This window comes from Procambarus clarkii, chromosome 73, assembly GCF_040958095.1.
Source record: "Procambarus clarkii isolate CNS0578487 chromosome 73, FALCON_Pclarkii_2.0, whole genome shotgun sequence".
Lineage (NCBI taxonomy): Eukaryota > Metazoa > Arthropoda > Malacostraca > Decapoda > Cambaridae > Procambarus > Procambarus clarkii.
Genome location: NC_091222.1, coordinates 10,159,370 through 10,303,548, shown reverse-complemented (window position 1 = coordinate 10,303,548; position 144,179 = coordinate 10,159,370). Strand labels below are relative to the sequence as shown.

At 44.0% G+C, this 144,179-nt stretch overlaps 3 protein-coding genes across 3 annotated transcripts in view; 1 reads left to right on the top strand and 2 right to left on the bottom strand.

Annotated features, from left to right (window-relative positions):
* LOC138356515 (uncharacterized) overlaps positions 1-8,097 on the bottom strand; it is a 17,263-nt gene extending 9,166 nt beyond the window's left edge. The window contains exon 1 of the mRNA XM_069312664.1: positions 7,890-8,097. Within this exon, the coding sequence (XP_069168765.1) occupies positions 7,890-8,063 (174 nt within the window). The 5' untranslated portion in view covers positions 8,064-8,097. The remainder of the gene's footprint in view (positions 1-7,889) is intronic.
* A 25,645-nt stretch (positions 8,098-33,742) lies between these two features.
* On the bottom strand, positions 33,743-97,199 carry LOC123774156 (uncharacterized). The gene is made up of 7 exons (XM_069312767.1): positions 96,973-97,199; positions 86,637-86,942; positions 61,694-61,920; positions 52,277-52,420; positions 51,813-51,981; positions 49,708-49,946; positions 33,743-33,774 (listed from the first exon to the last, which is right to left on the bottom strand). The coding sequence occupies exons 1-7, from the start codon at positions 97,197-97,199 to the stop codon at positions 33,743-33,745; spliced, it is 1,344 nt and encodes a 447-aa protein (XP_069168868.1).
* A 373-nt stretch (positions 97,200-97,572) lies between these two features.
* LOC123774157 (bile salt-activated lipase-like) lies at positions 97,573-98,465 on the top strand. Its single transcript, XM_069312766.1, has 2 exons — positions 97,573-97,587; positions 97,671-98,465. The coding sequence occupies exons 1-2, from the start codon at positions 97,573-97,575 to the stop codon at positions 98,463-98,465; spliced, it is 810 nt and encodes a 269-aa protein (XP_069168867.1).
* The last annotated feature ends 45,714 nt before the right edge of the window (positions 98,466-144,179 follow it).

The following is a 144,179-nucleotide window of genomic DNA, read 5'->3' as shown; positions in this document are numbered from 1 at the left end:
CACCACAAGTCGACATCTGGGCAGCAGCACGCCAGACTCGTCAGAATATCTTTGTGCTCCTTGGAGTTGACCTCTCTCGCTAGTAGACTAAGCCTTGGCTTTCGTGTACTAAGGGAGGTGGCAGCTTGAAGCCAGTATTCCAGCACCCATTATTTAATTTATCTTGCTATCACTATTTTTGCATTCTGGTCTTAGAGTAACTTTTCATTGCCAGTAATTCTTCATGTTATTTTGTTTGTTGACCAGTGTTGACTTGTCCTGCATTTTATGAGATTGCCTTTATTCATGTCTTGTTTTCTAGAGTAATTAAAATTCACTGGTTCTATTCTACATTTTCTTCCATATCGTTCACTCCAGTACGTTGTTATTTTACTGTGTAGATTTGGTACTTGGCCCTCCAGTATCTTCCAGGTGTATATTATTTGATATCTCTCTCGTCTTCTTTCTAGTGAGTACATTTGGAGGGCTTTGAGACGATCCCAATAATTTAGGTGCTTTATTGCGTATATGCATGCCGTATATGTTCTCTGTATTCCCTCTATTTCAGCAATCTCTCCTGCTCTGAAGGGGGAAGTGAGTACTGAGCAGTACTCAAGACGGGACAACACAAGTGACTTGAATAGTACAACCATTGTGATGGGATCCCTGGATTTGAAAGTTCTTGTAATCCATCCTATCATTTTTCTGGCTGTCGCTATATTTGCTTGGTTATGCTCCTTAAACGTTAGGTCGTCAGACATTATTATTCCCAAATCCTTTACATGCTGTTTTCCTACTATGGGTACATTTGATTGTGTTTTGTACTCTGTATTATGTTTAAGGTCCTCATTTTTACCGTACCTGAGTACCTGGAATTTATCACTGTTAAACATCATGTTATTTTCTGATGCCCAGTCGAAAACTTTATTAATATCAGCTTGAAGTTTTTCAATGTCCTCAGCCGAGGTAATTTTCATACTGATTTTTGTGTCATCGGCAAAGGATGATACGAAGCTGTGACTTGTATTTTTGTCTATATCTGATATGAGAATAAGGAAAAGTAGCGGTGCAAGGACTGTACCCTGAGGTACAGAGCTTTTCACTGCACTTGGACTAGATTTTATATGGTTGACCGTTACTCGCTGAGTCCTGTTTGACAGAAAACTGAGTGTCCAGCGTCCTACTTTATCGGTTATTCCCATTGACTTCATTTTGTGTGCTATCACGCCATGGTCACATTTATCGAAAGCCTGTGCGAAGTCCGTGTATATCACATCAGCATTCTGTTTTTCTTCTAATGCCTCAGTGACTTTGTCTTAGTGCTCAAGTAGCTGCGAGAGGCACGATCTTCCCACTCGAAATCCATGTTGGCCTGGGTTATGAAGGTCATTGGTCTCCATAAAATTGGTGACCTGACTCCTAATCACTCTCTCAAATACTTTTATGATGTGCGATGTTAGTGCAACTGGTCTATAATTTTTTGCCAATGCTTTGCTTCCTCCCTTGTGTAGAGGGGCTATGTCTGCTACTTTAAGTGCATCTGGTATCTCCCCCGTGTCCAAGCTCTTCCTCCACACTATACTGAGTGCCTGTGCTACCGGCACTTTGCATTTCTTTATAAATATTGAATTCCATGAGTCTGGACCTGGGGCCGAGTGCATGGGCATGTTTTCAATTTCTTTTCAAAATTTAGTGCGCTCGTGTTTATATCAGTTATATTTACAGGGGTTTGAATATCCCGCATAAAGAAATTGTCTGGATCTTCCACCTTCATGTTGTTTATTGGAGTGCTAAACATGTCCTCATACTGCTTTTTTAGGATTTCACTAATTTCTTTGTCATCCTCCGTGTATGAACCTTCACTTGTACGAATAGGTCCAATACTGGTAGTGGTTTTTGCTTTTGATTTCGCATATGAGAAGAAATATTTTGGATTTTTCTTTATTTCCTGAATTGCTTTCTGTTCTAACTGCCTTTCTTCAGTTTCATATGAGTGATTCAATTTCCGCTCGATTTCTTCAATCTCCCTATTTAAATTATTCCTTCTTTGACGGGAAATTCGTGTCTGCATAAGCAGTACCGTTATTTTTTTCCTGCGTTTATAGTGTCGTCTGCGTTCTCTTTCTACGTTAGATCTCTTTCTGGCTTTCCTCAAAGGAACATGTTTCAGACAGACTTGATACGCTTCTGAAGTCAGTTTTTCTATTCCTTCTGTAGGACTTGTATTACTTAGAACAGTTCCCCATGGAATGTTTGTAAGTTCCCTGTTTATTATCTCCCAGTCTATCCTTTTATTACTAAAATTGAATTTACTGAATAGCCCCTCTCGCTTTATCAACGTTTTAGGTCTATTCTGAGTATTGATGGTCGTTTGTTGGAAATTTCCAACAGTTATTCTCATCCCTAATACAACAGGACGTATTTCTTGTATTAGGCTTCATACACATCTAATGTTCATATAATAATCCTTAATACACCAGGATGTATTTCCTGTATTAAGAGTAATAATTCACTAACACTACTAATACGTAGTTTAGTATTGTAGAATTTACTGTATTTGGTTGTGGAACATCATGTAATTTCTCCTAGAATTGTGTAGTGTTGCGTCAGCCACGCACGGAGGATAACATTTCCACATACCTGTAGATCTAACACCAATGTAACCAATTACTTTCCTATATTAGGAATAATAATTTAGTAATAGGTTTACTTTAGTATACAATAGTTTACTGGAATTTCTTTACCCAGCTTAATCGCTGTTCCAGTAAATCATATCATAATCTAACATCATTACCACCACCAAGCCCGTATTGTTTTATTTGTGCCGTCTACATTAACTGACGTGCACTGTGAGAATTAAACATCACCACATAAAATATTTATCTTAGTCATCAAGAGTGTTCATACACGCCCCCTTCCCTATTTAGCGTTAATAAATAAATATAATTTATGCTCGAATCCTCACGGCGAGCTATTGCGCATGCGCGACTTTGGGGAAGGAGGAGAAGGGAGAGGACTCTCGCCATATTTGTGATCAACAAGTGGTGATCCGTAAGCTGTCCAAAAATCTTCTCATCCAACCGACATCCGAACATCTTTAGATGCCAGATTGAGGACGCAGCTTCCCAGAATCACGGACACCAGTTCGGCAGGCATTTTTACCTCATTTGTTCTATTTAACGAGCTCTTAAATAAGATCATGTAGGTGCCATGTCGTTATGATGCGGGCGTAAAAATAATCTCATGTAAGTGTAGCTCTTTCCCCTCCAAATATTTAGATATTACCGTATATGTGTGTGAATGCTAGTTTGGAGGTGGAAATTACGGGATTATCATTATTGCAGCATGGTGCAACACCCTGAGGAAGCGTGTGACCGCCATACCCTCACGTGCGCCAACTTTACTACACTATCTCAAACTGTTTCCAGCCAGACGTACAGTGGACTGCATCTACGTCCTCTGTCACAGCTGAGACATAATTAGTTTTCATTGTAGATAGTAGTTTATTATTTAGAGTCCATATCCATATATATATACCTACATATCTGATACTGCCAGTTATGCATTATTAATCTTCATATGGCAGTAGTATTTTGCATTATATATTTTACCCATTATTTATGTGTGTGCATATTATAATTATTATTATTGCATAATATATGTTCCACATAGATTAATCTTATAGAATACTCCCCCAAATTGTGTCATGGGAGGCTGGCTCTAGAATTATATAATTTACAGTCATTGCTTAATTAATGGAATTTATTCATATAATCATAGATCTATTAGCCACTGATTTCTCATTTAATTACTCATTCTGGTCCTTCGAGCTATCTTAGAATTTATCATTATTTTACATTCACATAATTATACATTTTCTTAGTATTATACTGGAGCCAGATTTCCCCACATCGTTTGCACTTCAATGAGTTTGTGATCTGAGTATGTGGTATATGATATCGTAATGTCTCTGATAATGTCTTCATTGTTCGTAAAGACCAGATCTAGAATATTTTCATTTCTCGTTGGCTCCGATATCTGCTGATTGAGTGAAAATTTGTCACAGAATCTAAGTAGATCTCTAATCTGTGGTTGGTTAGGTCCTGATAGATTTCCTGGTATAATATTATTGTTTGCTATTTTCCACCTGAGACTAGGCAAGTTGAAGTCACCTAGGAAGATAATATCAGGTATCGGGTTCTCCAAATTATCAAGGCTATTCTCTATTTTGCTTATCTGTTCGGTGAATTCCTCAGCCGTTGCATCTGGCGGTTTGTATATTAGAATAATCACTAAATTTATTTTCTCTAGTTTTAATCCCAGTACCTCTACCACCTCATTTGTAACGTTTAGGAGCTCCGAGCATACAAGGTCTTCCCTAATATACAGACCCACTCCTCCATGTGACCTAATTTTCCTATCACACCTGTATAGGCTATATCCTGGAATCCAGATCTCACTGTCCAACAATTCCCCTGCATGGGTTTCTGTGAAAGCTCCAAATACTGCATTTGACTCCGTGAGGAGGCCATTTATGAACTATACTTTGTTGTTTGTTCTTGTTTTCAGTCCTTGTATGTTGGCAAAGATGAATGAGGTTATTCTATTAGTGATAGTTTGAATGGGAGACTTTTTCGGCAAGCCCATTATTCGTGGACATAATGAGTTTGTTCTGACCAGTACTGATTGTTGTAGGGCAGTTGTCTGTCGTAGTTGTAGTTCCCTTTCGGTGGGTAATTGTATCTGTAATTCTGGAATGCAAGTGGATCTGGCATCCAGTTCCATACACTCTCCATGCTGCTCCTTTTGAATTCTCTGCCGGTCTGGTATAAAAAATTTATAGAGTTTCCTCCAAATTCATTATCCTGCTTGCCACTCTTTATGTAGCGTTCCGTGCCTTTCACGTGAAAGAGTGGGCAGCTGAGGTCATAACATTTTCTGTCCTCCAGTGAGGTTTGGCACATGTCAGGATGGAAAAGCCTACATATTGATCCAAATCGACACTCACCTTTCCTAAGCATATTTAAACATTTTTTGGGATGTTGGTAACTGCATTCTAATCCTTTCTTATTACCAGCATATCTATGGCTGCATATGCCCTTTGCATAAAATTTGCATAAGTCTGTCCTTCTGTTCTGAATTGCTCTATCGGGAACCGTCGTAGTGTCTGTACCTATCGAGCTGTCAGTGCTGTCTGGTACACTTTCTAGTTTACTGTCATCTACATCCTGGCCTACTGAGTCAGAGTTTACAACTTCCTGAGTTTCTGCCTCAGTTTCATCCCTGACTATAGCCTCCGCCCCTTGTATATTAGAATTGTTGTTCCTTTCCTACTCCTTCTGGATAGCTGGTAGGCTTCCAATGAATGATGTTTTCCGATCATGCGTCATGTTATCTAGAAGGTTTTTTAGAATATTCCAAGCTGGCAGGTCATTTTTACACACCCAGAGCAAGTGACCAGCTCTCAGTGCCGTAGTGTTATTCACTCCTGTACAAGCCGAATGGAATCTAGTCTTACAGATATAACATTCAATTCCCGTTACCTTCGTCTTTAAGGAGTTGTTACAGTGGCCACAAATTTGTTTATTTACTCCCATATTGCCTTGTTTTGTTGTATATATCTATATATTTATAATATTATATGTATATTGTATATTTGTAACAATATACATGTATATATATTTATATGTTTAATATTTATAATATTATATGTATACCGTATATTTGTAATATTATGTTTGTTATTTTGTTCAAACTTTATGGCAGGTACTTAGCGTAGGTAGCGAGGCTGGTCCCCGGTCAGTACAGGTGACCTCTTGTGGCCCAGGTTGATGTCACCAGTTTCCAGTTACCCGATTTATAACCACTGATGCCGCCGCTTGCCACTATTCTATATTTCTAGTATTCTATATTTATAATACACTTCCAACTTATATGTTGTTGTGATACCCGTTCCACATCACTGTTCCACGAATCACCGTTCACTATTTTTTTTTCCTAATACACGCATGTACACAAAGCCTCGTTCACTGGCTCACACGCGGTCTCCCGTTTATTCTCTATTTAACACAAAGTTCTATTGTTAATGACTATTTTAAATTTTCCAGCGGGTCACTATGCACTTTGTTATGTCTGTAATCAGTAATCCACGCCAGTAGTCCGAAGAATCCCTGTTAATGTCACGATTTTAACGGTGAGCGCACGGTACGTCTACCCCTTCGCTCGACCACGAACTGACGCAACTACTCTATCACCGGACTTATCCTTGTATGCTCACTTTACCTCTATTATTTTTCTTTAGATATTTCTACTGACTTAATTTTGTATGTACCTGACCTCTCAGTGTTATAAATCACATGTTTAATCATGCTTTGTTATGACTCAGAGTTACAGCCCCGCTCCTGTGCCAGGTAAGTCCACTACGGGCTCACCATAGCCCGTGCTAATTGGAACTTTTTGTTCGGAGTAGCTGAATTTATAACAACATGCCTTGTGCAATGGGTCTTGGCCCCCAATTAGGTATCCCAACAGTATCACCAGTTACACTCCGGCGTACTCTACCTTAAAAGGAGTCGATATTCCTCTACAGTGTTTGACGATGTCCGTCCTGAAGTGCCGCAGTACACACCACTCTAGAGCTCCTCGCTGTTGGGGAGGAGCTCTAGAGTGCTACTCCCCTCCCTAGGTGCCACTGTTCACCTCTGGGGAGCACCTCAGGTGAACTACAGAGCACAGTTCCCATCAAAGCCAGCCTTGCACCCTGTGGTCAGTGGGGTAACTCTACCACTCCCTAATTTCCTTCCTGGCGTGTCCGTGGGCACGTAAACTCAAGGTTTACCCAGGTAGAGTTGCCCGTCCATAAGGATAATCAACAAGGTCACCAACTGGAAAACAATTATTGATTCGAAGGTTTTGGTTTTAAAAATTTGTACAGGGTTAGGCAGTGCCAAAATCATTGTGTGGTTTGAATGTGACTGGCGGGCTGTTCCCTCCTAAGTTCTGATGACCGAGACCACCTGTGTTCCATTCCCTTTGCCAATTTGGGTGAGCCAAGACTCCAAGCGTATTGAGTTCAAACTTCAAACAGAGAGAGACAGACATTCTCTCTTATAGTATAGATGATGATGTCAATGTTTTGGTTAGGGAGTTGTGCTTTTTACTCCTTCACAGATTGTTTCTTTAATTATTGTTTTCTTTTGTATTCACTGTGCATGGTGGATTTGTAATGTAATTTTATTAGAGGTATTGTAGTTGCAAGTCTTGGTTCGTGGTTGTTGGTTAGAGGATACCATTTTGTTAGGTAACATAATAGACGATGCATTGCGGTTTACATAATTCGTATATTATTCAGAGTTTTAGCAATTTTGAGGATTTAAATAAATTAATTATTCCCATTTTATTTCACCCGAAAATAGGGAAAAATAGTTGTTTTAGTTCTGTGGTTATATTGTAAAAATATATGGCATGTAACAGAGCTCGTAAACAGGGGGCCAGATTCACGAAGCAGTTACGCAAGTACTTACGAACGTGTGCATCATTCCTCAATCTTTGACGGCTTTAGTTACATTTATTAAACAGTTTACAAGCATGAAAACTTCCCAATCAACTATTGTTATTGTTATAAACAGCTTCCCAGTGCTTCGGAGCTCATTAACTGATTAATAAATGTAAACTAAGCTGCCAAAGATTGAGAAAAGATTTACAGGTTCGTAAGTGCTTGCGTAACTGTTTCGTGAATCTGGTCCCAGAACCCTAAGACACTCCATTTTCTTCGATTTCCCACTTAAACAACTCCATTAATACCAACCCTCTTTCTGAGTCCTCTAATATCACCATTCTTGTTATCTATGTATAAGCCATTTCCCCTACTACCACGTTTTTCTAATCATTACAATACGCACTTCACTCACCTCCATTTTATGGAAAACTTGCTTAACCACTGGATTTGGGTGCTTCTCAAAGTATTCCGCAACAGATTCCGTCATCAACCAGGGATCAGTTCCCCACTTCCAACTAGGCTGGTTCACCAAATCCTCGAAGCTCTCTAGCGGCCTTGATCTTCCTTGCACTGTGAGGTGCGCCATCAGAGATGAACTGAATCCTGTAGTAACGACCAAGCAAAACACCAGCCACCATCCTACCAACATCTGTGGGTGATGACCAAGCCCCCCATCAGATAATGGAGAAGCAACAACGTTTCGGTCAGTCCTGGACCATTATCGAGTCTTGTAAAGGAAAGAGATGTGCAAGAGACAAATAAAGAAGACAAAACAGTGAGATGAAAGGGGAGAAGCATGTAACAAATAGAAATGTAAGAATAAGATGAAAGGAAAACATAATATGCACGGTATGAATAAATTAAGAGGGAAAAATAATAAGAAGGAAAGAATGAGATGAAGGTAAGAAAAAGATGAAAGGTAATAATAAAAGAAAAAGGATATAAATAAAGAATCAGGCTAAGTAAAGGTTATGTAGGAGGTAATGAAACAAGAAGAAGAATAGGAGAGGTATAAAAAAGAGCAATTTAGAAAAACGGGAGAGAAAAGTAATTGAAGAAAACTGCAAGAGGCCAAAAGGCGAAGAGAAAAAACTTAGTAACATAAGACACCGAAATGCTAGAGAGGCTTGAGGGGGGCAAAGCTTGTGGCAGATCAAGTTTATTAAGAAGGTTAGAACATTTAAGTATATACTGTGAACGGCAAGAGTCAAAAGCAACAGCTCTGGATGTATATATATATGTCGTACCTAGTAGCCAGAACGCACTTATCAGCCTACTATTCAAGGCCCGATTTGCCTAATAAGCCAAGTTTTCACGAATTAATTGTTTTCGAGTACCTAACCTACCTAACCTAACCTAACCTAACCTAACTTTTTCGGCTACCTAACCTAACCTCACCTATAAAGATAGGTTAGGTTAGGTTAGGTAGGGTTGGTTAGGTTCGGTCATATATCTACGTTAATTTTAACTCCAATAAAAAAAAAATGACCTCATACATAATGAAATGGGTAGCTTTATCATTTCATAAGAAAAAAATTAGAGAAAATATATTAATTCAGGAAAACTTAGCTTATTAGGCAAATTTGGCCTTGCATAGTAGGCTGAGAAGTGCGTTCTGGCTACTAGGTACGACTTATATATATATATATATATATATATATATATATATATATTATATATTTAAGCCATTTATATATATATATAAGCCTATATATATAAGCCTTATTAGGCATATATATATATATATATATATATATATATATATATATATATATATATATATATATATATATATATATATATATATATATATATATGTCGTACCTAGTAGCCAGAACTCACTTTTTGGACTACTATTCAAGGCCCGATTTGCCTAATAAGCCAAGTTTTCCTGAATTAATATATTTTTTCAAATTTTTTTCTTATGAAATGATAAAGCTACCCATTTCATTATGTATGAGGTCAATTTATTTTTATTGGAGTTAAAATTAACGTAGATATATGACCGAACCTAACCAACCCTACCTAACCTAACCTAACCTATCTTTATAGGTTAGGTTAGGTTAGGTAGCCGAAAAAGTTAGGTTAGGTTAGGTTAGGTAGTCGAAAAAACATTAATTCATGAAAACTTGGCCTATTAGGCAAATCGGGCCTTGCATAGTAGGCTGAGAAGTGCGTTCTGGCTACTAGGTACGATATATATATATATATATATATGTCGTACCTAATAGCCAGAACGCACTTCTCAGCCTACTATTCAAGGCCCGATTTGCCTAATAAGCCAAGTTTTCATGAATTAATGTTTTTTCGTCTACCTAACCTACCTAACCTAACCTAACCTAGCTTTTTTGGCTACCTAACCTAACCTTACCTATAAATATAGGTTAGGTTAGGTTAGGTAGGGTTGGTTAGGTTCGGTCATATATCTACGTTAATTTTAACTCCAATAAAAAAAAATTGACCTCATACATAGAGAAAAGGGTTGCTTTATCATTTCATAAGAAAAAAACTATAGTAAATATATTAATTCAGGAAAACTTGGCTTATTAGGCAAATCGGGCCTTGAATAGTAGGCTGAGAAGTGAGTTCTGGCTACTAGGTACGACATATATATATATATATATATATATATATATATATATATATATATATATGTCGTACCTAATAGCCAGAACTCACTTCTTGGCCTACTATGCAAGGCCCAATTTGCCTAATAAGCCAAGTTTTCATGAATTAATGTTTTTTCGACTACCTAACCTACCTAACCTAACCTAACCTAACTTTTTCCGCTACCTAACCCAACCTAACCTATAAAGATAGGTTAGGTTAGGTTAGGTAGGGTTGGTTAGGTTCGGTCATATATCTACGTTAATTTGAACTCTAATAAAAAAAAATTGACCTCATACATAATGAGATGGGTAGCTTTATCATTTCATAAGGAAAAAAATAGAAAAAATATAATAATTCAGGAAAACTTGGCTTATTAGGCAAATCGGGCCTTGCATAGTAGGCTGAGAAGTGCGTTCTGGCTACTAGGTACGACATATATATATATATATATATATATATATATATATATATATATAATGTCGTACCTAGTAGCCAGAACGCACTTCTCAGCCTACTATGCAAGGCCCGATTTGCCTAATAAGCCAAGTTTTCATGAATTATTTATTTTTTGACCTCCTAACCTACCTAACCTAACCTAACCTAACTTTTTCGGCTACCTAACCTAACCTAACCTAACTTTTTCGGCTACCTAACCTAACGTAACCTATAGAGATAGGTTAGGTTAAGTTAGGTAGGGTTGGTTAGGTTCGGTCATATATCTACGTTAATTTTAACTCCAATGAAAAAAAATTGACCTCATGCATAATGAAATGGGTAGCTTTATCATTTCATAAGAAAAAAATTAGAGAAAATATATTAATTCAGGAAAACTTGGCTTATTAGGAAAATCGGGCCTTGCATAGTAGGCTGAGAAGTGCGTTCTGGCTACTAGGTACGACATATATATATATATATATATATATATATATATATATATATATATATATATATATATATATATATATATATATATATATATATATATATATAATGTCGTACCTAGTAGCCAGAACGCACTTCTCAGCCTACTATGCAAGGCCCGATTTGCCTAATAAGCCAGGTTTTCATGAATTATTTATTTTTTGACTACCTAACCTAACCTAACCTAACTTTTTCGGCTACCTAACCTAACCTAACCTAACTTTTTCGGCTACCTAACCTAACGTAACCTATAGAGATAGGTTAGGTTAAGTTAGGTAGGGTTGGTTAGGTTCGGTCATATATCTACGTTAATTTTAACTCCAATGAAAAAAAATTGACCTCATACATAATGAAATGGGTAGCTTTATCATTTGATAAGAAAAAAATTAGAGAAAATATATTAATTCAGGAAAACTTGGCTTATTAGGAAAATCGGGCCTTGCATAGTAGGCTGAGAAGTGCGTTCTGGCTACTAGGTACGACATATATATATATATATATATATATATATATATATATATATATATATATATATATATATATATATATATATATATATATATATATATATGTCGTACCTAGTAGCCAGAACTCACTTTTCAGCCTACTATGTAAGGCCCGATTTGCCTAATAAGCCTAGTTTTCATGAATTAATGTTTTTTCGACAACCTAACCTACCTAACCTAACCTAACGTTTTCGGCTACCTAACCTAACCTAACCTATAAAGATAGGTTAGGTTAGGTTAGGTAGGGTTGGTTAGGTTCGGTCATATATCTACGTTAATTTTAACTCAAATAATTTTTTTTTACCTCATACATAATGAAATGGGTAGCTGTATCATTTCATAAGAAAAAAATTCGAGAAAATATATTAATTCAGGAAAACTTTTCTTAATAGGCAAATTGGGCCTTGCATAGTAGGCTGAGAAGTGCGTTCTGGCTACTAGGTACGACATATATATATATATATATATATATATATATGTCGTACCTAGTAGCCAGAACGCACTTTTCAGCCTACTATGCAAGGCCCAATTTGCCTAATAAGCCAAGTTTTCATGAATTAATGTTTTTTCGATGACCTAACCTACCTAACCTAACCTAACCTACCTTTTTTGGTTACCTAACCCAACCTAACCTATAAAAATAGGTTAGGTTAGGTTAGGTAGGGTTGGTTAGGTTCGGTCATATATCTACTTTAATTTTAACTACAATAAAACAAAATTGACCTCATACATAATGAAATAAGTAGCTTTATCATTTCATAAGAAAAAAATTTGAGAAAATATATTAATTCAGGAAAACTTGCCTTATTAGGCAAATCGGGCCTTGCATAGTAGGCTGAGAAGTGTATTCTGGCTACTAGGTACGACATATATATATATATATATATATATATATATATATATATATATATATATGTCGTACCTAGTAGCCAGAACGCACTTCTCAGCCTACTATGCAAGGGCTGATTTGCCTAATAAGCCAAGTTTTCCTTAATTAATATATTTTCTCAATTTTTTTTCTTATGAAATGATAAAGCTACCCATTTCATTATGTATGAGGTCAATTTTTTTTAATTTAAGTTAAAATTAACGTAGATATATGACCGAACCTAACCAACCCTACCTAACCTAACCTAACCTATCTTTATTGGTTAGGTTAGGTTAGGTAGCCGAAAAAGTTAGGTTAGGTTAGGTTAGGTACGTTAGGTAGTCGAAAAACAATTAATTCATGAAAACTTGGCTTATTAGGCAAATTGGGCCTTGCATAGTAGGCTGAGAAGTGCGTTCTGGCTACTAGGTACGACATATATATATATATATATATATATATATATATATATATATATATATATATATATATATATATATATATATATATATATATATATAGATAAATATATATATATATATATATATATATATATATATATATATATATATACATATATATATATATATATATATATATATATATATATATAATATATATATATATAATATATATATATATATATATATATATATATATATATATATATATATATAGCCTTCCTTTCCTCCTCTCATGCATCGCACGACCTCGTCAGAGATATTTTACCTGCAACCCTGAGAGATTCAGCAGGAATACACGATCCTGCTTTCACTGAATGTTCAAATCAGTGGAATGTTCTTGCAGCCCCAGCAACCATTATAGAGCCAACAAAACAACACAAACAGTCCGGCTGGGACCATCCTCTAGTGGAAAAAGTAGCTGATGCAATGCTCAGCGTCACAACATCATACAAGGAGAAAGCCCGCCTCAGAGCAGTGCGTGCCCCCCATGCAGGAGACTTCCTCCTGGCAGTAACCATGTCAGCAATGGGCACGCGCCTAGATCCAGAATCCCTTCGTGTAGCAGTGGCCCTCCGCCTTGGTGCCCCAATTCACACTGAATACAAGTGTATATGCAACAGGGTGGAAGCAGACCAATACGGACTGCATGGGTTGCATTGCGGAAGCACAAAGGGCTGGCATGCAAGACACAACGAGGTCAATGACATCATCAAGAGAAGCCTCGTCTCAGCTGGGTGCCCAGCGGAGAGAGAACCTCGCATCCTAGGGGTCCAAAACCCGGATTTCCCCGCACTTCGCCCTGATGGCATCACCATATACCCATGGAAGGAGGGTAGACAGTTGGTGTGGGACTACACATGTGTATCCACCCTGGCTGACACCTATGTACACTTCGGAGCTGATCAAGCAGGTGGGGCAGCCAACCACAGGGAAACAGCAAAATCACTCAAGTACAGGCGACTGGAAGGTCAATACCTCTTTGTTCCCATAGCGTCTGAGACGCATGGCCCCTGGGGCAAGAGTGCCTTGGGATTTCTCAAGGAATTGGGTTCCAGGCTCATTGACGTCACCAGAGACCCAAGGGCTTCCAGTTTTTTATTTCAGCGTCTCAGTGTGGCGATCCAGAGGGGAAATGCTTGCTGCGTCCTCGGTTCCTGTCCAGAAGCGGAGGAGCTTCAAGAGATCCATAACCTTTAGGCATTTGTCTTGTATGTTTTGTAACCTTTAAATACACAATAAAGGAAAAAAAAAAAAAAGGGAAGGGGATGGTAGGAGAAAAGCACACAGAAACTGTATTGGAGGGAACCTACATTCCCTCCAATGCGTTATGTGTGGTTTCCTCCGAGGCTATGGGTCCCCTCTTCTTCCAGCCAGAGGTGGTACTCCCTTCACTATTAAAATATATATATATATATATATATATATATGTCGTACCTAGTAGCCAGAACTCACTTCTCAGCCTACTATTCAAGGCCCGATTTGCCTAATAAGCCAAGTTTTCCTGAATTAATATATTTACTATAATTTTTTTCTTATGAAATGATAAAGCTACCCTTTTCACTATGTATGAGGTCATTTTTTTTTTATTGGAGTTAAAATTAACGTAGATATATGACCGAACCTAACCAACCCTACCTAACCTAACCTAACCTTTATATATAGGTAAGGTTAGGTTAGGTAGCCAAAAAAAGCTAGGTTAGGTTAGGTTAGGTTAGGTAGACGAAAAAACATTAATTCATGAAAACTTGGCTTATTAGGCAAATCGGGCCTTGCATAGTAGGCTGAGAAGTGAGTTCTGGCTACTAGGTACGACATATATATATATATAGATACATATATATATATGTCGTACCTAGTAGCCAGAACGTACTTCTCAGCCTACTATGCAAGGCCCGATTTGCCTAATAAGCCAAGTTTTCATGAATTAATTGTTTTTCGACTACCTAACCTACCTAACCTAACCTAACTTTTTTGGCTACCTAACCTAACCTAACCTATAGAGATAGGTTAGGTTAGGTTAGGTAGGGTTGGTTAGGTTCGGTCCTATATCTACGTTAATTTTAACAACAATAAAAAAAAATTGACCTCATACATAATGAAATGGGTAGCTTTATCATTTCATAAGAAAAAAATAGAGAAAATATATTAATTCAGGAAAACTTGGCTTATTAGGCAAATCGGGCCTTGCATAGTAGGCCGAGAAGTACGTTCTGGCTATTAGGTACGACATATATATATATATATATATATATATATATATATATATATATATATATATGTCGTACCTAGTAGCCAGAACTCACTTCTCAGCCTACTATTCAAGGCCCGATTTGCCTAACAAGCCAAGTTTTCCTGAATTAATATATTTACTATAATTTTTTTCTTATGAAATGATAAAGCAACCCTTTTCTCTATGTATGATGTCAATTTTTTTTATTGGAGTTAAAATTAACGTAGATATATGACCGAACCTAACCAACCCTACCTAACCTAACCTATATTTATAGGTAAGGTTAGGTTAGGTAGCCAAAAAAAGCTAGGTTAGGTTAGGTTAGGTAGGTTAGGTAGACGAAAAAACATTAATTCATGAAAACTTGGGTTATTAGGCAAATCGTGCCTTGAATAGTAGGCTGAGAAGTGCGTTCTGGCTATTAGGTACGACATATATATATATATATATATATATATATATATATATATATATATATATATATATATATATAATATATATATATATATATATATATATATATATATATATATATGTATGTATGTATGTATGTATATATATATATAATGGGTCCATGGGTCTCGTTCTTAGCCCCTCCAAGTGCGAAATTATTGCATCTAGTGAAGTAATCATTAGAGCAGTGAAATCAGTTCTACCAGAAGCCTCAGTCGTTAAACCTACCGACAGCACACTACTCGGAGCACCTCTGGGCCACAATGCTATTGCTGCAGTCCTTGACGAAAAGTTTAGAGACCTAAAGAGGATGGAAGAGAGAATTGGGGACTTGGACTCCCACGATGCCCTCTACCTTCTCACAAAGTGCCTTACCCTGCCCAGGCTAACATACTTCTTAAGGTGTGCACCAACTTTTGGCAACCCACTTCTAAATCAATATGATGAGCTCCTCAGGTCAATATTCAGGAAGGCGCTCAACCTAGATTTAGATGACAGTCAGTGGGACCAAGCAACACTACCAGTGAGATTTGGAGGGATAGGCATACGAAAGGCAACTGAGGTAGCACTTCCAGCATTCTTATCCTCATGTACAGCAGCCAACGAATTGGTAGGGCAGATCCTACCAGAGCGTATGAGAGAGACAGCGGGAACTCATGATCAAACGTTTATCGAAGCAGCCAGACAATGGGACACCATTGCACACCCTCAACCCCGACCACAAGTCCCAAAAGACCACAAGCAGGCCCACTGGGATAGCCCCATAATGGAAAAGACTGTCACAGCAATGATTGACAACGCTGATGCTGAAAACAAAGCCCGCCTCCTAGCGGTAACAGCACCCCACGCCGGGGATTTTTTATTTGCTGTGCCCAATGCAGCCCTGGGAACTCGCCTCAGTCATGACGCTCTCCGCATTGGAGTTGCCCTTCGCCTTGCCGCCCCCATCCTCACCGAACATAGGTGCATCTGCGGAACTGCGATGGCAGACCAATATGGTCGTCATGGTCTGGTATGTCGTAAATCACAGGGTAAAATTGCAAGACATGAAGAAGTCAACGACATCATCAAGAGGAGCCTCGCCACAGCCCGCTGCCCGGCACAAAGAGAACCACACTTATCCAGACCTAACGACCCTCAGAAGCGCCCTGATGGGGTCACCTTGCTACCTTGGAAGGATGGTAAGCAAGTGGTATGGGACTACACGTGCGCTGCCACACTGGCCAGTACCTACCTCCACTACAGCACACGTGAAAGCGGTGGTGCTGCTTCTTTCAGGGAATCGCAGAAAATTATTAAATACAGAGGTCTAGCACACTGCTACAGCTTTGTTCCGATCGGCTCGGAGACCCTCGGTTCGTGGGGAAAATGTGCATTGAAGTTCCTGAAGGAATTGGGGGACAAATTGATCAGCGCTACAAAAGACCAGAGAGCAAAAAGTTTCTTGTTCCAGTGCCTCAGTGTTGCGATTCAAAGGGGAAATGCCTGTTGCGTCTTGGGCACTAGTCCAACTTCAGAGGAATTCGAAGAAGTGTTTGACTTGCAACAATGATCGAACCCGTCTGAAACATTCATCAATGTTTCCCATTGTTGTGTTCTTCAAGAGATCCATAACCTTTAAGCACCTTTTTGCATTATTATTTTTGTATCAACCCATGTATATCTTGTAACCATCAAATGCATAATAAAGCACAAAAAATATTCAAGGAAGGGGGTGGTAGGAGAAAAGCACACAGAAACTGTATTGGAGGGGATCTAAACATTCCCTCCAATGCGTTATGCGTGGTTTCCTCCGAGGCTATGGGTCCCCCTTCTTCCAGCTAGAGGTGGTACTCCCTTCCTATATCTATATATATATATATATATATATATATATATATATATATATATATATATATATATATATATATATATATATATATATATATATATATATATATATATATATTATTAAATATGACCGAAAAAGTAAGATTAATAATTCTAACACGAATTTTCTCAATCTTTCGTACATTACGCTTCACTGTTAGAGGTAAATCAAAAATCAATTCTCCAAAATTCATTTTTATTTCTAGTCTGACGCGACACGGGCGTTTCGTAAAACTTATTACATTTTCAAAGACTTTAGTTCACAAATACACAACTGAATAGAACTTACGTATCTCCGATTTTATATCTACATTTGAGTGAGGTGGGAGGGGTGATGTGGCATTAACACAAGACAGAACAAGAGGGGATATTAATAGGGTATTAAAAGTATCAACACAAGACAGAACACAAACAATGGGTATTGAATAGAAGTGTTTGTAGAAAGCCTATTGTTCCATATTTCTTGATGCTTCTATATTGGAGCGGAGTCTTGAGGTGGGTAGAATATAGTTGTGCAATAATTGGCTGTTGATTGCTGGTGTTGACTTCTTGATGTGTAGTGCCTCGCAAACGTCAAGCCGCCTGCTATCGCTGTATCTATCGATGATTTCTGTGTTGTTTACTAGGATTTCTCTGGCGATGGTTTGATTGTGGGAAGAGATTATATGTTCCTTAATGGAGCCCTGTTGCTTATGCATCGTTAAACGCCTAGAAAGAGATGTTGTTGTCTTGCCTATATACTGGGTTTTTTGGAGCTTACAGTCCCCAAGTGGGCATTTGAAGGCATAGACGACGTTAGTCTCTTTTAAAGCGTTCTGTTTTGTGTCTGGAGAGTTTCTCATGAGTAGGCTGGCCGTTTTTCTGGTTTTATAGTAAATCGTCAGTTGTATCCTCTGATTTTTGTCTATAGGTTTGAGATTGAGAAAATTCGTGTTAGAATTATTAATCTTACTTTTTCGGTCATATTTAATAATATATGTCTACAGGAAAGACTGCTACCAAAATATACTAATATATATATATATATATATGTATGTTATATATATATATTATATATATATATGTATGTATATATATATATATATATATATATATATATATATATATATATATATATATATATATATATATATATATATATATATATATATATATGTCGTACCTAGTAGCCAGAACACACTTCTCAGCCTACTATGCAAGGCCCGATTTGCCTAATAAGCCAATTTTTCCTGAATTAATATATTTTCTCTAATTTTTTTCTTATGTAATGATAAAGCTACCCATTTCATTATGTATGAGGTCAATTTTTTTATTGGAGTTAAAATTAACGTAGTTATATGACCGAACCTAACCAACCCTACCTAACCTAACCTAACCTATCTTTATAGGTTAGGTTAGGTTAGGTAGCCGAAAACGTTAGGTTAGGTTAGGTAGTCGAAAAAACATTAATTCATGAAAACTTGGCTTATTAGGCAAATCGGGCCTTGCATAGTAGGATGAGAAGTGCGTTCTGGCTACTAGGTACGACATATATATATATATATACATATATATATTGTGACGGAGTTCCCCCCCCCCCTTATAATTCTTCCACACCTGCAGTAAGAGTCATGTCCCCTTTTCCCAAGCGTTCTCTACGTAGCAGGCATCAATTTGATATATGGGAGAGAGTGGAGTGTTCTCGGAGAGCCGAGAAATTTGTGAAATAGTAATATTTTGGCCTGTGGTATAGGCCCTTTAGGAAGCCAAGATGGCGCTGGCATTCCTGATTCCCCGCCAAAACCGTGTGACGTCAGTGGCACCGGATTGGTCACCGACAGCAATGTGGCACCGAGAGCCAATGAAAACTTCCCGTAGCGAAAGTGACGTCACGAAGGAAGGGGGTCCGGCCAGCGCGCCGCGCTGGCGCCGGCAGTCAGACACGACACGTCAATGAGGTTGGACGTGCGACGATTGGTCCTGTCAGTTTGACAGTTGTTTCTCGCTCCTGTGGATTTACGCGTCACCTGAAGTCTGCCAGTACTCTGTGAGGTGTTCCCTAGTTCATGTGTTGAACCAGAGAGGGAATCGACGGTTATTTGAGCAACAAGTGCTCCAGTCAGGTACTGTGCAAGAAGCAGTGAAGCCGTGCAGTGACGTATGTGGCAGTTCACCTGTTAGTGACGGCGTAGTGGCTGACAGAGCCACTGGGTAGCTGAGGAAGGAGAGGACTGTTTGGGAATCCAGACGACTGCAGCTGAGACGTAGGGTGCAGCCGTTGTTGGGAGAAGTCGACGGCCAGGAGACCGACTCCAACTCTACCAGAAGTCGAGAAGGAGCACGGACCTGCAGAGAAGAGGGCACGGAGACGACGCGCTAAACGGTGGGACGACGAGAGGTTCCGGTAGGACACGACAACATGTGTGTGGGGGCGTTCCCGACACGAGGACCAGGAGCTACATCTCAACTCTCATCGAAAGATAGGTTGAAGTAGGTGTTTCTAGTTTCCCTCCCCATTCCCTTTAGTTAGCTATATTATTCGGCTGTATTATCTAGCCTGAGGATTTTTTATGTCGTGAGCAAGTCTCACCCGCGTCACAGTAAGGCACCAGTTTGCCGTGTAGTACTATCAAGAGTACTTATAATACTTATGTTTATTATTGGTGTGTACAGGCACCAGGAACAAGCTATAAATTTACTGTGTTTTGTATATCTTTCTACAGATTTTGATGTGAACATATAGTGATAAATTATATATAATGTTATGCCAGTATTTGGAAGTTAGGCTACGTGCCCAGAAACTATTTATTTTCCATGTATTGATGTCTGATTTATACACATTATATATGTCTATGTTCATGCAGTGATTAATCATTTGTGAGTACAGTGAATTATTGCGTTATCGCCCACGAGAGAAAGTACTGAAAACTCCAGTGTTAATACTTTATAATATGTCATTGAATGAAGGGAAGTGAAAACCATTACAGTGAGTCATTGTAGCATTGATTGTAGAAACGACTGTTTGAGCCTGAGTACAGTGTAACTAAGTAATACGTGCTATTGTGCCAATATCGAGAGTGCGAGTTTCTGGTAATATTGGAGAACTTAAAGAAACAGCGCGCGTGAATCTAGAAAACAAGCAATAAGCTTTCGCGCGGGGCCAGGCGATCAGCTGTTCTTGACACTTGACGAGGAGGGGAGGTGTTGCCACTTGGTGAGTGCATACTATTCGTGGGAACTACCGGCCACAGCCAGGATCAGTTGATTTATTTATTATTGTTTGGCCTTGTGACATCTTTCATACATTTTAAGTAAAATACAAAATCACCTTTGTGTTTTTATCATCCCCTCCATTGATCTTGTGGCTATATTATACTGGAAAGCAAAGAGTGATAAAAGTAAGTACCTGCCTGATTCCTGATCTTTTGAGTGTGACCTTGCCAGGGCTACCACTAATTCAACCAGTCCACTGAGGTGTTACTGGCCACCTAAAACACCAGTTGGCGACCTTGTGGTTAACCGTAGAGCCCGATTGTTGGGGAGGGCACATGACAGTCAAGTGAACGAGTCGTGTTTCCACTCCTTCTCAATCAGAGGCCGTTGAGATTGACTGGGAGACTCTCCTGGCGTGCAGTGGCGCCGTGAGGATCGAGTGAAGACCCGCAGGGCTACGGTGAGTGACCTTGAGCATAACTATTGCTCACCCCAGAGTAAGAATAGAGTAGTAAACCCCAACAATATACATACATACATATATATATATATATATATATATATATATATATATATATATATATATATATATATATATATATATATATATATATATATATACATATATATATACATACATATATATATACATACATATATATATATGTATATATATATATATATATATATATATATATATATATATATATATATATATATATATATATATATATATATATGTCGTACCTAGTAGCCAGAACTCACTTCTCAGCCTACTATTCAAGGCCCGATTTGCCTAATAAGCCAAGTTTTCCTGAATTAATATATTTACTATAATTTTTTTCCTATGAAATGATAAAGCAACCCTTTTCTCTATGTATGAGGTCAATTTTTTTTATTGGAGTTAAAATTAACGTAGATATATGACCGAACCTAACCAACCCTACCTAACCTATATTTATAGGTAAGGTTAGGTTAGGTAGCCAAAAAAAGCTAGGTTAGGTTAGGTTAGGTAGGTTAGGTAGACGAAAAAACATTAATTCATGAAAACTTGGCTTATTAGGCAAATCGGGCCTTGAATAGTAGGCTGAGAAGTGCGTTCTGGCTATTAGGTACGACATATATATATATATATATATATATATATATATATATATATATATATATATATATATATATATATATATATATATATATATATATATATATGTCGTACCTAATAGCCAGAACTCACTTCTTGGCCTACTATGCAAGGCCCGATTTGCCTAATAAGCCAAGTTTTCATGAATTAATGTTTTTTCGACTACCTAACCTACCTAACCTAACCTAACCTAACTTTTTCTGCTACCTAACCCAACCTAACCTATAAAGATAGGTTAGGTTAGGTTAGGTAGGGTTGGTTAGGTTCGGTCATATATCTACGTTAATTTTAACTCTAATAAAAAAAAATTGACCTCATACATAATGAAAAGGGTAGCTTTATCATTTCATAAGAAAAAAATTAGAGAAAATATATTAATTCAGAAAAACTTGGCTTATTAGGCAAATCGGGCCTTGCATAGTAGGCTGAGAAGTGAGTTCTGGCTACTAGGTACGACATATATATATATATATATATATATATATATATATATATATATATATATATATATATATGACAATGTCAGACCACGAAGGAAAAATGAAACAGGAAATTTCCTTAAGTACTTTCGTATATTAAATACATCTTCAGAAGGTCATTTTACAGATCGAGTGATGGGTATAAATAGGCAGGAGAGAGTGGTGAAGTAAGGTGAGGTACAATACTTGGACAACGCAGAAGGCCCATTGGCCCATCAGATGCACCCAATTGGCCCATTCGATGTAGCCCAATGGCCCATCTGATACAGCAGACATACAAGCATAATACATAGGTAATTATAACATAAAGAGGTAAATATATACAATAAATTAGTGAGACAAATGTTTTTCAATGATTCTACTTAAATCGCCCTTTAGCTGATCTATTAGAAATGGATCTAAGTTATATAGACCACTGCTAATATTCAAATTACTTTCTTTGGTGATCTGTATCAAAGCGGATTCAATTATGTTTCTGTTATAGGTGCTTTTACAATTTGTTATTGAAGACGCACTCTCCCAATCAATTTGGTGAGCTTTTTCTGACAAATGCACAAACAAAGCATTAGATAATTGGCCATGTCTTACAGAGTATTTATGTTGCGATATTCTACATTTTAAATCTTTAGATGTTTGCCCGACATAGAACTTATTACATTCGGGCAAACATCTAAAGATTTAAAATGTAGAATATCGCAACATAAATACTCTGTAAGACATGGCCAATTATCTAATGCTTTGTTTGTGCATTTGTCAGAAAAAGCTCACCAAATTGATTGGGAGAGTGCGTCTTCAATAACAAATCAGTGCCAAAAATCATTGTGTGGTTTGAATGTGACTGGCGGGCTGTTCCCTCCTAAGTTCTGATGACCGAGACCACCTGTGTTCCATTCCCTTTGCCAATTTGGGTGAGCCAAGACTCCAAGCGTATTGAGTTCAAACTTCAAACAGAGAGAGACAGACATTCTCTCTTATAGTATAGATGATGATGTCAATGTTTTGGTTAGGGAGTTGTGCTTTTTACTCCTTCACAGATTGTTTCTTTAATTATTGTTTTCTTTTGTATTCACTGTGCATGGTGGATTTGTAATGTAATTTTATTAGAGGTATTGTAGTTGCAAGTCTTGGTTCGTGGTTGTTGGTTAGAGGATACCATTTTGTTAGGTAACATAATAGACGATGCATTGCGGTTTACATAATTCGTATATTATTCAGAGTTTTAGCAATTTTGAGGATTTAAATAAATTAATTATTCCCATTTTATTTCACCCGAAAATAGGGAAAAATAGTTGTTTTAGTTCTGTGGTTATATTGTAAAAATATATGGCATGTAACAGAGCTCGTAAACAGGGGGCCAGATTCACGAAGCAGTTACGCAAGTACTTACGAACGTGTGCATCATTCCTCAATCTTTGACGGCTTTAGTTACATTTATTAAACAGTTTACAAGCATGAAAACTTCCCAATCAACTATTGTTATTGTTATAAACAGCTTCCCAGTGCTTCGGAGCTCATTAACTGATTAATAAATGTAAACTAAGCTGCCAAAGATTGAGAAAAGATTTACAGGTTCGTAAGTGCTTGCGTAACTGTTTCGTGAATCTGGTCCCAGAACCCTAAGACACTCCATTTTCTTCGATTTCCCACTTAAAGAACTCCATTAATACCAACCCTCTTTCTGAGTCCTCTAATATCACCATTCTTGTTATCTATGTATAAGCCATTTCCCCTACTACCACGTTTTTCTAATCATTACAATACGCACTTCACTCACCTCCATTTTATGGAAAACTTGCTTAACCACTGGATTTGGGTGCTTCTCAAAGTATTCCGCAACAGATTCCGTCATCAACCAGGGATCAGTTCCCCACTTCCAACTAGGCTGGTTCACCAAATCCTCGAAGCTCTCTAGCGGCCTTGATCTTCCTTGCACTGTGAGGTGCGCCATCAGAGATGAACTGAATCCTGTAGTAACGACCAAGCAAAACACCAGCCACCATCCTACCAACATCTGTGGGTGATGACCAAGCCCCCCATCAGATAATGGAGAAGCAACAACGTTTCGGTCAGTCCTGGACCATTATCGAGTCTTGTAAAGGAAAGAGATGTGCAAGAGACAAATAAAGAAGACAAAACAGTGAGATGAAAGGGGAGAAGCATGTAACAAATAGAAATGTAAGAATAAGATGAAAGGAAAACATAATATGCACGGTATGAATAAATTAAGAGGGAAAAATAATAAGAAGGAAAGAATGAGATGAAGGTAAGAAAAAGATGAAAGGTAATAATAAAAGAAAAAGGATATAAATAAAGAATCAGGCTAAGTAAAGGTTATGTAGGAGGTAATGAAACAAGAAGAAGAATAGGAGAGGTATAAAAAAGAGCAATTTAGAAAAACGGGAGAGAAAAGTAATTGAAGAAAACTGCAAGAGGCCAAAAGGCGAAGAGAAAAAACTTAGTAACATAAGACACCGAAATGCTAGAGAGGCTTGAGGGGGGCAAAGCTTGTGGCAGATCAAGTTTATTAAGAAGGTTAGAACATTTAAGTATATACTGTGAACGGCAAGAGTCAAAAGCAACAGCTCTGGATGTATATATATATGTCGTACCTAGTAGCCAGAACGCACTTATCAGCCTACTATTCAAGGCCCGATTTGCCTAATAAGCCAAGTTTTCACGAATTAATTGTTTTCGAGTACCTAACCTACCTAACCTAACCTAACCTAACCTAACCTAACTTTTTCGGCTACCTAACCTAACCTCACCTATAAAGATAGGTTAGGTTAGGTTAGGTAGGGTTGGTTAGGTTCGGTCATATATCTACGTTAATTTTAACTCCAATAAAAAAAAATGACCTCATACATAATGAAATGGGTAGCTTTATCATTTCATAAGAAAAAAATTAGAGAAAATATATTAATTCAGGAAAACTTAGCTTATTAGGCAAATTTGGCCTTGCATAGTAGGCTGAGAAGTGCGTTCTGGCTACTAGGTACGACTTATATATATATATATATATATATATATATATATATATATATATATATATATATATATATATATATATATATATATATATATATATATATATATATATATATATATTATATATTTAAGCCATTTATATATATATATATAAGCCTATATATATAAGCCTTATTAGGCATATATATATATATATATATATATATATATATATATATATATATATATATATATATATATATATATATATATATATATATATATATATATATATATATATGTCGTACCTAGTAGCCAGAACTCACTTTTCAGCCTACAATGCAAGGCCCGATTTGCCTAATAAGCCAAGTTTTCATGAATTAATATATTTTCTCTAAGTTTTTTCTTATTAAATGATAAAGCAACCCATTTCATTATGTAAGAGGTCAATTTTTTTTTATTGGAGTTAAAATTAACGTAGATATATGACCGAACCTAACCAACCCTACCTAACCTAACCTAACCTATCTTTATAGGTTAGGTTTGGTTAGGTAGCCGAAAAAGTTAGGTTAGGTTAGGTTAGGTAGGTTAGGTAGTCGAAAAACAATTAATTCATGAAAACTTGGCTTATTAGGCAAATCGGGCCTTGAATAGTAGGCCAAAAAGTGAGTTCTGGCTACTAGGTACGACATATATATATATATATATATATATATATATATATATATATATATATATATATATATATATATATATATATATGTCGTACCTAGTAGCCAGAACTCACTTCTCAGCCTACTATTCAAGGCCCGATTTGCCTAACAAGCCAAGTTTTCCTGAATTAATATATTTACTATAATTTTTTTCTTATGAAATGATAAAGCAACCCTTTTCTCTATGTATGATGTCAATTTTTTTTATTGGAGTTAAAATTAACGTAGATATATGACCGAACCTAACCAACCCTACCTAACCTAACCTAACCTATATTTATAGGTAAGGTTAGGTTAGGTAGCCAAAAAAAGCTAGGTTAGGTTAGGTTAGGTAGGTTAGGTAGACGAAAAAACATTAATTCATGAAAACTTGGGTTATTAGGCAAATCGTGCCTTGAATAGTAGGCTGAGAAGTGCGTTCTGGCTATTAGGTACGACATATATATATATATATATATATATATATATATATATATATATATATATATATATATATATATATATATATATATATATATATATGTATGTATGTATGTATGTATATATATATATATATATATATATATATATATATATATATATATATATATATATATATATATATATATATATAATGGGTCCATGGGTCTCGTTCTTAGCCCCTCCAAGTGCGAAATTATTGCATCTAGTGAAGTAATCATTAGAGCAGTGAAATCAGTTCTACCAGAAGCCTCAGTCGTTAAACCTACCGACAGCACACTACTCGGAGCACCTCTGGGCCACAATGCTATTGCTGCAGTCCTTGACGAAAAGTTTAGAGACCTAAAGAGGATGGAAGAGAGAATTGGGGACTTGGACTCCCACGATGCCCTCTACCTTCTCACAAAGTGCCTTACCCTGCCCAGGCTAACATACTTCTTAAGGTGTGCACCAACTTTTGGCAACCCACTTCTAAATCAATATGATGAGCTCCTCAGGTCAATATTCAGGAAGGCGCTCAACCTAGATTTAGATGACAGTCAGTGGGACCAAGCAACACTACCAGTGAGATTTGGAGGGATAGGCATACGAAAGGCAACTGAGGTAGCACTTCCAGCATTCTTATCCTCATGTACAGCAGCCAACGAATTGGTAGGGCAGATCCTACCAGAGCGTATGAGAGAGACAGCGGGAACTCATGATCAAACGTTTATCGAAGCAGCCAGACAATGGGACACCATTGCACACCCTCAACCCCGACCACAAGTCCCAAAAGACCACAAGCAGGCCCACTGGGATAGCCCCATAATGGAAAAGACTGTCACAGCAATGATTGACAACGCTGATGCTGAAAACAAAGCCCGCCTCCTAGCGGTAACAGCACCCCACGCCGGGGATTTTTTATTTGCTGTGCCCAATGCAGCCCTGGGAACTCGCCTCAGTCATGACGCTCTCCGCATTGGAGTTGCCCTTCGCCTTGCCGCCCCCATCCTCACCGAACATAGGTGCATCTGCGGAACTGCGATGGCAGACCAATATGGTCGTCATGGTCTGGTATGTCGTAAATCACAGGGTAAAATTGCAAGACATGAAGAAGTCAACGACATCATCAAGAGGAGCCTCGCCACAGCCCGCTGCCCGGCACAAAGAGAACCACACTTATCCAGACCTAACGACCCTCAGAAGCGCCCTGATGGGGTCACCTTGCTACCTTGGAAGGATGGTAAGCAAGTGGTATGGGACTACACGTGCGCTGCCACACTGGCCAGTACCTACCTCCACTACAGCACACGTGAAAGCGGTGGTGCTGCTTCTTTCAGGGAATCGCAGAAAATTATTAAATACAGAGGTCTAGCACACTGCTACAGCTTTGTTCCGATCGGCTCGGAGACCCTCGGTTCGTGGGGAAAATGTGCATTGAAGTTCCTGAAGGAATTGGGGGACAAATTGATCAGCGCTACAAAAGACCAGAGAGCAAAAAGTTTCTTGTTCCAGCGCCTCAGTGTTGCGATTCAAAGGGGAAATGCCTGTTGCGTCTTGGGCACTAGTCCAACTTCAGAGGAATTCGAAGAAGTGTTTGACTTGCAACAATGATCGAACCCGTCTGTGACATTCATCAATGTTTCCCATTGTTGTGTTCTTCAAGAGATCCATAACCTTTAAGCACCTTTTTGCATTATTATTTTTGTATCAACCCATGTATATCTTGTAACCATCAAATGCATAATAAAGCACAAAAAATATTCAAGGAAGGGGGTGGTAGGAGAAAAGCACACAGAAACTGTATTGGAGGGGATCTAAACATTCCCTCCAATGCGTTATGCGTGGTTTCCTCCGAGGCTATGGGTCCCCCTTCTTCCAGCTAGAGGTGGTACTCCCTTCCTATATCTATATATATATATATATATATATATATATATATATATATATATATATATATATATATATATTATTAAATATGACCGAAAAAGTAAGATTAATAATTCTAACACGAATTTTCTCAATCTTTCGTACATTACGCTTCACTGTTAGAGGTAAATCAAAAATCAATTCTCCAAAATTCATTTTCATGATGCTTTAGTGACATTAGTTGTGAAATTATTTTAATGAGGTATTTATTGTGATAATGTATGTGTATGTATATACTGTATATTACCTCATCGACACCATTACTGAGTGTTTGGCTTGAGAAGGTCCCCCGGGATCATGTCACAGAGCTTCAGGTAGAGTAGAATGGAAGCCATGAGGCTACACTCAGTAATTCAAGAAAAAAAGGGGGGAGGAAGTGAAGCCAACGTGACGTTATAGGCGAAATTCGCCCCCTGACATCAAAGCAGGGATAAGGGCCAGCTGCAATGGCTTTGCAGCTGCGCTCAGGCTATATACGGGGAGAGAGTAAGGAGCCGAGGGGGTGTCATGTAACGATGGGATCGAGCCAAAGGGCTTCGAGGTAATATTTTGCAGGTACAGCGGTCAGGAAGGTGTGAATACAGGTGGGCACACTCTGGGCAGATGGGCCTAGAGTAATGTGCTACAGCTGTGGTGAGCACAGCGAGGAAGGATGAGCAGAGAGCTGTGAGATATCTACAGCGTTCTGGGGTTGGTGCCCTGGAACGAGACAGCAGCATAGACCCGTGGGGACATGACCCTGGGGTAGGAATCTCCGTTGCTCTGGAGGCCAGGATAACGTTAGCTCAGAGCAACGATGGGACATTGACAACATTCACAGGCTGGACAGCCCGGGGTTTTGTCTGGGTCGTGGAGGATCTATGACCTAGCAACCATGGGACACGAAGACAAGAGAAGTGATGCTGCCAATTGTGGAGGAGGCCAGTGAAACATTGTGTGATCATTGTAAGCCCTTATGTCAACAGTACAGGGCAAGATGTTAAATTGTTATTAACTTGTTACTAAGGATGAAGAACCTTAGATATATATATGTGTTGTGTATATATTAATGACTAGTGTCATTTCTGTTTAAGTGCCAGCATTCTGGTCCATGTAATTTTATGGTTAAGTTTGTATGTAATTATATGTCAGCAGTTTAGGTATATGTGCATTGTTGGAGATGGGAAAAAATATTACAGACTATTTTACTATGCTATGATGTGAATATAATGTATATGTTGTAGAAGTGTTGCGAGTCATGTCGGGGGAATTTTTAGTTGTACACATATGGTGGGTGCATCCTCCAGGTTCTTGCACTAATGGAACCATTGCAATGATGCATATGGGGACATATGCGTGTTTAAGGAGGGGAGTGGTGTTGTAATCCACAAGTTAGTAGGAATTATTAGCTAGAGGATCATTACTACAACACTTAACGAATGATGATTGGAAGTACATGTAAAGTAGACAGACTATGGATCACATATCTAAGAAAGGTCAAGGGATTAAGACTGCAGCTACTTAGCCAAATTAATAATTCCTGGAAAGAGGAATTATTCTTCTTCAGGCTTCTAGGAACAAGATTACCGCTTCTAGGGATAAGGTTAATCAGATTATACCTTCCTTGAGAGGCGGGGTGAAATGGTTGAGGTAGATGGCTGATTGGAGTCAGTCTGATTGTGGGAGTTGAACTGAGAAGTCCTCTGGATCTTCGTTGTGGCAGCAGCGAAGTGTAGCAGACAGCTATGCGAGAACCTGATGTGATCTTAGTGACCAAGTTAAGTCTGCAGTATGTGAGTATTGAATGAAAGACTAACCGGGTGTGGAGCGTTGTAGTAATCATTCTGTATTAGGGACTTAGGCGGAAGTTACGAGTGTGGGTGGTGACCGCGGAGGTCAAGTGGTCTATGGGTATTGGAAGTGTATTGACCTAATAGAGTATGTTAATATGTTATTATTTGTCAGAGTCTATTCTTTGTAATTTAATGACAAAACCCGACGGCCTTTAAATACCTTCCATATGTTCACTCATTGTGTTCCAGTACAAACCTAGTGGTACGCCTCAAGGGTCTGGTGTGTGTAGGAGTACAAGGTGGTAGTAACAGTTGCTGAGGCAAGGTGTTATGTGTTGTGTAATCGCTGTGTTCGGAATGAACCGGGGTTCAGCGTCACGACACAGGATAAGTTAGGTTAAGTTAGGTAAGATAGGTAAGGTAAGGTAAGTTAAGTTAGGACAGGTAAAGTTAGGATAAGCAGGTTAAGTTAGGTAATGTAGGTAAGTTAGGATAAGCAGGATAAGTTAGGTTAAGTTAGGCAAGTTAGGTAAGGTAAGGTAAGATAAGTTAGGATAGGTAAAGTTAGGTTAGGTTTAGGAATGTTATGTTAACTAAGTAACATTGGGTGGAGAGTTTAGGTTACGTAGGTTTAAGCAGTGTAGTTCAGAGAACAGTTTTAAGGTAAAGTGACTAAGAAAATATATTTTAACAGAAGTGCAGGTTTGGTATGAAAAGGGTTTGGTGTCAACCCTACTACTGTTATCCTCTTGATTTGGGCTTCAGGGGACAGGTCTGGCGTGATATCAACCCCCCAGGTCTTTCTCTCTCTCTGACTCGTGTAGAATTTCATCTCCCAAATGGTACCTTGTATCTGGCCTCCTGCTTCCTATACCTATCTTCATTATATTACATTTGCTTGGGTTAAACTCTAACAACCATTTGTTCGACCATTCCTTTAGTTTGTCTAGATCCTCTTGAAGCCTCAAGCAGTCCTCCTCTGTCTTAATCCTTCTCATAATTTTGGCATCGTCAGCAAACATTGAGAGGAATGAGTTTATACCCTCCGGGAGATCGTTCACGAATATCAGAAACAGGATAGGACCGAGTACAGAGCCCTGTGGGACTCCACTGGCGACTTCACGCCAATCTGAGGTCTCACCCCTCACTGTAACTCTTTGCTTCCTATTGCTTAGGTATTCCCTTATCCACTGGAGCACTGTACCAGTTACTCCTGCCTGTCTCTCCAGCTTATGACCAGCCTCTTATGGGGGACTGTATCAAAGGCTTTCAGACAGTCCAAAAAAATGCAGTGTGCCCAGCCTTCTCTTTCTTGCTTAATCTTTGTCACCTGATCGTAGAATTCTATTAAAATGCAAGATTTTCCCTCTCTGAACCCGTGTTGGTGATTTGTCATGAAGTCCCTTCTCTCCAGATGTGTTACTAGATTTTTTCTCACGACCTTTTCAATCACTTTGCATGGTCCCGGGGGTCGATCCCGGGCGCCGGCGAGAAACAATGGGCAGAGTTTCTTTCACCCTATGCCCCTGTTACCTAGCAGTAAATAGGTACCTGGGTGTTAGTCAGCTGTCACGGGCTGCTTCCTGGGGGTGGAGGCCTGGTCGAGGACCGGGCCGCGGGGACATTAAAGCCCCGAAATCATCTCAAGATCAAGATAACCTCAAGATCAAGATGGTATTCAAGTTAAAGACACTGGCCTGTAGTTCAGTGCCTCTTGTCTGTCACCCATTTTGTATATTGGGATCACATTAGTCGCCTTCCATATTTCTGGTAGGTCTCCCGTCTCCAGTGACCTACTATACACTATGGAGAGTGGCAAGCAGAGTACCTCTGCACACTCTTTCAATACCTATGGTGAGATCCTGTCTGGACCAACAGCCTTTCTCACATCCAGATCCAACAGGTGTCTCTTTACCTCATCTCTCGTAATTTCGAACCCTTCCAAGGCCGCCTGGTTAACTGCCCCCTCTCCTAGTGCAGTGACCTCACCATGTTCTATTGTGAAGACCTCCTGGAACCTCTTGTTGAGTTCCACACACACCTGTTTGTCATTCTCTGTATACCTGTCCTCGCCTGTTCTAAGTTTCATTACCTGTTCTTTCACTGAGGTTTTCCTCCTGATGTGACTGTGGAGTAGCTTTGGATCGATCTTGGCTTTGCTTGCTATATCATTGTCATAATTTTTCTCTGCTTCTCTTCTCACACTAACATACTCATTCCTGGTTCTCTTGTATCTCTCTCTGCTTCTGGTGTTCTGTTATTTCGGAAGTTCCTCCACGCCCTTTTGTTCAGTACCTATGCTTCCATACATGCCCTGTTAAACCATGGATTCTTCTTTTGCTTCTCGGATTTTTCCCTTTGGGCCAGGATAAACCTGTTTACTGCCTCCTGACACTTTTGGGTGACATAGTCCATCATGTCTTGTACCGACGTAGCTCTGAGATCTGTGTCCCATGGTATATCCCTTACGAAACTTCTCATCCCCTCATAATTCACCTTTCGGTATGCCAGTCTTTTGTTTCTAGTTCTTTTTGGGGGGAGATAAGTCCTAGCTCTACCAAGTACTCAAAGATCAATACACTGTGACCACTTATTCTTAAGGGTGCTTTCATCTTAACCTCCCTTATATGCCACGCATTAAGGGTAAATATAAGATCAAGCATAGCTGGTTCATCCTCCCCTCTCATTCTTGTCGGTCCCTTGATATGCTGGCTAAGAAGTTTCTTGTTGCTGCGTCCAGCAGCTTAGCTCTCGCAGACAGTGATATTAGTCGGGTGTTAATGCGTTCCCAATCAAATTCGGCGAGTGTAGTGTTATGAACCAAGTGCACTAGTGATTACTCCGAGTGTTGAAAGTGTGGCAAAAGTGTTATGGTGGCCTCCCTTGTGTTAGTCTAGTTCGTTCACATGTGCCGCCTCCATTACCCCTACCCCCAGCACAGCCCGCCTGCCATCTACCCCCAAACCGCTACCTGCGCCTGACCCAGCCGCCCATCAACACACAGCCTACCCACACAGAATGCCCAGGCCATGCCCAACTCCTCAGGAGGGTAATGCAGGAATTGGGGGACAAATTAATCGGCGCTACAAAAGATCAGAGAGAAAAAAGTTTCTTCAATGCACATTTTCCCCACGAACCGAGGGTCTCTGAGCCGATCGGAACAAAGCTGTAGCAGGTTGATATGCCATTCAGCTGCTGTTATCCAGATTACATAAAAAGGGATGTCATCTGCTGCTCCCCAGAATTAGTATAACACAAATAGCAGCACATTAATTAAATGTAACAAAGGAGATCACAGATTTGCAACTGTGTCACCTATGGGAAGTGTGACCCAGGTGCTGGACGAATACCAAGTGCTCCCATAATCACTAAATAATAGCATGTAAATATAGTAATTTACGCTCAAAACTTCTTCCTACCCTGCCAGAGGTGCTGACGGTGGGGTCTGAGGGCAGGTTCTGCATGAGCGCGCCATAGCCGTAGAGGAGGGAGGTGACCAGGTCCACCCGACGCTCTCCGCCCACCACCCACTGCCAGACCTGCTGCAGCAGCCACAGGGTGACGCTCCACACCACCACGCTCACCACCACCGCCACCCACACCTCCCCTGGACGTGACAGGTGACGTACGTGTTACATACGTATGTGTAACTTTACGAATATAATGTCATTCGACAATTAGAGGAAATGAATTACAGATAATATCACCGTAGCGTTTTATGTAGCATCATGGGCAATTATTAATGATTCTGAAAATAACAACTTGTATTACATGAGTATGTGTTTCACACTAATGAGAATTGACTACGTCATTGGAGTTGTTTGATTGTTATTGCATGTCAATTTAATCTTGTGCAACTACTTTTCAGAACACACTGTGACTTAAAGGATGAAATCGCCTCGAACAAGTCGGACGGTGGTTTGGTGATTATTGAGTGGAATCAATCCTCGAAGCACACTAAGCGAGACACTGAGGCGAGGAATCTACCGCCAATCAGCGCTCCTGATCCCACTTGACCGATGCTGTGGTCAGCCTGGTTCACCAGGGGAGGTATCTTATGTCACCTGCCAAATGGTCTCGTTCCACCTCTCTGGGAGCCATTCTCTCTCTCCCAGGCAGTATAGTACCACCTCTCTGGGAGTCGTTCCCTCTCCCAGGCAGTATAGTACCACCTCTCTGGGAGTCGTTCCCTCTCCCAGGCAGTATAGTTCCACCTCTCTGGGAGTCGTTCCCTCTCCCAGGCAGTATAGTTCCACCTCTCTGGGAGTCGTTCCCTCTCCCAGGCAGTATAGTTCCACCTCTCAATAAATGAGATACCGGCGTTCCGTCACAAGTCTTATCAACTTTAGAGTCACAGGTATCATGAGAAAAATTATAAAGAAGCTTGAAATGAATTAGAATAAATATACACTGATGGATCATCTAATCGTGGTCAATGGCAGGGCTGGTGCAGCATACACTGTAATTATGAATAATACCTTTCAGTGCGGAAATGAAGGAAAAAGCACGTATTGAGATCTATGCCTCTTCACCGTAAACAGAGCAATCTGCCATTGTAATGGCATTATGATTCCTTGAACGAAACAATAATGGTGCAGTGATCTGCACTGATTCACAAGCAGCACTACAAAGCCTTAGTAAAAATCGGGCAGAAAATCTTGCATTAGTTGCTGAAATCAAGAGAGCTCTGAGGGTACTAGTCAACCAGGGAACAGTCGTCTTAATTTCTGTGGATCTCTTTCCATGTTGGAATCTGTGGAAATGAACGAGTAGATGTGTTGGCTGCTGAAAGTGCTGAAGGAGACCATATTGAATACTTCATACCCAAGACTTCTACAAATTAAAGGTATTGTCAGGTAATATCATCGTGAAAAGGTAACTGGGGAAAGGAGGATAGAAGAACAAATCAGTGAATCTGTACGATGGTACAATATGGTTGCAACTGGCAATCCCAATCATTATGGATGAAGAGGAGGTGGCCATAGGAGAGAATCAGTAATAGCAAGAATCCGTTTTGGATACAAATATCCATGGGGATTCTGAATGGAAACAACAGCTGAGCAGCGGAGTTGTAGAATCTGTAGTGAGAGTGATGGACACCGCCTTGACCACTACTTGAGAGCATGAGAATGTGTTGAGAAGGAAGAGTGGAGGGAGAAGGAAGTCAGATACAAGATACCTTCTGGGAGATGAAATGCTTCATGAATCATGTAGATAGATCTTGGGGATTGATATCCCGCCAGACCTGTTCCCTGATGTCCACAACAGGATATCATCAGCAGCATATGCCAGGTTGGCCAACATAAGAACTACCTTTTGAAACTTGTGTAAGAAATCATTTAGAATCTTGTATACCACGTGTCAGACCAATCTTGAAGTGTGCAGCTCCAGCGTAAAGTCCATATCTAGTCAAACACAAGAGTACATTGGAGAAGATTGAAAAGTATGCCACGAGACTAGTACCTGAGCTGAGCAGGTAAGAACTACGATGAGTGATTGCAGGAACTAAACCACACGTCGCTGGAAGACAGAAGTTTGCGGACACATGATTACCATATACAAGATTCTTTGAGGAACTAATAAGGTAGATAACGACCTTTTTATAGTAGGGGGTACATGGGGGGACATGCACAAGCTTACACAGGTGGAGACTGAGAACCCATATGAGCCATAGAGACATTAGAAAGAAAATTTTTGGTATCTATAGTTTGTAATTAGTGTTCACTTCTGCACCAAACATGTTTCCTCTCATAAGCTGCGAGGGAACGAGGTGATATTGCCGGCTGTTTGGCGAATCTTATTCATTACTCAATTAGTTTATTATTGTCTATCCGTTCAGCTTTCCGTATTGGACCACTAAACACTCTTCTGCTCTTATTAAACCAGCCCATCCACTTGGGCCGATTTAGTGACGCTCTGCCGTCCCGGCAGAGCGACGGTCTCGCTTCATGCAGGTCGGCGTTCAATCCCCGACCGTCCAAGTGGTTGGGCGCCATTCCTTCCCCCCGCCCCATCCCAAATCCTTATCCTGACCCTTTTCCAGTGCTATATAGTCGTAATGGCTTGGCGCTCTCCACTGATGGTTCCCTTCTTATTAAACCATAAACTTCCCACAGAAAACTGTTGATAGTCATACATCCAATACCAGAGCATCGAGGAACTCAGTGACCAGAGAGGTGACGCCAAGGAATGAAAATAATGACATCCCTCATCCCTCCTACTCTGAGTGGGCGAGGCTGTCGGTTAATGACTTTAACTTACTACTTTGTAGATAATATACCCGTCTAATTCGGGCAATACCTTTACAATTGAATTAAGATATATTTTATATATAATACAATATTATGTAAACAATTTATTCTTAGTACACAAATCATTTTAAGTACACCTGATGACAGTGTCGTGACGTCACGGCTGCTAGTCCAGCGAGCTGTTGCTATGGGAAAATTCATGACACAAGCTATAAATAACCTATTACATAATAGAATAATGCATATTTTCCACAGCTCAAACTAGAGAAACAGGAATATGAATCTGGAAGAGTCCTAAGGTGGGACAGAAAGTATCTCTCAGGATAGAAACAAAGGGTTACAGTGAGAGAAGAGACATTGGAGTGGAGAGAGTTTACAGGTGGCGTACCACAAGGGTCGCTTCTAGGGCCATTACCTATTTTTAATATATGTAATTGACCTGACAAAGGAAATTGGCTTTCATACTAATGATTGCAGATGATGCAAAACTAATAAAAAAGAGTCAGAACAGGGATAGATTGTTCTGCTTTGCCTACGAATTTGGGAGCATTCCGGAAGTTGTCTGAAAAATGGGTATTAGAATTTAACCCAGACAAATGCAAAATTATGAGGATTTTAATAAGAGTGTGAAGATCATCAGTAAGGAATCAAGAGAAGACAGATTCTTCAATCGGAAAATTAGAAATGCTTGGAAGTGGTCACAATCCGAAACCTGATGCCAAAAATCCACATTACCAGAATAACAACAACTGCAGATGGCATACCGCCCAACGTCTGTATATTCTACAGGAACTTGGACACAGCAGTTTCGGTGCGCTATATACAGAGATGGTGAGACCAACACTTGAATATGCATCACCAGCATGGACCTTTAGGACAAGAGCAAGGAGAAACCTGAAAAGGTCCAAAGAAATACAACGAGACGTCTTCCTGAGCTGAAGGGATTGAGTTATGAGGAAAAGTGAGTAAAACTAAGGGGATACAACTAGGTGAGTTTAAATAGGTGGGTACAACAAGGAGAGTACAACTAGGTGGGTATAACTAAGTGAGTGCAGCTAGGTGGATACAACTAGGTGGGTACAAATAGAAGGAAAAAACAAATAAGTACAATTTCGTGGGTAAAACTGGCTACGTACAACTAGGTGAATACAACTAAGTGGGTACAAATTGGTGAATACTGTTAGGTGGATACAACTATGTGGGTACAACCAGTTGGGTACAACTAGGTAGGTACAACTAGGTGAGTACAACTAGGTGAGTACAACTAGGTGAGTACAACTAGGTGAGCACAACTAGATGAATACAACTAGTTGAGTACAACTAGGTGAGGACAACTAGGTAGGTACAACTAGGTGAGTACAAAAAAACTAGGAGAGTACAACTAAATGGGTACAACTAGGTGAGTACAACTAGGTGAATACTACTAGGTGATTACTACTAGGTGGGTGCAACTATGTGGGTACAACTAGTCGAGTACAACTAGGTGATTACAACTAAGTACAACTAGGTGAGTACAACTAGGAGAGTACAACTAGGTGAGTACAACTAGGAGAGTACAACTAGGTGAGTACAACTAGGTTAGTACAACTAGGTGAGTACAACTAAGTGAGTACAACTAGTCGAGTACAACTAGGTGAGTACAACTAGGTGAGTACAACTAAGTGAGTACAACTAGTCGAGTAAAACTAGGTGAGTACAACTAGGTGAGTACAACTAGTCGAGAACAACTAGGTGAGTACAACTAGGTGAGTACAACTAGGTGAGTACAACTAAGTGAGTACAACTAGTCGAGTACAACTAGTCGAGTACAACTAGGTGAGTAGAACTAGGTGAGTACAACTAAGTGAGTACAACTAGTCGAGTACAACTAGATGAGTACAACTTGGTGAGTACAACTAGGTGAGTACAACTAGTCGAGTACAACTAGGTGAGTACAACTAGTCGAGTACCACGTGGTGAGTACAACTAGGTGAGTACAACTAGTCGAGTATAACTTGGTGAGTACAACTAGGTGAGTACAACTAGTCGAGTACAACTAGGTGAGTACAACGAGGTGAGTACAACTAGTCGAGTACAACTAGGTGAGTACAACGAGGTGAGTACAACTAGTCGAGTACAACTAGGTGAGTACAACTAGGTGAGCATGATTCACATAGAAATCTCATTGTCAAGATATATCAATGAACAAATCCACAGGTACCGTTATGAGGGTTCGAACTTATGCGTTGAGTGTTCCCAGATGCATGGTTCAGTCAACTGCACCACGAAATGGTAAAATAATTGCAACCTAGTGTCCACAAGGATTCCGAGGTTTCCACTGAAGCCGAACCGGGATTTTCAGACAATTCATTGAAATACCACGATAATGTGATTTCTCTACGTATTGAAAGGTGGGCATCAGAGGTAGAGCTACTGGACGACAGAGCTAGAGTGCATGGGAGAAGTGTGTGAAATCGTGGTTCGGCTTCAGTGGAAGCCTCGGGATCCTTGTGGGTGCAGTAGTACCCTATTTTATAATCATTTCCCATGCTGTGGCGTAGTTGACTAGAGCGTGCATCTGGGAACACCTGGACACAGCTGGAGTCTTGGATGAGTTCTAGCACTCTGGGTTATAAGTAAAGCTTCAAGCACTAGGCTTCTCAGGCTCCGTCTTAAATCAAACCAAGGTCTACCTTCATGAACGGTCTCTAAGGGTAGTCCCCCATGGGTCAGAATCCAAAAGCCACTCAATTGGTGTCAACAAACCACAGGGTACTGTGTTTGGCCCTCTGCTGTGGAATGTATATTTCAAAAAGAGGCAGCTGCAGCATTTTGCAGACCACTTGCTATAGTCTTCAACTCACTAAAATTCGGGGGAAATTCCTGACATTTGGAAAATAACAAATGTGGTACCTATATGCAAGAAATAAAGAAGACACGACTCACTGAACTATAGACGGGTATTGCTAAGAATTATTTCCTGATTTATATAAGAGACTAATTAAAAGAAAGCTCATAAATCATTCAGAACATATGCATTTTGTTTTCAAGAATCACCAGAGACTCAGCAAAGGAAAATCTTACTTGACCAACACATTAGAGCTTTATAACAAGAAGACAGAAACTAACAGCAGAGAGAGAGAGAGAGAGAGAGAGAGAGAGAGAGAGAGAGAGAGAGAGAGAGAGAGAGAGAGAGAGAGAGAGAGAGAGAGAGAGAGAGAGAGAGAGAGAGAGTGAGTGAGTGAGTGAGTGGGTGGGTGAGTGGGTGAGTGGGTGGGTGAGTGGGTGAGTGGGTGAGTGAGTGAGTGAGTGGGTGAGTGAGTGGGTGAGTGGGTGAGTGGGTGAGTGAGTGGGTGAGTGGGTGAGTGGGTGAGTGAGTGAGTGGGTGAGTGAGTGAGTGAGTGAGTGAGTGAGTGAGTGAGTGGGTGAGTGAGTGGGTGAGTGGGTGAGTGAGTGGGTGAGTGGGTGAGTGAGTGGGTGAGTGAGTGGGTGAGTGGGTGAGTGGGTGAGTGAGTGAGTGAGTGGGTGGGTGAGTGAGTGAGTGGGTGAGTGAGTGAGTGAGTGGGTGAGTGAGTGAGTGAGTGAGTGAGTGAGTGGGTGAGTGAGTGAGTGAGTGGGTGAGTGAGTGAGTGAGTGGGTGAGTGGGTGAGTGAGTGGGTGAGTGAGTGGGTGGGTGAGTGAGTGGGTGAGTGAGTGAGTGAGTGAGTGAGTGGGTGAGTGAGTGAGTGAGTGAGTGAGTGAGTGGGTGAGTGGGTGGGTGGGTGAGTGGGTGGGTGAGTGGGTGGGTGGGTGAGTGAGTGGGTGAGTGAGTGAGTGGGTGGGTGGGTGAGTGAGTGAGTGAGTGGGTGAGTGAGTGGGTGAGTGGGTGAGTGAGTGAGTGAGTGGGTGGGTGGGTTGGTGAGTGAGTGAGTGAGTGGGTGGGTGAGTGGGTGGGTGGGTGAGTGAGTGAGTGAGTGAGTGAGTGAGTGAGTGAGTGAGTGAGTGAGTGGGTGAGTGAGTGAGTGAGTGGGTGAGTGGGTGAGTGAGTGGGTGAGTGAGTGAGTGAGTGGGTGGGTGAGTGAGTGGGTGAGTGAGTGAGTGAGTGGGTGGGTGAGTGGGTGGGTGGGTGAGTGAGTGAGTGAGTGAGTGAGTGAGTGAGTGAGTGGGTGAGTGAGTGAGTGAGTGGGTGAGTGGGTGAGTGAGTGGGTGAGTGAGTGAGTGAGTGGGTGGGTGAGTGAGTGGGTGAGTGAGTGAGTGAGTGAGTGAGTGAGTGGGTGAGTGGGTGGGTGAGTGGGTGGGTGGGTGAGTGAGTGGGTGAGTGAGTGAGTGAGTGGGTGGGTGAGTGAGTGAGTGAGTGAGTGAGTGAGTGAGTGAGTGGGTGAGTGAGTGGGTGAGTGAGTGAGTGAGTGGGTGGGTGAGTGAGTGGGTGAGTGAGTGGGTGAGTGGGTGAGTGAGTGAGTGGGTGAGTGAGTGGGTGAGTGAGTGGGTGAGTGAGTGAGTGAGTGGGTGGGTGGGTGGGTGAGTGGGTGGGTGGGTGAGTGAGTGGGTGAGTGGGTGAGTGGGTGAGTGAGTGAGTGAGTGGGTGGGTGAGTGGGTGAGTGGGTGAGTGAGTGAGTGGGTGAGTGGGTGAGTGGGTGAGTGAGTGAGTGGGTGAGTGAGTGAGTGAGTGAGTGAGTGAGTGAGTGAGTGGGTGAGTGAGTGGGTGAGTGAGTGAGTGAGTGGGTGGGTGAGTGAGTGGGTGAGTGAGTGAGTGAGTGGGTGAGTGGGTGAGTGAGTGGGTGAGTGAGTGGGTGAGTGAGTGGGTGAGTGAGTGGGTGAGTGAGTGAGTGAGTGAGTGGGTGGGTGGGTGGGTGAGTGGGTGGGTGGGTGAGTGAGTGGGTGAGTGGGTGAGTGGGTGAGTGAGTGGGTGGGTGGGTGGGTGAGTGGGTGAGTGAGTGGGTGAGTGGGTGAGTGAGTGAGTGGGTGGGTGGGTGAGTGGGTGAGTGAGTGGGTGAGTGGGTGAGTGGGTGGGTGAGTGAGTGGGTGGGTGGGTGAGTGAGTGGGTGAGTGGGTGAGTGAGTGAGTGAGTGGGTGAGTGAGTGAGTGAGTGAGTGGGTGAGTGGGTGAGTGAGTGGGTGAGTGAGTGAGTGGGTGGGTGGGTGGGTGGGTGGGTGAGTGGGTGAGTGAGTGAGTGAGTGAGTGAGTGAGTGAGTGAGTGAGTGAGTGGGTGGGTGAGTGGGTGGGTGAGTGGGTGGGTGGGTGAGTGAGTGGGTGAGTGAGTGAGTGAGTGGGTGGGTGAGTGAGTGGGTGAGTGAGTGAGTGAGTGGGTGAGTGAGTGAGTGAGTGAGTGAGTGAGTGAGTGAGTGAGTGAGTGAGTGAGTGAGTGAGTGGGTGAGTGAGTGGGTGAGTGAGTGAGTGAGTGGGTGAGTGAGTGGGTGAGTGAGTGGGTGAGTGGGTGAGTGAGTGGGTGAGTGAGTGGGTGAGTGGGTGAGTGGGTGAGTGAGTGAGTGAGTGGGTGAGTGAGTGAGTGAGTGAGTGAGTGGGTGAGTGGGTGAGTGAGTGAGTGGGTGAGTGAGTGAGTGGGTGAGTGAGTGAGTGAGTGAGTGAGTGAGTGAGTGGGTGAGTGAGTGAGTGAGTGGGTGAGTGGGTGAGTGAGTGGGTGAGTGAGTGGGTGGGTGAGTGAGTGAGTGAGTGAGTGAGTGAGTGGGTGAGTGGGTGGGTGGGTGAGTGGGTGGGTGAGTGGGTGGGTGGGTGAGTGAGTGGGTGAGTGAGTGAGTGGGTGGGTGAGTGAGTGGGTGAGTGAGTGAGTGAGTGAGTGAGTGAGTGAGTGAGTGAGTGAGTGGGTGAGTGAGTGGGTGAGTGAGTGGGTGAGTGGGTGAGTGAGTGAGTGAGTGGGTGGGTGGGTGGGTGAGTGGGTGAGTGAGTGAGTGAGTGGGTAGGTGGGTGGGTGAGTGGGTGGGTGGGTGAGTGAGTGAGTGAGTGAGTGAGTGAGTGAGTGAGTGAGTGAGTGAGTGAGTGAGTGAGTGAGTGAGTGAGTGGGTGAGTGAGTGAGTGAGTGGGTGAGTGGGTGAGTGAGTGGGTGAGTGAGTGAGTGAGTGGGTGGGTGAGTGAGTGGGTGAGTGAGTGAGTGAGTGAGTGAGTGAGTGAGTGAGTGAGTGGGTGAGTGGGTGGGTGAGTGGGTGGGTGGGTGAGTGAGTGGGTGAGTGAGTGAGTGAGTGGGTGGGTGAGTGAGTGGGTGAGTGAGTGAGTGAGTGAGTGAGTGAGTGAGTGAGTGAGTGAGTGAGTGAGTGAGTGAGTGGGTGAGTGAGTGGGTGAGTGAGTGAGTGAGTGGGTGGGTGAGTGAGTGGGTGAGTGAGTGGGTGAGTGGGTGAGTGAGTGGGTGAGTGAGTGGGTGAGTGAGTGGGTGAGTGAGTGGGTGAGTGAGTGAGTGAGTGGGTGGGTGGGTGGGTGAGTGGGTGGGTGGGTGAGTGAGTGGGTGAGTGGGTGAGTGGGTGAGTGAGTGAGTGAGTGGGTGGGTGAGTGGGTGAGTGGGTGAGTGAGTGAGTGAGTGAGTGGGTGAGTGGGTGAGTGGGTGAGTGAGTGAGTGGGTGAGTGAGTGAGTGAGTGAGTGAGTGAGTGAGTGAGTGAGTGAGTGAGTGGGTGAGTGAGTGGGTGAGTGAGTGAGTGAGTGGGTGGGTGAGTGTGTGGGTGAGTGAGTGAGTGAGTGGGTGAGTGGGTGAGTGAGTGGATGAGTGAGTGGGTGAGTGAGTGGGTGAGTGAGTGGGTGAGTGAGTGAGTGAGTGAGTGGGTGGGTGGGTGGGTGAGTGGGTGGGTGGGTGAGTGAGTGGGTGAGTGGGTGAGTGGGTGAGTGAGTGGGTGGGTGGGTGAGTGGGTGAGTGAGTGGGTGAGTGGGTGAGTGGGTGAGTGAGTGAGTGGGTGGGTGGGTGAGTGGGTGAGTGAGTGGGTGAGTGGGTGAGTGGGTGGGTGAGTGAGTGGGTGGGTGGGTGAGTGAGTGGGTGAGTGGGTGAGTGAGTGGGTGAGTGAGTGAGTGAGTGAGTGGGTGAGTGAGTGGGTGAGTGAGTGAGTGTGGGTGGGTGAGTGGGTGAGTGAGTGAGTGAGTGAGTGAGTGAGTGAGTGAGTGAGTGAGTGAGTGGGTGAGTGAGTGAGTGGGTGAGTGGGTGAGTGGGTGAGTGAGTGGGTGAGTGAGTGAGTGAGTGGGTGAGTGAGTGAGTGAGTGAGTGAGTGAGTGGGTGAGTGGGTGAGTGAGTGAGTGGGTGAGTGAGTGAGTGAGTGAGTGAGTGGGTGAGTGGGTGAGTGAGTGAGTGAGTGAGTGAGTGGGTGGGTGGGTGGGTGGGTGAGTGGGTGGGTGGGTGAGTGAGTGAGTGGGTGGGTGAGTGAGTGGGTGAGTGGGTGGGTGAGTGAGTGGGTGAGTGGGTGGGTGAGTGGGTGAGTGGGTGGGTGAGTGGGTGGGTGAGTGAGTGGGTGAGTGGGTGAGTGGGTGAGTGGGTGAGTGAGTGGGTGGGTGAGTGGGTGGGTGGGTGAGTGGGTGGGTGAGTGAGTGGGTGAGTGGGTGAGTGGGTGAGTGGGTGAGTGAGTGAGTGGGTGAGTGGGTGAGTGAGTGGGTGAGTGGGTGAGTGAGTGGGTGGGTGAGTGAGTGGGTGGGTGAGTGAGTGAGTGAGTGAGTGAGTGAGTGAGTGAGTGAGTGAGTGAGTGAGTGAGTGAGTGAGTGAGTGTGTGAGTGAGTGAGTGAGTGAGTGAGTGAGTGAGTGAGTGTGTGTGTGTGTGTGTGTGTGTGTGTGTGTGTGTGTGTGTGTGTGTGTGTGTGTGTGCGTGTGTGAGTTGCTCACAAGCAACTCTTTTGCAAACACTAAAAAGAGGCTGGTTAATTCGGAAAAATTACAAAAGTGGGTAAAGGAGCCCATTTCAGGACGAAGATAAAAAGTCAGTGTAAGAAGAGAGCAATCAGAATAGAGGGGGTAATGAGTTGAGTACCTCAAGATTCGGCATTAGAGCCCACCCTGTTTCTAATATATGTAAACGATCTAATAGTGGAAGTAGGCTCATTCTTATCCATATTTGCTGAAGATGCTGAGGTAAAGTCGCGAATCAGAACTGACGAAGACTGCAGACCTTCCATGATTAACTAGACAGTCTCAAGGGATGGGTTCAGAAGCTATTACTAGACTTTAACGCTGACAAATGCAAGGTATTGAGGACAGAATTTGAATCAAGAAGACCTCAAATACAGTACAAGATGAAGGGAAGGCAACAGCAACAACTTCTGAAAGAGAAACAGACTTAGGAATGGACATAACTCGAGACGTAACAACAGAGTACATCAAGACAATTACGATAGCTACATATACCAGAGAGGCAAACGCCCGAGTATTCTTCTGGAACTTTGATAAAGATCTCATCCGAGCGCTGTATACATCTTTTGTCAGACCTGTTATTGAGGATGCTGCCCCAGCATGGAACCCCCAACTAAAGAAACATTTTTTAAATCGAAAAATATTCAATATGGCTCTTTCATGACCTAAAGGAACTGTGGTATGAAGAAAAACTGAGGTAGTCGGACCTCACTACTTTGGAATATAATGGCATAGGTCAGACATGATAATGACGTACAAGATACTAAGAGGATTGACAAGGTAGTTATAAAACAATGTTTAAATTAAAAACAGTAGAAAGAGAGGACATAATTAGAAATTGGAAGCAGACGAGTCACATAAATATCAGAAAGATTTTTTCAGTATAAGAGTCGTAATTATATGTAATTGAATAGATGAGATGTCGAAGCCAGGACGATACACTGTTTTATATGTAAATATGATAAGAAAAATGACTGGAAAGAGTAAATGCATTGATGGGGCTTAAGAGCTGATGCTCGTCCCTGCAAGCACAACTATATAATTGCAACTAGGTGATTACACAAACACAAATATTCGCTCCCATTGAATATGCAACACTGGCATGGAATCTACAACGTTTGAAGCTCAAAATGAAACCTGAAAAAGTACATTGATTTAGTATAACCTTAGAGGGTAGAATAAACAACGGGGACATGATCACTATATACAAAATATCATAGGAAATAGACAAGGTGGACAAGGATGGCCTCTTTAAACTGAGAAACAGTAGGGCGAGAGAACCCCCACTGCCACCCCTGGTTAACAAATGGTTAACACTGAAGAAAAAAGTTGACAAAGAAATTTCTATTCACAACTTAAAGGCAAGATTTGATAAATAACTCGAACATCACAATAGATAAATTACTATCCAACTGGTAAAACATAGCTAGTATGAGGCATAGAGAGAATTTGACCTCACTCGCCAATAGATACTGATAGATAAGTACAATATTTAATCAAGTTGTAAATTCAACATCAACGATATGCAGGCGATGAGTCACAATAACGTGGCTGAAGTATGTTGACCAGACCACACACTGGAAGGTGAAGGGACGACGACGTTTAGGTCCGTCCTGGACCATTCTCAAGTCGACTAAAAAATCAACGAGATATTATCTTATATATTAAGTCCTTTTGTGAGGGGATGGTTCACCAGCTCACTTACAATAGTGCTCTTATGCCTGTGGGAGCCAGTACACTTGTTAAGTGCACTTGTTAAGTGGGCGGACTTAAGTTTGGTAACCAGCAACCGAAACCTCTAGTGTTTGGGCTCATGTGAGAGCTCCAGTCATCAGCAGTCCATAAATGTTACCCTGGCCGGGGTGGCATGTCTGTGGACAGTGCTAGAGCTGATAGCATCATCTCATTGTATGGCATGGGGCCAGACAACTTTGCGCGAACGGCTAGGCCGCAGGCGTGGGGTGAAGCATGTGGGGCCCCACCCTCGCCGGCCACTTGAGTGGTTGTCATGGAGACAGCCGCCATCTTAGAAACATCTTGAGCCGCCATGTTGGTCGGCCATCTTGGAGCTGCCCTAGGGGCTATGCTACACCGTCGCTGATTGGATGAGAGGGGTAGGCCGCTGTATGCCTTCCTCTCATTGGTTGTTTCGAGAAGGACGCGGGGATAGCCGTTGTGTAGCGTCATTCTGAACTCAGCCGCCACCTTGTCAGGACGCTTCCTGTACTCAATTCGGCCAAATTGGAGTATAGGGCATCGTGGTGGCTGGACTACTCACTTGCTGATGCTTCCTGCTTCACCTACGACATCGGTCGTCACAGAATCCGGCCGAAGTCGTCGCTTGGAGGGGTTTAAGACATTATTGTATGCAGGGGTAGAGGTACAGTGATCTGGGATCGTGGGGGAATGTGCATACGAGCAGCAACAGACTCGTAGATCCCATACCAGTGATGATTAGACTTGCTAGTGCTCTGTAGCAGTCGATGGGAACGGGGAAATTCGTGTCAGTGTTAAGGCCATTTCCCATGTTAGTGTGAGACGCTATTGTTGTGCGCGTCACCTGGGTAGGAACGCTTCACTTCACCGGGGAGTCGAGGGTGCGAACTCAGCCGTGTTGAGTGGGAGGGGTTCGAGTGTGCGCCAATTTTCCGTATAAGTACTACGGTCAGGAACTACCACCGCTTACGCCACCCGGAGCGAGCCAGCCACCTATAGCAGGGTGCCTGATGTATGGGAATGGTGTGTAAAGCCGGCAATGTGAATGAGTAAGTACCTATGTGTGTATTTCGGTGATTAGTAGTCTCTAAAGCTTGAATTCGAGGTCAAGTGTTCCGTCACATTGTCACGCAGCACCTGTTCAGGTGGAGTGAATTGTGGGCGAGGAGATTAATCACCTGTGTTGTCATCTTGTCAGTCCAGAGGGACTTAAGTCTGGTGTACACAGACGTACAGTGTGTGTGTGTGTGTGTGGGTACACACGGGGAACAGAGGATACATAGATTAGCCAAGGACTGAGAGGATGTCCATGTAATAATTAATTATTTCATTGTGGTAGTCATTTTTGATCGTCCGTGGGACGGAGTGATATCATTTCCATGTGTGGTCTTGCAGGTGTGGAATTCCAACACTGAGCGCTCAGGTATGTGTAACGCCAGTGATTCCTGGCAATGATTATGTGGAGTGTGCCACAGTGTGGCTTAAATTTTTTGTAGTGTTCCCAGGGCCGTGACAAGTGTGATTTATACAAATATATATTGTGGTTGCAGTATTAATTAACGTAATTTTGGTGAGTTTTGGTGAGTGACGAGGCTGTCTAGAGAGACCGCCCCCGCTCTGTCGAGTAACGTAACTCTCGAGTGTTTATCGGCATGCGTGACCGATAAATCACTCACCCATGTGATTTAAGGAGTGTGAGATTCTCCTTAGTGTTCCCAATAACGTTTGATAGCTGCTGGCTACATGTGTCAGCAGTAAATATAAATATATATATAATCGTAGTGTCACGGTGCCCAGTGTTATTGTGTTATTTACTGTGTGGTGATTGATATATATTGACCTATGTTCTAGGGGTCATTTGCAGCAGTAAGTAAGTAAGTGTGTGCAGTATCCTAATATTTGGAAATTAGAGTACTTGCCGTGTGTGCTATTGCAAAGGGGGTTGTTATTTGATGGTGATTGTTGCTAGTGTTGAGCAATCACCGCATGTGATTGCAGTTCAGTAAAGCCATTGTGGGGCAGTGTCTTAGAGGGTTCATGTCCAGTATGTTATTTTACTAGGTTCTGCAGTATTGTCATTGCAACCGGATTGTAACGTAAATCACTGTGATTTGTTAGTGTGATTTGTCATTGTCGTGGGTGAACTCGGCTGTAGACGAGTACTTGGGTACAAATATATTCTCCTGGTTATCTGGTAGGACATCGAAGTCCAGTATTCAGTGAGGTGATTGCGAGGCAATTAATATAACGTAACCAAGGGAACGCCCATTGCTTCAAGAGAATTTGTTCTTTGACAATTTGAGTAACGTAGAATGCGTTTGGGTTAATTTGCTTTCCTGCAAGCAGCTACGGTAGTCTCGAGGAGCCTAGCCATCAGCCAGATAAGAATTAGAGTATTGTCTGTCGTAATTAACGGTCAGTGGGCCGGGTAATTGAAGGTGTTTCAGGAAGTCAAAGTAATTAATCTCGATCCTTGTTTGATCGACTCACACGAAGGCTACATTGTTCCATTAACGTAACGTCGTTATCTGCCCGGAAGTACCGGCACTTGATTGACTCGTGGGAGGAGTAGCGTCATTTTAGAATAACGTAAACGTGGGGCTAATTACTGTTATTAGTCGCCTGAATTGGTCTGAGTATGGAAGGCTTAGATGGAATTCATACCTTAATGTAAATTGCTGAGCCAGTGTGAAAGGTTGCGTATTTTAATTGTTTAATTATTGATCTTGAGGATAGTAATTAATTACTCTAAAGGTAATCACGAGTGATTACCGTTCTCTTAGCACTTTGGACATTGTAAGTCAGAGTTTACCATCGCTGAGTGATTAGTAACCGATTAACGTAAATTAACGTAACTAGTAAAGAGATTAATCAGCTGTCTGGTAGTACAGGGATTAATGGGATTTTCTCACTGAATGCTCGACGGGTAGAGTGTTGTTTGATTTCCGCGTTACTAGTGACAGTTGAAAGAGTTGTTAATTTAACGTAAATGTTACCTTGTTATTAACGTAAATCAATTGTTATTGATTGTTGATCGTCCGTGGGACGGAGTGTTAACGTAAGGATTAATTTGTGGAAGGGTGCTGGAGTTGCCAGTGAACCCATTAGTTATTGTTGTCATTGAAAGACTACTGATTTGATTGCATTGCAACCGCTGTTGCAGGAGTAGACTGCACTGAGGCGTGGAACAGTTAGGAGGTTACTGGAGACGTGTTTCAGAACCTACTGTGTCATTTGTTGTAATTGTGATTATAGATCTGTTAGTTCTTGTTTCTTGATTGATTCCTCTGTGGTCACACTTATGTTCGAGTTAGTTCATTATGCAGTCCGAGGGGCTGGTGTCTAGCTGTCATTGATAGTGTCACAGGAAGGATTTCGAGTAACGTCATTGACATTTCTTTTGTTTTGTTGTAGTAGTTAGTACTTTATTGAATAAACTAAGTTGTTATGGTTAACACTGTCTTTTCGTTACACCCCCACACATTATTATTGTTATGCAAATGTTCTTCACACTCGACTAAAATTGAGACTAATTTTCTGAGCTTTGGATCAAATATACGGCACCACACAACAATAAATTATTGTTGTGAGAGCCCGTGACCTACTCGTTAGATTCGCTTCGGCGATTGGCGAAGGTCGGCGGCCTAGTGGGGGGGATTTCAATTTTCATTGGGGTCTCGGCGTTTGCTCGCGCCTAGTCAATTGTTCATACATGGTCCCAAAGTGAGGAATGAGCTGGTTACTACACTGGTGTGTTAGCTAAGCAAGTCCTTCCTCAGGCGACCTAGTTGAATATCACGACAGGAATAAAGGTTAAAGAATAAAGAAAGTTCTTAGAAATTTTCCGAGCTAAAATTCCTCATACCAATTTCAATTTATTCCACAAATTCTCAACTCAAAACTCTCACACCTTTAAGGGATATGTACCTTTATATGGCCGGATCAGCGCGAGGTATTTTGGAAGCAGCTTGGGTTTGAGTGAGGTCACTATGAATGGGTCAGACGGATAGCACCTTAGATATTCCACGGCCCTGAGGCGCCTTGCCGTCGGAGCTGTCACGGTACAAAAGTCCTTCTCCTCCCTCTGGAGGAGACCAATCATGCCGCTGAAGACACCGTTCCTCTCCACCCCCCAGCTGCGGGTCTTGTCCTCGTGGATATCGAACCTGTGGAAGGGTTTGGCTATAAATAAAAATGAATTTTGGAGAATTAATTTTTGAATTACCACCAACAGTGAAAAGAAACGTAAGAAAGATCGAGAAAATTCGTGTTAGAATTATTAATCTTACTTTTTCAGTCATATTTAATAATATATGTCTACAGGAAAGACTGCTACCAATATGTATATATATATATATATATATATATATATATATATATATATATATATATATATATATATATATATATATATATATATATATATATATATATATATATATGTCGTACCTAGTAGCCAGAACGCACTTCTCGGCCTACTATGCAAGGCCCGATTTGCCTAATAAGCCAAGTTTTAATTAATTGTTTTTCGACTACCTAACCAAACCTACCCTAACTTTTTCGGCTACCTAACCTAACCTAACCTATAGAGATAGGTTAGGTTAGGTTAGGTAGGGTTGGTTAGGTTCGGTCATATATCTACGTTAATTTTAACTACAATAAAAAAGAATTGACCATCCACTTGACCATCACGACCGGACATAATGAGGTGATAGCCGAGGCTATTTGACCCACCCCACCGCCGGCACTCGGATAGTAATCTTGGGCATAGCATTTTACCAAATCACCTCATTCTTTGGGGCACACGTGAGGAACACAAATGCGAACAAGCCTGAATGGTCCCCAGGACAATATGCAACTGAAAACTATACTAAATGTACAATTCCATTTCAATGTTTCTGATTGCATAGATAAATTGAATTTCATATATTTTTATATATTTTTATTTTGATATAATTATTTTGTGTGAATTGCGTCGGAATTAATCTGTGTTGTTTAGCGCACCGTTCATTTCGTGAGTATAGTTATTTTTTTTTCATATTTTCATTTCATTTTTTAATTGTTTTTCTTATATTTCAGTGATGGGAACATCAGATCACTTGATGTTCCCAATTTTATGATGGGAACATCAGACCATTTGGAAAGGCATCGGACGAGGAAGTGGGGAATAGTGGGGATGACGAGGGGCCAAGGGAGGGGGTAATGGTGGGGAAGGACGAGGGACATTGGAGTTTGGGATGATGGGGACAAGTGGATGGGAGATTGGGGAATGGTGGGGAGGACAAAGGGACAGGGGAGTGGGGAATGGTTGGGAGGCCGAGGAAACGGGTGAGGGGGGAATAATGGCTGGGGGACTGGGAAGGTTGCTGTGGCTCAGCAACGCACATGCGTTGCTGAGATACAGCAAAGTGATCGTGTCTGAGCCAGACACGATCACGAAACTGATCATTTGTATGCGGAAAATCCACAAAGACATTGGAAAGGAAGATGAACGTTTCGTTCCTTTTACAGCACCAGACTGACTAGGAGAAACAAAGGGAGGGTACATGTCAACAGCTGAATATGACCCCATATATCCAGATAAAGAATTACCCAGAAGCAAGTATAGATTTAGCTTAGAATAATAAGATTAAACGGTCAGAGAATAAGGATGAAAGATTAAAGCCTCAATAAACACAACAATATATGAATATAATATTGAAATGAGACATAGTAATCCTTTCAGAGTTTTTCTACAGAAAAAACTCTTGTTTTTTTTAATCCAAGAACCCAAAAACTTGGGAGTCACAATATCGTGGCTGAAATATGTTGACCAAACCGCACACTAGAAAGTGAAGGGACGACGACGTTTAGGTCCGTCCTGGACCATTATCAAGTCGATTCTGAGAATGACAATCAATATCAATATCAAGATATATCAAGCCGATCTGCTAGAGTGAGAGTTTATGTACGTGTGTCTATTCTGCTAATGTATGAATCTATGGAATCATTAATCCAAGTGAACATACTGTTCACGACATTTGGATACTTACGTGAAGTTGAGTTTAGCAGCGAAGGTGTAGATGAGCCGGACGTCAAGGGAGTCGGTGAGGATGACGGGTGTTCCTTGGGCGTCGCTGACCCGCGTGTAGTCCACGTAGGGAAAATATGGCGTTGCTGTTACTATTCTCAACTTGTTGCCCATGAAGTCTTGCAAGCTTTCTGTCCAGACACGTGTAAGTATATGGTGAGTTTTGTCTTCAAAAGGTAATTGCTATATCTTCGCTGTATTGTTTGTCAATATTACATGTCTAGTTCCATTTTCCTTAAGAGTCTAACACATCCTTAGTTGTCTCCTTGTACATGATGTGCGACACAGTTCTTATTTAGATAAAACAATCATCATGCTTGTTAAACCTCTTGTGAATTTAATTGAAGTACTAAAGGAAATGATTCATTAACACAAAAAATCTTCAGCAGAAGGTATTCCAATTTTGTTTTCTTACTGACATCTCACCTTGGAATAGGTGGTGCAGTGGGAGAGGAAGGAAGGTGAGGCATGACTGGAGCACCTGCTGGACTCCCGCCTCCCCGTTGTTGCAGAACGGACACCTTCGGTACACCCACACACGGCTCCTACACCCCGACACTGTCCTCCCTCCTACACCCACACATAAACACATTATAGCACTGATGCTCACAGATTCCTGGCACAATAAATTCTTAATATATAATAAAGTATTATGAGTTGCACTGAAGTTGATGACAGTCCAACGTGCTGCCATGGGCGTGACCGTCAGGGGAATACATCTGTGGATACAGCCTGTAACACAGTGTCTCTGTAATGTCGAAGCTCAGGTTGTTAGTGCCACCCTTGCCACATAAAAATCACATATAAAATTATATAAAACATTATATTTGATAAAATGATTTATATGATTTATATAAAATCATAAAAATCAATTTCCTTTAGATAATTGTTCTTTGTGTATTGCAGCACTTGAGCTTTGGCTGATGATGACATTGTACCATGCTTCCAGCTGTATAAGGAGCAATTAAAAGATACATAACATACAAACCTGGCAACCAATTCACATGAAAGTGATCTCAGGCGGTACAGAAATGGTTGGGTGTGTTTCCTATCACCTAATACATCTGTTCACCTAGCAGTAAATTGGTACCCAGGAGTTAGTCAGCTGGTCGTGGAGTTGCATCCTGGGGAGGGTCAGTAGCCTTGGAGGAATCTCGTTATAAGCTTAGCATGTATATATATACACTGGCTGCCTGTCCCCAACCCTAATTATTATTATTGAACAAAGAAATCACATTAACGTGATGTACCAATGAGAAAATCAGTAGGAGCCGTGGAGAGGATTCGAACCTATGCTCTGAGGAAGCCTTGAGGATTCAGTTATATACCAGGTTGCAAAGCTTTTCCTTGTGGTGTAGTGGTCTAAGGTTTTTCCTTTGCAGTACCCAAAGCATATATTCGAATCCTTCTCATGGCTCCTACTGATTTTATCATCATCAACATCAGCATCATTATTATTAATATAACCTAATAATAATTCATTGTGTTGTGGGACAGGCAGCCAGAGTGTATTCACACATGTTAGGCGTAAGTCGAGGCCCTCCCCCCATCCAAGGTCGATTACTGACTTTACACACAGAAATCACAATAGCGTGATGCATCAAATGAACAAATCCACAAAGGCCGTGCTCCTTGTCCACGGCCCTTGTATGTCCACAACCTATGTGGACGTAGGTTCGAACCCTCTTCACAGCCCTTGTGGATTTGTTCGATTACTGGCCCCGCCAAGGATGCAATCCCACAACGTGCACACAGTTGTGTAAATTAATCACTTTGTTGTATAGACAATTGTGTAAACTATCACTTGGTTATATACTCTAAAATCACGAAAGAACAAAGGACATTATTCCTCCTAATTTACTTCTCAGTTCAGCATCCACTACAGGGTGCCATAACAAATTATATGAACAATTTTGCTTCAGTGTTTATTGTCGGGGCTCAATAGACGCCAGAATATCTTAGGCTCTTTTCTTAAATTTGTGGTGTAAGTTCATTGGACACCAGTTCTTTCAAAAAATGGATATGTTCTCACACTTTTTATTTATTATCTTTTCCATTGAAATTAAAACAATTTTAAAGCCCTTTATCCGCTGAATAGATTTTATTTAGAGAAGTTTTGTATTGCCATAAATTATGGATTTTATCCACAATTATAAAATCATGATTTGATTTTTTCGTGCATCAGGTATTGAAATAATAATAATTTAATTTCCTTATTTATTTTAGTTAAAACATTACAGTTAGTTTAGACATCGGTAGAAGTGTTCTGGAAATGGATTATGTTATTATACAACAGTTGTGAAATGTTGTATATGTATAATAATAATTATACAACCAGGGAATGAAATTGTGTAAAACACTGGTTTATGTCTCGGAGAGGCTTCAGGATCCGTGTGAGGTCAGTGGAACTCCCGGTTACAATTCTTTTACCATGTCGTGGCCTGGTCGACTAAGGCAGCGTCTAGGATCATCCCGAGCGTAAGTTCGAACCCCTTATCACGGCCCTTGAGAATTTGTTCATTTGATGCATACGCTATTGTGATTTCTGTGTGTACCGAAGTGAGGGCGAAGAGGTAGAACAGCTTGTTGGCAGAGCCCGAGTGCATGGGGGAAATTGAGTACAACCCTGGTTTGTGTCTCGGAGAGGGTGCAGGATCCGTGTGAGGTCAGTGGAACTCCCGGGCCACGGGAGTTACAATTCTTTTACCATGTGGTAGCCTAGTCGACTAAGGCAGCGTCTGGGATCATCCCGAGCGTAAGTTCGAACCCTCATCACGGCCCTTTTCGCTTTGTTCGTTTAACAATCACTGTTGTTTTGAAAGAAGTTTCTTTTTCAGAGACACTGTTCACTTGAAAGTTTTTAAGTTCTGTAATTAACATTGATTTTGCCGGCTGCTGTGTCACCTTAAATAATGGGTTAATTGAAAGCAATTGTATGATAAAATGTCCTTCAACGACTCTCTCTCCTGTCTTGCTGTCTCCAAACTTTTGTGTGTCAGAGTTGTAATCAGTGGCAGAGTTTTCTCTTTGGTTATAATAAATTAATTTCTGAATGACCAATTTAAATTTTGGAGTAATTAAATCTAGGTAGATTAACCTTTGCAATGAGTTCGGACTTTTCTTTCTTCTAAGACTTATCTTTAATTTTGGTGACGTTGATAAGCTTCTTCCCTGTTTTGAATAGTACTGAGAAGACAATCTTTCACAAATTCATTAACGTACTGTTTCGTAACAAAATTATGAAGCTTAACATTACCGATAACTTCAAAAGGATGGCCTTTCCCTACCATATACTGCAGGAGCCTTGAGACATTTTCATCACAGATTTCTCTAATTTTCTTCCAGTAAGTGCATGTACAATGATTATGAATCATTCCTTATATTAGAATATATAAGATCTGGAAAAATGTTACATATTGTAAAGACTTGGTGGTAGACAAACTGCCACATATTGTAAAGACTTGGTGGTAGATAAGCTGCCACATATTGTAAAGACTTGGTGGTAGACAAACTGCCACATATTGTAAAGACTTGGTGGTAGATAAGCTGCCACATATTGTAAAGACTTGGTGGTAGATAAGCTGCCACATATTGTAAAGACTTGGTGGTAAATAAGCTGCCACATATTGTAAAGACTTGGTGGTAGATAAGCTGCCACATATTGAAAAGACTTGGTGGTAGATAAGTTGCCACATATTGTAAAGACTTGGTGGTAGATAAGTTGCCACATATTGTAAAGACTTGGTGGTAGATAAGCTGCCTCATAGTCACTTCTCGTTCACCCAACAGTGCCTTGTGGACCCCCCCCCCCCCTACACACACACAAACACAGTTGCACCCTTTATTTAGTAAAGTGAATCCTGGATCACTGATCCCTTGCTCTCGTCGTACTAGGTTAAGTGCAACTGCGTCGAACTTTACACACAGTTGCAACCCTGACGAGGCAAAATCAACATTGATTCAAATACACAGTTATGAACAATACAACATGAGTGAGAAGTCATGTAGAAAAGTAGGTGATGAAGAGGAGACTTATATTTTAGCAAAATATGAGGAAGATTTATTCGCAAATCGAATCCCGAAAACACACATTAGCATTAAAGTGTTGCCAGACGTAACACTCATGAGTTCACAGCCTTGACCCTGGACCCTCACTTCAACAAGGACAAAACCAAACAACAATAGTCTGGGGTGCAGTGCCAATTTCATAGGTGTCGGAATTCTGGTGAGCCTGACAAAAGCCTGCCATTTTCTATCCTGTTTCTCTGTATGTCACACGATTAAGTATTTCGTGTTTGTTCTCACTAATTATCATAAAATATAGTTTCAAAACAAATAAAGAAACAACATAAATCATGTATTTTTAAATTTAAAAAAGTTAAAACCCTTAGTGCTCACAAAATGCAACCAGTGAGAGGTTTCACAGTAGTTTCCACAAAAGATCAGGTGTGAGAGGTGTTTGGGGGTTTGAAGTAACTCCTGTCCTGGTGTCATCTGCCGACCTGTGGTACTGCAGCCATGATGTGGCATATGGCTCAGGATTCTACTGAACTAGAGGAGATCCATGTAGTTTAACGAAAGTACAGATTCGATTAATAGATTAGAGCCAAACCCAATAGAAACTGTTCTGAAGTTAGCTTTTTCAACAGACTTTCATAGGTTTTTCTATCACTTTAAAATGTTGTTTCATCTTTCACTGTGTTGCGGACCCGAGTCCAGCGTCCGAGCACGGAGCAGTGACGACAACGCCATCTGTGGGTCGGCACCCGAAACTCCCTCCAAATGGACGAAGCCATCTAGTGAGGACAGGATATACCGGCCACAGGGGCTGGATTCCCGTCTTAACCAGCTCATAACATAGCCGCTGCTGACCTCTGGTGAGGTGGCGCTTAGACAGCAACGCCATCTATGGAGCAGAGAGGTGGACGTTTGTGTCTAAGCCTGTATGTGAGGTGCCCTAGAGAGTCCCTAGTACTAATGACGTGTCTGATTAGAGAGTCGACCTGGGACTGCTGTATTGGATGATGGGACAGTCTACCCAAGGCAGCCAAGGTCTCTCCACGTGTTTGCTGCAGAAGCTGTGAGTCACCCCCGGACGAACACTGTTGAGAGTGTTAGCCTGCCTGTGACGTGGCCCTACCAGGAATCGTCTTACCTGGGGGCTGGCTGGTGGAAGAGACTTTCCACTGTGGTGCGGAGAGAGGAGAGTGATCAGCGGAATCACACGAGACTCCTGCCTAGGGCTCGCAACCCTAGTATCGGTCGTGGTGTGGCCTACACAGCGGAGCTGATCGGAACCTGCCAGCTACAGGCTGGATTTGTGGTTGAAGGCCTCCACGACGGTGCACCCAGTGGGACTGTGATTTGGCTGGCCTGTGGTCGGGGTAGATTCGCTATGAGAATCAGAGGATTCATCATGGGCCACGAAGAAGTGAACCAGGGCTACTCATCTTGAGCACCGTGGAGCATCCTGTGTCTTCAGAGGAAGACATATCTGTATATAATAAGTGTAGTTATAGCAACCCCGTGTGACTGTGTTATATTTATTTATGGTGGTGGTAGAAATATATATATAAAGCAGTGCATTTGAATCCCTTCTCCTTTAATTTAACTTGCGTTACGGAACACCCCTTGAAAGCCACTACTAACTTGGGGCCAGATACCCAAACTCTAATAACATCAGAAGAACCCGGTTGCAACCCAATAGGGCCGTAACACACTGCTTTTTCAAAATGAAAACAGAGCGATTCGTAAGTTTTTCACACTGCTGCAGAAACTGTTTAAAACGAGCTGAGCACCAACCTGATGTTCAGAACACAGCTTATTTTGCAAATACGTTGTGCAAGTTGAAAGGGACATTCAGATATTTTATTTTTATTTAGAGCTGATATACTGTAAACTGAGTACAATTTGTCCATAAATGTTTGAAAATTATTAATTTCATGAACTTCTCTACTGAATCACCTACTCCAAGTTTTAATCTGCGATTAAGACAGTGCCAGATAATTATATCAGGGTTATTTTCCTTCAGAATTGTTGCAATGTCAGATCTGACACCAAGCATGACACTTGCCCCATCATTAGGAAAGATTTCAAGGTTTTGTCTCAAATATAAGTCATAAACCCATGATAATTGAGACAGCTAAATAGATGCCTAGCAATAGTTGCTGCTTTCTGATCAGGTAGTTCATTTTGTTTTCTTTATTGTAAAACAACATATAAATACAATTAAAAGGCAAGATATCGAAGCACCAGAACATAAGAAACACAGAATATATACAAATAAAATGAGTACATCTGAGTAACAGTACCAGACAGAACTTTCTACAATATCACAAAACAAAGCATGCAAACAAATAGAAACAGAACAATTAATGAAACAACCTCACCCACGAAACATCGCACGAACGGGTACAAAATGTCATCAAAACACAAAGGTAACACAAATCATGGAACTGAACATCACATATCACTTATACAGGGCAACAGATGATTCACAAAAGAAAAGTTCACATAAGGCACCACAGTAGTTTCACAGAAGCTACTTCTGTGAAACAACACACAGAAGCGTTCTGAAAAAAGTGCAACCGAGCCATACACACAACAATGCACAAGACAATCATGATACCAAACTACTGCCGCCAAAACAAACGGACGGGCACAAAGGACACAAAAACATAAAAAATCTGATACGAAAACGGGACTACACATAACCCGAAAACAATGCTACTGAACCACACCCGAAGAGCACTAAACATACCAGGGCTGTAACCATCGTCAATAAACAGGGAGGAAAAAACACACTCCTTATGAGAGGCGAGAACGCAGCCCCAGTTAACGCCCACCACTGGGAAATCACATGGTATTCGGCAGCCAACCATGAAACGCCAACTTATCAAACGCCGACCCGAGGCACGGCCCAAACACCTTCCCGGGAGAGTAAGGGGCAGAAAAAAGTGGAAAGCGCAAGAGGAGAGTCGACAGCCCCCCTTTTCAGCACTATAACCAAATCATTCTGCACCCGACCATCAGCACAAGGGTCAACAACTCCTACTTCTGTTCACTGGCACAAGGGGGACCTGGGAGCAGCCAACAGATCAACCCCATCTTGCTCCCCCACCTCCTCAACCACTCTATCCTCGTCTCCCACAGTCTCCATACCACCAGGGGACTGCAACCTGGCAGTGCCCTTCATTCGTTTCAGCCGAGGAGCCAGTGCAACCTTACACGACCTGTCTTGTAGTCTTCGAGAGGGCCGCCCACCCCCCACCAGAGAGTGATCTGGAACCGGAACCGGACACAAGGAGGAAACACACACACCCATAGGTTCCAGAGGCAGCGCACCTTGAACGCACACCAATGCCGATGGGGACGGCATCTAGGGATCCAGATCCACCACCTCAACAGGCAGTACAACGTGTACTTCAACGGGCACATCTGTCACCACACAATGCCCAAGAACGGAAGCATCCTCACACGTAGGCGGTCTGTCACTCTACGGCAGACCAGAGCGCACCACCGTGGCCTAACTCCCAGCAGGGATCTCCATATATACTGGCCCAACGGGAAATAATAGAACATCCCCAGCCTCCATCCCTACTTGCATGTCCTGGGTCGGGAGGGGTTTATACATGCAATGAAGCATAAATCCCATCAAGGACAGGGAAGATGGGACACTATGGGCTAGGGACATCGTCAGAGTCCTGACACCATCAAGCATCCCCGTACAGTGACTGGCATAGATCTTATTCCACCAGACACCGAGCACCTTCCCAAACCGACAAAACAGCCTGGCTAAGTTCTCATCCTATAATTCGAACAGTGCGCCCTGCACCGCCGCATAGGTCAAAGCCACACTCAGGTTCAACACCCGAACGGTGCCAGCTCCAGCAGGCCGAAGGAACTTACAACTACGGAGAAACTCTTGAAATTAATTCGCACATTGAAACTTGATCATCACCCGACGATCCTGTAGCACCTGGGCACCCATCAGAGCCGACAACTTGTGACCTGCAGTATGTCCACCATGGCAATTCCAACCAAGGTGTGGTCCACGGGTATGGGAAAACTCCAACCTAGCGAAGATGATTCCCTTCAAGGAATCACGAAGGAAGACCCTACCTAACTCTAAACCAGACCACGCACAAGCAGGGGACCACACGGGCTACAGCAACGACCCCCAACCACCTCTTCCACGTACGACCTGGCGACTGGGAGGCGACACCAAGGGACATACATTCAAGGGGGTGAATCGGGGGACAACAAGTGGAGAGAATTGCTGATTATCACAAGGTTCTGTTTCAAATATAAATCATCAAACCCATGATAATTGAGACAGCTTAATAGATGCCTAGCAATAGTTGCTGCTCTCTGATCAGGTAGTTCAATTATATCTAAGAACATGAAATGGGGATTACCTTCCTTATCACTTTCACATTTCAAGCAAATTATCAAAGTTGTTTTAATGCTTAGGCTTGTTGATTCATCAGTGAGAACATACATTTTACCATTTATCTCCTTGATATGCTGGCAACTTTGTTTCATAATAATGAAACAAAATCAACATTTGTCATAATTATTTCATATTAATATGTTTCATATTAATTAATGGCTATGTGATTAATTATTTCTGTGACACTAGTGCAAGTATGGAGACCCATTCCACTGTCAACACCATTTTGCTTTTGTATTTCCCGTAAACCAAAATGATCAAAGTATGGTTTGTCATTCTGAGCTAAATAATATGCAGAATGCAAAATTGAACATATTGTCTTGAGGTACAAAGCATTCATGGCAGCACACAATTTTCGAAAAGCATTTTCACTAGCTACATTTTCAACACGCAAAGCACCAGTGTGAACATTCGATAGTTTATGACCAATAACTATTTTCTGAGAGACTTCAAGCGTGTACTTTAGTCATCTCCATAATATGATACTTGGTACATCCGGCACTCATTTAATAGTCTTAATCCCTTTGAAGTGAAAAGTATTACATTGCTAATGTTTGCACTTAACTTACACCCAAGTTTATCATTCCTGAAGTCAAACAATGGATAGGTTTCATTTTTCTTTCTTCCACATTTCTACAGTTCAAACACCTGAACAAGGATACAAGTTAGACTTCAAAGCATCATTAATTTCTTAATTTTACATGGATCCAGTTTGAAAATTTGAACTATAAGCAGTCGAAACATAACTTTTGCAACTTTCACTGCCATCATTATCAGTATCCTGTATTTTATTCTTCTTACACTTCTCACTTTGTTTACAAAAGAAGTCAACATTGTTTGCTTAGAAGTCATGATGGGGTTGCTTGTGAGAAAAAATGCTTCTGTATTAAAGAGACATCCACGGACCACGAGCCACCACTTTACTAATGCCACTAAAACACAGAAGCAGAGTTCCCAACTCACTATATCACACGACACTAGAACTACCCCAAAAAGCACTAAAATATGTAAAGTTGTGTGAAGCATTTTTGTCGTTTTACCTGCCTATCTCCCTATTCCCTCATCCTCTCGCACTATCCCCCCATTCTATCATTCACTTGCAGAGGTGCCGGAGCGGGGCTCCGGCCAGCTCCAGCAGCACTACACCACTGACAATAGTACCAAAAGATACGCATTAAGTCTCAGCTCAGGAGAATAAACTACGGGGAGAGACTGAGATGAAAATAGCGAGGCATAAAAGTCACATATAATTGTATATGACAAAGGGAAGTGAGACAGATGAAGAAGCAGTTGTAAATAACTCAGTTCATATTTTTATTTGTAATTGTGATATAAAAGACGTTAATATGCCAAGGCGAGTAAAACTATTAATAAAGGCATGATCTACTGACCTTCCTGAGTGAGGAGGCTCCTGAGGCGAGAGTGAGGGTGTGATGGAGGCGTGTGGAGGGAGGCGTTGTGGAGGGCGAAGAGAGAGGTGTGGTGGAGGGCAAGGTAGAGGGCATGGAGAGTGTTGCGGAGAGAGTGGTGGAGGAGCAGGGCCTTCACTTCCGCCCTCCTCCCCACGGCTATCACCACCGTCTCTGGCAGCTGCCACAGCCCCGACCTCTCCAACAACCTTTTTTTTGTCATGTAAAATATTATTTAATGACTTACATTCTTAGTAAACAGTTCTCATCTCTTATTTGGAGAATAATGAAACAAATTACCGGAAAACATAATAGATGCATTAACTTGGGTGAGTTTAATTAGGTGACTAGCATGGAGAAAATGGGCTCTTCTACAGTTAACTTCATTTCAATATTCATAGAGACTAATAAATAAGCTATCACATATTGAATTTATATTTTGAGTTGCAGCAAAATTTTCTCTACATTTAGTTTCCAACATATAGACAGATATTGTGACATGATATTCATTTGAATCATGTGGCTGGAATGACATGAAATTTAATATTTACAGGACTGTATTACTGTCTGTTCAGTACATAGGGCTGTTAAGTGTCAAAAATGCATAAAATCTGTGAGTTACAAAACGAAAGTTTCTGGTCATAAGTCTTTTATATCTTAGTTAGAGCGGTGTTTATTTGGAAAAGAAACGTTATGTGATGCATTCATTACAAAATCCCAGGTCTACTAAACGAAATTCATATGAAACATAGATGAAGGGTGGATTACCCTAAGTGTGCTCCATGAAAGGTTTGAGGCCTCAGTTAGGTACCACTTAGGTTTGACACTTAATTGTTCGCTGTAAACCTATGGTAACATTGCATTTTATACAGCTAACGTTCAAATCTCAATTGAGAGAAAATAAATGATTTTCAACATGGAGAGGGGTACCTGCTGCATGGGTAACAGCTTTTCCTCTATATGAACCTACCCAGGCTTTGCGCCCTGGAGAACACTCCAGCCTCGCCTCAAAACACTCCTCTCGCTTTTTTGTGAACCAACACAAAAAGTGACAGTGTCCTGGTTATAAGTCTCCTGCTCAGTTTGCGAAGAGCGTGATGCAAGAGGTTGCTTCCGACGCTGGGAGGTGTCATATCGCCCCACTGGCCAGCTACTCTCCGCCTCAAGCTGGGCAAACACCAGCCAATAAGGTGTTGCCTCGTCACGGTCCGTTAACCTCACTTGGTGCGTGGGGTATAGGGTGAAAACCGACAAGCGCACCGACACCTTTGCATCAAGCAATACCCAATCCAAAAAGAAAATATCAACTTCCCTACAGCTGGGCACATGGAACGTTAGGACAATGATACCAGGTTTCTCTGATGACTTGCAAGAAATCAACGATGCCCGAAAAACAGCAGTCATTGATAGGACGCTGAGCAAACTGCAGATGGATATCGTTGGTCTCCAAGAGACCAGGATCCTAGGATCAGGATCTGGGAGAGAGAGAAGGCCTTATCCTTCTTCTGGCAAGGAAAAACCTCCAGACAAGACCAGAGAACACGGCGTTGGATTCGCCCTCAGGAATGCACTATTGGGACACATCATCCCACCGACGGGGGAACCAAACGAATTTTGTCTCTCCAGCTACATTACCAAACAGGACCAGCCAGTGTAATTAGTGCATACGCATCAACTCTGAATTCTTCAGCCGAGGCGAAGGAAAAATTTTACGGTGACCTCAACAGTGGCATAGCGAGAATAACAGAAAAGGAGCCACTGTTCATCCTTTGCGACTTCAACGCCAGAGTGGGTGCCAATCACAACTCTTGGCCCACTTGTCTGGGTCAATTCGGCATAGGAAGGATGAACGAGAACGGGCAGCGTCTGCTAGAACTCTGCTGCCTTAATGGTCTCTGTGTCACCAACACGTTCTTCGGCACAAAGCCTCTACACTGAGTCTCTTGGAGACACCCCAGATCCAAGCACTGTAACCAGCTGGACCTGATTCTTACCAGGCACACAAATCTAACCAGCGTCAAGATTTCACCTAACTACCAGAGTGCTTTCTGTGAGACTGACCACTCCTTTGGTATGTAGCAGGGTCAAGATGCAAACAATGAGGATTCTCCCCTCGAAAAAGGGCAGACCTCGCATCGACACCGGCAAGACCCGCAACGTGGAAGGTTTTGCACATGTGCTCAAGGAAGCTCTTCCTGGTCCGGCCAGGGCCAACGCCAGCATAAGATGGGAGCACTTCAGAGAAATTGTGTTAAACGCTGCCATGTCCACCTTCGGTAAGAAGACCAGCAGGTCGGCAGACTGGTTCGAGGCTGACTCGGAAGAAATGACACCAATCATCAAAGAGAAGAGAAGAGAAACGGCTTAGCAGCCTACAAAGCCTGCCCAAGTCAGCGCAACCTGCAAATGCTTCAAGCCGTCCACTGCAAAGTGCAGCAAAGCGCCAGGCAATGTGCAAACGACTATTGGCTGCGGCTCTGCTCCCACATAACGACTGCAGTAGATATATGCAATGTAAATTGGATGTATGACGGCATCAAGCAGGCCCTTGGCCCAATCTAAAAGAAGTCAGCCCTCCCTGAAATTTGCCACAGGCCAGGTGATTCAGAACCAGACACTGCAGTTCAAGCACTGGGTCGAGCACTACTCCAAGCTTTGGAGCTGACAGCGAACTGACTCTCGAAGAACTCGGCGAGGCCCGAGACTCCCTTGCTACTGGAAAAGCTCCTGGAAAAGACGACATTCATGCCAAGTCCTTGAAGTGTTGCTAACCTACTCGTGGAGCTGCAAGGAATCCTCTGCTTCTGCTGGTGAAAAGGAGAGGTGCCACAGGACACGAGGGACGCCAACATCGTCATGCTGTACAAGAATAAAGGTGACAGGGACGACTGTAACAATTACCATGGCATCTCCCACCTCAGCATTGTCGGAAAACTGTTTGCTCGAGGCACATTGAAGAGCCTCCAAGTACTTGCAGAGAGAGTTTCTTCTTCTTCTTGAGAATAGGTGCAGTTTGCATGAAGGGGTAACCCTCCCGATGACTGCACCAGGACAGATGTAAGGAGACGCGTTGATGGTAAAGAGGAGAAGAAAGTCAAAAGCGGTAGACGTGATGGGCCGGAGAGAGAGGAGTGGCGACGAAAACAGAGGCAAACGTCAGAGGGAGACTCCCCACACCGGGGGGCGGGGCGTCATGGTCACGGTGGCAGCTGATCCAGGCACGGCGTAGCGGTGTGCGCAAGACGGGAACTAATATTTCTCCGGAAACTTACGGTACGGAAAGCGCAAGCGGTACGCTTCCCAAACCACCCACAGGTCGGCGGGCAGCCGGCCATCAGGCTGAACCCTCGGCTGAGACATCCTATCCGGCACCCTATAAACAAACTCCTTTTTTGACGACACCCAGATGGTTGACGAGCACCATGGGATCGGAAGCACCCAGGCATCCCGATAAGGGCCCAACTCCGGACCCTCACAGGGCACGACCCCAGCAGACGGGACTAGGCAACCTCCAGACCGGGGCAAGGAAGGAGGGGGAACTGCAGGCGCGGCAGCGACCCCACCACAGGGCACAGGAGCCGAGGCTCCCTGGCACACATCTTTCCGCAACTTCACGACGAGGTCCCGACCATCAGGGACAACCCCCCACTGCGGGGACCCAACAGCAGGAGACGCAGGAGGGGGGGCACAGGGAGCAACGTCGGAGCCCCTCACAGCACCATCATCCTCGGCGGGGGACGCCGGCTGAGCACCATACTCCCCCACCTCCTCCCAAGGCACACCACGAAGGGGGGAGACACTCCGAGCCCGCCGCGAACGCTTCGAGACAGGCCGCACCACACCACGCCCAGCAGGCCCCGCCGCAGGCACAGCCTCCACCGTCATATCCACACAGGCCACACCCGCACCGTCCGAAGAGTCCACAGAGGCCACATCTCCCACACTGTCTACATCATCCACGGAAACAGCCTCAGAACACCGACGCGCACGCTTCTGCAAAGGAATGGGAGGAGCAGAACTACAGGAGGCAACACACTCAGGCACGGCAGGCACCTCACCACGCCGAAGCACCCCCTCCAAAACGGCAGATCCCGCGTCCCCGGGAGCCGGTAACACATCCACAGGCGGGGGCGGAACATGAACCTCCACCGGGACACCTTTCACAACACACAGCTCAGGCGACAGCCCGACACCCTCACACACCGACTGAACAACCCCAGGGGCCACAGCTGGCACTAGACGTGTCGCACAGGCCGGAGAGCTCTCCTCAACAGGCGGAGCAGCAGACAGGCAGTCAGGCGCCTCAGGCACAGCACCCACACCGCCCGAACGCAACAGGGGCGGAAAATCCTCCGCACGAAGAACATGTACACGACCAGTCGCTCCCACATCGCACGCAGCAGCCAGATGACCCTTGTGACCACACCGATAACAGGTGCGCGGTTGACCCCGGTACTGGCAGCGGAGCGTGTATCCCAACACGGACATCGACGACGGTACACTACCCTTCAGCGACATCGTCAGGGTGCGGGAGCCGTCAAGCATACCAACACAGTGCCCGGCAACGACCTTGTTCCAACGAACACTCAACACTGTCCCAAACCGTTCGAAACAGGAGGTTAAAAAGTCGTCCTGAAATTCGAAGGGGGCACCATGCACCGTCACAGACGTCAAGGTGACACTAAGATTCACCACCTTAACGGAGCCAGTAGTATCAGGGAGAGGGTAAACACGCCCCTCACACCACTCGAGAAACGCCTGAAAGGCAGCCCGGAGGCGGAACTTGACCACAGCACGGTGGCCCTGAAGCAGCTGGATGCCCACCAGGTCAGACAGCTGCACATGCAGCACGTCCACTAGGACGACACCAACCAATGGATGGTCCACCGGCACCGTAAACGCCAGACCAGCTGACAGCGTCCTCTGCAAAGGAGGGCGAAACGTCCCCATGGCGAAGCAAACGTCACCCCGTCAGTGGCAAACCACCACCAGCAGGGCAAACAAGCGATCACCCAACGTAAACACAAGCCAGTGCGGAGAGACCTCAGGAACGTCCGACCCGGTCGGCGGTCACCACGCAACCAGAGAGAGTTTACCCAAAATCACAGTGCGGATTCCGAGCTAACAGGTCCACTATCGATATGGCGTTTTCCCTCGGACAACTGCAGAAGAAATGCAGGGAACAGAAGCAGCCGCTCTTCGTAGCTTTCATAGAACTGACGAAGGCCTTCGACCTCGTCAGCAGGGTTGGCCTGTTCCAGATCCTTCCCCCAAGATCGGATGTCCACCCAGGCTCTTCAGCATCACCACACCTTTCCACGAGAACATGAAGGGCAACGTAGCTGTTGACGGCTCAACATCAGACGCCTTCGACATCCAAAGCAGAGTAAAGCAGGGCTGCATCCTAGCTCCAAACCTATTCGTTTTTTTTTTGCAGTTATGCTGCAGCACACCTTCAGACCTGCCACAGAAGGCATCTACCTCCTGACCAGGTCGGACGGATAGCTGTTCAACTTCACCAGGCTAAAAGCTAAATCAAAGATTCAGCTGAGGTGTCTTAGTGACTTACTGTTTGCATTAGTCACCGCTCACTCAGCTGAAGACCTCAACACATCAAGACCCACTTCAGCGAGGCCTTCCAGGTCTTCAGACTCACCATCAGCCTGAAGAAAACACAGGTCATGTGACAAGGAGTGGACCTCCCACCTAACATCGGCATCTCTGATTACACACTGGAAATCGTCCACAATCTCAAGGACTTCGTCTACCTCAACTCCACAATCTTTGACTCCCTCTCTCTTGACACGGAGCTCAACAAACGCATCAGTAAGGCAACAAACGCATCTAAAGACATGTCCAGACAAAGAGTGTGTGGACCAACAATAAGCTGACTGAGTACATAAAGATCCAGGTTTACAGAGCCTGCATCCCGAGCACTCTCTTATATGGCAGTGAGTCCTGGACACTCTGCACCCAACAAGAAAGAAAGCTGAACGCCTACCCGATGCGCTGCTTCCGTCACATATTAGACATCACCTGGCAGAACAATGTGACAAACAACAGCATCCAGGTAAGATCTAGAATCCCCCCAGCATGTACACAATTCGGAAGCAGAGACGAATGCGCTGGCTCAGGCACGTGGTGCGAATGAACGATGGAAGGATCCACAAGGATTTCCCGGGAGATCCTTGTTACAGGAGAACTTGTCAAAGGGAGAACGTCCAATAGGCAAGCCCCAGCTATGGTACAAAGATGTGTGCAAGAAGGACTTGATAGCCATTGACGTCGATCTTGCCATGTGGGAAACGCTGGCTGCAGACCGATCAGTCTGTTCAGAAAGGTCTCTCCAGGTTCTAGTAGACATTTGTCAAGCAGTCAAAGGCAAAGAGACAGAGAAGGAAGGCCGGTAGCCAGGAAGACAGACTAGAATCAGACTTTGGTTGTGTACAGTGTGGGATGGATTGCCATTCCCGGATTGGCCTCATCAGTCACACCAGACGCTGCACCAGGACTGACAACCAGAGCGCATCTCCATAGTCTTCCGAGACTAAAGGATGCATACTACTACCATCTCTGGTTCAATTGTAGGGACCCATAGCCTCGGAGAAGGGACTAAAGAGTATTCAGAGAAAAACTTACCGTTTAATTCTAAATATGTATGAGTATTCACTTCTCTAACCACCCCATTTTTTTATTATATATGTTGTACACTTTATTATTCAAGGTTACTCAGGTTATATCTGATTGGTTATATAACGTGGACATTAAGATTAAATAAACGGAATTTTCTTTCCTAGACGCTTTAGATTTGTTTGAACTCCTCCAACGCCAGGCAGGAACTGAGGATGCAAGGGGCATTCCCCCCTCTGGATCGCCACACTGAGGTGCTGCAAGAGAAAGTTGCCACTCTAGCATCTCTTGTTGTTTCAATGAGCCTGTAGCCAAGATCCTTACGAAACCTTCTTGCACTCTCTCCCAGTGGACCAAGGGTCTCAGATCCTATTGGAAAGAAGTTGTGCCAGTGATCTATTTCCCTGTACTTGGTTGACTTGTCTCTTTCTCTGTGTCGCCACGGCCCTTACTTGGCCAACAAAGAGGTTGATGTATGTAGCTGCCTGGATGTATACTCAAGTATAGTCCCACACTAATTGTTTGTTATTTTTCTAAGTGTGCAGTGTGATTCCATCGGGTTGGCTAGCAAATGATGAGTTAGAGTAATGTGACTGAAGAATGTTGACCAACCAACACACTAGAAGATGTAAAGATGGCGACATATCGGTCCATTCTGGACCATTATCAAGTCGAGTGATGAGATGATGTTGTTATAGATTCAGCTACTCGGAACAAGTTCCAAGTAGCACGGGCTATGGTGAGCCCGTAACTTACCTGGCACAGGAATGGGGTAAGTAGCACAGGCTATGGTGAGCCCGTAGTGAACTTACCTGGCACAGGAGTGGTGCGTGTCGATGTGACGAGAGAGGTACGTGCATAAATAAGGCAAGAGAGAGATGAGGAGGAGGGAATCCCTAAGGAATGTAAAAGCAAGGTGATGATAGGTGTAATAAAGGAAATGTAGGGGTAATAATAGAAGTAAATGGAAACGAAAGAAAAAGTAAAAGAAAAATAAAGAAAAAATGAGAGGTCAAAACATTGTCGTCTTCTCATCTTCTATTGTGTGGTGTGATCAACTAACAGAGTTGCAGTTCAATAGAGTGCAAGGCTCTCTCTCTGCTGGACACTAGGGAGAGGCAAGGTTCCTCTTAATGATGTCATTGACTTCGTTGTGTTGTCATTGCCAACCGTTATGACCCAGGGTAGCCTGGAGGAACGAGTCTACCTGATGAGTTATTCTGCTTTCCGGACAAGAAATTAAGAGGTCAGAGAAAGAAAATGTATTATAAATGCCAGTGAGTAATTAAATAATACAGGCAGAGAATGAGCATCTTTTCAATGTTAGTGGAGATAAGATGTTGACAGTTTGTGATGCTATGTGACCTTAGCGGTCACAGTAAAGTCACTAGAGTTGTCGCAGCCGTAAGAGGTAGACATGCGTTCCAGTGTCCCAGGAATATTGAAGAATACGGCTATGGTTGAAGTGTTTGAGTGCCGGTTGCAGTGCATAACTGTTGAGACAGCTCCCAAGGGCGTGACGCACGTTACTTCTCGGTATTTGTGAAAATATGGAGGCGACCTGAAGCCTAGTGGTGGTCGTACCTGTGTGGAGCTCTAAATCGTTGTATCCTCAGGTGGAGGAGGATAAGCAGGTGTCTTTGTGTGGACCCTTCCAGTCGATTGTGTGAGCTCAAGTTAGGAGCTGAAGAGCTGTATGAGACAGCCTTAAGGAAACTTTGTTGGACGTCTTAGAGCGATGCCATCTTGGAGTGCCCCCCTTCTTGAGGTTATCTTGAGATGATTTCGGGGCTTTTAGTGTCCCCGGGGCCCGGTCCTCGACCAGGCCTCCACCCCCAGGAAGCAGCCCGTGACAGCTGACTAACACAGTTACATAACAGGAACTATAACAATGGGTGGACCTAAGATAATAGTGGCAGTCATTTACAACCCTCCCCTAAATGACAGAAGACCTAGACAGGAGTTTGAACAACATGGCAACCATTAATATAATAGAGAGAGCAGCTTCAGTTGCCTGCAGGAATGGCTCAAGACTCTTAATCATGGGTGATTTCAACCATGGAAAGATAGACTGGGAGAATGGGGACCCACATGGTGGTGCAGATACGTGGCGAGCTAAACTCTTGGAAGTGGCAACAAGGAATTTTCTGAGCCAGCATGTCAAGGAACCCACAAGAGTGAGAGGCAATGATGAACCAGCTGGACTCGACTTGATATTCACCCTGAATGAGTCAGAAATAAGGGAAGTCAAAGTTGAAGCCCCCATAGGAATGAGTGACCACAGTGTACTGACCTTTGAGTACTTGGTGGAGGTAGGGATAACCTATCCAAGGATGGGAGTGGAGGGGAAAAGACTGAATTACCGAAGAGGAAAATATGATGAGATGAGGAACTTCCTCAGGGGAATACCATGGGAAACAGAACTTAGAGACAAGAATGTGCAGGTCATGATGGATTTTGTCACCCAAAAGTGCCAGGAAGCTGCAGATAGGTTTATCCCCGTCCAAAAGGAGAAAAACGAAAACAACAGAAAAACCCATGGTTCAACCAGGAATGTTTGGTAGCGAAACAACTGAGTAAAAGAACATGGAGAAACTACAGAAATAACAGAACACCAGAGAGCAGGGAGAGATACCAGAGGGCCAGAAATGAGTACATCAGAGTGAGGAGGGAAGCAGAGAGACAGTTTGAAAATGACATTGCGAGTAAAGCCAAGACCCAACCAAAGCTGCTCCACAGCCTCATCAGGAGGAAAACAGCAGTGAAGGAACAAGTGATGAAGCTGCGGAAAGGGGAGAACAGATACACAGAGAATGACAAGGAGGTGTGTGAAGAACTTAACAAGAGATTCCAGGAGGTCTTCACAATAGAACAAGAAGAAGCCCCTGCACTAAATGAGGAGGCGGCAAACCAAGCAACCTTGGAGGAATTTGACCTCACCAGTGATGAGGTCAAAAGGTGTCTGCTGGAGCTGGATGTGACAAAGGCTGTTGGGCCTGATAGAATCTCACCATGGATACTAAAGGAAGGTGCAGAAGCACTAAGTGTGCCACTCTCTATGGTGTATAACAGGTCACTGGAAACAGGAGACTTACCAGAAAGTTGGAAGACAGCTAACGTGGTCCCAATATACAAAAAGGGTGACAGGTAAGAGGCACTGAATTACAGGCCAGTTTCCTTAACTTGTATACCATGCAAGGTGATGGAGAAGATTGTGAGGAAAAGGCTCATAGAGCATCTGGAGGGAAATAACTTTGTAACGCACCACCAACATGGGTTCAGAGATGGTAAATCGTGCCTCACAGGTTTAATAGAATTTTATGACCAGGCAACGAAAATTAGGCAGGAAAGAGAAGGGTGGGCCGACTGCATTTTCCTGGATTGCCAAAAAGCCTTTGACACAGTACCCCATAAAAGGCTGTTAAAAAAGTTGGAGCAACAGGCAGGAGTAAAAGGGAAGGTGCTCCAGTGGATAAGGGCAACAGGAAACAGCGAGTAACGGTGAGGGGGGAGACATCAGAGTGGCGAGATGTCACCAGCGGAGTCCCACAGGGCTCAGTACTTGGACCCATCCTGTTTCTAATATATGTGAACGATCTTCCAGAGGGGTATAGACTCATTCCTCTCGATGTTTGCTGATGATGCAAAAATTATGAGAAGAATCAAGACGGATGAAGATAGACAGAGACTACAGGATGACCTGGATAAACTGGAGGAATGGTCTAGAAAATGGCTGCTAAAGTTCAACTCGGGAAAGTGTAAGGTGATGAAATTAGGCGAAGGGAGCAGGAGGCTGAACACAAGGTATCATCTGGGAGGGGAAATCCTGCAAGAGTCAAATAGAGAGAAGGATCTGGGGGTTGATATCACACCGAACCTGTCCCCAGAGGCCCACATCAAAAGAATATCATCAGCGGCATATGCTAGACTGGCCAACATAAGAACTGCCTTCAGAAACTTGTGTAAGGAATCTTTCAGAACCCTGTATACCACTTATGTAGGACCAATCCTGGAGTATGCAGCTCCAGCCTGGAGTCCATACCTAGTTAAACACAAGACAAAGTTAGAGAAGATTCAGCGGTATGCCACCAGGCTCGTCCCGGAACTGAGAGGATTGAGCTACGAGGAAAGGCTAAAGGAGCTGAACCTCACATCCCTGGAAAACAGAAGAGTAAGGGGAGACATGATAACCACCTACAAAACTCTCAGGGGAATTGACAGGGTGGACAAAGACAAACTCTTCAGCACGGGTGGGACACGAACAAGGGGACACAGGTGGAAACTTAGTACCCAGATGAGCCACAGAGACGTTAGAAAGAATTTTTTCAGTGTCAGAGTAGTTAATAAATGGAATGCACTAGGAAGTGATGTGGTGGAGGCTGACTCCATACACAGTTTCAAATGTAGATATGATAGAGCCAGTAGGCTCAGGAATCTATACACCAGTTGATTGACAGTTGAGAGGCGGGACCAAAGAGCCAAAGCTCAACCCCCGCAAGCACAATTAGGTGAGTACAATTAGGTGAGTACAGTGCTGTCTGCTCGCCGACCGGTTCCTATCTACAGATTCTGCGGTAAGCTCATTTATCAGTTGTTATAGTGGTTATCTGGTCCTGATCGTGTGCCCAGCAATCATGGCAAGTGTTTATGCATGTAGGATATCTACAGTGAGATAAAACGATCAATTAGAGATAGGAGAATATGCTGGAGGGAAGAGTGATACATCCTCTCTCGCGGGAGGTCAAGGGATGACTGAGGGGCGGAGGGCCCCCAGCAGAGGTTCCATTGTCGTGTCAAGACATGTTTCCTGCTTGGACTCGTCCAGGATGGGGGAATAGCCACCACAGTGAGATATCGTGGTGTGCCATCGGAGGGCAAGATTTAATGCTGGAATATAGGTTTGTTGTTTAGGTTTTGTTAGCAAAAAACATTTTATTGACATGGTAATGGAATTGCAGGTTTGTCTGGGAAGAAGTTAATGGAGGAACTTCGAGGCTGGAGAAGAAGGTAAGCTGAACTCAGAGGTAGAGCAGAACTCCATGGTGTGGAGTTGAACTTGAAGCTGTGTCGTATAGTTACACGTTTCATTGTGGAGCCGGTGGAGGAGCTTCGCTGATGTTGGAGTAGGACTTCGTGTGCAGCAGATTGGGAGAACTGCAGAAGTGCCTAACCATATTTTGGAGGACCTAGATATATGTATTGTGTGATGGTGTTCCCCCCCCCCTTATATTTCTCCCACGCCTGCAGTAAGTCATATCCACTTTACCCGAGCGTTCTCTACGTCGCAGGAATCAGTTTGATATATGTGGGAGAATGTAGTGTTCTCGAAGTGCCGAGAAATTTGTAAAAGAAGAGTATTTTGGCCTGAGGTATAGGCCCTTTAGGAAGCCAATATGGCGCTGGCTCTTCTGTTTTGCCGCCAAAACTGTGTGACGTCAGTGACACCGGATTGGTCACCGACAGCGATGTGGCACAGGGAGCCAATGAAAACCTCCCGTGGAGAATATGACGTCATGAAGGAAGGGGGGTCCGGTCAAAGCGCCACGGTGGCGCCATCAGTCTAAGACAGCACGTCAAGGAGGTCGGACGTGCGCTGGGGGATCCTGTCAGTTGGACAGTTTACCCCGTCTCTGGAGGATTTACGCATCACCCGTGGTCTGCAAACACCTGTGGGGTCTTCCTTTGTTCATGTGTTGGACCAGAGAAGGAATTGACAGAATATTGAGCAACAAGTGCTCCAGGAACAGGTGTTGTGCAAGAGTGGAGTCTAGGCAGTGACGTATGCGACGGCTGATAGCTTCACAGTGATGACGTAGTGGCTGGGCCAATCCTCCGGAGGGAATCAGTCTGACACGACACGTCAAGGTGGGCGGATGTGTGAAGGTTGATCCTGTCAATCTGACAGTAATACGCCACTCCCGTGGATCTTACGCGTCACCCGTAGTCTGCAAGTACGCCAGAGGTCTTCCTTCATTCCATGTGTGGACCGAAGAGGGAATTGACGGAATATTGAGCATCAAGTGCTCCAGGATCGGGTGCTGTGCAGGTGGAGTCTAGGCAGTATCGTCTGGGACGTCTGATAGCTTCACAGTGACGACGTAGCGGCTGGGTCAATCCACTGGGAGGCAGTGAAGAAGACACTAATCGGGAATCCGAACAACTGCAGCCGAGACGTAGGCAGGCAGCCGTAGCTGGGAGGAGAAGTTGACGGCCGGGAGACCGACTCCAACCCTACAAGTCGTGGAGGAGGAGCACGGACCTGCAGTGGAAAGAAACAGAGACGACGCGTTTATGGTGGGACGTTGATTGAGTTCCTGGAGGACACGACAGAGTGTGTGTGGGGGCGTTCCCTACACGAGGCAGGAGCCTGGACCAGGAGCTACAACTCAACTCTCACCGGAGGATAGGTGGAAGTAGGTGATTCTAGTTTTCCTCCCAATTCCCCTTTAGTCAGCTATATTATTTAGCCAGAGTATTTTGTATGTTGTGAGCAAGGCTCACCTATGTCACAGTAAGGCACCAGTGTGCAGAGTGGGACTACATAGAGAGTACCCATGGTATTTATTATTATTATTGGTGTGTGCAGGCACCCGGAGTAATTGATGAACTTACTGTGTTGATAATGTCTTTCATGAGACTTTAATATGATCATTTAGTGAGAGAATATATATATAAATATGCCAGTATTTGGAGTTAGGTTATGTGCCCAGTAACTATGTTATTACCATTATTGATGTCTATGATTCATCCATATATATATATATATATGTCTATGCTTGTGTATTGAATAATCATTCATGTGTGCAGTGATTAATTGTGTTATCGCCCACGAAAGGAATTACTGAGAACTCCAGTGATATATACTTGCATACGTTATCATTAAAATGAAGGGCAGTGTGTTATACCATATTAGTGAATTATTGTGTCCATTAATATAGAAATGTTTGATTGAGCTCAAGATCAGTGCAGCGAAGTATTTACGTGCTATTGTTGCAAATATTGTGTGTTCGAACTTTTAGTGATCTTTGAGAATTTAAAGAAACAGGCTCCTCACACCACAGGCAAACAAAAAATTTATGAACATTCGCGCAGTGGGAGTCGCCCCACTGATTTTGACATTGACGTGAGGGGGAGCATTGCCAGCTTGGCGAGTTCATGATTATATGTGGGAACGAGCGACTTCCGCCTGGAACAGCTGTTTGCTTATTGATATAATCTTGTGATGTCTTTGAATGAGTTTTAAGTAAAATACAAAGTACATTGGTGTTTATATCATCCCCTCCATATTTCTTGTGGCTATATAAAACCTGAAAGCAAATAGTGATAGAAGTAAATGCCTGCCTGATATCAGATCTATTGAGTGTGTCCTTGCCACTGTTACCACAATTCAACAAAACCACTGACGTGTTACTGGACACCGGAAACACCAGTTGGTGACCTTGTGGTTAGTAGTAGAGCCCATGCCGGGGCAGGCACACAATAGTTAAGAGAACAAGTGTGTTCCCACTCCTTCTCGATCAGAGGCCGGTTGGGATTGACTGGGATACTCTCTTGGCGTACAGTGGCGCCGCGAGGATAGAGTGAAGACCCGCAGGGCTACGGTGAGTGACCTTGAGTATACTGTTACTCGCCCCTTTCCCCTCTCATTGGAGGTGAACCCCGACATTGGCGACCTTGCCAGGATAACGATCAAGATAAAGGTTGCAGTTGTGGTACTTGGCAGTGGTATTAGGTATCAGGTACAGGTTATCACTCATAGCACAAGATGGAGGATGATAAAGTAACGAGGTTCATTGACACTAGAGATGAGCAGGTGCTAAAGGAGTGCACCAAGGCACAGTTACAGTCAATAGCAGACCATTTTGGGATAAAGCTGAGATCTTCCAAAGTGGGAGAGAGAAGACTGGAGATCATGGCACAGCTCAGGGCACGAGACGAAGCTTTGGGGGAAAAACGGCCACAAACACCTGCCAGTATGGGAGAACACCTGAGCATCGGTGGAAGCACAGGGGATCCAGCGGCAGCAGGCGCAGAGTTAAGCTGGAGATAATGAAGCTGCAGCTGGAAGCACAACTGAAGCGGGAAGAACAGGAACGAGAGGCACAGCTGAGAAGAGAAGAGCGAGAAGCAGAAGCACAGCAGCGCAAAGAAGAGTGAGAGGCACAGCAGCACAAAGAAGAGCGAGAGGCTCAGCAGCGCAAAGAAGAGTGAGAGGCACAGCAGCGCAAAGAAGAGCGAGAAGCGGAGGCACAGCAGCACAAAGAAGAGCGAGAAGCGGAGGCACAGCAGCGCAAAGAAGAGCGAGATGCACAGCTGCACAGAGAAGAACAAGAGCGAGAAGCACAGCTGCGCAGAGAAGAACAAGAGCGAGAAGCACAGCTGAAGTGTGAGGAGCGAGAGGCTCAGCTGAAACAGGCACACGCTCGTGCTCCCGAGAGGAGCACGAGCGAGAAGCTAGGCTGAAACAGTAGGAGATAGAAGCTAACAAGGATGTGGAGCTGAAGCGAGCGGAGCTAGGGCTAGCTCCACCTGTTCCACCACAGCAGGAAGACCGCTGAGTGAGGGAGCGAGATCTGCCGGTCTTTGTACTAAATGAAGCTGAAGGTTTCTTCGACCACTTCGAGAAGATCGCTACTTTGAAGAAGTGGCCGAGGGCGGAGTGGGCGGAGCTGGTTCAGAGTAGGCTCACCGGTGAAGCTCGTGAAGCCTACAACATGCTCGACCTAGGAGAGTGCACCGACTACGATGCTGTAAAGAGAGCTGTGCTCCATTCTTTCAAGCTCACACCAGAATGTTACAGGAAGAGATTTAGGGAATGTACCCGTTCGCCAGGAAAATCTTATGCGGAGACGGCGAGGGACATGGAGAGGAAGTTCCTTAAGTGGTTGGACTCTGAAGGAGCGAGGTCGGCTGAAGAGGTCAAGAGGCTAATGGTCATGGAGAAGTTTATGTCCGTGCTCTCTCCTGAGATCAGGGTGAGAGTAAAGGAGGCGGACATTAAGGACCTGAGAGCCGCGGCCGACAGAGCTGACATGCTGGAAGAAGCTCTGCAACCACACCGAGAGGGACGGCACCGACCGCCCGTACACTCCGGATATAATAGAAGATATAGAAGGACGGACAGATGGAGGACAGGAGCGAGTTCTCCTGAGTCCCACCTCTCGAGTGGAGACAGGAGAGGCTCAAAGAGTGCTGTGGAGCCGGTAAAGAAGTCCCAAGCTGAGAGCTCAAGAGTTGTTGCCGAAACGGAGGAGTCGATGAATGGCGCGAGGAAGATCCACAGAAGAAGAAGGATCCGCTGCTACAACTCGGAATATTCGGACACGTCGCGCGGGAATGCAAACGCCCTAAACAGCAGGGGAACGTTGCTTTCGTGAGGGTAGAGGACCAGATCGCCGAGAGGGTGCAGGATGAACCCGTACTGAGTGGGGAGAAAAGAGTTCACCCATTCGTGTGTGAGGGAACCGTAAGGATGGGGGACGCAGACCCCATCCCGGTGAAGATATTAAGAGACACTGGGGCAGATTTTACCCTGGTGAGAGAAACCCTGTTTCCCGAGGGTTACGAGAGTACCAGTGTGGGGATGGCAAGTGTGACCACTGTGGGAGGCCCAGTGAGGATGCCTCTACACCAGGTGACTCTGAATTCTGAATATGGCTGCCAGACCCTTGTGGTGGGGGTCTGTGCATCAATGCCCAAGATGGAGGCACAAGTCATCCTCGGAAATGACGCATGTGGAGGATATGTCCTCCCGAATCTCGCGAAGGGCGAGGAGTGCATAGAGCACTATGAGGAGACAGGCGGAGTGTTAGACGCCTGTGGGGACGAGAAAGGAATCGCCACGGCGGCGTTCCCGGTTTGTGCTGTGATGCCGAGGCAGTGCGAAGGACACGGAGGGTGTGGATCTGATAGGGCTGACGAGGAGACGTCCGACAGTCTGGATATCGATCACCTTTTCGTGGGACCCGGAGAACGAGTGGAGGGCGACGGCAGCCCGGATGGTGAGTTACAGGTGACACTCGCCAGTTCTCTTGGAGTGGACCGCACTCGTCCTGGGGAGTTGCAGCAGATAGAGTTCCCCGAATTGATTCATGAGGCCAATGGAGGACGTGTTGGTCCTGAGAGGGCCACTCGTTGTTACATACAGGACGGCATGCTGATGAGAGTGTTCTGCACAGAGCAGGGAACTGAGTGTGATGAAGCAGTATGCCCTGCGTTGTTTGCCATGCGTAACGCAGTGGTAGGATCGTTAGGTTTCTCACCTTTCCAGCTGGTGTATGGACAAGAGGTGCGAAGTCCTCTGTCCATGCTGAAGGAACAATGAACAGCAGGAGTGACCGTGCGAACGGTCGACGGATACGTAAGGAGTGTCTCGCATTGGCGGCAGGAATACTGGTTGCAAATTAAACTCATCCGATGGGAAGACAACGTAGTAGCAGATGCCCTGTCCTGTATACACTAACCAGACATGACTCTTATTTTAAGGGGAGGGGTATGTGACGGTGTTCCCCCCCCTTATATTTCTCCCACGCCTGCAGTAAGAGTCATGTCCGCTTTACCTGAGCGTTCTCTACGTCGCAGGCATCAATTTGATATATGTGGGAGAATGTAGTATTCTCGAAGTGCCGAGAAATTTGTAAAAGAAGAGTATTTTGGCCTGTGGTATAGGCCCTTTAGGATGCCAATATGGCGCTGGCTCTTCTGTTTTGCCGCCAAAACAGTGTGACGTCAGTGACACCGGATTGGTCACCGACAGCGACGTGGCACAGGGAGCCAATGAAAACCTCCCGTGGAGAATATGACGTCACGAAGGAAGGGGGGTCCGGTCAGAGCGCCACGGCGGCGCCATCAGTCTAAGACAGCACGTCAAGGAGGTCGGACGTGCGCTGGGGGGTCCTGTCAGTTGGACAGTTTACCCCGTCTCCGGAGGATTTACGCATCACCCGTGGTCTGCCAACACCTGTGGGGTCTTCCTTCATTCATTTCTTGGACCAGAGAAGGAATTGGCAGAATATTGAGCAACAAGTGCTCCAGGAACAGGTGTTGTGCAAGAGTGGAATCTAGGCAGCGACGTATGCAACGGCTGATAGCTTCACAGTGATGACGTAGTGGCTGGGCCAATCCTCCGGAGGGAATCAGTTTGACACGACACGTCAAGGTGGGCGGATGTGTGAAGGTTGATCCTGTCAATCTGACAGTAATACGCCACCCCGTGTATCTTACGCGTCACCCATAGTCTGCAAGTACGCCAGAGGTCTTCCTTCATTCCATGTGTGGACCGAAGAGGGAATTGACGGAATATTGAGCATCAAGTGCTCCAGGATCGGGTGCTGTGCAGGTGGAGTCTAGGGAGTATCGTCTGGGACGTCTGATAGCTTCACAGTGACGACGTAGCGGCTGGGCCAATCCACTGGGAGGCAGTGAAGAAGACACTAATCGGGAATCCGAACAACTGCAGCTGAGACGTAGGCAGGCAGCCGTAGCTGGGAGGAGAAGTTGACAGCCGGGAGACCGACTCCAACCCTACAAGTCGTGGAGGAGGAGCACGGACCAGCAGTGGAAAGAAACGGAGACAACGCGTTTATGGTGGGACGTTGATTGAGTTCCTGGAGGATACGACAGAGTGTGTGGGGGGGGGGCGTTCCCTACACGAGGCAGGAGCCTGGACCAGGAGCTACAACTCAACTCTCACCGGAGGATAGGTGGAAGTAGGTGATTCTAGTTTCCCTCCCAATTCCCCTTTAGTCAGCTATATTATTTAGCCAGAGTATTTTGTATGTCGTGAGCAAGGCTCACCTATGTCACAGTAAGGCACCAGTGTGCAGAGTGGGACTACATAGAGAGTAAATAGAGGTATTTATTATTATTATTGGTGTGTGCAGGCACCCGGAGTAATTGATCAATTTACTGTGTTGATAATGTCTTTCATGAGACTTTAATATGATCATTTAGTGAGAGAATATATATATAAATATGCCAGTATTTGGAGTTAGGCTATGTGCCCAGTAACTATGTTATTACCATTATTGATGTCTATGATTCATCCATATATATATATATATATATATATATTTTTTTTTTTTTTTTTTAATATATGGAAGGGAGTACCACCTCTAGCTGGAAGAAGGGGGACCCATAGCCTCGGAGGAAACCACGCATAACGCATTAGAGGGAATGTTTAGATCCCCTCCAATACAGTTTCTGTGTGCTTTTCTCCTACCACCCCCTTCCTTTTTTATTTTTTGTGCTTTATTATGCATTTGATGGTTACAAGATATACATGGGTTGATACAAAAATAATAATGCAAAAAGGTGCTTAAAGGTTATGGATCTCTTGAATAACACAACAATGGGAAACATTGATGAATATCACAGACGGGTTCGATCATTGTTGCAAGTCAAACACTTCTTCGAATTCCTCTGAAGTTGGACTATATATATATATATATATATATATATATATATATATATATATATATATATATATATATATATATATATATATATATATATATATATATATATATATATATATATATATATATATATATATATATATATATATATATGTCTATGCTTGTGTATTGAATAATCATTCATGTGTGCAGTGATTAATTGTGTTATCGCCCATGAAAGGAATTACTGAGAACTCCAGTGATATATACTTGCATACGTTATCATTAAATGAAGGGCAGTGTGTTATACCATATTAGTGAATTATTGTGTCCACTAATATAGAAATGTTTGATTGAGCTCAAGATCAGTGCAGCGAAGTATTTACGTGCTATTGTCGCAAATTTTGTGTGTTCGAACTTTTAGTGATCTTTGAGAATTTAAAGAAACAGGCTCCTCACGCCACAGGCAAACAAATACACGAACATTCACGCGGTGGGAGTCGCCCAGCTGATTTTGACATTGACGTGAGAGGGAGCATTGCCAGATTGGCAAGTTCATGATTATATGTGGGAACGAGCGACTTCCGCCTGGAACAGCTGTTTGCTTATTGATATAATCTTGTGATGTCTTTGAATGAGTTTTAAGTAAAATACAAAGTATATTGGTGTTTATATCATCCCCTCCATATTTCTTGTGGCTATATAAAACCTGAAAGCAAATAGTGATAGAAGTAAATACCTGCCTGATATCAGATCTATTGAGTGTGTCCTTGCCACTGTTACCACAATTCAACAAAACCACTGACGTGTTACTGGACACTGGAAACACCAGTTGGCGACCTTGTGGTTAGTAGTAGAGCCCATGCCGGGGCGGGCACACAATAGTTAAGAGAACAAGTTGTGTTCCCACTCCTTCTCGATCAGAGGCCGGTTGGGATTGACTGGGATACTCTCCTGGCGTACAGTGGCGCGGTGAGGATAGAGTGAAGACCTGCAGGGCTACGGTGAGTGACCTTGAGTATACTGTTACTCGCCCCTTTCCCCTCTCATTGGAGGTGAACCCCGACATTGGCGACCTTGCCAGGATTAAGTACTTATACTGTCGCTTACCGATGAACTCCGACAATTGGTAGGAGGCCTCAAGGAGCAGAACGGAGGATCATGTGAACACAGTAATGTATGATGGGAATGCATTATTGCTTATTGGCATGTAAGACGCAGTGTAAGGTGAGAGATTAATTTCTTTTTTGTTGGGGATACGTATGTGCATGTTCCAGGTATTTCAACCCCAATCAGAGTTTGATATTCTTTTATGGATGAAGGTATATTATTGTGGAGTCATGTATTTCAGCCTCATTCAGTGAGGGTGTGGTAGGTCGTATGCCAAGGGTCATGCTGCAGCCTGATATAAATAGTTGGTGAAGTCAGGATATGATTAATGTGCTACCGGTTTGTAACAGCTTAGACTGTTGTATAGTAATTGTTGTGTACATTTTTAAGTAATAAATGTTTGTTAACAGATGGTCTTTGCTCTTGTCCTGGTGAGGTTCCCCTGAAAGTGAGAGAGAGAGAGAGAGAGAGAGAGGGTCACGGTTGCAGACAGGGTGACAGTAGACAATAATTCACTAAAAAAAGATTTACGAAATCATCTCAAACAAGGAGAGCGCTGGGAGTCATGGCAGTTCAAGTAGGGTGTGTACACAAGACAACGAGGACAGTTTTGGAGCCGCACCCCTAAATAAAGGTGACGCTGAATCCCTCTCCAAGATCAAGAAGCGTCCAGGGTGATCTCCGAGGTAAATTGCAAGCACTCCAGTGTCCATTGCTGGTCAACTGACGGTAGCGGGAGTGTAGTTGCCGAGGTCGGCTGTTTTTCTATCTGGGAATGATTGGAGTCTCTATTCACCTGTATGCAAGTAATAGTTTGGTGCAACAACCAGAGCTCCTCTTTATGGGAAAAATACCCAACCCTCCTGATACAACCACCTGATTTTCCATAGTGCAGGCCATGAAATCCATATTCGTATGCATCTACCTCACCTGCAAAAACCCCTATGAACAGTGTGGATGGGGGCAGCAAGACGAAGAGCGAGTGCAATATGGATCTGCTGCAGATCACGACGTGTGTCTGTCGCAGACATTGAGACTGCCAAAAGGAAGTCCTCTGTATGGGGAGCCTGCACAGCAGTGAGGCACGCAAAATCATTGGGGGTTGTTAGTGCCTCTGGCAAAGCTGTGGCTTCTTTGTCTACAATGAGGCTGTCTCATCTGGATTGTTACTTGGCTTTCAGCATGGTTGGTCTGAGTGCTGGGCCTGCCATGGTTCTCCACTTTGCATTGCATTTCCTGTAATGGGGGTCATATATCCCCGCTAAGTCACATAGGCTGTCGGTTAGAATTTCTTTGACCAGATCATCTGATGCTAAAGAGGAAGGACAGCAATTTGGGTGGCAATGCTGACACCCAGGCTGCCAATCCTGACTGAAAGAGCTGTTTGTTTCCACTGACAGCCATTGAGGGAAAGGCTGACAACCTATTCTAGCATGGTCTTCAGTAGAAAGTCATACTCTTCAAGCTTTGGGATGCTGTAAGATGGGGCGCACCTCAGAAGGTAGATTAGCCTCTGAAGAGATGACATCTAGTGAGGAGATAAAAAGCATCGTGAGCATCGATGACACCTATCCTGTCTTCCATCCTCCCAAGGTTTGTGATTTTCTTATCGAGGATCTCCTCAATGGAGTTAGACCTAAGAAGGAGGGGGGGGGGGGGGCTCCAAGAAGAGTCCTGTTCACAGACTTAATGACGTGGGCCCTGGGCAAGGCGGATCTTAGTCTAGCTATGATGTCTGGGTTTGAGAAGACTACTTCACACATGGAGGGGCTTCGGGAGATACCCAGGTATACCTCTTGCTCCTTTATTTTTCTAATGTCCTTCAAGAGGGGGGGGGGGGGGGTCTAAGGGGCTAACTATAGTGCCGTCGTCCAAAAACCAGATGTTGAACTCACTGGACAAGCTTTCTGTGGTTTATTTTAAGACAGAAAGCATATAAGCTTTCTATGCTGCTTACTATTTTCTTACCCTCAAGATTCAGAAGAGAAAACAAGCTACCAAAATTCAAGGTGAATTTTTTTTTTAGTAATTATTGAAGGGATTATTTTTCTACAACGTTTCGTTCGTCTCTGTCACGTCTTTAAGTATGAAATGAACATACAAGATTGACTGATGAAGATTAAGCCACCCAAGAGGTGGCACGGGTATGAATAGCCCGTAATATACAAAGTGCATATACAAGGTGAAGTTTATCCTAAATACACATGTGAAAGAGGTGAAGTTGTGTGGGTTAAGATGAAATAATCACACATAGTAAAGACACGAGGAAACAATGGGGATTGATGTCAGTCAAACATTGTGTAAGACGGTGGCCGGGGAGAACTTGGGCTGTTATTCAGTGCTTAAGGTGAGGTCTGAATTTGAACGTACGCAAGTTATCAACGTCGTTACTCTGTATATTTAGAGAGGTTGCGTGGTGACCGCCGGCCGGGTCGGACGTTCCTGAGGTCTCTCCGCACTGGCTAGTGTTTACGTTGGGTGATCGCTTGTTTGCCCTGCTGGTGGTGGTTTGCCACTGACGGGGTGACGTTTGCTTCGCCATGGGGACGTTTCGCCCTCCATTGCAGAGGACGCTGTCAGCTGGTCTGGCGTTTACGGTGCCGGTGGACCATCCATTGGTTGGTGTCGCCCTAGTAGACGTGCTGCATGTGCAGCTGTCTGACCTGGTGGGCATCCAGCTGCTTCAGGGCCACCGTGCTGTGGTCAAGTTCCGCCTCCAGGCTGCCTTTCAGGCGTTTCTCGAACGGTGTGAGGGGCGTGTTTACCCTCTCCCTGATTCAGCTGGCTCAGTTAAGGTAGTGAATCTTAGTGTCACCTTGACGTCTGTGACGGTGCATGGTGCCCCCTTCGAATTTCAGGACGACTTTTTAACCTCCTGTTTCGAACGGTTTGGGACAGTGTTGAGTGTTCGTTGGAACAAGGTCGTTGCCGGGCACTGTGTTGGTATGCTTGACGGCTCCCGCACCCTGACGATGTCGCTGAAGGGTAGTGTACCGTCGTCGATGTCCGTGTTGGGATACACGCTCCGCTGCCAGTACCGGGGTCAACCGCGCACCTGTTATCGGTGTGGTCACGAGGGTCATCTGGCTGCTGCGTGCGACGTGGGAGCGACTGGTCGTGTGCATGTTCTTCGTGCGGAGGATTTTCCGCCCCTGTTGCGTTCGGGCGGTGTTGGTGCTGTGCCTGAGGCGCCTGCCTGCCTGTCTGCTGCTCCGCCTGTTGAGGAGAGCTCTCCAGCCTGTGCGCCACGTCTAGTGCCAGCTGTGGCCCCTGGGGTTGTTCAGCCGGTGTGTGAGGGTGTCGGGCTGTCGCCTGAGCTGTGTGTAGTGAAAGGTGTCCCGGTGGAGGTTCATGTTCCGCCCCCGCCTGTGGATGTGTTACCGGCTCCCGGGGACGCGGGTTCTGCCGTTTTGGAGGGGGTGCTTCGTGGTGAGGTGCCTGCCGTGCCTGAGTGTGTTGCCTCCTGTAGTTCTGCTCTTCCCATTCCTTTGCAGAAGCGCGCGCGTCGGTGTTCTGAGGCTGTTTCCGTGGATGATGTAGACAGTGTGGGTGATGTGGCCTCTGTGGACTCTTCGGACGGTGCGGGTGTGGCCTGTGTGGATATGACGGTGGAGGCTGTGCCTGCGGCGGGGCCTGCTGGGCGTGGTGTGGTGCGGCCTGTCTCGAAGCGTTCGCGGCGGGCTCGGAGTGTCTCCCCCCTTCGTGGTGTGCCTTGGGAGGAGGTGGGGGAGTATGGTGCTCAGCTGGCGTCCCCCGCCGAGGATGATGGTGCTGTGAGGGGCTCCGACGTTGCTCCCTGTGCCCCCCTTCCTGTGTCACCTGCTGTTGGGTCCCCACAGTGGGGGGTTGTCCCTGATGGTCGGGACCTCGTTGTGAAGTTGCGGAAAGATGTGCGCCAGGGAGCCTCGGCTCCTGTGCCCTGTGGTGGGGTCGCTGCCGCGCCTGCAGTTCCCCCTCCTTCCTTGCCCCGGTCTGGGGGTTGCCTAGTCCCGTCTGCTGGGGTCGTGCCCTGTGAGGGTCCGGAGTTGGGCCCTTATCGGGATGCCCGGGTGCTTCCGATCCCGTGGTGCTCGTCAACCATCTGGGTGTCGTCAAAGAAGGAGTTTGTTTATAGGGTGCCGGATAGGATGTCTCAGCCGAGGGTCCAGCCTGATGGCAGGCTGCCCGCCGACCTGTGGGTGGTTTGGGAGGCGTACCGCTTGCGCTTTCCGTACCGTAAGTTTCCGGAGAAATATTAGTTCCCGTCTTGCGCGCACCGCTACGCCGTGCCTGGATCAGCTGTCACCGTGACCATGACGCCCCGCCCCCCGGTGCGGGGAGTCTCCCTCTGACGTTCGCCTCTGTTTTCGTCGCCACTCCTCTCTCTACGGCCCATCACGTCTACCGCTTTTGACTTTCTTCTCCTCTTTACCATCAACGCGTCTCCTTACATCTGTTCTGGTGCAGTCATCGGGAGGGTTACCCCTTCATGCAAACTGCACCTATTCTCAAGAAGAAGATATTTAGAGTCGGTCTTTTTCCTCTTATGAGTATAGCTTCCAGGATTTGCAGTCACCTTTGTTCAGAGGTGATGCCAGGAGTGTTGCATTATCTTCTTGCATATTCCTAGAGAGTGTTGTGTTATGTACACTTTGCATAGGCAAAGTGTACATACGTTTCTAGGGGCACCAGCTTGGAGATGGCAGGTCAGTCTTCTCGAAAGCTTTGTGGTGGTCATGCCAATATAAGTAGGTCGAAGATGACATCAACAAGTGTTATATCTTCAGTAATCACTGTAGAGTACCAGATACCTGAGTGCAAGATGAGTGTTGTTGTTGTTGGAGGTGAGGTCGAGAAGAAGACCCCGGCAGGTGGTTCTCGAGTCTCCCCACAGCCCCTGGAGAAGGTTGTCTAGTTCGAGGTGCTGTTGTGGTGTCTGGTGTTGACGTGGCTGGTTCTCAGTTGGCTGGCGTTGTGAGAGTTCCCCGGACGGTGGCTGGGGAGTAGTTTCACTCACGGGCTCGGCCGACAGGTCGTCCAATGGGGGTTGAAGGTGATGGGAGAACAGCGACTCAACGTCCACGACAACGCTAGACACCACCAATATTTCACTGTGCCTTAAGTAAAAGAGCATAAGTTATAGTTCAGTTCTTATTGGTAAGGTTGAGTGATTGTACATGTACATAACACGATGGGTTCTTATGGTCAAATTTCAGGGACCAAAGGACTATTATCAAGTTTAAGAATATATAAATTAGAAATGAAAAAGTTATATTAAACAAAATTACAAATTATTTAAGAACTATTTTTCATTTAAAATTTAAGTGTTTTGTATAATATTATTCATTAGGCTTAAATTAATTAAGTATTATGTTGTGCCTGTGTAATACACCATCAAGAGTACTCTCTCAGTGTATGTACTCTGAGTAACAGGCTCCAGCTCTCAGTGTATTGAGCTTGTAATAATATGGAGTAGTGTAAACATTGTAAAATGTTATTAATTAATAATGTTTTCCATCTGTATCTCATTGTGACTCAGGAGTGGTTGTGTGTTGCTGAGTGTAAGTCTGGAGTGGTTGTGTGCTGCTGAGTGTAAGTCAGGAGTGGTTGTGTGCTGCTGAGTGTAAGTCTGGAGTGGTTGTGTGCTGCTGAGTGTAAGTCAGGAGTGGTTGTGTGTGTTGCTGAGTGTAAGTCTGGAGTGGTTGTGTGTTGCTGAGTGTAAGTCAGGAGTGGTTGTGTGCTGCTGAGTGTAAGTCTGGAGTGGTTGTGTGTTGCTGAGTGTAAGTCAGGAGTGGTTGTGTGTGTTGCTGAGTGTAAGTCAGGAGTGGTTGTGTGTGACGATATCGACGCCATCTGTTGAGTGCACCTGACCCAAATTCTTTTATAATGGGAGGTGTGACGATGTCAACACCATCTGTTGAGCGCATCCGACCCCATCTTCTGTTCCCCGTTAAAAGGCTGTGATCTTATTGACCGCTGTGCAATTTCTGCCTTACAAATCACATTTTAGTCCGCAAAAGTGATGTGTTATCTTGGTCGTCAGGAATCAGTTCAGTCAGGACAGTCCTGAACTCAAGACGTGTTCCAGCGGGAACAAGTGGCCGAGTCGGTGTTGACAGTGAGTTGTAAGTAATACTTAATGAAGTACTGGTGATTGGACCGACGTACCCCGGGATTGCCAAGTTGAGTTACGAAATAGAAGGACTGTCCGTCTGTTATGGCTGGTAATAAGCCTGGGTGGAAGCCTCCCTTTGTGTTGCTGGAGATCTCTGCCAGTGTGTTGCTGGAGAGCCTGCCAGTGTGTTGCTGGAGACCTCTGCCAGTGTGTTGCTGGAAACCTCTGCCAGTGTGTTGCTGGAGACCTCTGCCAGTGTGTTGCTGGAGACCTCTGCCAGTGTGTTGCTGGAGACCTCTGCCAGTGTGTTGCTGGAGACCTCTTCCAGGGTGTTGCTGGAGATCTCTGCCAGTGTGTTGCTGGAGACCCCTGCCAGTGTGTTGCTGGAGACCCCTGCCAGTGTGTTGCTGGAGATCTCTGCCAGTGTGTTGCTGGAGATCTCTGCCAGTGTGTTGCTGGAGACCCCTGCCAGTGTGTTGCTGGAGATCTCTGCCAGTGTGTTGCTGGAGACCTCTGCCAGTGCGTTGCTGGAGACCTCTGCCAGTGTGTTGCTGGAGACCTCTGCCAGTGTGTTGCTGGAAACCTCTGCCAGTGTGTTGCTGGAGACCTCTGCCAGTGTGTTGCTGGAGACCTCTGCCAGGGTGTTGCTGGAGACCTCTGCCAGTGTGTTGCTGGAGATCTCTGCCAGTGTGTTGCTGGAGACCTCTGCCCGTGTGTTGCTGGAGACTTCTGCCAGTGTGTTGTTGGAGACCTCTGCCAGTGTGTTGCTGGAGACCTCTGCCAGTGTGTTGCTGGAGACCTCTTCCAGGGTGTTGCTGGAGACCTCTGCCCGTGTGTTGCTGGAGACCTCTGCCCGTGTGTTGCTGGAGACCTCTGCCAGTGTGTTGCTGGAGACCTCTGTCAGTGTGTTGTTGGAGACCCCTGCCAGCGTGTTGCTGGAGACCTCTGCCAGTGTGTTGCTGGAGACCTCTGCCAGTGTGTTGCTGGAGACCTCTGCCAGTGTGTTGCTGGAGACCTCTGTCAGTGTGTTGCTGGAGACCTCTGCCAGTGTTGCTGGAGACCTCTGCCAGTGTGTTGCTGGAGACTTCTGCCAGTGTGTTGTTGGAGACCTCTGCCAGTGTGTTGCTGGAGACCTCTGCCAGTGTGTTGCTGGAGACCTCTGACAGTGTGTTGCTGGAGACCTCTGCCAGTGTGTTGCTGGAGACCTCTGCCAGGGTGTTGCTGGAGACCTCTGCCAGGGTGTTGCTGGAGACCTCTGCCAGGGTGTTGCTGGAGACCTCTGCCAGGGTGTTGCTGGAGACCCCTGCCAGGGTGTTGCTGGAGACCTCTGCCAGGATGTTGCTGGAGACCCCTGCCAGTGTGTTGCTGGAGACCTCTGCCAGTGTGTTGCTGGAGACCTCTGCCAGGGTGTTGCTGGAGACCCCTGCCAGTGTGTTGCTGGAGACCCCTGCCAGCGTGTTGCTGGAGACCTCTGCCAGTGTGTTGCTGGAGACCTCTGCCAGCGTGTTGTTGGAGACCTCTGCCAGGGTGTTGCTGGAGACCCCTGCCAGTGTGTTGCTGGAGACCTCTGCCAGTGTGTTGCTGGAGACCTCTGCCAGTGTGTTGCTGGAGACCTCTGCCAGTGTGTTGTTGGAGACCTCAGCCAGTGTGTTGCTGGAGACCTCTACAGTGTGTAGCTGGAGACCTCTGCCAGTGTGTTGTTGGAGACCTCTGCCAGTGTGTTGTTGGAGACTTCTGCCAGTGTGTTGTTGGAGACCTCAGCCAGTGTGTTGCTGGAGACCTCTACAGTGTGTAGCTGGAGACCTCTGCCAGTGTGTTGTTGGAGACCTCTGCCAGTGTGTTGTTGGAGACCTCTACAGTGTGTAGCTGGAGACCTCTGCCAGTGTGTTGTTGGAGACCTCTGCCAGGGTGTTGCTGGAGACCTCTGCCAGTGTGTTGCTGGAGACATCTGCCAGGGTGTTGCTGGAGACCCCTGCCAGCGTGTTGCTAGAGAGTAAAGGAGGTGGGTTTTGGCACCGTGACGATACCATGTAGGACTGGCCCATGATTTACTGAGAAAGGTGAACTTCATTGGGGTGAGGTTCATTGAAGACAGAGTCAGGGAAGAAACCTTGAATGATGTACGATAGAAGAAAGAAGTGGACACGCCGGGAAAGAAGAATGCAGAAGTTTTATAGTGTCCTGTGCGAAAGTGACACCTTAGTGTTAGGTCATGAAAAAATGTATATATTTAGTTAAGAGGTACATTTGGTGATTAATCTGTTTGGTGTGGTGTACTTCCCGTTTCCTTTAGATTGATTACTACTGCCAGTTCTTAATAATTTATCTATGACTCTTGGTGGGTTAAAGCAGGCAGAGGCACGTAGTCTCCATATACACTTTGATAAGTAAAGAACCCGATTATTGGCCAAGTGAGGTCGTAACATAACTAGCATCTCCAGCGGGATCCGACTTCTTGTTAGGTAAGTTAGACCGAACCAGGCAAGTGATTGGTGAAACCTTCTTGTACAGCTCCCTTTTGTGTTTAATTGCTGTGTTTAGAGAGTGAGCAAAGGTGGAGAAAACTGCAATAGATACACTGGACGATGTTCAGGAGTTCTTAAACCAGGAGAACTGCCTCTCCAAATTGAAGTTCTTAGAGGAAACCGGAACTAGTGAAAAGTGAAAGAACGGGATTAACGTGTCGAGATCCCATCAAAAGTGTATTGGCATTTGAAACCAGATGACAAACCAGAAAGTGTAGTCCGTAGCAAAGTAGCGAGTGTCATGAATTCCACTGAAAAGGAAGACCAATGAAGTGATGGTGAGAGTGACCCAAGTGAACTAAATGTGAGCCTATTGACAGTGAGAATGCGAGAATTTGAAATACATCGTGAATTCGAATGGAAAAAGACAGAACTAGAGAGAAAAGAAGGGAGCGAGAAAGAGAAGATAGGAGAGAAAGGGAAGAGAAAGAGAGAGATGAAAGGAGTGAAAGAGAAGAGTAGGAAATTGAAATTAAACATAGAATCAGATTGAAACGATTGGAAAGAGAAGAGAGGCAGAAAGAGAGAACGAGAAGAAAGGGAGAGAGAGAGACAAGAAACGGAGAAAGAAAAATAAGAAAGGAGAAAAAGGGAAGAGAGAGAGAGATAGAGAGAGAGTGACAAAACAGGAAAGAAAGGGATGAGAGAGAAAGGCAACACGAATTAGAAGTGCTAAGATTAGGAGGTAGAAAAAAATCAGGTGGTTTCGACCCGCTGCAGATTTTAAAAATGGTGCTTAAATTCAATGAGAAAGAGGTGTCCAAGTTCTTTGCTGCCTTCGAGAAAGTAGCTGCCTGGTTTGACTGGTCGCGGGAAAATTGGGCTATTATGATTCAATCAGTGCTGACTGGGAAAGCATAAACAACGAACTCCACACTGTCAGTAAGTGACTCGAATGACTATGACGCTGTCAAGAAGGTGGTGATGATGGCTTACAAGTTAGTGCCTGAAGCACATAGACAGACGTTTCGTAACTTTAAGAAAACAGCAGAGGACACTTTTACAGAGTTTGCTTGCATTAAGGAGCAGTTGTTTTACGAATGGTGGGCGTCTAGGAAGGTTGAGAGTAAGGAGCATCTGGAACAACTTATTTTGTTGAAAAATTTCAAGAAGTATCTATCAGGTAATCTTAAAGCGTACTTGGAAGAAAAGCAAGTAGAGACTTTGGGTGCTGCAGCCACTATGGCTGAAGAATACAATTTATTCCAAAGCCCTCTACCAGATATGTTTCAAAGACCAACTAAAAATCTTTTACCAAGTATAAGCAGGAGGAGAGAACCATTCCGCATGAGGCCTTGATGACAACCTCATGTAGTCCAAGGCGAACAAGTCCAAGAAGAGACGTAGTGTGTTGGACATGCAGGGAAAAAAGGACACGTGTCTGCTTAAGTGTAAGCGCAGGACAGGTAACGACCTGCAAAGGGAAGTTATGCTGGTGAGTTGTGTAACACCGCCAGTGGAAACCCGTTCTCCTGTGGACAAATATGAGGGAGGGAGGGAATTATCAAGAGGAAAGCGCCAAGCAATTATGACTATATAGCACTTGGAAGGGATCAGGATAAGTAGAAACCAGGATTGTTTGCCCCATACACTTTGACAGGGTATGTATCGAGTGACAAGACTGGCAGGTCAGTAGTAATTTTCAGAGATATTGTGGAGCAGCCCCATCTCTGATTTTGAAGAACTCGTTACCCAAGGAAGTGCCTACTAGTGGGAAGTAAAGAGTCATTTTAGGTGAGTTTCCCTCGACTTTGTACATTGCCCCCTTAGTAGATGTTCATTTGGACTCGCAATATTTCAATGGCAGGTGTTCATTGACAGTAGTAGACGATCTTCCCATTGAAGGGATTGAGGTAATACTGGCCAATGGCTTAGCTTTGGACAGTAACCATTCTATAGTTGTTGCAGATCCTGTAGAAGATGTGGTAAAGCCAGTAACAGCAAGTCAAACCTGATCCCTGGTAAAGACTCAGATGAGAGTGGATGATTTGTTCAACCCTACACCTACCCCATAGGCTGCCAACAGTACTATATCTAACTCTTTAGACTTTACTCTTGAACGGAAGCATTGGACTAGGGCAACCTTAATTACGGAGCAGGAGAAGGACTTCCAGGTGCAAGCACTCACAGATACCATAGAGTCTAGTGCAAAGGCAGGTGACCAGTGCTTCTGGTAGGATAAGGTACTGTGTCGGAGGTATCGACAAAGAACACCCCGGACTCTAGAAGTAGGTATGCAGGTAGTCGTGCCCTCAGTGTTCAGGACCAAGCTGCTGGGAACAGCCCATGCCGGAGTATATTATGGACATTACAGGATTGCGAAAGTTATTCATTGCCTAGTCAGATATTTCTTCTGAGTCTTCTGTATTTACCTCCTCTTTGCCATAAGATCAATACCAAATGAGTCACTGGGGTCTATCTTCACTCGAGATGGTGTATGGTCTCACGGTGAGAGGACCAGTGGAGGTTATCAAGGACCAGTGGACGGACAAAGAGAGCAACATGGATGCACTGGACTGGTTATCTACACACAAAGGCAGGTTGTTTACTGCATGGGAACTAGTCAAAGAGAACCTATTACATTCTCAATTAACTGCCAAGAAGAAATACGACAGCAAAGCAACACCCAGGAAATTTCAGGTAGATGACCTAGTACTGGTATATTCTTCAGCGGTAACTGGAAGTTTGAGTACCACATTTATTGGTTCTTACCCTGTTCTCAAGAAAGTTAATGCTGCTAACTATATTCTTAGCACTCCAAAAAGAAGGAAGAAGCAGATGTTGGTACACGTGAACATGGTGAAGTTGTACCAAGGACGGGACATTCGCCCACTGAAGATACTGGTCACCTGCGACCAAGACCAGGAGGTGATGAAGGATGTTGGTAAGCAAGTAGCATCGACTTCAGAGATTCTGCTGAATCTACCTACCAAGTTAACTCACGTTCCTGAGGAGCAGCAGCGATCCTTCACGGAGTTTATAACGCAATATAAGTAAATTTTTCAGAGATGCTCCAGGTCTGATGACCGTCTTGAAGCACGACGTTTTCCTTGAGGAGGACATGAGACCAATAAAGTAACATCCCTACCGACCAAATCCCCGCAAGAAGGTTATCTTTTTAGGACATGTGATTGGTGAAGGATGGATCGCCCCGAAGAACAGCAACGTAGAAGCCATCGTTTAGTACCCGACCCCTTTAACACATAATGAGGTCCTGTGGGTCCTGGGAATGGCCGGATTCTATCGTAAGTTCGTCCCTAACTTCTCAACTATTGCAGTTCCTTTGACAAATCTCCTGAAGAATGGAACACAGTTCATGTGGACCAAGGACTGTCAATTAGCTTTTAAGAGCCTAAAAGTTCCATTCTCATGTCCCCTAATTTCGATGTCAGATTCATATTAACTATCGATGCTTCAGACTACGACATAGGGACAATATTGTCACAGAATGATGCTAAAGGGATAGAACACCCTGTGGCTTATTATTCCAAGAAATTAAGAGATTGTCAACGGAATTATTCAGTGATAGAAAAAGAAACATTGGCCCTGGTGAGCGCTGTGCAACAATTTGATGTCTATTTGATAAGTAAGAAGCATCCAATTTTTTCAGATCTGACCATAATCCTTCCATCATAAGAATCTCAGGTTAACTAAATGGAGTCAAGTTCAAATATGTTTATTGAGATAAGAAAGAAATACATCTCAAAGGGATAGAGTAGCTTAGGTTATTTCTACCCCCCTGAATGGAGTCTACAACCCCCAGCAGTATGCACTCTGTATTGAACACATTAGAAGAGTGGAGAATGTGTAAGCAGATGCCTTGTCACGCATCTACAATGCTAATTTGTTTTTGTTTTATAAGCTAAAACAAATTATTTTAGGAGGGGAAGTGTGGCGATATCGACATCATCTGTTGAGGGAAGTGTGGCAATGACAACGCCATCTGTTGAGCGTCACCTCCGATCCTCATATTCTGTTACCCGATGGAAGGTTGTGATCGTATTTGACCCCGGTGTAGTGTCTGTCTCACTAATCACATTTTTGTCCACAGAAATGATGTGGAGAGTATCCTGTTCAGCAGGAAGCTGTTTATCCATGACAGTCCTGAACTCAACACGTGTTCGTTCCCAGCGGGAACCAGTGGCCACGTCCGTATAGACAGTGATTTGTCTGGAGATACTTAGTGAAGTATTGTTGACTGGGCCGACGTACCCCGGGATAGGCAGATTGAGTTACGAGACGAAGTACTAGCCGTCTGTTAAGGCTTGTTGTAGGCCTACGTGGAGTTCTGCCGGTGTGCTGCTGGAGAGTAGAAGTGGTGTTTTGAACAGTGACGATACTGTGTAAGACTGGCCCAAGTTTTAGTGAGTAAGGTGAACTCGCCGACGTGAGGACCATCGAAGACAGACTCGGGGAGTGAAACTTGAGTAGTGATCAATAGAAGACAAAGTCGACTAGCCGGGAAAAGAAGATTCCGAGAGTTTTACAGTGCCCTCCTGCGAAAGTGACACTAGCAGTGTGATGTTATGTACGGATATGAATATATATTTAAGAAGTAGACTTGGTGAAGGCGATGAGTCACAATAACGTGGCTAAAGTATGTTGACCAGCCCACACACTAGAAAGTGAAGGGACGACGACGTTTCGGTCCATCCTGGACCTATCTTAAGTCGATTGTCGACACAATCAACTTGAGAATGGTCCAGGACGGACCAAAACGTCGTCGTCCCTTCACCTTCTAGTGTGTGGTCTGGTCAAAATACACTTGGTGAAGGTTCTGTTTGAATGGTTTACCCTCTTTTCCTTTCACAATTTTATTATTACAGTTAGTTATTATCAGTTCTGGATAACTGACCTTCTTTTTACCGGCCCACCATATATGGGCCGGGGTGGGATCATGTAGGAGGCACTAAAGCCCATATACAATGTAACAAGTAAAGAACCCGGTTACTGGCTAAGTTAGGCCGTAACACTGTGTTGCTGTGCTCCTGCGTTACTGTACTACTGTGTTATGCTGCTACTGTTACTGTGCTACTCTGCTACTGTTACTGTGCTACTCTGCTACTGTTACTGTACTACTGTGTTATGCTGCTACTGTTACTGTGCTACTCTGCTACTGTTACTGTACTACTGTGTTATGCTGTTACTGTTACTGTGCTACTCTGCTACTGTTACTGTGCTACTCTGCTACTATTACTGTACTACTGTGTTATGCTGTTACTGTTACTGTGCTACTCTGCTACTGTTACTGTGCTACTCTGCTACTGTTACTGTACTACTGTGTTATGCTGTTACTGTTACTGTGCTACTCTGCTACTGTTACTGTGCTACTCTGCTACTGTTACTGTACTACTGTGTTATGCTGTTACTGTTACTGTGCTACTCTGCTACTGTTACTGTACTACTGTGTTATGCTGTTACTGTTACTGTGCTACTCTGCTACTGTTACTGTGCTACTCTGCTACTGTTACTGTACTACTGTGTTATGCTGTTACTGTTACTGTGCTACTCTGCTACTGTTACTGTGCTACTCTGCTACTGTTACTGTGCTACTGTGTTATGCTGTTACTGTTACTGTGCTACTCTGCTACTGTTACTGTACTACTGTGTTATGCTGTTACTGTTACTGTGCTACTCTGCTACTGTTACTGTACTACTGTGTTATGCTGTTACTGTTACTGTGCTACTCTGCTACTGTTACTGTGCTACTCTGCTACTGTTACTGTGCTACTCTGCTACTGTTATTGTGCTACTCTGCTACTGTTACTGTACTACTGTGTTATGCTGTTACTGTTACTGTGCTACTCTGCTACTGTTACTGTGCTACTCTGCTATTGTTACTGTGCTACTCTGCTACTGTTATTGTGCTACTCTGCTACTGTTACTGTACTACTGTGTTATGCTGTTACTGTTACTGTGCTACTCTGCTACTGTTACTGTGCTACTCTGCTACTGTTACTGTGCTACTCTGCTACTGTTATTGTGCTACTGTTACTGTGCTACTGTGTTATGCTGCTATTGTTACTGTGCTACTGTGTTATGCTGTTACTGTGCTTCTGTTTTATGCTGCTACTGTTACTGTGTTACGCTGCTACTGTTATTGTGCTACTGTTACTGTGCTACTGTGTTGTGCTGCTATTGTTACTGTGCTACTGTGTTATGCTGTTACTGTGCTTCTGTTTTATGCTGCTACTGTTACTGTGTTACGCTGCTACTGTTACTGTGCTACTGTGTTACACTGCTACTGTTACTGTGCTACTGTGTTACTCTGCTACTGTTACTGTGCTACTCTGTACGTAATACTTTATGGAGCACTTAATGAATTTGCTGTTATATATCATGATGGAATTACAGATATTAATAATTTTAATAATGGGTTCTCAGCTTCATAAGGTGTTTTAGGATAAATGTTTACAATAACCAACATATATGACAGGACGCCTGATCCAAGCTCGTGTCTTATATACACGGGAATGTTTTGTTGTATTTTAAAGCAACAAAGGTTACCGGAGTATGATGGAGGTGACGTGTGAGTGTTGTGTAGTGGTGAGGACCACCAGGTGACAACCGCGCAGCACCTGGCCCACCACGTGGTCCACTACCTGGCCCACCATCTGGCCCACTGCCTGGCCCACCTCCTCCATGGGTCTGCCTGCGTCGTGGCCCGCGACAGACGCACCGTATAGCACCCCAACTGCAACCATCACTCTGATGCCATCACCAGAACACACCATACTGTACTGAAATTGGAATCCAAAACAATCTATGCAAATGTATTCCAAAAATTATGAGTGTGTGTGAGATATTAAATTGTGGTTAGAATTAAAGAATATAATACATCTAATTCTAGCTCCGAATAGTTTTTGGCGAAGCTTAATAATAAAACCCTTACTATAAAATATACAACAGGGCCTGAAATTGTTAAACATTTTCCATTCCTTCCATTCCTGGATATCCTAAAAGTATGGATGTTTTTCTCCGAAATTTATTGTTCAAAAAGCCTAATAAAAAAATGGCATATGTACTTCAATGGGCATTATGTACGGTAACTGTAACTTTTGTTTTAAGTATCGAATAGCTCTTTAAATTGTCAATCAAAGGTAGCGGATGAAGAGATTGAGAGTATTAACTGTATTAGTATCTATCTATTACCCAGCTAATTTACTGGAGGCTTGCAATAACAAAACATAACATTCATATTATAGCAGATCAGCAGCGAGATAATTCACTTTAAAAATGTGTTATACGTTCTTATCTGGGACACATACGACACTTATCTGGCTCCACGTGACGACAGTGACCCACCCAAATCTCCACGTGGCGACAGTGATCCACCCAGATCTCCACGTGGCGACAGTGATCCACCCAGATCTCCACGTGACGACAGTGACCCACCCAGATCTCCACGTGGCGACAGTGATCCACCCAGATCTCCACGTGACGACAGTGACCCACCCAGATCTCCACGTGGCGACAGTGATCCACCCAGATCTCCACGTGATGACAGTGACCCACCCAAATCTCCACGTGGCGACAGTGACCCACCCAAATCTCCACGTGGCGACAGTGATCCACCCAGATCTCCACGTGGCGACAGTGATCCACCCAGATCTCCACGTGACGACAGTGACCCACCCAAATCTCCACGTGGCGACAGTGACCCACCCAAATCTCCACGTGGCGACAGTGACCCACCCAGATCTCCACGTGGCGACAGTGACCCACCCAGATCTCCACGTGGCGACAGTGACCCGCCCAGATCTCCACGTGGCGACAGTGACCCACCCAGATCTCCACGTGGCGACAGTGATCCACCCAGATCTCCACGTGGCGACAGTGATCCACCCAGATCTCCACGTGACGACAGTGATCCACCCAGATCTCCACGTGGCGACAGTGATCCACCCAGATCTCCACGTGACGACAGTGATCCACCCAGATCTCCACGTGACGACAGTGATCCACCCAGATCTCCACGTGACGACAGTGACCCGCCCTGAGCTCCACGTGATGGCAGTGACCCACCCAGACCTCCACGTGACGACAGTGACCCACCCAGATCTCCACGTGGCGACAGTGATCCACCCAGATCTCCACGTGACGGCATTGACCCCCACACAGAGCTCCACGTGACGGAAGTGACCCCCACACAGAACTCCACGTGACGACATTGACCCCACACAGAGCTCCACGTGACGACATTGACCCCACACAGAGCTCCACGTGACGACATTGACCCCACACAGAGCTCCACGTGACGACATTGACCCCACACAGAGCTCCACGTGACGACAGTGACCCCACACAGAGCTCCACGTGACGACAGTGACCCCACACAGAGCTCCACGTGACGACAGTGACCCCCACACAGAGCTCCACGTGACGACATTGACCCCCACACAGAGCTCCACGTGACGACATTGACCCCCCACACAGAGCTCCACGTGACGACATTGACCCCCACACAGAGCTCCACGTGACGACAGTGACCCCACACAGAGCTCCACGTGACGACAGTGACCCCACACAGAGCTCCACGTGACGACAGTGACCCCCACACAGAGCTCCACGTGACGACATTGACCCCCACACAGAGCTCCACGTGACGACAGTGACCCCCACACAGAGCTCCACGTGACGACAGTGACCCCACACAGAGCTCCACGTGACGACAGTGACCCCACACAGAGCTCCACGTGACGACAGTGACCCCACACAGAGCTCCACGTGACGGCACTGACCCCACACAGAGCTCCACCTGACGGCAGTGACCCCACACAGAGCTCCACGTGACGGCACTGACCCCACACAGAGCTCCACGTAACGACATTGACCCCTACACAGAGCTCCACGTGACGACAGTGACCCCCACACAGAGCTCCACGTGACGACATTGACCCCCACACAGAGCTCCACGTGACGACATTGACCCCCACACAGAGCTCCACGTGACGACATTGACCCCCACACAGAGCTCCACGTGACGACAGTGACCCCACACAGAGCTCCACGTGACGACAGTGACCCCACACAGAGCTCCACGTGACGACAGTGACCCCCACACAGAGCTCCACGTGACGACATTGACCCCCACACAGAGCTCCACGTGACGACAGTGACCCCCACACAAAGCTCCACGTGACGACAGTGACCCCACACAGAGCTCCACGTGACGACAGTGACCCCACACAGAGCTCCACGTGACGACAGTGACCCCCACACAGAGCTCCACGTGACGACAGTGACCCCACACAGAGCTCCACGTGACGACAGTGACCCCACACAGAGCTCCACGTGACGGCACTGACCCCACACAGAGCTCCACCTGACGGCAGTGACCCCACACAGAGCTCCACGTGACGGCACTGACCCCACACAGAGCTCCACGTGACGACATTGACCCCTACACAGAGCTCCACGTGACGACAGTGACCCCCACACAGAGCTCCACGTGACGACAGTGACCCCACACAGAGCTCCACGTGACGGCACTGACCCCACACAGAGCTCCACCTGACGGCAGTGACCCCACACAGAGCTCCACGTGACTTTGAACTATTTATATTCAGGACGGTACACAGTGCGTTTCGGGTGAAACTTAAAATATTTCATTTAAATTATCCAAATGTTAAATTAGATAAACACTTATACTAAACAAAAATTACGTCAACAAATAAATTGTTCTATAAATTTTGCAAATTCTTTCCAATATATAAATGATAACGATGAATGGTATAAACTATTTTTTTATTGAGTATGTAGTTTAAGCAACAGTTCAGATATAACACATATTTTCAATGCGTTCAAAAACAAAAAGTTTACTTAATTTAAATGAGGAAATTTAAGTGAGAATTGTTAAATGATGGTAATTAAATATTTCTCAGTTTCTCTTTCAAATTGGTTAAGAGAAGTAGGATTTGTCTCGTTTGAGAGACAATAGGTTTGGGACCCTTAATGTGAAGGAACTTCTGCTTAAGTTAGTCCGCGTTCTTAGAATATCAATCGACAGTTTTCCTCATCTTTTTGTATTGTACAGCTCTTATGGAAACGTTTAGGTTCCGGACTAATATTGCAGTGCACAATGTTATGGATATAGAATACACTTGAGAGTGTTTACAGTGAATGTATATTATAATATTCAAGGATTTCATTAAGGGTGCTGAATACTCCCTCCTACGGGTGTTTATTGTCGTTTTAATTTGTTTTTATTATTATAAAACAGCAAATATTTATAATAGAAGTAAGGAAGCATACACAGAACAGTACCAAACAACACAGGATACTATACAAGCCAAAACACCAAAAAAAACTGAAACATAACACAGAAAATACACATACACCAAGGACAGGCCAGTACACACATCAAGGAACAATGCTAGCGTGCACAGAACAGGTAAACAGAAATACATCATAGGCAACAGAAAGGCACTCAAAACAACCAGTACCACATAAAAAGAACCAGTGAAAAAAAAACACATACAAAGGCCACCAACACAATAAACAGGGAACAGAAGAACACATAACAACCCCATCAAGGGCAACCAGAAAATTCAACACATACACAGGAAAACATAAATAACACGGAGCAGGAGAATACATAACAGCCCCAACAAGGGCAATGTAGGAGAAGCATGCTCCCCAAACAGTCACACAGCCACATCCAAACTGAACAAAACACATCGAAACATGGGTCACAGGAATGGCCTTTATACTAGACCTAAGAGAGCAACTTACAATTACCAGATGGTAACCAGCACACCACACATACACAGACACCCGACACAAGCAAGGGAGGAAAACACCTCCAGACCTCGCTATAAGACACACAATCACACGTCGCTCTTACCATATGAGGACACAGCCCCGAACACACGGGTCAACGACTGGGGCTCGCCCATACAAACCACGGCAAATTGCCCTTCGACAATGGGAAATCATGGCGATAAAAATGAAGAGCAGCAGGAGGTCACGAGGAAGCGGTGGCCCCAAGAGAACAGACCCCCATTTAAACACCAAACACATATCAGCACAACCACCGGCACCAGGGTCAACGACCCCCCCCCCCACCTGCCCCACCTCTGTTCACTGGCACTGGGGGACTCACGGGCAGGCACCGGGAAAGCATCCACCGCACTCCGTCCCTCATCATCCACCCTATCCACCACAGGGGCCTCACCACCAAGGGACTGCGACCTGGCAGTCCCCCCCCCCCCACCCCATCCTACGTTTCTGCTGAGGGACCAGCTCATCCGAACTCAATGGGTCCTGCAGGCATCGAGGGGGACGCACATCCACCAATGGAGAGGCAGCTGGAGACGCCTCTCGCGACGAGGGGGAAGCCCCCACGTCCAGAGAGCCCAAAGGCGAAGCAAGTGCCCCAGAAACGCTCCTCACTGCAGACGGGGACTCAACCCGGGAAGCCAGTACCACCACTACAACAGACGACACACTGTGAATCTCCATCGACACTGACGACATCATTCATAGCCCAGGAGCCGGAGCCTCAGCCCCCACACACCAGCCCGACGTAACCCCCGGGTGCACTGGGCACCCGGGGGTTACGTCGGGTTACGTCACCCTGTCCCCGGCTCCGCACAAGCCTCAGGGACAGGCTCAACAGGCGCAACAGCTAGCAGGCAGGCAGGCAGGCAGGCAAGACGACACCATCAACCAAGACGTACGGATATTCCTCCAGGGAAGGGGGAAGGGGGAATAATGAGGGGGGGGGGGAAGTGCCAAGCCATTACGAATATATAGCACTTGGAAAGGATTAGGATAAGGATTTGGGATGGGACGGAGGAGGGGGGGAAGGAATATTGCCAAACCACTTGTGGATGATCGAGGGATTCAACGCAGACCTTCATGAAGTAAGACCGTCACTGCAGGAAAGGAAGGGCGAAAAATCACTCTCCTGGAAGAATTTGACCCGAGCATCGACTCCCCACGTCGCAAGCCACAACCAGATGACTGGCTAGACCTCACCGATAACAGGTACTGGGCTGACATAAATACATGTTGCAGAGTGTAAACCCCAGCAGGGATAACGAAGATGAGATATCCCGTGTCAGGGACATCGCCAGTGTCCTGGCGTCAGCAAGCAATCCTTTACAATAACCAGGGGAAACTTTATTCCACCTCACACTTAACACCTTCCCATGCCGCCCAAACAGCTGGTATAACAGCCCATCTGACATTTAAAAATGTGCACTACGAAATGGCACGTATGTCAGTCTTATACTTAGGTTCACCACACGCACTGAACCAGCACCATCACACCTCACACCTATCAAGGAACTGCCGGAACACCTCCAGCCGAAAAAAAAAATCACTACAACTCGACGATCTTGAATCAAGTGCACTCCCACCAGGTCAGTCATCGTCACACAGAGCACGTCAACCAGTGCAATGTCAATTGCTGTATGGTCCACAGACGTCGAAAACTCAAGTCCTGCTGAAATCGGTCGTTTAAGCGGAGGCAGAGTGGACCCCATTTTATAGCAAAGGTGCACCCTGCACAAGCAGGGTACCACACAGGCGACAGGAGCGACCTCAATGCTCAGGTCGTCAACTGGGAAGTAACACGAGAGCACGTCCGCTCCCTCTGGTGGCTAGCATGAGACACATCATTCTAATTGGTGATTTTATGTTGTGGAGTTAAGGGTCGAAGGTAACTTTGTGTAGTTGATCACCCAGACACTGAAACCGTAGGTGAGATATGGGTAGATGAGTGAACAATATATTGTACCAAGGTAGAGCGAAGCAGTGTAGATTTTTGGAGAGAATGCCTACTGTTTTTAATTTGTTTTGTTTTATTTTTATATTACTATTTAAATTGTTGTCAATTCGAACACTAAGGAATTTCAAATCTACTCTGCACTCAATTCGGGTAATGTTAATTCTTAGTTTAATTTGATTGGTGGACTTGCTTCCAAATAATAGGTGATACGTTCCTTCAGCGTTAAGGGGTCACTCTGTTAGTGGTCAGCAATAAGAAAATGTTTAGTTCAGTCTCCACCGTGAAATTTAGAAAAAAGTTGGTTAGCATTTATAAAAATGACAGTTGAGTCATTCATAAATAGCACTGGCTTTAGGTGTTGAGTGTATTTGTTAGGTTATGGATGTGTATGAGAAAGAGAGTTGACCAAGTACACTATCATGTAAAACGGAAATGTTAATTGGCAGTGTGAGAAAAATAGCATCGTTCACAGAAACATACTTGTGTCTATTACTGAGGTAAGATCACACGTAATGAAGAGAGTGATCTATGACCCAGTATTGTTGTTATTTGAGAAGAAGGTTAGAGTCGTCAACTGTGTCAAAAGCATCACGAATGTCATCAAATAACTGCTTGATACCTGCTTGATGGTGTTCTGGGAGTTCTTGTACTCCTCAAGCCCGGCCCGAGGCCAGGCTTGACTTACGAGAGTTTGGCCCACCTGGCTCTTGCTTGGAGCGGCCCGCAGGCCCACATACCCACCTCAGCCCAGGTTCCGGCACTCCTTGGAGAAAATTATCTAGTTTTCTCTTGAAGATGGTCACATTTGTCCCGGCAATATTTTTTATGCTCGCTGGGAGGGTGTTGAACAACCGTGAACCTCTGATGTTTACACAGTGTTCTCTGATTGTGTCTATGGCACCTCTGCTCTTCCCTGGTTCTGTTCTGCATTTTCTTCCATATCGTTCACGCCAGTTTGTTGTTATTTTACTGTGTAGATTTGGGACCTGGCCCTCCAATATCATCCACGTGTATATTATTTGATATCTCTCCCGTCTCTTTACTAGTGAGTACATTTGGAGGGCTTTGAGACGATCCCAATAATTTAGGTGCTTTATCGCGTCTATGCATGCCTAATTTGTTCTCTGTATTCCCTCTATTTCAGCAATCTCTCCTGCTCTGAAGGGGGAAGTGAGTTCTGAGCAGTACGCAAGACAGGACAGTACAAGTGATTTGTATAGTACCACCATTGTGATGGGATCCCTGGATTTGAAAGTTGTCGTAATTCATCCTGGCAGACGCAACATTTCTTGGTTATGCTCCCTAAGCGTTAGGTCGTCAGACATCATTATTCCCAAATCCTTTACATGCTGCTTTCCTACTATGGGCACATTTGATTGTGTTTTGTACCCTGTATTGTGTTTAAAGTCCTCAGTTTTACCGCACCTGAGTACCTGGAATTTTTCACTGTTAAATATCAGTTTTTTTTTCTGTTGCCCGGTCGAAAACTTCAATAATATCTGCTTGAAATTTTTCAATGTCTTCAGCAGAGGTAATTTTCATGCTGATTTTTGTGTCATCTGCAAAGGATGATACGAAGCTATAATTTGTATTTTTGTCTGTATTTAATATGAGAATAAGGAAAAGCAGCGGTGCAAAGACTGTATCGTGAGGTACCGAGCTTTTAACTGCGCTTGGACTCGATTATATATGGTTGACTGTTACTCCTTGTGTTCTGTTCGACAGAAAACTGAGCATTCAGAGTCCTAACTTATCGGTTATTCCCATTGACCTCATTTTGTGTGCTATCACTCCATGGTCACATTTATGAAATGCCCTTGTGAACTCCGCATATACCACATCTGCATTCTGTTTTTCTTCTAATGCCTCAGTGACTTTGTCGTAGTGGTCAAGTAGCTGTGAGAGATACGATCTTCCCGCTCGAAATCCATGGTGGCCTAGGTTGTGAAGGCCATTGGTCTCCATGAAACTGGTGACCTGACTCCTAATCACTCTCTCATATACTTTTATTAAGTGGGACTTTAGTGCAACTGGTCTATAATTCTTTTATAATGCTTTGCTCCCTCCCTTGTGTAGAGGGGCTATGTCTGCTCCTTTAAGCATATTAGGTATCTCCCCCGTCACCATGCTCTTCCTCCACAGTATACTGAGTGCCTGTGCTACTGGCACCTTGCATTACTTTATAAATATTGAATTCCATGAGTATGGACCCGGAGCTGAGTCATAGGCATGTTTTCAATTTCTCTTTCAAAATCTGCCACGCTCGTGATGTTATCAGTTATATTTACAGGGGTTTGGATATCCCGCATAAAGAAGTTGTCTGGATTTTCCACTTTCATGTTGTTTATTAAAGTGCCATATGTCCTCATACTGTTTTTTTTAGGATTTCACACCCCCTCCCTGCTCAGCTCGTTGTCGCCGTGTGGGGGCTTAGTGGGCGGCTGCCGGAGTGTGATGCTCCTTGGGACAGTCCTCTGTCCTTTTCTAGCCTTGTGCTCCTGCTGCCGTCCTCTCCAATTCTGCTGGGCATCTTTTCCTTTTCCTTCTGTTTCGTTTTTCTCCCCCCTCTTCTCCTATCTGCTTGCCGTTTCCTGCCGACCTTTTGCTCGTTCTGGTTCTTCCCTTGGACTTCTTCTCTTTTGACGCCCGGGTGCTTGAGGAGGCATACTCTTGCACCCGTAGAACTGCAGTACCCGACGTCGAGAGCGAGGGGAACCTTTTATTGTCAATCCCCACTTCGTCACTGAACCCGATCTCGACGGACTGTCGGTTTCTTAAGGTGGCGTTTGTGGGGCGTATACTCACGACGCACCCCTAGGAGGCCCCGACAAGATCGGCGATAGCTTCTTGTTGGGTGTCCTGCCTCTAATTGTGGCTCCATGGTGGGTGTGGGGGCACATTCGTGAGTGAATTCTTCTTTTCGTCAAGATGATAACCCCTGCTTCGGCTTCTTCTGGTTTACCTTCTCAGGCTCGTGGGGTGGGCGACCAAGCCCCCGAGTCGGTCCGTATTGGAAGACCGGGCTCTGTAGCCTCCGCTGCATTGGGCACCGACCTTGCTCCTCCTTTGGCCTCTCTGACTCCTTCCTCTGGCTCCCCTCCCTCCTCTGTGGTTGGGTCGAGCCCCAAGCCCCCAGTGGTGACTACCTCGTCCCGTGGCGCGGCTCCTTCTCTGGTTGTAACTACTGCACCTTTTAACCCCTCTCTGGGGGTTCTCACCGCCGTCCTCGTCACGGCCGCCCTCGCTCGATTCCTTCCAGTTCTGCTACCTATCAAGCCTTGTTTGGTCCCGCTTCGTGGACCAAATATTTTGATCTCCTCCCTCTTGATTCTGCGCCTCCTGACGATTTCTCCCTCCATCGACATCTCATTGATTCCGTGGATGCCTCCATTACTTTCAACCCCACTCGTCTCGGTACACGTGTCGTTGCTGCTCCTTCTCAGGATGCTGCTTCCCGCTTGGCTGCCTTATCCTGCCTTGGCGAGACCCCCGTTCTGGTCTCGAAGAACGCTCAGTTGAATGCCAGTGTTGGCACTATTTTGCTCCCGCCCCATGTTGCGACCGGTGTTCGGGACCTGCGCGACTGCCACGACGATATTCGCCATATCCTCGCTGCCCAGGGCCATTCTATTCTCCAGGTGGACACGTTTACTCGTCTCCCTCGTGGTAGTCGCCGTCAACCCCTCCGGGTTGTGAAGATTACCTTTGATGGTAGGACCCTTCCACCCTCTGTCATTCTTGCTGGTGCCAGGTGCTCTGTCCAGGAGTACATTCCTTCTCCTCGGCTCTGCAACAAGTGCTGGAGGTTTGGGCATGGTGCCCTCCGCTGCTCCGGGACTGTCTCTCTCTGTCCTTTGTGTGGTGGCGAAGGTCACTCTAAGTCGGAGTGCGCTTCTCCCCAGGCTCGTTGCCTCAACTGCGGTGAGGCCCATCCTACCTTCTCCCGTGCGTGTGTCCATTACAAGCTTGAGGCAGCTGTCCTCAACTTGAAGCACCGGGAGCGTTTATCTTTTCCTGAGGCGAGGCGCCAGGTTCGCCGGCTCCCGCCTTATGCTAATATCTCTTATGCTCGCGTGTTGCGCTCTTCCTCTCCTCGTCCTTCCCGCCTTCCTCAGACTCACAACCGTTTCCGGGCCTTGGACCCTGATGCGCCCACTGCCCCCTCCTCTGTCCCTTTGGGTTCTCTCCCGAAGGATCCTCCTCCTGGTCCTCTGTCTGGGGTTCCCCTTCCTTCTACCCGGTCTGTCGTGTCTTCTGTGTCTTCTTCCTCGTCCCCCTCCGATCCTCCTTCCCATCCTCTTCCTCCATCTATCGGCTCTCCCCACCGCCTGTCGGTGCGGGCGGATGTCCATCGCTCTCCTAACGGCCGTCGTGTGTGCTCTCGTTCGGCTTCTCCTGTTGAGACACTGGAATCCGTTGCCCGGTACGTAGTTGCTGGGACACCGGTCTCTTTAAGTCAGAAGCGTAAGCCTGGCTCCTCTCCTTCCTCTTCCCCGGCGGGTAAGAAGGCTTCGCTTTCTTCCTCAGCTCCTCCTTCTGGCTCTGTTGCTCCTTCCCCTCCCGTTTCAGTGCTTGCGCCCCCTGTTCCTGCTATGGAGGTTTCTTTGGCCCCTGCTTCCCTTTCGGTTGCTGCTCTTGCTGGGGTGCGCTCCCCTCTTTCTACTCCCCCTCTTCCTGCTGCTGTCCTTGACTGCTCCTCTCCGTTGTCTCCTCCTCTTCCTCCTCCTCCTCCTCCGGACCCTGCCCGCCCACCTCTGATCTGTTCTCCCGTTTCCTTCCCTCCGTCTTTACTCAGTTTACCCATGCCCCCTAACCCTGACTTTGCTGACCCTGATCCCGACCCTGATATTCTTTAACGTGCTCTGTTGCTCTTTCGCCTTTGTTTCTTCCTTGTTCTCTGTTTTTGTCCTTTCTCTTCTCGTCGTTGTCCATTCTTCAATGGAACGTTCGAGGTTATTACACCAATTTCCTCGAACTCCAACTTCTGATTTCGCGGTTTTCGCCCCTTTGTGTCTGTCTCCAGGAGCCAATGCTTGGTGCTCGTCCTGGTCGTTTTCGTGGCTATTCCTTTCTCTCCCCCCCCTTAGCCATTGCTGGGGCTTCTAATTCTTCTGCTCTCTTGATTCGGGCTGATGTTCCCTTTGTTCCTTTACTTTTTCCTTCGCCTCTCCATTGTTCTGCTGCTCGTATCTTTGTGGGGAAATGGTACACAGTTTGTTCCATTTATCTCCCCCCGAGTGTCCCGCTCTCTCTTCCTGATTTGAAACACCTCCTAGACTCCTTACCGGAGCCTGTGCTCCTGCTGGGTGACTTCAATTGTCGTCATTCTCTTTGGGGTGACGTTCTGACGAATACCCGGGGTCGCCTCCTTGAGCCGTTTCTCCTCTCTTCTTCCCTGTCTCTTCTGAATTCTGGTGAGCCCACTCATTTGGACTCTCGAACTCGCACCCTTTCTTGTCTTGATCTTTCTCTCTGCTCTTCTTCTCTTTACTTAGATTTCACGTGGCAGGTTCTTGATGACCTCCATGGAAGTGATCATTTCCCCATCCTTGTTTCCTTTTTCTCTTTTCGCCCTTCCCTCTCTTTCCCTAGGTGGCAGTTTGCTAAGGCGGACTGGACCCTATTTTCCCTCAGTGCTACTCTCTCTGATCTCTCCCTTCTGCCCCTCTCTCGCGCTCTCCTCCTTTTTCATGACACTGTCTTCAACGCTGCCCTCCGCTCTATTCCTCGCTCTTCCTCTCGGGGTCCACGGAAGTGCGTTCCCTGGTGGAATGTGGACTGTGCTCGGGCTGTCCGCTGTAAGCGTGCAGCCTGGAAGAGGCACCGCCGTAGGCAGACGACAGATTCTTTTCTTTTCTTTCGGAAAGCGAGTGCGGTGGCCCGTAGGGCCATCCGTACGGCTAAACGTGAATGTTGGGCATCTTATGTCTCAACAATTACGTCCGAAACCCCTCTGGCCCAGATCTGGAAGCGTATCCGCAAGATAGCGGGTAAGTTCGTTCCCGATGTTTCACCGGTCCTTCACCTCCATGATACTCTTGTGGCGGACCCGTTGCAGGTCGCTTCCGAACTGGGTTCCCACTTTTCTTCTGTTAGCTCTGGTCTTCATCTTCCCCAATCTTTCCTTCTTCGTAAACCTGTCCTTGAGTCTCGTCCTTTAGATTTCTGCACTCATCTTCAGCTTCCCTATAATGATCCCTTCTCTCTCTCTGAACTTCGTTCTGCCCTGGCCCTCTGCGGTTCTACGGCGGCGGGCTCCGATGGTATTCATTATGAGATGCTTCGCCATCTCCCTCCGAGCACGTCTCAGTCTTTACTGAGTCTGTATAATCGGATCTGGGAGTCGTCGTCAGTCCCTGAGGACTGGCTCGATGCCGTTGTCCTCCCTGTTCGCAAACCGGGGTCTCTGGGTACTTCCCCTAAGGACTTTCGCCCTATTGCTCTCACAAGTTGTGTCTGCAAACTCTTTGAACGTATGGTTAACGTTCGTCTGATGTGGTTCCTGGAACACCATCACCTCCTCTCCCCTTCTCAATTTGGTTTCCGCAAGTGCCGCAGCACGACAGATGTCCTGGTGAACTTGGAGGTCTATATTCGTACTGCTTTTGCTGCGAAGACCTCCGTTGTTGCCGTCCTTTTTGACCTAGAAAAGGCTTATGACACCACTTGGCGTTATCATATCCTATCTCAACTTCATTCTTTTGACCTTCGTGGTCATCTCCCTCTCTTTCTCCGCAGCTTCCTCTCTCGTCGTTCCTTTCGGGTGCGCCTTGGTACCGCTCTCTCTCCCTCTTTTCAGCAATACGAAGGTGTGCCCCAGGGTAGTGTTCTGAGCTCTACTCTTTTTCTGGTTGCCCTCAATGGTCTTCTTTCCTCTCTTCCTTCTGGTGTCTTCTCCGCTCTCTATGTCGATGATCTTACCCTTTGTTGTCAGGGTGATGATTCGCCTCTCCTTCAACGCCGGCTTCAACTTGCCATTGATGCCGTGTCGCCTTGGGCCACAGGTCATGGCTTCAAGTTCTCTACTTCTAAGACTTGTGCCATGACTTTTACGCGGAAACGGGTTGTTCTTCGTCCCTCTTTGTCACTTTATGGTCATCCCCTTGAATACAAAGATTCCGCGAAGCTTTTGGGGTTATTTCTTGACACTCGTTTGTCTTGGTCTCCCCATATCTCTTACCTCTGTGTTGAGTGCTCTAAGGCCCTTACCCTCCTTCGGGTCTTGTCCCATACTTCTTGGGGGGCAGATAGGCGCACTCTCCTTGCTTTACATTCCTCTCTCGTCCTGTCTAAGCTCGATTATGGTTGCCCTGCTTACTCGTCTGCTTCTCCTTCTACTCTTCGCCGTCTTGATGCTTTGCACCATACTGGGTTGCGTCTCAGTTCTGGTGCCTTTCGTTCGACTCCCATCCTTAGCTTGTATGTTGACACTGGCTTCCTGTCTCTCCAGGACCGCCGTGATCGCTACTGTCTTCGCTATCTTGCGCGGTCCTTACAACATCCTTCCTCTCGCCTCTGTCGTGCTTTAACTTTTACCCCTCCTGCGGTTCCTGTTCCTCTTCACCACCTCCCTCTTTCTGTCCGGTTATCTCGCCTACAGGATTCTCTTTCCGTTCGTATTTCTGATGTTTCTCCTCGTGTTGTTCCTTCTTTGCCCCCGTGGAGGGTCCCTCTTCCGCGGTTTTGTACATCCTTGACCCGTATCACTAAAGCTTTTACCCCTCCTACGGTTTTCAAACGCCTTTTCCTCGAGCACTTTTCTTCTCACTCCCGCTCCGTTTCTGTCTTCACCGATGGGTCTAAGTCAGCGGACGGTGTTGGCTACTCTGTTGTTTTTCCTGATCGCACTTATATGTGTCGCTTGCCTCCGGCGACTAGCATCTTTACAGCGGAACTTTATGCTATTCTCTCTGCTCTTCGTCTCCTGCTTTCTCGTTGTCAGTCTTCCTTTGTGGTTGTTGTTGACTCTCGTAGTGCCCTCATGGCTCTCGGGTCCTTTCATCCGGTTCATCCAGTAGTTGTCGAGATCCAGCATTGGCTGTTTCTCATTCACAGTAAATTTAAGTCGGTTGAGTTTTGTTGGGTTCCCAGCTATATTGGTGTGTCTTTAAATGAGCGTGCGGATGCTGCTGCCAAGGAAGCTGTCCGCTCTTGTCCCATCTCTCGCAAAGGCATTCTGTATTCCGACTTTTACCCGGTTATCCATTCCTCAGTCCTTACCCGTTGGCAGGCTTCTTGGTTGTTTGTTACTGGTAACAAGCTACGTACTCTTAAATGTTGTGTTTCCTCGTGGCCGTCCTCCTTCCACCGTAACCGGCGGTGGGAAACAGCTCTGGCGAGGTTGCGTATTGGCCATACTCGCTTAACCCATGGTCACTTGATGGAGCGCCGCCCTGCTCCTTATTGTCCTAGTTGCATTGTCCCTCTTACAGTCGTGCATGTCCTTCTTGAATGTCCTGACTTCCAGGACGAGCGTGTGTCTTGCTTTCCGACCGCCCCTCGCGGTCACCTGTCCCTCGATAGAATTCTTGGTGACTCGGATACTTTTGATATCGTTCGCCTTATGCGTTTTTGTTCTCATATTGGCATCCTTGGTGATATTTAGCGCCCTCTGATTATTTTGCGTACTTGATGGTGCTACATAGCCTTCCCGGTTTGGTGCCTTCTTTTGATAATTACTTACTTTAGGATTTCACTAATATGTCTTTGTCATCCTCCGTGTATGAACCTTCACTCGTACGAACAGGTCTAAAACTGGCAGTGGTTTTTGCTTTTGATTTCGCATATGTGAAGAAATATTTTGGATTTTTCTTTACTTCTTGAATTGCTTTCTATTCCAGCTGCCTCTCTTCAATCTGATATGATTGTTTCAATTTCTGTTCGATTTCTTCAATATCAATGTTTAAATTATTCCTTCTTTGTGGGGAAAGTCGTGTCTGTTTAATCATTTCCGTTATTTTTTCCTTCTTTTATAGTGGCGTCTTCTATGTTGAACCTCTTTCTGACTTACTTCAAAGGAACATGTTTCAGACAGACTTGATATGCTTCCGAAATCAGTTTTTATATTGTTTCTGTAGGATTTTTATTATTTAGAACAGTATCCCATGGAATGTTTGTAAGTTCCCTGTTTATTGTCTCCCAGTCTCTCCTTTTATTATTAAAATTGAATTTACTGAATATTCCCTCTCGCTTGATCATTGTTTTAGGTCTATTCTGAGTATTGATGGTAGTTTGCATTTCAATGAGCTTGTGATCTGAGTATGTGGTATCTGATATCGTAATGTCCCTGATTATGTCTTCATTGTTTGTAAAGACCAGATCAAGAATATTTTAATTTCTCGTTGGCTCTGATATCTGCTAGTTGAGTGAAAATTTGTCTAGGAATTTAAGCAGTTCTCTAATCTGTGGTTGGTTATGTCCCGATAGATTTCCTGGTATAATATTATTGTTTGTTAATTCCCATCTTAGATTTGGCAAGTTGAAGTCACCTAGGAATATAATATCAGATATTGGGTTCGCCATATTATCAAGACTATTCTCTATTTTGTTTATCTGTTCTGCTAATTCCTCAGCCGCTGCATCTTGTGGTTTGTATATTACAATAATAACTAAGTTTATTTTCTCTATTTTTACTCCCAGTTCCTCTACCACCTCATTTGTAGAGTCAAGGAGTTCTGAGCATACAAGGTTTTTTCCCAATATACAGACCCACTCCTCCATGTGACCTAATTACCCTATCACACCTTTATAGATTATATCCTGGTATCCAGGTCTCACTCTAAAGATTTCCTCTAGATGGGTCTCAGTGAAAGCTCCACATACTGCATTTGACTCAGTGAGGAGGCCATTTTGTATGTTGGCAAAGATGAGGTTAAGATAAGGATAGGTTACTCTAGTAACAAAGATAGGTTACTCTATTTGGGATAGTTTGACTAGGAGACTTTTTGGCAGGTCCATTATGTGTGGATAAATTGAATTTGTTCGGCCCAGTGCTGATTGTTCTAGGGCAGTTGCCTGTCGTAGTTGTAGTTCCTTTTTGGTGTGTAATTGTATCTGTGATTCTGGTATGCAAGTAGGTCTGGCATCCTGTCCCATACATTCTCTATGCTCGTCTTTTTTATGTCTCTTTCGGGTTGGTATAAAAAAACTAATTGAGTTTCCTCCAAATTCATCATCTTGCTTGCCACTCTTTAAGTAGCATTCCGTGCTTTTCACGTGAAAGTACAGTATGGGCAGCTGGGGTTATAGCATTTTCTGTCCTCGAGTGATATTTTGGCATCAGGATGGTGTGGGGGTTTTCTTTTTTGCTTTCACGACGGCAATGCATACGTCGCCAATGTACATGTGGCAGGCGCTTCACGAAGCTGTCGGAATTTGCAGAATAGAAAATACGAGAGCAACCGTACAGGGCCTGGGAGCAGGGTCGAGTTAGAGTCCTTGAGGGTCTCTTCTCAGACTAGCCTCACCTGGTCCTGCTCCACATTGATCGTTGGAATCTCCTCAATGATTTAACACTTTAAGGGACTCCTAGGGTCCTCATCACATTTATAGATTAGTGAATATAGGCAACTCGGTGTTGAAGACACTTAGAGCTGAAGGCTTGTGTAATATTGACAGTATTCAGAAGTGGTTCAACGGAAACACCGCATAAAGCTTAACGGTAGTTTATTTACTAACTTAACCACTAATACACAGGGTGCTTGATTTACTTTAGATTGGCGTCAGCAAAGCTATGGTTATATTAGCGAGACTCTTGACCTCTGGCTAAACGACTCGTATCCACACCTAACTTAACACAGTTGACAGCCAATCATTAACACGGCAACCTAACTGCCGGTATGCAAAGGGATCACAAGAGTTCCAACCGGATACTCGGTAATGATGATATGCAATAAATCAACAACTACACTGTCAATGGGACAGGCAATAACATGCACAATAATATTATCACACAATAAGTAAATGTGTGGTGTATGTGAAGCTCACATTCAACAGACCAGTGAAATGCCGTGATACCACACAGAAAAACCGCATTCACCGTCGATTCACCTATGACCTGAGGCAGGTATGAGAAGGTGAGAACTGTGGTTGATACCTCAGATCAACACAGACACAATAAAACAATGACAAGATCTTGTTGTACTTACAGATAAGGTACCTTTCCTTACTCACTCACTCAGGCACATTTATACAAGCACTCGTAGGTGGCCTGACAGCTGGTTTCGCTCGTAGACACGGAGGGTACTTGCAGTAGGGCGGGCTGTATGCTTAACAGACAGACTCCCGCACACACACTGGCGATGAGTAAGGTGGTGACGTCACGTAGTAGTGAGGGCGGCGGGCGCCTCGAGGTACTGAGGTACCGGGGTACTGGGGTACACGCTCGTGGCGGCTGGCGGCGGCTGTGGTACCATGCAGGTACACTTGTGGTAAAGTCACACACAGGTTACTTAGGCGGCGGCACTGCCTTAGTTCACTCTAAGTCACTCACAACGATCTTTGTCACCAGGGGTTACCTGATACCAGTCTGTTTCGCTCTGGAGATTTGTCACTTTAGGCTTCTGAATAATATATTCAAACTCGTGATTCTGGGCGAGTGTATCGTATAATCTTCAGACGCTGAGTTAACTTGACAGTGAGGAATGGACGGTTGTTCAGTCTATTGGCCGATAGACAGAACAGGACACGTCCTCTAGGTTTGGTATCCCTCACAAGAATGGGTTACAAGTGCTGCCGGGCATCTCGTGGCACCCAGCACAAAAGAGTTACAATTTGACCAATGGCATTGCAGCAAATGAGTGGGAACCAATCATATTAGCTCGTTCGATGAGCAGTAGGAGAGGTGACGTCATGAACACGTCACGAACACGTCATAGCTGTTATTCACCATCGCGCCGGTTGACCCCAGAGGTCAGACGGTCTGGCGTCTACCCTCTGTCTCTCACGCGGGCACCAGCCATGTACTCACTGACCCTTTGGTGGCAAGTATGCTTAACTCCCTGTATCTACTTCCTGCCTGGACATACGGCGGCCTCCGTATTATGAAAGTGGTCCTGGTTAAGTGGGCATTCTGGAGATACCCAACATGCCAGGTCACTATCCAGGGTTAACAGAAATAGGACCTTGTGCACAAGATCGGTGCACTGTGCACTGCAATGAGCCATTCAAGTCAGCTGTGAAGAATCTTGAGAGACACTCTCTCACAGATGGGAAAACCTACATGTTGATCCAAATCAACACTGTTCATTCCTAAAATTTTTTAAACTTTTCTTGGGATGGTGGTAACTGCGTTCTAATCCTTTCTTATTACCAGCATATCTATGTCTGCATATGCCCTTTACATAAAATTTGCATATGTATGTCGTTCTGGTCTGACTCGCTCTATTGGGGACCATTGTAGTGTATGTACCTATCGAGCTGTGAGTGCTGTCTGTTACACTTTCTAGTCTACTATCGTTTGCATGCGGGTATACTGAATCAGAGTTTACAACTTCCTGAGTTTCTGCTTCAGTTTTCTCTCTGACTATAGTCTCCGCCCCTGGTCTATTAGAATTATTGTTGCTCCTTTCCCACTTTTTATGGAAGGCTGGTAGGGCTTCAATGAACAATGTTTTTTCGGTCATGCTTAATGTTATCTAGAAGTTTTTTTTATGATAGTCCAAGATGGCAGGTAATTTTTACACACCCAGAGCATATGGCTAGCTCTCAGTCCCGTGGTGTTACTCACTACTGTACAAGCCGAATGAAATCTTTTCTTACACTAGCAGTACCCGGCCACGCGTTGCTGTGGCTCAGCAACACATGTGTGTTGCTGAGCCACAGCCACCTTCCCTGTCCCCCAGTCCTCCCCATCATTCCCCCCGCCCCTCACCCGTCTCCTCGGCCACCCAACCATTCCCCACTCCACCGTCCCCTGGTCCTCCCACCATTCCCCACTTCACTATCCCCTCTTCCTTCCCACCATGCCCCACTTCACTTTCCCTTTGTCCTCCCCACCATTCTCCATTTCCCCATTGCCTCGTGCCCACAATCCCAAACTCCCCCGTCCCCTTGTCCTTCCCCACCATTACCCCTTCCCTTGGCCCCTCGTCCTCCCCACCATTCCCCACTATTCCCCAATCCCTCGTCCGATGCTTTCACAAATAGTCTGATGTTCCCATCAGATGTTCAGAAAATTTGGAACATCAAGTGATCTGATGTTCCCATCACTGAAATATAAGAAAAACAGTTAAAAAATGAAATGAAAATTTGAAAAAAAAACTATACCCACGAAATGTACGGTATGGGAAACAACACAGCTCAATTCCAACGCAATTCACACAAAATAATTAAATAAAAATAAAAATAAATGAAAAATCAATTTATCAATACAATCAGAAACATTGAAATGGAATTATAATATATTTAGTATATCATGTGTGTTGTTCTTACATGCAACAGATGACGCTGTTTTTCAAGCAAGGCATAGTTTTGCCTGTCACAGGAGTGGCATCTATACTTATATATACGAAATGAATGGTATGGTAAACAACACAGCTCAATTCCAACACAATGTCACACAAAATAATTCAATAAAAAATAAAATAAATCAAAATCTATGAAAATATAATTTATCAATGCAATCGGAAACATTGAAATGGAATTCGTGACATATTTAGTATAGCGTGCATGTTGCTATTTTGTGCAACAGATGGCGCTGTTTTTCAAAAATGCATGTTTATACCTGTCACAGGTGTGGCATCTATATAGTGGGTATATAAAAAGACACGCCTATTTGAATGCAATGTTGTGTCAGACTTTCAAAGCAATCGGTAAAGAATTTTTGAAGATTACAGCGTGTGTTGCTCTTACATCCAATAGATGGCGCTGTTTTAAAAAAAACATGTTTTTTTCCTGTCACAGTTGAAGCATGTATATAGTAGATATATATAAAGATGCGCCTGTTCGAATGCAACGTTGTGTCAAAATTTCAAAACAATCGGTAAAGAGGTTTAGAAGATTTCCCTCACATGAAAAACACAGTTTTTCAGAAAAAAACATGTTTTTTAACCGTCACAGACGTGACATCTATATAGTATGGATATAAAACCCTGGCCAGATGCGAATGGAACATTGTGTGAACATTTCTAAGCAATCGGTGAAGAACTTTCGGAGATTAGCGATTTTGAGCAAACGAACATTTCCATTTTCATTTATATAGATATATAACATTCAGTTCCTGATGGCTTCGATTCTGTGAAACAAATAAATCTATTGGGTACTCAATTTTGTAAAGAGCTGCAATTCAAGCATAATCATTAGAGCATTGTTGGTGTTTTTATAGGGTCTAAAGCCATATTGTCAGAACTACATATTATGTTTTGCAGGGTTGGACAAAATGGGCAGGATTGGTCTAAAATTTTCAATTTCAATAAGATCACCACTCTTTTGGATTGGGATTACCTCAGCCTCTTTAAGAATTCCATAAAAGGTTCGGGGTGATTTTTTTGTAGAGCAATGCTATGGCCGGAGCAATAAGACCTCAAGTTTTTTTTTTTAATTAATTGAGTAACTCAGAAAGGGTACTTGATTTAGTTTTAAGTGAGAGGATTATAGCATTAACTGAGGAATTTGCTGGGGATAAGCACATAGACTCGGGATTGGTTTAGGATTACCTTTCCATGAGATGTGCCAATGAATATGAAGTAAATACGGAATTTAGTAGCAGTGTCAGCGGCTGACAGCATTCCATTGTCACCAGTTGGGAATATTGGTATCTTATTAGAGGTCTTCTTAGATTCTAATATCTGGGAAATAGTGTTTCATTTTTGTTTCGTGTAGCTTGCTTAGGTAACTTTGACGAGCACCTCTTAGACGATGATCCTAGGTAGCTGAGAAACGAGTCTCCCTTTGAGAGTTATTCTGTCAAACCTGACCTAACTAAGAGGTCAAAGAGATGGACGTGGAAAAATAAATAAATAAATATATATATATATATATATATATATATATATATATATATATATATATATATATATATATATATATATATATATATATATATATATATATATATATATAACTCGGCAATTCTTTAAAGGAGAAATAAATAGAGAAAGATTGACAGAGTGAGACAGAGATTGGTGTTGGAAATAACCAACATTTAATTACAATTCTATGCTATGTATTAATCGTACTAATATGTAGAACTAACAGAAATTAATATTTTCCTTTCTGTGCATCATTTACCAAATTCTTCCCCTCTTAGGATGGCGGTATTGCATCAGATAATACCCAGCAGAGGTATAAATACTATCCACATGCCAGCATGCCAGAGAATTTAATAATATTCTCGACTTTTGTCAGTATTCTTTACAAGAATTACTAACTGACAATATAACCTGTAGTGATCAAATAACAACATCTTATCAGCTAAAAGATCGCTACATAACAGTAAATCTGTTATCTTAAATCAACAGGGAGGAAGCAGAAATTTCTCTCCATTTCTCGTTTAATAAGAACGCTGTTCATATTAATTACTATTTGACGAGAATTTAAATAATATCTAACTCCCTATAACTGCAACCCTAGTCTTATTAATTCATTAAGTAGAATTTCCATAAGCAAAAGAATTTTCCATTTCTACTGTAACACAAGACGTAATATTGGCTCCCTCTCGTCCAACGCTCCGCCCGTAATTATCTTACTTAAACTTAATTCCAAGAACCCCAGATCTAACTCTAAACTGAGTCTCACGCCGCGTGGTCTTAACCGCTCGATCGGCTAAGATTCTACAGGCACCGGACGTTGTACTAGGCTTGCTAGCCAACTCAAGGGATATCTTTACGCCGCCACCACCAGACCAGTAACCAAAGCTGTCAATTAATCGGGGTCTGGACCAATTTATCAATCATTTAACCATTGGGGCTTAATCCCAAAATTACTTGGGAAAGGGGGATGAATTTACGTTAAGTGTGGGAATTACTCAAGCAAAACAAAGGGATATATTTGGGAGTTAAGATAGCAAACTTGCTTGTAGTAGCTAGTTTAGTTCATTTATTATGCACCCCATACCCATCTTGTGGGCGGTAGTGGAAAGGGTTACAGAGGCACATAATGGGCTCAGGGACTGAACCCCACAATTCATTTAGCTAAGCAAGTTACAATCTTGATGAGCTAGTTACAAAATTCAATATAAATCGTCACTTCAACAATGGGTTCGAGATCGACCATAAGTACAGTTTCTAAATTAAGCAACTGACATATGTGAAGAGCTAGTGTCACAATTTAGATGTTTGTCCTGCACACCGCCCCCCATCCAGTGGGCAGCTGTGGATAGGTTACAATCACTTAATTACTACCTACAGTTTGCAAACTGGGGATAATTGGCTAAAATTTCTGGTAGCAGATCATTTTGAATGAAATTTACACATCGCTGGAACATTGTTTATAGAATTGTCTCTAAATTCACGTATCTTTTCGCACTCCATCACATAGTGACGGAGGGTGTGCGAATAATTTTGTTGACACAGTTTACATTTGGTCAGGTCTACATCGGCAGATAATGAGAATTCCCAGAGATACTTGTAACCGCGTCTAAGCCGAGCAGTAGTAACATCTAGAAGTCTGCTGATTTTGTTGGATGAGCCATAGATGTGTGGCTCCTCTTGCATGATAGTATGATGATAGATGGAATTACTGGTGTCAATTTCACTTTGCCTCAGATCTACAAGATCTTGTTGATCTGAGGCTTGTAGTATTAATACTGATTCATTGTAATATCCAGACTCGTGGAGCCTGATGGCCCAGGACAATAAGTACATAATATCATTGATGAAGATACTCTAAAATACGAACGGGAAAATCTTAACAGAGTTTATTATCAAAAGCTAAGAAATGTAAAATAATAAGCACTCCCTAACTATCACTCCCTAAATGAACTTAGTTTCCTATAGAAGCAGACATGAGATTACTCTACTAAACTTCACTGCAACTTTTACCTTAACTATGAAACCAGCCGATGGAGTGCTAATCTCTGGAGAGGTGAGAATGGTTGACCTCTCCAGCTGCTGCCCAAAACCACACTGATCTCGCCTAGCTCTCCTCACAACTGAGGCTAGTGAGTATTACTCCGCCAGGTTTAATAAATTTACTAAGCAGGGTTTAAATTAAACAACTAATCTCTACTGTACTGAACAACCCAGATGGTTGAATTCTTATTAAACTGATGGTAATTGTACAGGCATCTTATGGAAAGGCTAATTTCCAATTACAATATTGGCTAGTGAACTGAATTTGTACATTACGAATTACTGAATATAGGAGATTGTGGTCACGTCAACCGTGTGACCTCCTACTCATGACGTCACTTCATAATAACGGTGTATGAACCCTGCTCTAAACCTCTACCTTCATGTTGGCCTAGCCTACATACTTAATCAAATTATTTGTTACTGTAATTACTGTGATTGTTAAATAATTCATTACTTGTTGCACTAAAACAAAGGAGATGGCCATCTTGTATTCAGCCTCCTCTCTAATCCCTTTAATCCCTGGGGATATGACCCTTCCTGGCTACTCAGGTAGAAACTCTCGTCTGACTGCAACTTTGCAAAACCCCCATGGACCAATGTCCTATGACTGAGAATCTATAATAAATAATTTCTACAACAAACTAGTTTGTTACACTACTGAAACATGAGCACGCATGCGCAGGCGAGACGGGTTGAAGGAGGAGGAGGGAGAGACTTGGCCAAGAGACTTCCGGACGGCAACAAGTACTGTGAGGGAGGAGACGCTTTTTCAAGCTACGCAATCGGCCTTTGAACCCCAGAAGTGACTCACACCCCCAGAGGATGGTAGCCTCGGCTACCATCCTCTTTTGTCCGGTCGTGTTGGTCGAGTGCTTAAGGTGTCCTGTACGCCAGATGCAGAGTGCTCCTGGAAGTATGGGTTTGGGTCACTTCTGGGGTGTGAGTTTTCAGTTGCATATATGCCTGGAGACCGTTCAGGCTTGTTCGCATTTGTGTTCCTCACATGTGCCCCAAAGAATGAGGTGATTTGATAAAACACCATGGCCAAGATTACCATCAGAATGCTAGCAGGGGGATGGGGAATTAGCCTTGGCTACCATCCTCTTTTGTCCGGTCGTGTTGGTCGAGTGGTTAAGGTGTCATGTACGCCAGATGCAGAGTGCTCCTGGCAGTATGGGTTCGAGTCACTTCTGGGGTGTGAGTTTTCAGTTGCATATATGCCTGGAGATCGTTCAGGCAAGACAATAACGTCTCTTTCCAGGCGATTAACAATGCACAAACAACAGGGCTCCATTAACCCTTAAATGGTGCATAGCTATATACCTCTTGACACCCACAGGCGCATACCAAAAAAAAAAAATATATTTTTTCTTCCTAACTTGTTAATTTGTGTTCACTGATCACGGGAAAAATAATAAAAAAAATCCTAAGTGGCATATATTGCCCGCTATAGGGCGGGGAATTCTGGCAAAAAATAGGCGCTGACTCAGCATTCGTCCCAGGCGGTCTGTTGATCGCCAGCTGTCAGGCCGGAGTTGCCACAAAGAGATAATTACCTAATTATTTCATTGTCTGTGATTGATTTTTCATAGTTTTTTTTTTTTTGCTGTAATATTATTCAATAGTGTGTAGTGTGATATATTTATATAATAAAATGAGTGAATCATCACTGTACTGAAAAATATGGTGTGCATATTGTTGATTCAATTATGTTCATCAAACAGTGAACAAATACTTTGTTGGTTATTACACTACATACACAGGTTATATATAAGTATCTGCATGTTTTGTTCACCATAACTGTACATCTAAGCTTGTATGGTGAGTAAAGGCACAAATATGTAGGACCTCACACAGCTGATGGCTGCTGCCCTCAAGGCCAGACGCACTAATATTTCTCCTACAACAATACTGTTTGTGGTGCTATTACACTGTATACACACATTATATATAAATATCTACCTGTTTTATTCACCATACTTGTACAAGTAAACTGGTATGGTGCCCAAAGACCATCGTGGTCATCAGTAAACAACATGGTAAGTCCTACAGACGACGCTCCTCCCTCACCAAAATGGCGGCTCCCAACCTACTCATCTCGCTGTTTATACCCTCTATACACATGTTATATGTAAGTATCTACATTTGTGTTCACCATAGCGAACCACTATGCTGGTATGGTGAGTGCAGTCAATAAAAGGTGGCCACACACAGTCAGAAGACATCGCCACCACCCTCCCTCCCACAGCATTACTCCTCCCTCCTTGGCGCACAGCGCTAAATATCACCACAATCCTGCTATTATCAGAACCCTGGTCAGTTTTATCACAATCAGGGGTCTTCTGTAATAATATCATCGCTACATAATATCATGAACAAGAATATTATGGCAATTTTAGGCGATGCTGTGGTCACAAGCTGAACAGCAGTGCTGTGAGTTCATGCTGCATGCATCAGGCTTGGTTGCTCACTCAATACTGAGGCCAATAACACCCGGGAGTTTGGCCCACGATTTTTTAAAAAAATGGCGTCTGTTTACAAGAGCTCTGATGAAGGTGTGGTGAACCCCGTGTATCCGTATCCGCGGGCCGTTTAAATCTTGAGTAGTACTTCAAAGCATCACATGATGCGATGCGCTATTTACTGCAAGTCGGTCAAAGCATCATATGATGTGATGCGCAATTAAAGGGTTAAGGAACATATAATCTCTTCTCACAACCAGACCATCACCAGAGAAATCTTAACAAGCAACACAGAAATTATCGATATATACAGCGATAGCAGGAAACTCGAAATCAGCGAGGCCCTACACATCAAGAAGTCAACACCAGCAATCAACAGCCAATTAACATATAACTATATTCTACCCACTTCAAGACCCAGAACCAACATAGAAGCAGCAAGAGCAATATATCAATATAGAAGCAGCATATATGCAATATATCCATTGTTTCGTGTTTTGTCTTATGTCACCTCACCCAGAAACATTTGTGTCATATCACCTCACCCAAAAACGAATATAAGCATGAAATGATGTGTGTAAAAGCCTGTTTTTGAAAAGTGAGAAGTCTTTGCGAAATGCTTTCAGGCGTCAGACCATAAATAAAATGAGAAACTGAAGTTTGGAGAGTTAATTTTTCAATAACCCCTGATAGTGCAGAAAAACGTAAGAAGTATTGAGAAGATGCAGGCGATGAGTCACAATAACGTGGCTAAAGTATGTTGACCAGACCACACACTAGAAGATGAAGGGACGACGACGTTTCGGTCCGTACTGGACCATTCTCGGTCCAAGTCGATCACAATCGACTTGAGAATGGTCCAGGACGGACCGAAACGTCGTCATCCCTTCACCTTCTAGTGTGTGGTCTGGTCAACATTGAGAAGATTCGTTTTAGAATCATTAATCTTACCCTTTTGGTCATATTCAACAATATATGATTACAAGAAAGATTGCTACCAATATATATATATATATATATATATATATATATATATATATATATATATATATATATATATATATATATATATATATATATATGTCGTACCTAGTAGCCAGAACGCACTTTACAGCCTACTATGCAAGGCCCGATTTGCCTAATAAGCCAAGTTTTCCTGAATTAATATATTTACTCTAATTTTTTTCTTATGAAATGATAAAGCTACCCATTTCATTATGTATGAGGTCAAATTTTTTTATTGGAGTTAAAATTAACGTAGATATATGACCGAACCTAACCAACCCTACCTAACCTAACCTAATCTATCTTTATAGGTTAGGTTACGTTAGGTAGCCAAAAAAGTTAGGTTAGGTTAGGTTAGGTAGGTTAGGTAGTCGAAAAACGATTAATTCAGGAAAACTTGGCTTATTAGGCAAATTGGGCCTTGCATAGTAGGCTGAGAAGTGCGTTCTGGCTGCTAGGTACGACATATATATATATATATATATATATATATATATATATATATATATATATATATATATATATATATATATATATATATATATATAAATATAAATAAATATATATATATATATATATATATATATATATATATATATATATATATATATATATATATATATATATATATATATATATATATATATATATATGTCGTACCTAATAGCCAGAACGCACTTGTCAGCCTACTATGCAAGGCCCGATTTGCCTAATAAGCCAAGTTTTCCTGAATTAATTTAATTTCTCTATTTTTTTTCTTATGAAATGATAAATCTACCCATTTCATTATGTATGAGGTCAATTTTTTTTTTATTGGAGTTTAAATTAACGTAGATATATGACCAAACCTAACCAACCCTACCTAACCTAACCTAACCTATCTTTATAGGTTAGGTTAGGTTAGGTAGCCGAAAAAGTTAGGTTAGGTTAGGTTAGGTAGGTTAGGTAGTCGAAAAACAATTAATTCATGAAAACTTGGCTTATTAGTCAAATTGGGCCTTGCATAGTAGGCTGATAAGTGAGTTCTGGCTACTAGGTACGACATATATATATATATGTGTGTGTGTCGTACCTAGTAGCCAGAACTCACTTCTCAGCCTACTATGCAAGGCCCGATTTGTCTAATAAGCCAAGTTTTCATGAATTAATTGTTTTTCGACTACCTGACCTACCTAACCTAACCTAACCTAACTTTTTCGGCTACCTAACCAAACCTAACCTATAAAGATAGGTTAGGTTAGGTTAGGTAGGGTTGGTTAGGTTCGGTCACATATCTACGTTAATTTTAACTCCAATAAAAAAAAAATTGACCTCATACATAATGAAATGAGTAGCTTTATCATTTCAGAAGAAAAAATTTAGAGAAAATATATTACTTCTGGAAAACTTGGCTTATTAGGCAAATCGGGCCTTGCATAGTAGGCTGAGAAGTGAGTTCTGGCTACTAGGTACGACATATATATATATATATATATATATATATATATATATATATATATATATATATATATATATATATATATATATATATATATATATATATATATATATATATATATATATGTCGTATCTAGTAGCCAGAACGCACTTCTCAGCCTACTATGCAAGGCCCAATTTGCCTAATAGATATATGACCGAACCTAACCAACCCTATCTAACCTAACCTAACCTATCTTTATAGGTTAGGTTAGGTTAGGTAGCCGAAAAAAGTTAGGTTAGGTTAGATTAGGTAGTCGAAAAAACATTAATTCATGAAAACTTGGCTTATTAGGCAAATCGGGCCTTGCATAGTAGGCTGAGAAGTGCGTTCTGGCTACTAGGTACGACATATATATATATATATATATATATATATATATATATATATATATATATATATATATATATATATATATATATATATATATATATATATATATATATATATATATATATATATATAAGTATTTCTCCAGTATTCTCCTTGTAGTCACTACACATACAGGTTCTAAACAACACGGAATAATGTCTCAATATTTCATATACATGCATACTTGAAATTTTGGAGACACTGTTGGCAAATGTCTGATCTCGTTACATGCTCATTTCACCGCTAATGCCATAATTAATGTAAGCTTTCACCTCGACTCCTGTGATAAACAAGGGTGACTGGCTTCGTGTAGCAGTAATGCTGATAAATGGGAGAGTGCCAGACAGGCAGTCTTATACTATGTGGCCTGATTGGCGTGGGTGTCTGAGAGTCCTGAGTGTTTGCCGGCCTGCGTGGGCTTCTGCGGTAGGGTCTGGTGTGAAGGGATCCGTGTTGGTGCCAGCGTCTGATCCACCTGTACACTGTGGATACGCTGAACCCCGTGGCTGAGGACACTTCCCGCGCTGTCATGCCCAGGAGCCACAACCACACGATCCTGGAGCGCTTAGAGAGCACCGCAGAGTTGGTGAGGAATGGTTGCTCCATCCTGGACGCCTCTGTTAAATAGCAGTTTGATTCAATAACTTTTGTACTGTATTCGCAAAAGCCTAAAATATAAATAAATAATTGGATTTAAAAAGTACTTTTTTATAAAAACATTCTTAATTAGAGCTTATTAGTCTGATGCAGCAATTATATTTTGTTTTACCTATTAATTAAAATAATACTCTTGAAGTGCATACTATTAAATTATATTTATGTAAACGAAATCTTATTACGGAAGGAATTTGAGTATTTATTTTAAAATAAACACCATTACAACGAAAAGTCCTATATAAAGGCAGTTCAAAAATTTAAGACCTTCTCTTGGGACATCATTTTATATAACCTGTGATGAATTAGGAGATATCTATGTAACCATGTAAATTTAATTTTAATTAAATTTAGCCACATAGATATCATGTGATATAGAGCCATGTAAATTTAGCCACATAGATGTCTCCTAACTAATCACAGTAAACAATTAATTCATAATGATGATGATAACCATTGTCCTTTCATACACTTTTACAGCTTGCATAATTAGTATCATCACTGACCCGTGTCCCAAGAGGGGGAAGTCTTACCTATATGCCCTCTCGCTAAAAAAAAAACCATAAACAACGGAAATAATGTTAAACAGTTTTCCTAAACATCAAACCACATTGGGCAAGAACTACTGGACTTCCCCATTAAACTACCACCTGTTGCCTCATCCATCGGAATATTGGTTGGTTATTAATTCATATTAATATATAAACTAATTAATACAATTAGTTACTACACAGTTACACTCTACCCACCTCAAGACCCCGGCCAAGGCAGAATCAGAACAGAACAAACATACACCAGGAACGGAAGCAGGCAACATATGCTGAGCATAAGCATAAGCAGCAAACATGTCACACTCTATGTTGATACATTTAATACCTCATTAATATCCTCCTATGCAATGTCATTCATCCATATATTACCTCTTAATCCATATGTAATCTAATCACTCCACCATTAGAGGATATAACCAGATGCTAAGCACTGTAGAATTTGTCTTTGAGAATATGACATTACGAAACACATCACTAGGCGTCAGACCCAATAAAAAGTACAAATGAACTTTGGAGAGTTAATTATTCAATTTCCTGTTTCAGTGAAGAAAATCATTAGAAATATCGAGACGAATCGTATCAGAATCATAAATATTTAAATTAATATTTAAAAGAAAGACTACTATCAGAATATATTAATATATAACTATATTTTATGTTAACTATACGTAAGTAGGCCAGCAGAAGACAATCTCAATCCCAGCAATCTTCACCTCACCCTGACCAGGTACTTCTTAATTATATTCCAAGCATATATATATAAATAAATAAATATATATATATATATATATATATATATATATATATATATATATATATATATATATATATATATATATATATATATATATATATATATATATATATATATATATATCAACCACATACATCAACCTCTCTGCCGGCACAGCAGGAGCCACGGCGACACGCAGAGAAAGAGACAAGTCAGCCAAGTACAGGCAATTAGATCATCGGTACAACTTCGTTCCAATAGGGTCTGAGACCCTAGGCCCATGGGGAGAAAGTGCAAGAAGGTTTCTTAAGGATCTTGGTTCCAAGCTCATTGACACCACAAGAGACCCTAGAACAGCAAGTTCTCTCTTTCAGCGCCTCAGTGTAGCGATCCAGAGGGGGAATGCTCGCTGCATCCTCGGGTCATGCCCGGCGTCAGAGGAGTTCGAGGAAATCTATAGCCTCTGGGAAGCTAACTTTTTTTTGGTGTCCTCTTAATGTTAATTTTTTGTTTAAAATCAGATATTTAACTGTATAACCTTGCATAATAAAGTGTACACCATAAAAAAAGGGGGGTGGTAGGAGAAGCAAACACTCTTACGTATTCAGAGTTAAATGGCAAGTTTTTCACTGAATGCTCTGTGTTCCCTTCTCTGAGGCTGTGGGTCCCTATAATTGCACCAGTGTTGGTACCCCCCTATATATATATATATATATATATATATATATATATATATATATATATATATATATATATATATATATATATATATATATATATATACATATATATATATATATATAGCCTCCAACGAGGCTCTTATCCCTGTGGCCCGTGTGCCCCGCAGTAAGTCAACAAATTCCTTTGGAGACTTCAGGCTGAAGGCACAAGGGACATAAGGAGTCAGCAGGCCGTTGAGTCGCTTCGCCAGTCTGTACGTGGGTGTGGGTATCTGGCTAATGATTGGCCGAAGTGGGTTTCCAGGCTTGTGTGTCTTGACATTTCCATATGCATATCCAGGTTTATATTCCCCAATATTCCTCTGATTTTTGTCTGTAAAATCAGAGTATACAACTGACGATTTACTATAAAACCAGAAAAACGGCCAGCCTACTCATGAGAAACTCTCCAGACACAAAACAGAACGCTTTAAAAGAGACTAACGTCGTCTATGCCTTCAAATGCCCTCTTGGGGACTGTAAGCTCCAAAAAACCCTGTATATAGGCAAGACAACAACATCTCTTTCTAGGCGTTGAACGATGCATAAGCAACAGGGCTCCATTAAGGAACATATAATCTCTTCCCACAACCAAACCATCGCCAGAGAAATCCTAGTAAACAACACAGAAATCATCGATAGATACAGCGATAGCAGGCGGCTTGACGTTTGCGAGGCACTACACATCAAGAAGTCAACACCAGCAATCAACAGCCAATTAATGCACAACTATATTCTACCCACCTCAAGACTCCGCTCCAATATAGAAGCATCAAGAAATATGGACCAATAGGCTTTCTACAAACACTTCTATTCAATACCCATTGTTTCGTGTTCTGTCTTATGTTGATGAAATTAATTCCCTATTAATACCACCTCTTGTTCTGTCTTGTGTTGATGAAATTAATACCCTATTAATGCCACCTCACCCCATCCACCTCACTCAAAAGTAGATATATAATCGGAGATGCGTAAGTTCTATTCAGTTGTGTATTTGTAAACTAAAGTCTTTGAAAATGTAATAAGTTTTACGAAACGCGCTCGTGTCGCGTCAGACTAGAAATAAAAATGAATTTTGGAGAATTGATTTTTGATTTACCTCCAACAGTGAAAAGAAATGTACGAAAGATTGAGAAAATTTGTGTTAGAATTATTAATCTTACTTTTTCGGTCATATTTAATAATATATGTCTACAGGAAAGACTACTACCAAAATATACTAATATTAAAGCGCACGACCCAGCAGCAAGGAATCAAGCCTTCACGATAAAATATCGCCAGGATCAGATTCGTGATCAGATATACAAGGCAGAGAATGAAATCAAAGACAACAAAACGCAACTACTTCATGCTACAAACGAGTGGAGAAATAGCAACATCGACGAAAGTATCCGTACCCGCATTGAACAACACCTCGACATCCTCACAGACCAACATCACCTCAGCACTGAAACAAGGATTATCAAGAAACTAACAACATTATATGGAGGACCAATGGCAATTCCACGACCAAGAGATGGCTTCCTGAACCTTGTAGGAATTAACCTCACTGAGGACCAAGTCATTCTCCTAAATCTGGGCATAAACTGTCATGTTATGTCCAGACCGAGTGAGATGACCCGGAAAGTAGAGTTGGAAATTCTGTTGGACGACATATTCGACCTCGAGACACAAAAGAAGGTCACTACCAAAGATACCTTACAAGCAGAACTTATTGCGGAAGGAGGAAAGAATCGAGGCAATTACAGAAGCACCATACTGTCCCCCGAGCTCAAAGCGGCAGCTAAAAGCCTTCGTGAGAACAAGGAGATAGTTGTCAGGAGAGGTTACAAGTCGCCAATATATGTCATTCTTAAAAAAGACGAATATCTGGCGAAAATGAACATCATACTCTCTGACCAAACTAAGTTCCAAAGGGTAACGAAGGACACTACAGCCGAATTAAAAGCAAAGGTCAACAAACTGATCGAAACTGTGAACGCCAAGAAATCCGGACTCCACCTGCCAAAGATCATTGGGGAATATGAAACTGGATATGCGTATGGAAATGTCAAGACACACAAGCCTGGAAACCCACTTCGGCCAATCATTAGCCAGATACCCACACCCACGTACAGACTGGCGAAGCGACTCAACGGCCTGCTGACTCCTTATGTTCCTTGCGCCTTCAGCCTGAAGTCTCCAAAGGAATTTGTTGACTTACTGCGGTGCACACGGGCCACAGGAATAAGAGCCTCGTTGGACGTAGAATCGCTGTTTACCAACGTACCTGTGGACGAGACAATCGGGATGATAGCCGACAGAGTGTATCGTGATCCAGCCTGTACTCCTCTTGACATACCAGAAAATATTCTGAGGAAACTACTCCAAGCTTGTACTAAAGAGGCACCCTTCTTGAGCCCGGATGGGCACATGTATAAGCAAGTAGATGGGGTCGCCATGGGTTCTCCCCTAGGTGTCCTGTTTGCAAACTTCTACATGGGTACCATCGAGCAAAAAGTCTTAGTCGACTTGAACTTGAAACCGGCCATATACTGCAAGTATGTTGACGACATTTTTACACAGGTACCTGATGTCAGACATCTGCAGGAGCTGAAGGAGGCATTTGAGCAGAGTTCCGTGTTGCGTTTCACTTACGAGATGGAAAAGGATGGGAAGCTGCCCTTTCTAGATGTAACAGTCATGGAAAAGAGCGGAGGTTTCCACACTGCAGTCTACACTAAGGAAACGAACATAGGAATGTGCCTAAATGCCAACAGCGACTGCCCAGACAGGTACAAGAGGAGTGTTGTTAACGCATATGTCGACCGTGCTCTCAGCCACAGCTCAGAATGGAAGCAAGTCGATGAAGAACTCTGTAGGGTAAGGCAGGTCCTAGTCAACAACGGCTTCTCCAATGGTTTCGTCGAAGACATCATAAGAAGGAAAGTGAAACGCCATGCAACCTCTGAAGAGACAACTAACACAACACCTATACCCCCTATTAGACTATTTTACAGGAACTTCTTTTCCACAGCTCATAAAACGGAGGAAAGGGTCCTGAAAGATATTGTTAATAGAAACGTTATCCCTACAGACAAAAATCAGAGGATACAACTGACGATTTACTATAAAACCAGAAAAACGGCCAGCCTACTCATGAGAAACTCTCCAGGCACAAAACAGAACGCTTTAAAAGAGACTAACGTCGTCTATGCCTTCAAATGCCCTCTTGGGGACTGTAAGCTCCAAAAAACCCAGTATATAGGCAAGACAACAACATCTCCTTCTAGGCGTTTAACGATGCATAAGCAACAGGGCTCCATTAAGGAACATATAATCTCTTCCCACAACCAAACCATTGCCAGAGAAATCCTAGTAAACAACACAGAAATCATCGATAGATACAGCGATAGCAGGCGGCTTGACGTTTGCGAGGCACTACACATCAAGAAGTCAACACCAGCAATCAACAGCCAATTAATGCACAACTATATTCTACCCACCTCAAGACGCCGCTCCAATATAGAAGCATCAAGAAATATGGACCAATAGGCTTTCTACAAACACTTCTATTCAATACCCATTGTTTCGTGTTCTGTCTTGTGTTGATGAAATTAATACCCTATTAATACCACCTCTTGTTCTGTCTTGTGTTGATGAAATTAATACCCTATTAATGCCACCTCACCCCATCCACCTCACTCAAATGTAGATATAAAATCGGAGATGCGTAAGTTCTATTCAGTTGTGTATTTGTAAACTAAAGTCTTTGAAAATGTAATAAGTTTTACGAAACGCGCTCGTGTCGCGTCAGACTAGAAATAAAAATGAATTTTGGAGAATTGATTTTTGATTTACCTCCAACAGTGAAAAGAAATGTACGAAAGATTGAGAAAATTCGTGTTAGAATTATTAATCTTACTTTTTCGGTCATATTTAATAATATATATATATATATATATATATATATATATATATAACTGAAAACTCACACCCCAGAAGTGACTCGAACCCATACTCCCACAACTGGTATGTACAGGGACGCCTTAATCCGCTTGACCATCACGACCGGACTAAGGAAGTGATAGCCGAGGCTATATGAACCACTTCCCCGCCGGCACTCGGATGGTAATCTTGGGCATAGCATTTTATCAAATCACCTCATTCTTTGGGGCAACACGTGAGGAACACAAATGCAAACAAGCCTGAATGGTCCCCAGGACTATATACAACTGAAAACTCACACCCCAGAAGTGACTCGAACCCATACTCCCACAACTGGTATGTACAGGGACGCCTTAATCCGCTTGACCATCACGACCGGACTAAGGAAGTGATAGCCGAGGCTATATGAACCACTTCCCCGCCGGCACTCGGATGGTAATCTTGGGCATAGCATTTTATCAAATCACCTCATTCTTTGGGGCAACACGTGAGGAACACAAATGCAAACAAGCCTGAATGGTCCCCAGGACTATATACAACTGAAAACTCACACCCCAGAAGTGACTCGAACCCATACTCCCACAACTGGTATGTACAGGGACGCCTTAATCCGCTTGACCATCACGACCGGACTAAGGAAGTGATAGCCGAGGCTATATGAACCACTTCCCCGCCGGCACTCGGATGGTAATCTTGGGCATAGCATTTTATCAAATCACCTCATTCTTTGGGGCAACACGTGAGGAACACAAATGCAAACAAGCCTGAATGGTCCCCAGGACTATATACAACTGAAAACTCACACCCCAGAAGTGACTCGAACCCATACTCCCACAACTGGTATGTACAGGGACGCCTTAATCCGCTTGACCATCACGACCGGACTAAGGAAGTGATAGCCGAGGCTATATGAACCACTTCCCCGCCGGCACTCGGATGGTAATCTTGGGCATAGCATTTTATCAAATCACCTCATTCTTTGGGGCAACACGTGAGGAACACAAATGCAAACAAGCCTGAATGGTCCCCAGGACTATATACAACTGAAAACTCACACCCCAGAAGTGACTCGAACCCATACTCCCACAACTGGTATGTACAGGGACGCCTTAATCCGCTTGACCATCACGACCGGACTAAGGAAGTGATAGCCGAGGCTATATGAACCACTTCCCCGCCGGCACTCGGATGGTAATCTTGGGCATAGCATTTTATCAAATCACCTCATTCTTTGGGGCAACACGTGAGGAACACAAATGCAAACAAGCCTGAATGGTCCCCAGGACTATATACAACTGAAAACTCACACCCCAGAAGTGACTCGAACCCATACTCCCACAACTGGTATGTACAACTGGTATGTACAACTGGTATTATAGTCCTGGGGACCATTCAGGCTTGTTTGCATTTGTGTTCCTCACGTGTTGCCCCAAAGAATGAGGTGATTTGATAAAATGCTATGCCCAAGATTACCATCCGAGTGCCGGCGGGGAAGTGGTTCATATAGCCTCGGCTATCACTTCCTTAGTCCGGTCGTGATGGTCAAGCGGATTAAGGCGTCCCTGTACATACCAGTTGTGGGAGTATGGGTTCGAGTCACTTCTGGGGTGTGAGTTTTCAGTTGTATATAGTCCTGGGGACCATTCAGGCTTGTTTGCATTTGTGTTCCTCACGTGTTGCCCCAAAGAATGAGGTGATTTGATAAAATGCTATGCCCAAGATTACCATCCGAGTGCCGGCGGGGAAGTGGTTCATATAGCCTCGGCTATCACTTCCTTAGTCCGGTCGTGATGGTCAAGCGGATTAAGGCGTCCCTGTACATACCAGTTGTGGGAGTATGGGTTCGAGTCACTTCTGGGGTGTGAGTTTTCAGTTGTATATAGTCCTGGGGACCATTCAGGCTTGTTTGCATTTGTGTTCCTCACGTGTTGCCCCAAAGAATGAGGTGATTTGATAAAATGCTATGCCCAAGATTACCATCCGAGTGCCGGCGGGGAAGTGGTTCATATAGCCTCGGCTATCACTTCCTTAGTCCGGTCGTGATGGTCAAGCGGATTAAGGCGTCCCTGTACATACCAGTTGTGGGAGTATGGGTTCGAGTCACTTCTGGGGTGTGAGTTTTCAGTTGTATATAGTCCTGGGGACCATTCAGGCTTGTTTGCATTTGTGTTCCTCACGTGTTGCCCCAAAGAATGAGGTGATTTGATAAAATGCTATGCCCAAGATTACCATCCGAGTGCCGGCGGGGAAGTGGTTCATATAGCCTCGGCTATCACTTCCTTAGTCCGGTCGTGATGGTCAAGCGGATTAAGGCGTCCCTGTACATACCAGTTGTGGGAGTATGGGTTCGAGTCACTTCTGGGGTGTGAGTTTTCAGTTGTATATAGTCCTGGGGACCATTCAGGCTTGTTTGCATTTGTGTTCCTCACGTGTTGCCCCAAAGAATGAGGTGATTTGATAAAATGCTATGCCCAAGATTACCATCCGAGTGCCGGCGGGGAAGTGGTTCATATAGCCTCGGCTATCACTTCCTTAGTCCGGTCGTGATGGTCAAGCGGATTAAGGCGTCCCTGTACATACCAGTTGTGGGAGTATGGGTTCGAGTCACTTCTGGGGTGTGAGTTTTCAGTTGTATATAGTCCTGGGGACCATTCAGGCTTGTTTGCATTTGTGTTCCTCACGTGTTGCCCCAAAGAATGAGGTGATTTGATAAAATGCTATGCCCAAGATTACCATCCGAGTGCCGGCGGGGAAGTGGTTCATATAGCCTCGGCTATCACTTCCTTAGTCCGGTCGTGATGGTCAAGCGGATTAAGGCGTCCCTGTACATACCAGTTGTGGGAGTATGGGTTCGAGTCACTTCTGGGGTGTGAGTTTTCAGTTGTATATAGTCCTGGGGACCATTCAGGCTTGTTTGCATTTGTGTTCCTCACGTGTTGCCCCAAAGAATGAGGTGATTTGATAAAATGCTATGCCCAAGATTACCATCCGAGTGCCGGCGGGGAAGTGGTTCATATAGCCTCGGCTATCACTTCCTTAGTCCGGTCGTGATGGTCAAGCGGATTAAGGCGTCCCTGTACATACCAGTTGTGGGAGTATGGGTTCGAGTCACTTCTGGGGTGTGAGTTTTCAGTTGTATATAGTCCTGGGGACCATTCAGGCTTGTTTGCATATATATATATATATATATATATATATATATATATATATATATATATATATATATATATGTATATATATATATATATATATATATATATATATATATATATATATATTTATATATATATATATATATATATATATATATATATATATATATACATACATATATATATATATATATATATATATATATATATATATATATATATATATATATATATATATATATATATATATTGTGACGATAATCTCCTTCAAGAGATTGAGCCTGCTCTTCCCTCCATAATTACGTCATCGAAATTATATAAAACGACTATGGAAGACATGTCCAACAACGACAACAACACCAGCAAGGCTTGCCAGGGTGAGCAAAACGTATGCAGCCAGCCACCTGTTCGGACTCAAACCACCAAACTACATGTTGATCGCTACCGGCTCCGCTGATTGGTCGCCGGTCTGGCTGCACCTGCACTCGCCCCCCCATACTACTTGATGTCTGGGGTCGCCACGACCTCAGACCTCAGAATGTTCAGTGCTCTCGTTGTCACCACTACTCCCGGCTAGACGCTAGCGTGTACTGAGAGAAGTGGTGGCTTAAAGCCAATATTCCAGCACCTCCAATTAACTTTTGTATTGCACTTCTTGTTATTTTGCCTTAACGTAACTTTTCATTGTGTCATTTAATTATTCTTATTATTTTGATTGATTGATTTTATTATAAGAATTTGTTTGTGCATTTTATTCATGTTTTGATTTATTTAACGTAATTAAAATTTCATTGTTAAAATTTACTTGTGTTTTGTGTGTCTTCTCCTTACCTTACCACAGACGAAGTTCCAGTTTTTTCTATTTTTTTTTTTATAACTATGTGACGAGGCCATACCCCTAGCCTTAAACAGCCGAACACCAACGCGTTACCGTCACAATATATATATATATATATATGTGTGTGTGTGTGTGTGTGTGTTAGTGTGTGAACCACAAATCCGTGGACAGTAACATTTCACTTCCCAGGGTAATAGGAGCCTCGAACACCCGACCTCGAGCATCAGAGACAAGTGCTCTGTCGACTTGGCCATGGGTCAATAGTCATTGTCAAATTGTCAACCCCGGTAGTGTGGTTGACAGTTTATATGACTCTGGTGCGAATCACCTAATTCATCTGTGCTCAAGTGGCAGCCCAGAGAAGGCTTAAACCTTCAGTTTGTGCAGCAGTTTGGTGCCTCTAAAATCATCTCTTATTGTGGGTCGCTCAGTCGATAAGCAAAGTTCTATGCTGATGACTGAATTCTAATCTTATCATATGCATCAGAAGAAATAGCAACTGCTATGAGGCTCATTAATCACCAACATGCAGTAATATCTTGCTAGGGAAAGCGATGACATGTAGTTTGCGTCAGAAAAACAGAGACGATGATAATCACTAGACAGCATGATATTGCAGAAGGGGCAGGTATGACAATTTGTTAAAAGAAACCTAGTGTTCAGTGAAGAAGTTGACATGAATGAAGTCTCTCTCTTCACTTACCATGAAAAGGCACGTGCATACCTAGCAAGCAAGAAAGCCAAGAAACTAACTGTCTGTAGGCGAATCTCGTACCTTATTGACAGCAGAGGCTCTTGAACTTCATTTTTGAGAGAGAGAGAGAGAAAGAGAGAAAGAGAGAGAGAGAGAAAGAGAGAGAGAGAGAAAGAGAGAGAGAGAGAAAGAGAGAGAGAGAGAAAGAGAGAGAGAGAGAAAGAGAGAGAGAGAGAAAGAGAGAGAGAGAGAAAGAGAGAGAGAAAGAGAGAGAGAGAGAGAGATATGACGATGAAGAGGAGACATATCCACTCATATCATAAGGGAAAGATTACATCATCCCTTAAGTGTTCACACAAGCAGGTTATCGCACCATTATTAATGCCAAGATGATATGCCACACGTATGACTGTGAGTGCGCCCTCTCAACCTCTCTGGGTCTCTCCTACTCTTACTCTGCGGGTCCCACTCATCCTCACTCTGTGTGTCCCTCTCACTGTCACTCTGTGTCCTTCTCACTCTGTGTGTCCCTCTCACTCTGTGTGTCCCTCTCACTCTCACTCTGTGTGTTCCTCTCACTCTGTGTGTCCCACTCATCCTCACTCTGTGTGTCACTCTCACTCTCACTCTGTGTGTCCCTCTCACTATTACTCTGTGTGTCCCTCTCACTCTCACTCTGTGTGTCCCTCTCACTCTCACTCTGTGTGTCCCTCTCACTATCACTCTGTGTGTCCCCCTCACTCTCACTCTTTGTGTCCCTCTCACTATCACTCTGTGTGTCCCTCTCACTATTACTCTGTGTGTCCCTCTCACTATCACTCTGTGTGTCCCCCTCACTCTCACTCTTTGTGTCCCTCTCACTATTACTGTGTGTCCCCCTCACTCTCACTCTTTGTGTCCCTCTCACTATCACTCTGTGTGTCCCTCTCACTCTCACTCTTTGTGTCCCTCTCACTATCACTCTGTGTGTCCCTCTCACTATTACTCTGTGTGTCCCTCTCACTATTACTCTGTGTGTCCCTCTCACTCTCAATCTGTGTGTCCCTCTCACTCTCACTCTGTGTGTCCCTCTCACTATCACTCTGTGTGTCCCTCTCACTCTCACTCTGTGTGTCCCCCTCACTCTCACTCTTTGTGTCCCTCTCACTATCACTCTGTGTGTCCCTCTCACTCTCACTCTTTGTGTCCCTCTCACTATCACTCTGTGTGTCCCTCTCACTATTACTCTGTGTGTCCCTCTCACTATTACTCTGTGTGTCCCTCTCACTCTCACTCTGTGTGTCCCTCTCACTCTCACTCTGTGTGTCCCTCTCACTATCACTCTGTGTGTCCCTCTCACTCTCACTCTGTGTGTCCCCCTCACTCTCACTCTTTGTGTCCCTCTCACTATCACTCTGTGTGTCCCTCTCACTCTCACTCTTTGTGTCCCTCTCACTATCACTCTGTGTGTCCCTCTCACTATTACTCTGTGTGTCCCTCTCACTATTACTCTGTGTGTCCCTCTCACTCTCACTCTGTGTGTCCCTCTCACTCTCACTCTGTGTGTCCCTCTCACTCTCACTCTGTGTGTCCCTCTCACTCTCACTCTGTGTCTCACTCTCACTCTGTGTGTCCCTCTCACTCTCACTCTGCGTCCCTCTCACTCTCACTCTGTGTCCCTCTCACTCTCACTCTGTCTCACTCTCACTTTGTGTGTCCCTCTCACTCTCACTCTGTGTGTCCCTCTCACTCTCACTCTGTGTCTCACTCTCACTCTGTGTGTCCCCCTCACTCTCACTCTTTGTGTCCCTCTCACTATCACTCTGTGTGTCCCTCTCACTCTCACTCTTTGTGTCCCTCTCACTATCACTCTGTGTGTCCCTCTCACTATTACTCTGTGTGTCCCTCTCACTATTACTCTGTGTGTCCCTCTCACTCTCACTCTGTGTGTCCCTCTCACTCTCACTCTGTGTGTCCCTCTCACTATCACTCTGTGTGTCCCTCTCACTCTCACTCTGTGTGTCCCCCTCACTCTCACTCTTTGTGTCCCTCTCACTATCACTCTGTGTGTCCCTCTCACTCTCACTCTTTGTGTCCCTCTCACTATTACTCTGTGTGTCCCTCTCACTATTACTCTGTGTGTCCCTCTCACTATTACTCTGTGTGTCCCTCTCACTCTCACTCTGTGTGTCCCTCTCACTCTCACTCTGTGTGTCCCTCTCACTCTCACTCTCACTCTGTGTGTCCCTCTCACTCTCACTCTGTGTCCCTCTCACTCTCACTCTGTGTCTCACTCTCACTCTGTGTGTCCCTCTCACTCTCACTCTGTGTGTCCCTCTCACTCTCACTCTGTGTCTCACTCTCACTCTGTGTGTCCCTCTCACTCTCACTCTGTGTGTCCCTCTCACTCTCACTCTGTGTGTCCCTCTCACTCTGTGTGTCCCTCTCACAATTACTCTGTGTGACCCTCTCACTCTCGCTCTGTGTGTCCCTCTCACTCTCACTCTGTGTGTCCCTCTCACTCTCACTCTGTGTGTCCCTTTCACTCTGCGTGTCACCCTCACTCTGCATGTCACCCTCACTTTGCGCGTCCTGGGGATGTTATTGTCACTACACACAGACTGCTCTATAGGGTCCCGGGTGAGTTCTTATCTTCTCTCTCAATAGCCGCATAGTATACAACACTTTACTCAAAATTTAAATTTCCTAAGATTATTTGAATTCGTTTTGTCGGGGACAGGAAGCCTGTGAATGTATGTACTTTAATAATGTATTGAAGCTTCCTCCACCCCCCTTTCTCTTAAGGTCGACCTGGTTACCCTCGACACTAAACCCCACAAGTGTTCCAAATTAAGAATACAATAATTATGCTACTTTCTGAATACATTTTTGTGTGTGGATTGGCAGGCAGGAGGGTTACTGTGTGTGGATAGGCAGGCAGGAGGGTTACTGTAATTACCTAAGTGTAGTTACAGGATGAGAACTACGTTCGTGGTGTTCCGTCTATCCAGCACTCTTTATCATATAACGCTTTGAAACTACTGACGGTTTTGGCCTCCACCACCTTCTCACTTAACTTGTTCCAACCGTCTACCACTCTGTTTACAAAAGTGAATTCTCTTATATTTCTCCGGCAACTTTGTTTCATTAGCTTAAATCTATGACCTCTTATTCTTGAGGTCATAGGAATTCAGGTCTCAGGAATTCTTCCCTATCAATTTTGTCAATTCCTGTTAGTATTTTGCACGTAGTGATCAAATCACTTCTTTTTCTTCTGGCTTCCAGTTTTGGCATATTTAATGTCTCTAACCTCTCCTCGTAGCTCATATCATTCATTTCTGGGAGCTACTTAGTGGCATGTCGTTGCACCTTTTCCAGTTTGTTGATATACTTCTTAATTAGGATATGGGCACCATACAACCGCTGTATATTCCGGCTTTGGTCTAACAGAAGTCGTGAAATTTTTTTTTGTTATTTCTCCATCCATGTATTTAATAGCAATTCTGAAGTTAGAAAGCGTGGCATAGGCTCCTCGCACAATGTTCTTTATGTGGTCTTCAGGTGACAGTCTTCTATCTAGAACCACTCCTAGATCTCTTTCTTTATCAGAATTCTATAAAGATTTCTCACATAATTTATAGGTTGTGTGGGGTCTATGTTCTCCTATTCCACATTCCTTAAATGACATTTATTCACATTAAATTCCATTTGTCAAGTGGTGCTCCATATACTTATTTTGCCCAGGTCTTCTTGGAGGGCATTACAATCATCTAAGTTTCTCATCCTTCCTATTATCTTAGCATCATCAGCAAACATGTTCATATAATTCTGTATTCCATCTGGTAGATCATTTATATAGACAATGAACATCACCGGTGCAAGAACTGAACCCTGTGGTACTCCACTTGTGACATTCCTCCAGTCAGATACATTGCCTCTGATTACTGCCCTCATTTTTCTATGTCAGAAAAATTTTCCTCCATGTTAGAAGCTTACCTGTCACCCCCTCCTATATGTTTCAGTTTACAGAACAACCTCTTATTTGGAACTCTATCGTAAGTCTTTTTTAGGTCCAGATAGATGCAGTCAACCCAACCTTCTCTTTCCTGTAAAATCTCTGTGACTCGATCATAGAAACTGAGTAAATTCGATACACAGGATCTTCCAGATCGATAACCATACTCTCTGTTTGATATCATATCATTTCTCTCCAGGTATTCTACCCATTTAATTTTTATTATTTTTTCCAATATTTTTACTATTACACTTGTCAATGATACAGGTCTATAATTGAGGGGGGGGGGGGTCTTCCCTGCTGCCACGTTTGTAAATTAGAAATATCTTAGCCTTTTTCCACACATCTGTTATGACTTCTGTACACAGGGATGTCTGAGAAATCAGCTGAAGTGGAATACAGAGCTCAGGTGCGCATTCTCTCAGAACCCAGGGGGGAGCCGGTCGGCCGAGTGGACAGCACGCTGGACTTGTGATCCAGTGGTCCTGGGTTCGATCCCAGGCGCCAGCGAGAAACAATGGGCAGAGTTTCTTTCACCCTATGCCCCCTGTTACCTAGCAGTAAAATAGGTACCTGGGAGTTAGTCAGCTGTCACGGGCTGCTTCCTGGGGGTGGCGGCCTGGCCGCGGGGACACTAAAAAGCCCCGAAACCATCTCAAGATAACCTGAAGATAACCCACGGTGAAACTCGATCTGGAACAACTGCTTTGTTCTTATTTAGTTCCTTGAGCATGTTGTTCACTTCGTCTGTAGACACCTCTATGTTGTTCTCTGGAATTCTTATTGTGTCTTGTTCCCTGAAGATTTAATTTTGCACAAACACACTTTGAAACTTTTCTTTTAATGTTTCACACATTTCATTTTCATTTTCCGTGAATCTGTTTCCCATTTTCAACCTCTGAATATTATCCTTTACCTGCAATTTGTTGTTTATGAATTTAGAAAATAGGCCTGGTTCTGTTTTACATTTGTCCGCAAACCCTTTTTCAAAATTTCTTTCTGCCTCTCTCCTCACTGCCGTGTAGTTGTTTCTCGCATCTTTGTATAGCTGATAAGTTTGGGGGTTTGGCCTCTTCCTATATTGATTCCATTTTTGTGAATTTTGGTCTTTGGCCCTCTCGCAATTTCTGTTGAACTAATCCTGTTTCCTGGTTCTGCATCTCTGCTTTTGTATAATTTTTTTGTGCCTTTATCATATATATCACAAAACTTGACATACATCTCATTTACTTCCTTGCCTAGCAACAAGTCTGTCCAATTATACTCATTAAAACTATTTCTATGGTCGCCATAATATCCTCTCCTGAAGTCAGATTTTTCAACTGCTTCAACCTCCTTATTTCCTTCTAGATTATATCGCATTACATACTTTATTCCCAAAAAGTATCCTTGGGTCGCTTTACCCAAGGGAGGAAGGTACTGAATGTCAAATATCTCTTCCTCCTTCCTGGTAAATATCAAATCTAGCATGGAGAGAACATCCCCTTCCCTCATCCTCGTAGCTTGTTTAACATGTTGATACAAGAAAGTTTCCAGGATGAGGTCTACAAATCTACAGGTCCAAAAGTCCTCTGTTCTAGTTTCATATGCTTCCCAGTCTATGGGTTTCAAGTTGAGTTCGCCGACTATGAACAGTCGTGATCTATCTTTATCTGCTCTTGCTATGATATCTCTCATTATTGTTATAATACCCTCTCGTTTATTATTTAGCTCCTTCTTTGTCCATGTGTTGCTTGGCGGTGGACTATATGCATTTATGATCATTAGTTTATCATCCTCATGGCAGATCTCTACTGCTATTATGTCAACTTTTCGTGGATTGGCAATCATTATTTCGTTTACCTTTAGGTGTTCTTTCACCAGCACAGCAACGCCACTGCCTTTCCTAATTTTTCTGTCCCGTTTCCAAACTGAGTAGCCCCTTGGGAATATGACCTCATTTAAAATAACATCTTTAAGTTTTGTCTCCGTAAGTGCAACAATGTCTGGTGTCTGCAACTGTATTACATAACTTAACTCCAGTATCTTCGATCTCACTCCTTCTCCATTGGTGTATACAATTTTCAGGAACATGTTCCCCCTCTCCTTATTCTTCACTACCCCTCTCTCTAGCAACTTTGAGGGTTTGCCTTTTTGTATCAGTTTACTGGCCTGCCTACCCCTATCACTTTGAAGAAAAACAAAAATTATTTCTTCTTCGTTTCTGCTCTCATTTAGACGTTTTGCCCCTACAAGGTTGAGTTTCAGCTTCTCTTGAAAGATCTCGTTTTAACGACCACACTTTCCAATCCTCATCACTTTATAATTTTCTAGCATTCCTTAGTACTTCTTCCATCTGTTTGGCACCGTTTAGGGTGATCCTCAGAGGTCGATCTTTCCCTTTTATGTACCCGCCTATTCTCCTGTAGTCGCACACATTCTCTATGGTAGTAAGACCTTCTACGAGGCCAACAATTTTATCTACTACTTTCGCTTCTTCTACAGCTCTCTCTGACCTAGATGTTATCTCCTTTTCTTTGCAACCAAAAATAATCAGGGACATACTCCGATCAACTGTGTTTTGCACCAACTTCGGGTTAGATGCCAATTCCTTTCTCACTTCCAGCCTAATGTTTGTTTTATCCTGATTGCTGCAGTGTTTGGCTTCCTTTACTGCTTCTTCAATTTTTTTCTTCTCCTTGGCGACTTGTGCATAGGTGAGTTGCATATCTTTCTTGCACTGTTTTATTCCCTGTGTAACTTCCTCCATCTGTACTGACAAAAGCTGTTTTTCCTGTTGAATTTCCATACCTAACCTATTGTAGTCATTTATGTTTAAATTTGCTTTAACTTCTTCCAAAGCTATTTTAAGAGTTTGTTTTCATCTTCCATGGCTATGCAATTTGTTTCCAATTGATTCTTGTCCTTGCACAAGTCTTTCACTAACCCCTCTAGACCTAAAACTTTGCTATTCAAATGGTCACATCTTTCTTTCAATTTACTGATTGAACGGCTTGCAAGTACAGGGCACAGATTTCTCTGTGTGTCCTCTCCTGTAGGAGCATCAGTTTCGATGGATAGCTGAAGATTAAAAGACCTGCCTATCCACACTGTGTGTGGATAGGCAGGCAGTAGGGTTACTGTGAGTGGATAGGCAGGCAAATGGGTTACTGTGTGTGGATAGGCAGACAAGATTGTTACTGCATGTGGATAGGCAGGCAGGAGGGTTATTGTGAGTGGATAGGCAGGCAGGAGGGTTATTGTGAGTGGATAGGCAGGCAGGAGGGTTACTGTGTGTGGATAGGCAGGCAGGAAGGTTACTGTACTCACCTAGTTGTACTCACCTAGTTGTGCTTGCGGGGGTTGAGCTCTGGCTCTTTGGTCCCGCCTCTCAACCGTCAACCTATGT

Bases quoted from the DNA above. Each gene is read 5' to 3' on its own strand.
- LOC123774156 (XM_069312767.1), bottom strand. From the start codon at position 97,199: ATGGTGTGTTCTGGTGATGGCATCAGAGTGATGGTTGCAGTTGGGGTG. The intron at 86,943-96,972 runs GTAACCTTTGTT...CTTTTACTTAAG, and splicing joins GTCACCTCCATCATACTCCG to GCACAGTGAAATATTGGTGG. The intron at 33,775-49,707 runs GTACATATCCCT...TGTTATTTTCAG, and splicing joins GCTGATCCGGCCATATAAAG to AATCATTAATAATTGCCCAT.